At 35.7% G+C, this 136913-nt stretch overlaps 11 protein-coding genes across 12 annotated transcripts; 3 read left to right on the forward strand and 8 right to left on the reverse strand.

The window, feature by feature from the left end:
- Nucleotides 1-3643: 3643 nt before the first annotated feature.
- Nucleotides 3644-12717, reverse strand: LOC135685349 (uncharacterized). The gene is made up of 6 exons (XM_089112850.1): nt 12058-12717; nt 9651-9702; nt 7983-8186; nt 7273-7683; nt 6616-6770; nt 3644-6139 (listed from the first exon to the last, which is right to left on the reverse strand). The coding sequence occupies exons 1-6, from the start codon at nt 12427-12429 to the stop codon at nt 5606-5608; spliced, it is 1728 nt and encodes a 575-aa protein (XP_088968976.1). The 5' UTR covers nt 12430-12717; the 3' UTR covers nt 3644-5605.
- A 152-nt stretch (nt 12718-12869) lies between these two features.
- Nucleotides 12870-15588, reverse strand: LOC135685350 (soma ferritin). The gene is made up of 2 exons (XM_065201265.2): nt 15172-15588; nt 12870-13944 (listed from the first exon to the last, which is right to left on the reverse strand). Exons 1-2 carry the CDS (start codon nt 15481-15483, stop codon nt 13747-13749), a joined length of 510 nt encoding a protein of 169 aa, XP_065057337.2. The 5' UTR covers nt 15484-15588; the 3' UTR covers nt 12870-13746.
- A 3559-nt stretch (nt 15589-19147) lies between these two features.
- On the reverse strand, nt 19148-32528 carry LOC135685092 (PAX3- and PAX7-binding protein 1). 2 transcript variants are annotated; one of them, XM_065200897.2, is made up of 14 exons: nt 31955-32528; nt 29802-30055; nt 29360-29570; nt 28409-28707; nt 27348-27480; nt 27020-27223; nt 26540-26739; nt 24447-24591; nt 23702-23820; nt 23400-23476; nt 22363-22429; nt 21989-22135; nt 21551-21699; nt 19148-20487 (listed from the first exon to the last, which is right to left on the reverse strand). In XM_065200897.2, exons 1-14 carry the CDS (start codon nt 32427-32429, stop codon nt 20376-20378), a joined length of 2592 nt encoding a protein of 863 aa, XP_065056969.2. In that variant the 5' UTR covers nt 32430-32528; the 3' UTR covers nt 19148-20375. The 2 variants fall into 2 exon arrangements, with proteins under 2 accessions (XP_065056969.2, XP_065056968.2); XM_065200896.2 differs by having other exon boundaries at nt 19149-20487; nt 29336-29570; nt 31955-32527.
- A 16-nt stretch (nt 32529-32544) lies between these two features.
- On the forward strand, nt 32545-48762 carry LOC135685095 (protein DGCR6). Its single transcript, XM_065200901.2, has 6 exons — nt 32545-32921; nt 33660-33820; nt 44779-44885; nt 46195-46293; nt 47044-47143; nt 47893-48762. Coding segments are annotated over exons 1-6 (801 nt in total). The 5' UTR covers nt 32545-32589; the 3' UTR covers nt 47895-48762.
- On the reverse strand, nt 36884-42468 carry LOC135685093 (uncharacterized). Its single transcript, XM_065200899.2, has 2 exons — nt 42356-42468; nt 36884-39007 (listed from the first exon to the last, which is right to left on the reverse strand). Exons 1-2 carry the CDS (start codon nt 42382-42384, stop codon nt 37060-37062), a joined length of 1977 nt encoding a protein of 658 aa, XP_065056971.2. The 5' UTR covers nt 42385-42468; the 3' UTR covers nt 36884-37059.
- Nucleotides 48763-48774: 12 nt separating the features above from the next.
- On the reverse strand, nt 48775-60934 carry LOC135685094 (CTP synthase 1). Its single transcript, XM_065200900.2, has 16 exons — nt 60605-60934; nt 59320-59490; nt 58646-58746; nt 58139-58255; nt 57626-57706; nt 57054-57134; nt 56744-56916; nt 56003-56135; nt 55258-55346; nt 53861-53955; nt 53104-53166; nt 52435-52478; nt 51915-52011; nt 51561-51616; nt 50926-51022; nt 48775-49968 (listed from the first exon to the last, which is right to left on the reverse strand). The coding sequence occupies exons 1-16, from the start codon at nt 60768-60770 to the stop codon at nt 49760-49762; spliced, it is 1773 nt and encodes a 590-aa protein (XP_065056972.2). The 5' UTR covers nt 60771-60934; the 3' UTR covers nt 48775-49759.
- A 1800-nt stretch (nt 60935-62734) lies between these two features.
- Nucleotides 62735-74264, reverse strand: LOC135685091 (uncharacterized). Its single transcript, XM_065200895.2, has 4 exons — nt 74176-74264; nt 71451-71858; nt 64883-70022; nt 62735-64551 (listed from the first exon to the last, which is right to left on the reverse strand). Exons 2-4 carry the CDS (start codon nt 71799-71801, stop codon nt 64367-64369), a joined length of 5676 nt encoding a protein of 1891 aa, XP_065056967.2. The 5' UTR covers nt 71802-71858; nt 74176-74264; the 3' UTR covers nt 62735-64366.
- A 4052-nt stretch (nt 74265-78316) lies between these two features.
- Nucleotides 78317-87228, forward strand: LOC135685341 (uncharacterized). The gene is made up of 5 exons (XM_065201255.2): nt 78317-78774; nt 78889-79018; nt 79867-80021; nt 83089-83317; nt 85595-87228. Exons 1-5 carry the CDS (start codon nt 78451-78453, stop codon nt 85876-85878), a joined length of 1122 nt encoding a protein of 373 aa, XP_065057327.2. The 5' UTR covers nt 78317-78450; the 3' UTR covers nt 85879-87228.
- Nucleotides 87229-88859: 1631 nt separating this feature from the next.
- Nucleotides 88860-94852, reverse strand: LOC135685342 (uncharacterized). Its single transcript, XM_065201256.2, has 5 exons — nt 93328-94852; nt 92710-92839; nt 91129-91283; nt 90367-90595; nt 88860-89863 (listed from the first exon to the last, which is right to left on the reverse strand). Exons 1-5 carry the CDS (start codon nt 93649-93651, stop codon nt 89583-89585), a joined length of 1119 nt encoding a protein of 372 aa, XP_065057328.2. The 5' UTR covers nt 93652-94852; the 3' UTR covers nt 88860-89582.
- An 858-nt stretch (nt 94853-95710) lies between these two features.
- On the reverse strand, nt 95711-104643 carry LOC135685610 (uncharacterized). The gene is made up of 5 exons (XM_065201593.2): nt 103929-104643; nt 103409-103538; nt 100210-100364; nt 99267-99495; nt 95711-97521 (listed from the first exon to the last, which is right to left on the reverse strand). The coding sequence occupies exons 1-5, from the start codon at nt 104247-104249 to the stop codon at nt 97250-97252; spliced, it is 1107 nt and encodes a 368-aa protein (XP_065057665.2). The 5' UTR covers nt 104250-104643; the 3' UTR covers nt 95711-97249.
- A 26289-nt stretch (nt 104644-130932) lies between these two features.
- On the forward strand, nt 130933-133268 carry LOC135685496 (5-hydroxytryptamine receptor 7-like). The gene has a single exon (XM_065201460.2). The coding sequence runs from the start codon at nt 131748-131750 to the stop codon at nt 132696-132698; it is 951 nt and encodes a 316-aa protein (XP_065057532.2). The 5' UTR covers nt 130933-131747; the 3' UTR covers nt 132699-133268.
- Nucleotides 133269-136913: the final 3645 nt, after the last annotated feature.

Here is a 136913-nt window from a genome sequence, read left to right on the forward strand (position 1 = left end):
GCTGACGTTATCATAATTTGGGCTGATGTTGTTATATATTTGACTGATGTTGTCATAGAATTATCTGGTGTTGTCATAAGTCTGGCTGATGTTGGCATACGTTGGGCAGATGTTGCATTGAGTTGGACTGATGTCGCATTAAGTTTGGCTGATGATGTGACGAGTTGAACTGACGTTATCATAATTTGGGCTGATGTTGCAATAAGTTGGTCTGATGTTGTTATATATTTGACTGATGTTGTCATAGAATTGTCTGGTGTTGTCATAAGTCTGGCTGATGTTGTCATACGTTGGGCAGAAATTGTGTCAAGATTGGTTGATATTGTGATTGGTTGGTCTGATGTTATAATTGGTTGGTCTGATATTGTCCGGATGCTGGCTAGAACACTTATTGCCCCTATCGTGTTTGGAAATCGTGTTTTGAAGTCGTACGAGTTCGAAGGAGACGGCAGATGACCAGACTCAATCAGTGGAGCATCCACTCGCTGATCAAGAAAATGAAATACCAAATTTAGTCAATAATCCAATGCTTGGTCTGAGCAATTGAGCATTAAAGTGAATGGGCCTAAATGAAAGGCTGGAGGGTGATGGTAGGCTGCTTGGCTACATATTCTTCTCGCATGTTCTATCCCACGATTAAGAATTAAAAAATATTTCGTAAAAGCAGGAAGGCTTTATCCACAAGAACATAATTTAATTGCGAGTAGCTATACTTTTAACTTTTTTTCGTTTTTATTTTTATTCTTTACCTTTCTAGATTCAAAGTAAGTGACCAACAAGTATTTATGGAAAATATATGACAAGGTTTTAAGAACTGAAACAAACAAACTTTAAATCTGATAGCCTTCCAGTTGTCAGAATGAACCAAGGTACATTTGCCAGAGCAAGCTTCGTTGTCAAAGACCTAAAAGTGAAAGCAGAAAGGAAATAAACAGTGATTTTCATCCAGAGCAAAGACTTACTACACTCCATTTTATAAGAGCCAATAATCTGAAGTTCAGGCTGGCTGTTTTAAGTTTTACGAAAATCTGAGGCTGGATTGTTTTTAATTTGCTCTTAAATTGATAAGGTGTAGGCAGTGAATTGCTAGCTATTGCGTACTAAGAAGGTGTTTGGGCCGCGTTTGCCTACGAAATGTATGGGAAGTCTTTCATTTGCCGATTAGTTTGAGAACTTACCGAAAAAGCCTGTGATGAAACATTGTTCTAAATTACATTTTGCAGTAGCTCAGCCTCGGCTTCTTCTTAATTTGTTCTTAACTTTTGACCAATCTTGAGGCTCATGTTTTTATAAAATTGTTCTCAAAAATGTGGAAGTGTGTACTCCACCTCTCTCCTCCAAAGGGTCGCTCGAAGGCAAAAAGAGGTAGACTCTCCTGGGCAATGACAGCAGGAGACTGCGGGATGGGAAAAATCAACTGATTAAGGGTCTGTTTATATGGAGGCGAGAAAACTCGGTCAGGCAGGAAATAATTTATGCAAATAATTGGGGTGCCATTGAAAGACGGGAAACCAGTTTCGTATCAGGACAGTTTCAACAAATATTTCCAAGAAGTTTAAACAGATTTTGATAATAGACTTATATTTCAGCCTGCTGTCATTTCATCTGCAAGGAATTTGTGCTTTTTTGGCTTACGGAATAGCAAGAGATGATCAGAAACAGGATCATCAGAAAACTCAAGATGCAAAAAACACTAGATTGTTGAGAAAAAACGCTGCACGCTATACCACACATGCGTATGTCAGATCATTTTATCCCGTTCAAGGTGGGAAACGCAGCACTTTGCGTTTACATGAGATTGCCAGGAAACTCAGCTGAGTGAGATCCCACCTTTGTCCGCCTGGACCCTGGCTGGCCGAGTTTCCCGGCTGTCCATGTAAACGGTGAACTGAGATGCTGTTGAGTTCCAATACATGCCGGGAAACTCGGTTAGCCGGGAAACTCGCCTCTATTTAGGGATTTGAGGTTCCCTGAAATCTATTGACATTAAAGTAAGGGTCCTAGTGGAGGAAAAGGAGAAAAGGCTGATGTAAACTGTTGTGCGTCTCTTCTAATTATAGTTTAATGGTTTCAAAATCCAATATTTTTCCATTGCACAGACATTTTCTGATCTTATAAAAGTGGAGCTAGAAGCTACATTTGACAGATTAGAAACATGAACACAATAATCGGCATGGAATTGATGAAAAACATTTTTTTGGGCGTTAGTGCATGCATTCTTGTTAGTGTGAAGAATCTGTTTAAAAATAATCGTATATCAAACAGATTTATTAGAAACCATTAGTGCTAATAGTAAAGCGCCTGATTTAAGATCGTGTGTTTTGGTGTTGAAAAGCCTTCCACATTCTAATGCTCAACTGCTCCACTAAAAGACCTCAAACGAGCGCGCCTGTACGAGCTCCTGCGCGTAACATTAACATAAAAGAATAATAAGACAACTTACCTCACAGTTTTTCTTTGAAAGCAGTCCTTTGCTTATATAGTTTGTTATTGCACAATTCTCTACATGAAGACACTTGTGAACGCATGTAATCTCACTTGGTACACTGTACATTACTTTCTTTTTGTTGTTGCAACTGAATTTGTGGTCAAGAAAGAAATTTTCGACGAAACCTTTCCTTGACTGGAAGACAGTTGCGTTCACTTTAGAAACGACAAGAGGAAAACAAAAATATGTGATCAAAAGCATCAATATGCTCCAAGATACTTTGAACAACCAATCCTTCATCATTGTTGATTTATATAGGGATGTTGAAGCAAAGAATTCTTCAGATCTTTCGATAAAAGACGTTTTCAAACAATTACCGAGATGAATTCGCCAGAAGAAGAGTACTGGGCCAGCAGGTGGCATAGTTAAATCCAGAAATTTTTTGATATTGAAAGACAAAGAGACACCTAAAGGTGAGTGAAAGTGCTGCATTTTTTGTAATTTATATTGTAGCAAAAGGTAAAGGAGAATTCGATTACAGGGGAAATTCTGACCAGCAATATCGTCCTCTCCAATTAAATGTGATAATTGCAAGCACCTTAAACTAAATTATAAGTTAATTAATCTTTTTGCAAATGATGACATCTGGTTTCTTACAACAACAGGTTAATAGGTCTAGATAATAAGAAATGCTTAAACGCACTTTGAGTAAAAAACGACAAAAAGCAGACGATCGCAAGGCGACGAAGTAGAGAATCTAAGAATATTTCTTCTGGATCTAAGAATATCATGATCCGCTATCAACGCATGAATTCCTGGTTCCTCATCCACGTCAAGATTAAGATCTACGTTGGGAAGGAGTACTCCAATCATGGTGATCTGTCATGCGGGGTCCTTCAAGGGTCTATTCTTGGTCCTCTCATGTTCCTTCTATATGTAAATGACACGGGCAGTCGATTATGATCTGTTTCTAAATGCAGATGATTCTTGCTTAATTTTTAGAGACAAAAACATTGAGCAAATTGAGAACAACCTGAATAAAAATTTTAAATTCACTCTGTAATTGGTTTATAAAAAACAAACTCATTCATTTTGGAAAAGACACAACGAAATTCATTCTTTTAATTTGAAAGATTCAAACGCCTTTACAAGTTGGACATCAGTACAAGAGATATAAAGATAAGCAGGACTCAACAGTCACATATCCATGATGTGTCCTGGATGCATCGATGGCAACTAGTGTGCTTGGCAAACTAGTGTGCTTGGCAAAATAAATGGTTAGCTAGAATTTCTGTACAGGAAGCAAATATACCTAGATACGCCCCTTTGCAGGTTGATTTTAAATGCTCTTGTACAACCTCATTTCGATTATTGCTGTTCTTCCTCAATAATATAAAACCGGCGCTAGATATCTAGCTTGCTGTTTTCAGCTGAGGCAAAATCACTCAAGCGGAAATACTGGCAAAAGGACAATTAAGCACTAGGGGCACTGATCTAAAAAAGCCTTTTTTATAAATCAATGAGTACGGGAAATTGCAAGGCGGACGAAGGAAAACCAATATTTTCGAAAATCGACATACATTTGAAAGTTTACGGCAAAGTTTAACTCTCAAATTTATGCCAATTTCCGAAATTATTGGTTTTATTTCGTCCGCCTTACAATTTCCCGTACTGAGTTTTTATGCGTGATCATCTGATCTTTCCTCACCCGCTCAATGGGCAATTATGCACAGTCAGACATATAGCGCCTTCGGCTCTTCTATATCATTGTTCTTTTAGCATATAGAAGAACAATTTTGGTTGTTAAGTTAAACATAATGGCGGATATCGCTAAGCAGTGTTGACATTCGTAACCCCTGTGATTCATCGCGCGCATGGCAAGTCCATTTTTCCCCTATGCTTGCTCTTCCTGGTATTCCGGGTTGAAAAAGAGGCTGTCCAAAAGTGTCCAGGCAGCACCAAACAAATGCACCCGTCTTTTTCTCAATCTAAGAAACACAACACATATTGGGGTCACGGAATTAAAGGCTATAAATTTGCCCCCTGTTAAAAAACAGGATAGGTCATTGTTTCTGTGTCAACATCATGAGGTTTTTGAAAGGAACGGCTACAGCGTACACTGCTGAGATATTTCATCCTATCAACCAGGACCGAACTACACGAAGATCGAAGCTTACACTAAACCTACCATTTCGGGAAAGCAACACTGGACAAATGTGCCTATCCTACCTAGGGCCCAAAATATGGAACAGTCTTTCATCAGATTAAAACCACACTGCTAAGCTCTTAAAATTAACATTGAAGTAATGAAGCAGACTAATGAATCAAACTGAAAGATCGGAGCAATTTAGTGAATTGCATTTTCTCGTTACTAACTGATATTTTGTCCATGTATACAAAGAATCTTTAGAGCTACTAAAATATCCACCTAGTATATTCTCACAATTGAGAGCAGGAAATCTTGTCATTGTAATGCTACAGTTATTTTTAAAAAACCCTTTTCTTCTATACTAAAGTAAGAATTTTTGGTCTTTAAATTTGGCACTGTATTCAGGAAACAGATCACAGAAATTGATCACATATAATGGCGACAAGTTACATTTAATAATGTTACACAACGAACAGACAAATTTTATCAAATTCATATAACTCAAAAAATTGGGTGCGAAGATTACTGACTCAGCTTTTCTCCATGCAATCGTGGAGGGAAGGCACAAAAACTGTTAAGCATGCAATAAAAATACTTAATGGTAGGATAAATAAACAATTTTCAAAACAATTAAAGTAATAACTCTAAATGTTTTGAAAATTGTTTATTTTTCCTCGCATTCTCAACTTTAAACAACTTGAGCTATTGAGAAACAATTATGCCTGTACTTTAAATGACGCAGCCTATCTAGACTGGCAAAATATCACGAAAAAATTAAAATCTTATCATCTTAAAGTCTTATGTACCGTATCTTCATATCAGCTTTCAGTGTGTAGTATTAGTTTCAGTGTCGCTAACAACATCTTTGTGATCCGATCGAACTTGCGTATACACTAGGTCGCTGCCATATATGCTGTCAAAAGTAACTTTCTGTTCTTATGTAAGCTTCTCTTTATTATTTTTTGTTTGTTTGTACGACCAATACTCAACTGCTTTGGTCACGATGCAACTAAGGGTATGTGATTTGATTATTTCACTAATATATACCCAAAAGCGGCTATTACTTTGTCTCCGTTATCTGACGAGCAAAAAGCTGCATTGCCACATGAAACTCCAAATTCGGGGTAGTTGCAATTACTGTTCACACTAGACTTTGTACCAAAACCAATGTAGGAATTTGGGGATGCACAATCATTTGCATCATTGCCTATGATACCAATTCTGGCAAACATACCACCACCATCACGAAATACATTAAAACCTTCTCTATTACAGTTTGTCTGCAATGAAGACCCACCTAATAGGCTTTTCCAAGCCGTACGACCAATGTTTGTTGCGATAAAAACATTAGGCTGGAACACGCTCAACAACGAGCTGGCCGAGTACGTTATTTCTGTCCAACGGGTTTCACTGGAATGATTCATACCAACACACACAGCAGTAAAGGCTAAATTGTTAAAGGCTGAGAATTTTGCTTGCACTTGGTCCAGGGAGTTCACGCCGTTTATTTCGTTGAGCACACTGTTGCCAGTCCAGTGGCTGCTTCCTCCTTTGAAAGTATCCTAAAAATATTAAAGTAATAGAAGAATAAAAAATAAACATCTCAAAATTAATCGAAGAGACTGTCGATATTATATATTATGCATTATATGACACCTCCTTTCTTATTGGTAACAGCCACAATGATAATAGTATCGGTTCAACATAAAACTTCTTATCTTCCCTATTTTGTTTTGTACGTCATGTTTTACTGATAGTTTGAATTAAGAAAATATTGTATTTGTTTGAATTTGCAGTTTTAAAGTTTATTCATGATGAGACATTATAATTATTTACATTTTTGTTACTAGGAATTTTCCATAACAATAATGGCCTAATAACTTGAAATTGGATAAAATTAATAAAATTAAATTAATTCTAGAGTTATACAAAGTCTAGATAAAATACTGTTTAATAAACCCTAGAATTACGCTCGTTATGTCATGTAATACAGAAGCACTTTTAAAATTCTATGACCGCTAGCATCAATATTACTTACCAGGTTGCCATCAATCTTCATGGCTAGGGTCCAACCCCCTCCTGTACATCCAAGCACATTTTGCATCATGCAAAAATGCTTACCAATGGTAAGTTCATAAACACCATTGGGAGCATTTGTGTGATTTGTGTGCAGTTCATGGCATGATCTATAAACTGAAATGGCAGATTGAATCGTCAAAATACAACTCAACAATCCTTGAAAAATCTTTTAGAAAATGTTTCAAAAATCTGCCATTAAAATTAGCATTTATCAACGTTTCTCATCTAATGAAATAATTATTATAGTCACTAAAAACACTTTTTTCACCATAGCTTTCAAGTTCTGTACAAACGGCCTTACTTTAATGATGTCACCGCGATGGATCTTTTTTAAGATTTGAACTAGTGAGTATTCATTGCAAGGGCAATTTTCGTTAAACTTGAAGTCACCCTCACTGGATGATTTTAAAGGCAATGGTACTCTAACTAGGAGAGGTTAGCATGGTGCGTGCTAGTTGAGATCTAAACTAGTTCTATAACAAAGGGTTCCCTTCAGTAAAGCAAATAAAAGAGACAGAGGGCTCCCTTGTCGTCTGTGTTATATGTTAAAAAGTTTATAAGTTAAAAGTCTCCCCAGCACAATGGAAGAGTCTCCCAAGCACAAATTTAGAAATACCATTGCTCGGTACAGGAAGTGGCACAGATGCAGAACTGACGGCTGGTGACTGACCGGCGAGGTATAAGGTAGAGGCTGCCGATGCCGATAGTACTCCCCAAGACGACAGTTTGTTGGTTATAACTGTATGAAAGACTGAAGTGGAGGATAGCATCATCAATGGTTTACTGTCCGTCCAAGCTGTTGTCAAAATGGTGGAATTCATTACAGATACCAAGCTAGGTGCTGCAGAAAATGTCATTGACAGTGAATCGTACTCCCCAGACTCTAAATCTGCTATAGCTGTATCACTTAAGCTTTCACTTGAGGAATCAGAAGTTGTAGTTGAACTGTTAATCGAAACGGATGGCGCCTCATCAAAGATGGTGGTTAATAAAGGAGAAAACAAACTGGATGCTGTCGGAGTGGCAACTGCAAAAAGATAGCAAAAGTTTGAGATGATGTTCCAGATTTCATTTAAAAGCGCCTATATTCGAATCAATGTTCGTTGCAGGCATATTTAGATTGCAGTTAAATGCACTTCCAGAAAATTTCAAAGAAACCGTTTCCATTTTATTTTATGCCTATACCTTTTTGAATTGTGAAGAAAAGGTATTCAGAGAATGAACTTACTGAATAATGTTAAGAATCTTAGAATTTACTGTTTAGCAATGATAAACAGTGGCGAATTTTTTTAAGAGCCTCCCATCACAATTGTATATAAAAAATACCTTGAAGTTGTATTGACAGGGGTGCTGTTGCTTTAACAGAGATTTTAGTAGAAACCCATGACTGTGATTCGTTTATGTTGGACTTGGATATTGCAGCAGCTGTATCACTAAAGCTTTCACTTGAGGAATCAAAAGTTCTAGTTGAACTGTTAATCGAAACGGATGGCGCCCCATCAAAGATGGTAGATGCTGTCAGAATGGCAACTGCAAAAAGGAAGCATTAATTTGAGATGATATCGGAGAATAAATAAGGAAAGGCCTACCCATTCTCGATTTAAGCGTATTTGGAATGCTTTTAAACGCACTGATAGGTTAATTCAAAGAATCAATCTTTGCCTATAACCTATTTACAGGCTATGGTCAATGAAGCACAAATCAGTTAAAGTGGTTAAGATCAGTTAGAATAAATACTTAAGCCTATTTGGAATACGCTGTTTCAGTTGTGCAAAAAATTTTAATTTGAAGTAACAATGTTTTGTTCTAATCCAGTTGTTAGCTCTTTTTTGGCTACGCTCTGACACAAAGATAAACACAAAGGAAAAAAGATATAGGATGAATTCAATGGATACAAATGGGAAGATTAAAACTCAAATGCTAGATTGTGTACAATTCAACACAGCTGCAAATAATTGTACTTATAGTAAAAACAAACACTGGAACTGTACTATGGGTAATATTCTTGCGGAGAAAATGAGCTCAACATGGAAGGAAGAGTCCTTCCTCATATTTTAATTAGTTAGCAATGATGAATACGAGATCAAAAAGCATAAAAGTAATGGAATTTTTGTCATTAGCGAGTATTGGCACTGCGAAGTGCTCCAAGATGTCTGCGTTTATGTTAAGAGCTCGACAAGAATGGGTTGATGTACGAATATAGATTCTTTCGTTAGCTTGCTAGTGTTTGAAGGCAAGTTTACCGAGACTGAAACGCTCCAATTTGGGGCTGTAGAGAATATGGGTAGAAGGTCAATTTAACAGTTATAAAGACCTTAAACCAAAAACTGTTAGGTTCAATTACCTTATTTTTAAAATAAAAAATTACGATACGATTCCATTACGATAAGATACGATACGATACGATACGATACGATACGATACGATACGATACGATACGATACGATACGATACGATACAATACAATACAATACAATACAATACAATACAATACAATACAATACAATACAATACAATACAATACAATACAATACAATACAATACAATACAATACAATACAATACAATACAATACAATACAATACAATACAATACAATACAACACAATGCAATGCAATACTTGCCTTTCTATTCTATCCTTCTTTGAATTCTAAAAATTTGAACTATAAGGGCCTCTTAGTTCAAATGTCATAATCTTAAAAGTATGCCTTTATTAGCATGACAAATTTTAATGTAACACAATCATAAGTAACAGAGGTTGCACCAGAAATCTTCCGACAGAGGGGCTGGAGCTTCCGACAGGGGGGCTAAAAATGACTAAAATAAGCAGTTTTCGTACGTTATTTTGACAAATTTGCTCCGACAATAACCTAAAATTTCCTCCGATGGGGGGAGGGTGCTATATGCTTGCGACAGAGGGGCTGTAGCCCCCCTAGCCCTCCCCTGGCGCCATCACTGATAAGTGACAAATATGAATGAACAAGAAGAGGGATACCTTCAGATGGTGTATGGATGATATCTTTGCTCATGCTTGTTTCTTCCAATCTCTGCAATGATCGATAAAAATTAGACAATGATAAAGATGACACTTGTCCAACCTACCAACGTGTAGCGATGGACCTGCCTCTCGAGAAATGCAATCAAACGCTACTACGGAAAAGTCGAGGAACGCCTAATTAGGCAAATGTAAGTTTTTGTTTAGTTTGCTAAGATTAAAGATAAATTTCTTCTGCTCTAGACATCTTACTGTATGGGTCAACATAACGTTTTTCCAACAATTTTGCGTCTAAAATCGACCCTTACTGCGTCAAATCACCTTACATTAGCAGATTGGCACGAGTTGCACCTTGGAATTACCCGTCAAAGAAGTAGTCGCTTGTGGCTGCCTTCAATGAGGCTCATGTAAGAGTAAATCTTCTATTCATATGAAGGAAATCAAATGAAATATGGCTTTTTCAATCAATTGTCTTATTGTTATGATGTCGAAGTTTCTCAAAATCCATAAAGAATTTTCCAATGCCAGAAGTTAGCTTATTTACGAAAAATTATTGCATTATTTTTTTAATAAGAACCAGTAGATTTAAGTTTAGGCTGACTGTCCTTAATTTTTTTGAAAATCTGAGGCTGGATTGCTCTTAATTTGTTCTTAAATTAATAGGGTGTAAGCAGTGAAATTGCTAGCTCTTTCGCTCTAAGGAGGTGTTCAGGCCTCATTTGCCAACTAAGTGCGTCAGACAACCTTCATTTGCCGCCATGTTTGAATATTCACCGAAAAAGCACCAACACATGGCTAGAAAGCCTCGTTTTTGGGGATTAAATGTTGTTCAAAAGTGCATTTTATGGTAGCTCAGTCTCAGTTTGTTCTTAATTTTTGACCAATTTTGAGGCTCCTGTTCTTATAAAATTGTCCTTATAAAAAAGGATGTAATCTAAAATTTACGAAAATTTTAATAGAAGCAGGGAATCATTCTTCAAATCTTTTCTCCTGAGACTACCCTACTTGACCCCAGGGTCGCTCCGTATCTCTGGCTAATCTACTATGTTGACCACGAGGTCGTGACAGATAAGGGTACAGAATTACTCGCAAATGCTGCACATACCCCTCTTTTTGGTGTACTCTAAAACAGGACACAAATCGTCCAAAGTCAATTGGATATCCGCTCATAACTACCTTTTCTCACATTCGTCACTTTCTATTGATTCCCTGTATTCTACGTTTCAAACGTGGTTTACACTCTTTTTTTTAAAGAACAAACTTTATAAGAACGCAGAGGCTCGATTTGTCCAAAAATAAGAACAACGCTAGAAAATGCTCAGCTTCAGATGAGAAAATTAAAAATTTCCTTAACGGAAATTTTCACAAGCACTCGACTACTATCCCGACATTCTCTTGACAAAAAAAACTTTGATGAGTTTGTCCAAAAACACTAGCAGTCATTGCTTTATCTTTAAACTTTACCCAGTAAAACACCTTAGAAACTATATACATTTGTAACTTCTCATCCTGATTACCAGACTCACTATATATATAAAATAAGATAGAGACTCTCTATTTTATTTTTGTATAGTGAATCTGGTCCCCAGGGTAGTAACTTCTCAAATATTTGCAAAAATCACACTCAAAATAAGAGCAATTTTAAGAACGTTTGAGCCTAAAATTATCAAAAAGTTAAGAACATCGAGGCTCGGCAAAAATTATCTGGTTCTTATAAAAAAGACTACTGAAAGAGAAGAAGCATATAATTTTAGTAGTTAAAAATAATAAAAGATTCCAAAGCGCAGTGGTTGCCTTGCCCTTGCAAATTCAGCGATTCTCCTAACCTTGCTTTTGCCTTGTCCCTTTTCTCGGTGCTTTGCTCCAGAGACGCCGGAACGACGAAGGGGCAAGGGAGGCAGACTTGAGTAGAAGGGCATTTGAAAAATAATTCCCAGCTTCTACTAATTCTTTCGTACGTACCATTTTATTTCGATATTCTGTAGGTATTTTAAGAATTGGCAAGCATAAAAATCCCAAACAAATTTTGTGAAATTTCGTCATGAATTGGGCACTGCAGTCAGAACTTCATAAGAATCTCTTTGATAATTACAAAAGGCCGGTTTAAGAGCACTCTTATGAAAAGGACACTATAGCCCCCCTTGCCCCTCCTATCAAAAGGCAACAGGGGCGGTTGACCCCCCCCTCCCCCGCGCGTCCCTGCTCTGCTCTCTTGCCTTCCTTGAAAGCGCGCTTCCCTGGACAGGCCCAAATATGTAACTACATTTTTCATCTTCTAACGAAAATTGATTAAAGAGAAAGGATTGGTAACTTTGCAACTGCCTTGACATGAAACCTTCTATCCTCGGCTTCCACAACTTCTTGTATATCTGTCTCAATGCAGGCTAAGTGATAAAACTTAATTTACCTTCAAGAACATAGACGTCCATCCTTTAGATGACAAAACTTCATTACAATCTCTACTTCCCACTGTCATCTGTTTTGCAATGAAAAGCTCACAGTTGTAGTCGAATTTCTCTTCCCTCGTTTCGCTGCGGAAATTTATAGTATGACAAGCTGGTTCTCGAAGACATTTCTGGACACACTGCAACTCACTTTTCGCAAAGTATACAAATCTCTTACTTGTCTTGCAAACGCAAACTGCATCAGCAAGGTATTCTTGAATGAAACCTTTTCGGGCACTGCAACTGGCAATCAAAATTGGGACGAGATACCAAAACATCACCAGTGCATTAGATTCTTTAACCTTTGGGTGTTTTGTTTTTACATCAGCCAGCATACATATTTCTAGATAATCAACATTTCAAGATAAAATGCATTGCTTTGGTGCTCAGTTTGTTAAAATCAGTATCGTTCTTTTCCAATGACATTTCCAAACGTTGTATATTGGTTACCTAAACTCTACACATTATTATTGTATGATAACAGTTTAAAGCGTTTTCATCAAAGCGATTCACGTCATTAGGTGCTTTAAAGGACAATTAAATGCCTATCTTTGCTGCCCAAGGCAATCCTGACTTCATAGATAATAAAAATGCTATATCAAACAGTTGGTGCTTTTGATTAAAAGTGTCACAAAATAATATTGGCATTACTTCACAGTAAATAATGGGCTGATTAACTGTCAATTGCAGCTGAAAATGACAAGCTGCCAAACAAGAGAATTTGATATAAATTCTGCAAAGGGAAGCAGATAGACATAACAAAGAAACAGTCATATAATTTTGCATGTTAAGATTAAATTGATAAATAATAAGCAATTCCCAGCACAGCAAAGCTTAATAAATATCATTACATTAAATATTACTCAGGAGTTTAAAAAGAAAGCAAATAGATACTTAAGAAAACTGCAAGATTATAGAAAAGGCAACCATTATAGACAGAATTGTGGTCACAAAATATGTTATAATTCCAGAGCTTACTTAAAATAATTAATTAGCCCAATCTTTGCTTTTCCAAAAAATTTGTATCTTGTTTCAACATTTTTTGGAACCTGAAACATGACAAATTTTTGCTTCTGTCAGATGTAGTTTCGTCTGCTTTTAAAGGTGGTTGCCTTTTGGTAAAATTTAAAAATAAACACAACCTTCTATCCCTTTAAAAACAAATGAATGTAGTTAATGTGTAACAAATAGCTGAAGTCTAGGGTGATAACTCAACTGTTGCAGGATGAATTGATATTTACCACAATGGAATGGGCATGTGTAGACTAAAAAGCAGATATTTGCTGTTTTTTACATCACTCTTCCATAATATACAGTGGCTTATATGCAGAAAATGTAAACAGTGGAGAAGCACCCACTGCCAAAGGAAAAATCTGACAGTCTAAGTTAAAAAATTTTATGACTATGTGATCAAGGCAGATGATAAAGGATTGAATTGAACATTAAAACTGATGGGTCATTAATCACCTCCTATCTTGATGAAGAAGATCATAAATTGACCAACAGTAATAAGATGAATTGATAAGATTTTAAGATAAAATATTTTTTGTTTTTTGCAGAAACATATTTTAGCTAAAAGAACTTCAATTGCGTTGTATGTTTTTAAATAAATCTAAAAGTACCCAAAATTTTGTTAGCTTATGTAGAATGGTTCAGTGCTCTAGGGTTTCCCTTTCAAACATGTAAACTCCAAGGCCTTCACCAACTCGCTTTAAATTGGTTACATGGTCTCCAACTTGCTTCAATAATTCAACTTCTGGATTCAAGAAGTGATCCTCCATGAAGTCACACAGTTGCTCATCATTGTGTTTTTCAGCAAGATGAGTCAGAGCAAGTAGGCTGTCATTGACCTGAAAAAAAGCCAATGTACTTACAATGTTTGTTTCAATTCTGCTATGTAATGTACATCATTTACAAAGAAAGTTTATAAGAATTGATTCATATCAACAATTTAATTTCAGATGACAGAAGGATAGTCCAGAAGTCTCACAAATTTGATCAACTATTATTGGGACATTGTTATGTGGGGGCATTTAAAAGAGAGGTCATTTTTCATACTTCACGTTTAGTAATGTACCAATATTGATACAAATAGCAGCAATTATTCTGGTTTGTACTTTCCTAAAAGATTGAAGAAAACATAGAAATGTATAAAAGTTCATTAATGTCACCATTAACATTATCTCCCTCAATAACAGAAAAGATATCATCCTTTTCATCCATAGATACTAGGGTTAAGGATTTTCTTACAATGATAACATCTGTGTTTCATTCCTCTGGGTATTTGATGCCATAATTTTGCATCGTTTTGCATAATTTCTACTCGACTATACCATATGCCAAATTGAGAAGCAGCTTTTTATATATACTGAAAGTTTTTCTAGAGAGCTTGTTGCAATTTCTCCTGTTTAGGCTAACTAAGCATTGGAGTATAGAAATAACATGTGCTTAGTGAGGCCTCTAGAACTTTTTCTTGTGATGTCCATTGACTTTGGCTTTAAGGGGAACCCCCCAATAGCATGATTGGCTTTACTGGCCTGCAGATGGAAGCTATTCCAAAATTCAGCAGATGCAAGGAATTCTTTAAAGAAATGGACAAAGGTAGGCATTGGAGATCTGGTCTTGACATACTAACCAGCACACCAGGCCAGGCAAATGCTACTTACCCACTAAAAGAAGGGAAATATTACATTGAGAGTGTTGGGATTTGGGAACCTGTAATATACACTCAAGAGGACAAAAGTATGGAAACGATAGTCAATATTGGCGGCTCACAGTGGCCAAGGGTCTATATTCAATGTGAGTGCTAGTGTTGAAAGCATATATAACCGGAGGGGCCTTTACGATTTTCCATTGTTTTTCTATTGTTTATTGGCAGATATCCGGCCACAGAATAGATATCTATTCTGTGTTCCGGCGTTAGCTTTACATGCCACATGACTGTAAAAGCTAGTGTGACTTTAAGTGAAGTGACATTACGGGTAGTGGATTGTAACGACTAAGTAACAGTTTTTTAAGTTTATGCCACAATAGCATGTGGGTGTCATTAAAACAGGACTCCACCAGCCGATTCTCACCTTTCTCTCGTGTTCAAGAACAGCTTGCATAATGCTGAGTGGTTCGCCAAAGTTATTTGCAGGAGTTCCGATATCGACCAGCTTGACTCTACCACCACGTTCATTCATGTACTTCAGTAGCTTCTGTGCATTCTCTCTTTTGTTGTTAGAAAATTTACAAAAATATTTGTGGAAATTTTCTAGGGCAACATCATCCCGGTCAAAGTGATAGGCCAAAGCCATGTAAAAGTAGGACGAGGCCAGCTCGCTGTTTATTTGCTTGCTTATAGCACTTTCACATTCTGCGTGGAAATTTTGTTTGATAGTCGACATGTTGAAAACTTTCTTCCAGGTGGTCAATCAATAAAATAACCAATGCCGATTTCCCTGCCAAAAAGCTACCCTACCGCTCACACAATTGAAGAACAAAGAGAGCCTCTTTCTTCACTTACAGGTAAGTACCTCATGTAAACCGAATAAAAAAGATGGCCCTTGGCTTCAGATTACAGACTGGCGTGGCGTGCCTTAGGCAGCCTTTCCACTAGCCTCAGAGGCGGATCTAGGGGGGTGCTATGGGTGCTTGAGCACCGGTCAGAATTTTCGGAGATATAACATTCAATGCATTTTCTCTAATCCCCTGAAAAACGTCTTGAATCCTTTCAGATGATGTAAATGTATTTTCCAGTAAACTGATGACATACGGTCATGCGTTAGTTAGCATAACCTGTATCTGCTTTAAACTATAAAAAGCTAGAAATTTCATGTTGAGCTGCCCTGGAACCAATTTTTTTACTTGTCCATCAAACCACACTCTCGGCCAATGAGCTACTTCAATTCTACGGGTGCTTGAGCACCCCTATCAATCAACCTCTAAGGTCAAAGTTGCAACTGAGCCAATCACATCACGCTCTGATATGTTTTTCTGCAATGTCGAGCACCCCTATCAATCAAAACAAGGCTTCAACCAATCCAATTGCCAAATTTCGGCTCATCTGAGCACCCCTATCAATCATTTAATATACACTGGCTGGTGCATACCGTCACTGAAACGACTGAACCTGTTCGTGTAGCAGCAATGGCGGACATAAAGTCGTTGCTGTTGCAGGTTTTCTCGATTATTGTTTGCCAGTCGAAAGTCGACTGAGGAAATTGAAACGGAAAACGAGCTTTTGAGTATTCAGTCAATCATGAGAGAAGTTTTTGATAAGAGCGTGGTGTCGTGACTTGTGGGAATACACAGATCGATGAGTTCGCTGAACTGCAATGCTAGTACTGTCCCGTGAAAGTTCTGACCTTCGGCCTTCCAGGTTGGTAGTTTCCTTTACCAGGCTTTAAATGCGAAACGTTTTAACAGAATATTTCTTGGATTAATTCGACAAAAAGTGGTGCCAAGGATTTTTGGTTGTTGGGTTGGTATGGTAATTACTACCAGAATGAATTCGATACCCATTTCTTGCCAAATGCAGATGACCCCAAAAAAGTACTACTTCAACACAAGGTACTTAGTAAAACAATCAATTTTTGTAAACAAATTCTTACAAGTATTGATTTAAAGGCATTGAGTCATGGTAAATAGGCCTTCTTTATAGGGGGTCATTTGGATTTGGCGTGATCGCTGCTGTTTCATGTGACACTTGCATCCGTTGTTGACAACTTGCTATCGATGGAAATTGTTTTGTTAATCAGTACGAGGTGAGTTCATGTGACCAGTTCAAGGTCAACCAATAGCATGGCATTCATGAAAATCATGACTCGGCGGATTCTGGCACTTAGGGTATACCCAATCCATTTTATCATGACTCAATTATATTTAACTCAATTTTCGTATAGTAATTGTCAGTTAACGTAGCAATGATTCATTTTGCTTTTTTTTGTTTGAAACATTTTAGCTGCCTTTTTTACAAAAATGAACCAGTGTCTGAATATTGCAGAGCAATCAAATATTGACTAACGACCTAAAATGTCATTCATTGATTAATGTGATGTACAAACTGCAAAGGTAGCAGTGTTATTTTTAACTAGCATTGCTAGCAAATACGCTAAAGGCTGCTTCTAACAAAAGAGATAATTTTTTATATAGTTATGCTTTAATACCTGAATTTAAAAAAAATTAATTTATTAAGATGGGTGTTGCCTTCATTTAACCGTAAGTAAAAGTGGGGTGTGGCATTATTATGGCTATTAAGGCAACGCCCTTAAGCACCCCTCAGATTTTCCGCTGGATCCGCCTCTGAGCCTTGGTTAAAACATATCTGGGTTAAAAGTTATCCGTTTTTAAAGTGAGTCAATGGAAACGGCACTTTTCTTCGACCCGTTTTTGATCGTTCCCACTAAGCCGGGTTAAAATGTATCCAGGGTGAAAAGTTGCAAGAGAAATCAGTATTTGCATCAAAATCCTTCAATTTCTATCGTTGTAGGCCAATGGAAGCAACATCGACATCCAGGATTTTGTTTTTTGATTTTTGGCGCCGTCTCAATTTTTAAACGTTGCTGTTGTTGCAAGTGGATCAAAAGTTATTCGGGTTCGGCGTTTCCATTAACTCGCAGGTGAGTCAAAAGATACCCGGGTAAAAACTGACCCATTTTGACCCGTTTTCAAACTTATCCATTTTTCAAGTGGGTTAGTGGGAACGCGACGCAGAAAAGGATAACTTTTAACCCGGATATGTTTTAACCCAGGCTAGTGGAAAGGCTGCCTTACTCTAGTCTCTAGTTAAGGGACAGGCAACCAAGGGCGGGGCCAAGGGGTGGACTGGGGTGGACATGTCCACCCCACTTTTTTTATAGATCGAATTTATAATTTTTTCAAAACTGGAGGAGTGTTAATTTTCTTCTCTGAGATGGGGACTTTTTTTCATTTTGATGGTCAGTTAAAGTTCTTTTCAAATCTTAGCCGACAGAGTATGGTGTGTTTGGATCATCAGTTCCGTAAATAGTGAGAAACTAAAACGAAGATTATCTATAAATACAGCTTTATCGTGCTAAACAGTTGGTTGTTACAGTGTGGTCTTTGCCTTCCTTCCTTGTTAAAGGTTTTTTGGCAATACTTTACTTCAAAATTTGTACCCAAACTTTCTTAAGCTGGAAGGATAGTATAGTTGCAGCCCCACCTGTTACAGCTGAATCACCTTTTAGCCTCAATGTCAGACGAAAGGTTGGAAAACCATTGCTAGCTAAAATTACCACTCTGAAATTAACTTCTATGTTATTAGCTTTTATGTGTGTAAACCTTTGCCTACGAAATTTAACTCTTCTACTGAGGGTTTCAAAATATGTCAAATTTGGTTATCAATAAGGACCGCGATTTCTCGTACGGTGTTGCACCGGTTTCTCACCCATATCCCTTTATCAGCTCCACCCCTACATTTTCCACCCTACTATTTTGGGGCTGGCGCCGCCCCTGCTGGCAACCTTTGTAACTTGGCAGAGACGGCGCCACAAAATTGGAACTGGGGTGTGGGCTAACAACCATGTTTAGTGACAGAGGCGGACCCAGCATTGTTGGGTCTGACGCGCAAGAAAATTTTTGGAATTAAACCTTCTTTCAAGAATGGCTAATAATGCATCTGCTAGACTAAAATTCAACAAATTACTATACTGCTCAGAATAGACAATTCGAGGATTCTTAGAAAAACATTGATTAACATTGAAAAACGTTTAAGGAATAAATTTGGGTAGGAGGAGTCATGCTTGAACTCTAGTGACAGACGTTGGAGAAAGACAGAAAGAAAGAAAGAAAGAAAGAAAAAAAGAAAGAAAGGGTGGCCTCTGTTTTTACACATGATAAATGCAGACATTGCCACGATACAGAAAGTTATTCACTGAATTGATGCAATAATATACCTAAAAAAGTTAGTAAGTAGATCAAATAAAATCAAGCAGTATATAAACAGTTTGTTCTTCTTTTATTTCATACCGTTTTTCAAAAATAGTAGAAAAGACGGTCAAAAGTTTTTATCTCCTTAAAATAATGGGGGGGGGGGGGAGGGGCGTCCCTGCTAGGGGGTGTACATTACGTTTCGTACCCAGAAAGAGTTTGTCGGGCATGTCGAGCCAGGAAAGGCCGAGCAAAATTTGAAGCAGGCTTCAGTTTAGTAACATTACAACATATCATCTCAGAACTGTAGTCCTTTTGTTCACAAGGTAATCTACCTGGATTAGATGTTTGCTTCCAGTCTCCCATATTTCAAACCTGAACTTGAAGAGAATATAAATATTACAGCCTATTGTTTATTTGAATTTTATTTTTGATGAGCTTCATCTTAGAGAAAAGCTGCTTGTAAATGTAAATGCTTCTGGAAGTTGTAATCCTTTGCCACTGAGAATAAACTTCAATGCTCTCTTAAAAACATATATTTTGCATATTTCAGCAAAATATAAACAGAAGCTGAAAGGCCACAAATATTTCAAAATGCACACGCATACGAAAAGCTATTGAGATTCAAGTAAAGGTTTGCTGAACAAACACAGAAAAAATTCAATGTAAATGAATTAAGACACTTACTCGAGCTTGATTTTAACTGTAAAATGTGAGGACAGGCTAATACGATGATAAATTTTTGTTTTCAAAAATATTTTTATAGGTTGCTTGAAAATTTACATTTTTCATGATTTTTCTAACTCTAATTTTGCTAAATTGCATAAAGGTAGCTTTTTTCCGCAGACGAGACTTTTCGTCGTTGCAAACGTCTTTGGTCTACCAAGTATTGGTAGATTTTTCGCAGCTCTTGTGTGGAAACGGCAAAACCTGCATTCTTTAAGCAGCCAACAGTTTTTCGATGACTTTCCTGTTATTCTACTTAAAGACAATCTTAAGTAGTTTCTTGGTTGTTAGTTCTTACCTTTTGAACACTCCTTGTTGGCGTTTTAAGTTTGATACTCGACAGTTTTCAAAGCATAGAAACTATCTTGTGAAATGTTTGTGGAAATATTTGTCGTTCGTATTTAATGAAAAGGATTAAAAAGTCCGAGACGAAACCTTTTTTTGATATGATATATCAATTATATTTGAATATGAATTATATTCAACCATAAAAAGGATGTAGAATCTGTTGTGTAAAATAATAGTTGGTAAAGACTAAAATACAGAGAAACAGAATTTTAGCAAAGTAGTCATAAGAATTGACATTCAGTTTCAGTTGATACATTGGGAAAATAGATAAGATCGCATTTGCATAACTTTACAACCGAAATATATCAATAAAACTGTAGGTTACAGGAAAGCATTAAGTATTTTTTTCCTGAGCAATGTCGATCTTGAAATCTTTTGCAGCAGATCTTGCCACATCAAAAGCTTGCAGATGCATCAGCAGTGATATGCATTTTTTTATCATTAACCTGCACAAAGAAGAGAAGTAGATCGTTTCGGCTTTGAAGTATTGGTGAATTTGGGAAAGAAAAGAAAAAATCATAAATTTGCTTTTGATGTCAATAAAAATATTGCAGAGCCGCTTTTTTGCAAAAACTAAAAACATATACTTACCTATTTTATGCCAAAGAATTCCCTTAATATTTGTTGAGCCTCAACATTCTTAAAAACGTTTAATTCTAAGACTAAAATCATTTTCTTAAATCATTCAAAAGAAAAACCTTAAATTTTTACTCGTTTTTAACATCATTAATATATTGTAGGGAAAGGGCCTACCTAACACAGCACAATCTTGATTGACCTTTTTCAAATATTTTGCGTGAAAGTGCTGCTTGACTTTTTTCATTAAAAAATGTATATAGATAAAAAGTTGAAACGTCGATATAATTTGAGCATGGCTATCATTCTTAATTAAATTTTAAACTTCTTATTTCGAACCTCAAGATTATTATATTGAAGATCATAGAACAATATTGATTCATCTATCTTAGCAATTTTCCGAAAATTTGTTCGAAATGAAAATCCCGAGCAAGGTTTTCTTGCAACAATACTTAACGTTTATCTTTAAAGCGACCAAAAGACACACATCATGGTTTTGAGTAGCAAACAACAACTAAAAGACTGCCTAAAGATTGTGAGATGATAGTCACTGAAGCCTTCTCTTCCTTTGATTGTGGAATTTAGAAATCACAATGGGTCTGTATCTGAAAGCACCTTTCGAATCATAAGTTGTTAAAAGGTACTTTGGAGTCAGATTAGCTGTCAGACCGATCTATGGTGGTAGTCAGTCAAAGAACATGATATATTCAAGCAAGGAAAGAGGGAAAGTTTGAAAATGAGCAGTCAGTCTGTCAAGCACGTTAAAGAAATTCGCCACCAGTTTTCTTATCAATGCATATTTAATTTTCCTCTAACGTAAGATGACTTCTTTAATAGATTCCTGGTTTAAAAACACCGAAATGGATGTGTAGGCAACGTTTTTTCAATCCAAACAACAACAAAATAAAGACACGCCAGTGCTTCTTCACATACTTAGCCTTTCTTTTTTCTTGGTCAGAATATCCCAATGAAGACTTGAAGATCTGACCAGCTAAACTATTGATATATCTTGCAAGTGATTGTAAACAGGATGGAACATTATCAGAGCCGTCAAATAACGCTTTTGGTAGGATCGCGATTATCTAGAACAAAGGGATAGATGTCATCTTCTGTATTTGGAGAGTCAATGGAGCTATTCAACAAACAAAAAATAGAAAAAAGTTTAAAAAATGTCTCATTAAAGTAGGATTTGACTGAAATATACATCAAACAATTTTATGATGTTAAAATATATAGACACATTATTGGCGGTATGAAAAGTAACAACTAGATAAACATGTTTACTGAAATTAAACGTTTTTATTGCATGTGAACAAAATTCTTTTGGATTTATTCTTTGAACATACATTACCAGCGAACGTGCCAACTTACATCTTTACATTTCTCCAATCTTTCTGATGTATTTGTCATTTGTTGTAAAGCGACAATGAGATACCGATTAAGGCAGCTATCAACCCCAAGTTCTTGCAGTGTTTTCAAAGACAGAAGTTCTTTCCACTGCATGATATTCCCATAAAGCTAGGATTGATGAGGGGTTGTTAGAGCGTTCAATAAATAAGAATACAATTTTGTTTCATATTGAATTACTATGAATAAGGCTTTGACTTGTAACATAAGGTCGAATGTTAGTTGATAACAAAAAGATTAAAGGCAGTTAGTGTTTATTTTGTCGATGTCTTTTAATCCAATTCTTAAGATCGAAATAACATCACATAAACATGGACATTTACTGATTTCAAACTAACCTTGAAGCCAGACCAGAATTGTCTTTCAAGAAACGCTGAAGCTCCAGATGATTTGTTTTCTAGCAGTCTATGAAAGTACAATGTTCAGCTTTGAAAATCTTTACAAGATATGTTACAAGCATTTGTAATAATGATAAGGTAAAGTATGTGTACAGAAGGGTGAAGACAGATTCAAATTAAAGGTGTTATACAAAGTTATCAAAGATGTCATGAAACTAATTTATAAAATATTTTTCAAGGGCTTGAAGGGTGGGGGATGTAAGCGTCAATCTTTTTTGTAGATTTTTTTATTTTCCTGGTTTTAAAAATTTGTTTGAGAAAAACGGCTCTATTGGTCCCACTATGCCCGTCTTTGCGCTTAGAGGAAGCCCCATGGAGGAAATATCACAAAAAATATTCTTAAATGATTCTTCTGACGATTTGCATTGTCAGCTCCAGTTAACATGAAGATAGCCAAGCCTCCTCTTTATCAGGCTCCCCTTATTGCAGCAAAAATTTGACCCAAGTCTTCATATGGAACCTCAAAATTTAAATAAGCCCCCCCTTCAAACTTAGAAGTTTATGAGAGCTTCTACTCTAACTTGGTAGGCACCTTGTTGGCACAGGTAAAAGCTAGAAGACCAGTGTATAAAAATATTGAAGCAGGTTTAGTACTGGTTGGTGCAAAAATCCCTTTTGTCACTTTACAAAGATGCAAAGAAGCTAAAGTGGGTTTACATGGCCAGAGTTATCGAATTATCATGTGTTTTCGATTCACTCGAAATAAAATTATGCGCCTAATTTATCAGATAAAAATACACGTATTGTTTGATAATACACAAGCTCTGATCCGAGACAATGGGCAAAAAATCAATCTACTTTTCAATAGATTAATCGATCAAGTCAAAAAGTTTTGATTTCAAAAAAACTGAACTCAACAATCTGACAATGGCACCAGTGACTAAACTTTGTTGAAGACAATGTAAACAGGCTTGTGGCATCAAGATTGGCCAAAACTGAACAAATCAACATTAATTGTATAAGAAGATGTAACCTACCCTTTTGAAAAAAGAGGTATATATATTTCGCTGTCGATTGTATTCCGTATTTTCTTTACAATTTCAGTGAATAGATTCTGAAACATAACGAAGAAGAGTTATTAAATAATAACTCTAAAACATAAAGCAGGGAATCTGACCAGTTTGGGAAATATATTTAGGCTTGGTGACATTTAAGAAGAGAGGCCGGCCTACATTGCCAACAATGCTTATAAAATGCAAATAAAGAGCAGTGCAAAGATATGATGTTTCTATTAAAGTGCAAAGATCATTTGAGAAATTTTTATGCAAAAAAATCTCACCTCCGTGTTTTTGCTTTGTTTTTGTAAAGTTGGATAGTCATCAACAAGTCGCTGAACGTGTAAAATCAGTAGCTTTGTCTGGGTTTTAGACAGTGGGTCCCAAACAAATTTGACCAAATCTGTACGGAAGATAGGAATAGATAATTTACCTCTATGGAAATCTAGGTTTTTTATTTTTTGGACAAAGTGATCTGTTAGGGCTAACTTTGAAAACTTCCGCAGCTGCTTTGAACCGCTCACGAACAGCTGATTTTACAAAACGCAAAGCGAAAGAAGGGTAAAACAGCGAATTTCATCGGTTAGACATTATGCTATGTTACATAGCATGACAACTGGGACTCAAAGAACCGTTTTACATAATGACGTATTTACAACGTCATGCGGTATTGGCCTTCCCTTTACAAGAAGACATTGATGAATATGGTATGGCATTAACACTGCTCAATACGGTTTTGAATGAAAACAACATCATACTGTAAGACAAGGATTGATAAAGATGCCGTTATATTTGATACCGTATTGGTCAGTGTCGCTATTTCATACTATTTACAATAGTTTCTCATTAGAAAGTAAATATGAAATTATACCGTATTCATTTGAACTATGAATTGTATAAACAGTCTTATCTATCAACACATCGATAGGACTTGTTACAAAGTCTATTTGAAAATAGCAATAATAAATTGCAAAAAAATTCTATATTAGTGCAAGAACAAGAAGCCATATTTTTGTGGCATATACCAACCGATAAGACGGGGGAGAAGAACCTTTTCATTAACTAAAGGAATAAGATTTGAGTCTTCTTTGTCTATTGTTTTATCTCCAGCCACGTGACCGTACATCGCCAGTACCCTAAACCAATCAGTTTCTTCGAAATCCATGCAATCTATCTGAGGAAACAATAGAGAAAAAACATCAGATGCTGCCCGGGAATAGTCTTAACAACAAACAGTTTCATACAACAAGATCATTTGCCAAAGATTGAGAAGTTCTTTGCATATAGACAGTGTTGATCAACATAAACACAATAAAAATTACATTCTAATAATCTTCAATAGAACGAATGTGAGTATTCCCCTCAAGACAAAATAAAATTTTTCAATGGTGCTCTTAAGAGTAAGAGCAGATATCAAAATGCAAAATTGACGGCTTTTTAACACTTTGGCAGTGTAGTCAATCAGAAACTGACACACACACACATTTGAGAGAAATAGAAATTAAAAATCTCGTCAGCTAAATTCTTTCTTCGATTGTTAAGTGACAGAAAATACTGAATCTTCGAGAATCCCTTGAAGAAAATATTGGTTCACAACTATATCGCACTAGAAGCACTGAAATGTAAACATTGGTGTGGTGAAATTTTGCTTTTCGTAAAAGCATAAAATCGACGAATGCTAGATTATAACCATTTTATTTTTTCTCGGCTGACGTAAAATTTGGTCCTCAAAAGTGCCCGGTCTATCTAAAACTACCCTGGGTCGGTAACAGCTCCCTGCGTTTTGAAAGCCAAATAAAACAGGCCATAACAAATTGTTTCTTCGCGGTTAACCCACGTGTTGTTTACAGTACAAAAAAGGCCCTTCCGTCCATTCAAAAGGACTGCGTTCCTGCCACAAAAAAAGTTCTGTTGTGTATGAATTCACGTGCCAGTGTGATTCTGGCTACGTAGGACGCACCACCCAAAGATTGGAGGATAGGATAAAACAACACGTTCCATCTAATATTAGAAACAAAACACATCCCCAAAGAGAACAGCCACCTCGGTCTTGCAAATCCAAAATTACTAATAAAACCTGCGATTCTGCTATCGGGCAGCATTTGCTAGAAAACCCAGATTGTGCAAAAAACTATAATGGCGACATGTTTCGGATTATTGGTAAAGCCCGATCGTCGTTCCACCTAGCAGTTTTAGAATCTATCTACATAAGCACGAAAAAACCGCTACTGTGTAGACAAAAGGAGTTTGTTTTCACCTTAGGACTCCATTGGTAACATTCTAATAGGCAAGCGGCACTGATTGGTCAACCTTTACAGTCATGTGCTCGTGTTTCTGATTGGCCTATTTCGATCCACAACTGGGTATATATATTTCTTAGCGTAGAGTTTTCGATCTATGTTCTGACGTTTTAAACTCTGAAGAGTGTCAGACGAAAAGCTTTAGTTTACTAAATGTTTGCTTTTTTCAAAGCTATTTACAAGTTTTGTACCACCAAAAGATTGTTAACCATTTTATACTTACATTCAAAGTGACGGTAATACCTCATCGGTGACATTTGCCTCAACAAAAACTTCCTTAAGAGTGGATTTACATCAAACATCAAACATAAGTATCGCTAAATGGCTTTGGCTTTTTAGAATAAAACTCGAAGGTACGTGTTTCGATTACTGATCATCTTTGGTTTAAGAATCAGGAAAATTTTTTAAAACAAAAAATATTATTGTCACCGCGACAATGGCTTCAAAAAATTTCACAGCTCATTTCGTTTCCCAAGACGAAGTAACGCATACATGTCAGCCTCATATTAGCAGCCACTGAAAAAGGCAAACAAACAGCACATCAAGCGACCAAAATCTGTCGCAATTTAGTAGATGCATTGATGACTGGAAACAGAGGTTGTCAGTTGACTCTGTTCTAATAATTTGCTTTATAAACCAGTTGAGGACACCTGGAGGGGGGGGGGGGGCAGTCGCCCCCAATATTTTGGAGAACAATGGTATTTTGTTATAAAACAATGGGACAATGTAACGTCGTCTTACTACCAAAACAATAGGTTTTCCCTTCCCCAATATTTGACAAAGTGCCCGTCCCTGTTATAAACTACAATAATGTAAACAAACCTGGAGTGGATTCCATTCTAACATTTCCAGACGCCAAAACGGGGAAAAGAGTTTTGGAAGACAAAGATGAATGTAGGCTTCTTTGTAACTGTCACTAAAGCCAAATTTCCATTCTTCGAAATGGGATTTGATTTCGTCCAATGAAGAAAATTCAGGTATCACGTCTTCGAAAATTACCTCTCGTTGTTTGAGTAACCGTTCTGAAATAAGGATAAGACCATTTCAAATATGGAAAAAAGCAACTGAAACTGTTAGTGGCGCTTGACATTTTCCTGATGGTATTTTGGAACAGGCCATATATTTATGACAAGCCTCAACATTGTCAGATATCTTGATATCCTTTTCTATAACAGAAATCCATTTCTACCATCATGACTAGGCCATGCAAAAACGCGGAACAACAACTGTTCGCCCTGAAGGCGAATATCTTAAACCATACAGGCTTGCAAATCCAGGACCAAAAGGGCAATGAATCCATACCTTTATCAGTTTTAAACTTATTCACCTCCGAATCAAGCTCCTCATCATCACTAGACATTCCTTCATGATGGGTTGATGCGCTACTTCGTTGCTTTCTCCTTCGGTTTCTTCTGCCTTCCCTCTCTGCAGCCCTTCGTTGTCTGGCAGTCTCTTCATATTTCCCACGATCCCTTCCAAATTCATCAGTGCTATTGCTTGAGGTTACTGTTGGTAAAAGCAGGGGAACATCAATAGCCAAAGCTGATGACTCTGACAAAGATGCTTAACTTATGTGAATTTCTGCAAACAGGATTTGACCTATAACATCTTGAAATGAGATATAGCAAACCTTTGAATTGAGCTTTTCCACTTATTTGGCTATCCTCGTCCTTTATGTCATCTAGTCTTCGTTGATGAAATTTGTGTGCACGCTGCTTCCACAATTGGAGCATTGAGCTTTCAAGGTCATTGATCACAGGAACCTAGTAAAATAGCAACAACATGTTTTATTATTCATATCGTCAAACAGATTGGGTAAAGTAACAATAATGAATAAGAAAAACAATCAATAAAGACTTGAAAATTATGATCTGATTAAAACACGAAAACAAGCTTTCAGTCTCAAGCAATTTATGAATGTTTATAGGTTCACTATCTACAGGGTCTAATTCTGTCATACTTATACCAAAAGGCAGCATCCAGAAGCTGGTATTTCTAGCTTTGGCTTAAGTGTTTTTGACTCATTTGATATCAAACCAACTTTTTTAGCATTTCATATCAAACAAAAAATTTTCATAACAAAGAGACAGCTGTTTTGGCAAATAAAGCCTTTTTCACAAAATCATTGAAGTTGTACTTCAGATGAGATCAGAAAAAGCCCTCAACCATCTTGCATGCATTGGTTCCAAACACAATGAGCAATCTTAATTTCTGTTTCATTGCCCTATTTGCAACTTTCACAGCAATTTTTGAAGAATATTACTGTTTGAACTTCTTCTAAAAACAGCTTCTTATTGTCTAAACTTGTCAAAAGTTTGGACTTAAAGAATCATGACAGCAATTATATGAATTTTAAAAAAGAAACCACAAATTTAAGAAATTAGATAATCACAATTTAGGTCATGTCTCGGTTGCCTTATTCTACAGCCATTGGAGTAAAAAAATTTCATTCTTCTGAGAACATCTGGCAGAAAATGTTTGAAATAGTCATTTTATCAAACTATTACAAAGAATGTTTGCACCCATCTGACAATGACTTTTACAGACAAGTATCCTGATATAAATAGAGTCTGGATTATCATTTATTCCATTTGGAAATTCACTTTATGATGAATAGTATTCTCTATGTGTTTTAAACTTAGACAAGCTACTCTTCATTTTAATTTGAACTTTCTGTTAAATATCATTTACCTTTTCATTAAGGCAGTCAATCAAGTCTTGAACATAGCCACTAATCTCTTGATAAAACTTGAATCTATCAGATACATCTGCAAGTTTTGATTCGAGTGAAATAGTGCTTTTCTTATAGTTTGCAACATCATTTCTGTATTTTTCAGCCTCAAGAACGTGTGCACGATGAACTTGTTGGATGGAATCGAGGCGCTCCTTGATTCTATTAGAGACCATTTCTACAGTAACATTTTGCATCCCTTGTGGCATTACTGAAGGCATACTCTGGACAGGAAAGCCATATGTTATTGTGGAACCAGCTAAAACAATGAATTAAATATATTCAGCTTTTAAGGTCCAAGATGGTATTTGTAAAAAGCCTTTCACTTACCAATTTATCACTTTCCACTAGCTTTTTTGCATACTAATTCAATTACTGATTTAATCTATAATTACTCATTCTCTATTTTACTGATTTAATCTATTTTACTAGCTGCATTCAATTAAATAAATCACATATGAAAAAAAAGCTAAAATATATACATGTTTTATTGGGAATGATATGTGATCAAACCCTTACAGCATGCTTTTTCTTAACTAGAGATGCAATTTGTTGTGCAATTATTCTTAAAATTTATTAACTTCCTATCTTTTTATTATTTAATGTGTCTAAGGTACCTCCAACAGATACCAATTTTTCTGAAGGGAACAAAATAAAGGAATCAGTGTAAGGAAATATGTGCTGAGATACACATGCTGGAAATTATTGAGATAAAAATACTGGAAACTATTGTCCAGGTTTTTTTTCAACTATCTTTGTTACAAGTCAGCCTTGTAAATATATCTGTGTCATTTGCATGAAATTTGAGAAAGACTAAAAAGTAAATTTAACAATAAGGACAGTAAGAAACAAAAAGGTTCCAAAAACTGTAAAGAAATCTTCTTTACCTTGTCCATAATAAAGGTACGCACCAGAAAATGGAATTATTGGTTGGACATTGAGATCCATTGTTTTCATGTCATTTTCAAGAGTTGGTGCAGAAGGCCCAAATGCCTGCTCATTTAGAGAAGCAGGTATACTGGCACCCTTTTTTATCTGTTCCTGTTCCCATATATTCAGCTCTTCAGCAGTATCCTTTTCAGTGTCAATATCATCATGTGCCTCTTCAAGTGCCTTTGCAACCTAAAATAATTCATATACTACTAAATGTATGTTTCCAAAACATTAAAACTACAAAAATATTCTATAACAAGATAGCATGGCTTGAGAAACTCTGTATGCCTTTAAGTATGTATATGTAACAATTTTCCAGAGTATGCAAGGAAGCCCTTTGTGATATTCTAATTTTGATAAATTCTTAAATTTTTACTTCAAGTTCTCTATGAATGATCAAGTGAATAGGTATATGCAGACCTCTTTCCTTCTTTCTAAAGCTGGGAATGACTTCTTCTGAGTTCCCTTGAATTCTATCCTTTCTTCATCACTATCTTCATCTTCTTCTCTAACTAATCTTGACTTTGAGCTTGAAAACCTTCCTTGGTACTTAACAGTACTACTTGTTTCAATAGGAACAAAATCTGCACCAGTTCCAAGCTGCCGTGCCCTTTCTCTTTGCTTTTTCATTGCAAATATAGTTGCTGCATCAGGGATCACTCCAGTGGACAAACCTATGTAAGGAAAGATTTGCGTATAAATTGGAACTATGTTTTAAAATGAAGGTTTGGGGGTGGATAATTGGTAATTTGTTAGGATTTCTCTCAATTCTATGACCTAAATTAAGTCATTATAGTTTTCATCATAAGGAAATCACCATACGTGTGGTAAACCACATGCATTATTTTTTTCATGCGTGCAATTCTTAAATATCAGGCTATTTTGGACCCCGTTTACACAGTCCCGTTCAAAAACGAAACTGTGATGGTACAAAATTTGTTCTCTTTCGTAGCAGGGTCAAAACTATTCGGGATGGCAGAGCAAAATTAGCTTTGTTTTAGAGTGCGTGCAGGAGAACGAAAGGGTGAACAGCATCTATTTTGTCCTGGTGCAAAAGTGGACAATTAGGCACCTGTGAGCGAAGCAAGCAGAAAAATTATGCGACCATGCCCTTTAAATTAGCCTAAACTCATTCACTTGCTTAAATGTTTTATTTTTCATGGGCATAATTTTGTTACTTTTAATCAATTTTATTTCAAAATAGAATTCATTACTTTATAAGGCCCCCTACAATTGGAGGCCCTGGGGTAATTTGCACAGAGCCTGACTGCTTAATGAGCCTTTCTGCTGTGTTCATTCGAGAACATTCGACATTACAGGACAACTATAGGGAAATATTGATTGATACAGTGGCGTAGATAAAGGGGGTCAGGGGGCAGGGCAAACCCCCCCCCCTGAACAGCTAAATTGTTTTTTTGTCGGAAAACTTCTGATCTGATCAGAAATTAATATGGTTGTCTATTTTAATCTAAATGTTACATTTTGAGAGAAAAGATTTTAAAGCTGAATATGGTGATATCTTCTGTTGTTCTGAATCAGATTTGCAATCTCTTTCATTAAGGTATAGAACTTAAAAATGCTTTTTTGCAGAGGGAAAGACAAAGAGAACCTCCAAGTTGTATAGTCTATGACATGTAACTTACGTGAAGTTATGTACAAAATTTTGAAAAAATAGAAGCTCTTATATATTTTTTTTCCAGAAAATCTAAATTTCTTTGCCCTTTGATGAATTTTCCTATCTACGCCACTGGATTGATAATAACCTTGATTGTTGGAAGATCTTCTTTTTGCATGTCTATTTGTTGCCTGCCTGCCGCATCATTAACAAAATAACCAATCTTTCTTTGATCAATTTTATCAATATTTACCCTGATCATGGTGAAAATGGGAAGGTAAAAGTTTTGGACACTAGCTGACGATGGCCACGTTTTCGGGAGAATTTGAAGAAAGCAAAATGATTAGCCACGATAGGGAGCAAAATTGGCATTCTTTAAAGAATTAGCCGATGTTGCTCAGGTTATGAAAAACAAAACTTCTAATATTTTGTTGAAGAAAACAATTTTATTCAGGTCAAAAATACCAGTCAAATATGCAACTCATGCGTGCAACCAATCGCTGGCATTATTGGTGCCATGCATGTGCTGATGCGTGCATGTGCTATCGCATGCATTAAACGACAAAGACTGTCACAAACTGTCTTTACTGTGAATAAAACTGTGAATAACACTTTGGTATGAAAAGGTTAATCATAATCTCAAAGTTTGAAACTGTCACTTGCAGAAAATGTTTTATTTATATAATTAGGTAGGTTTTTAATTCTATTTTATAAAGGCTAGAAATGAGTCAAATTTTGCCAAGATCTTAGACAGGCAAGATTCAAATGTAAAACTACCCTTCAGTCCAGTTGCAACTGGAAAAACAATTTTGTGCCAAAGCTAACTGTCTATTAAACATTTTAATAAATACACGCTAAACCCATGCTTTACTTTTTGAGCAATAAAATGGTCGTTCATATTTGAGGCTGACAATAGTCAGTTTGAATGTTAGGTGAAAACAAATTAATTTAATTATACCTGAATGTATGTTTTGAAAACCAGAATTTTGATCACCATCATCATCCTCATCACTATCGCTGTTAGTGTCTCTATTGTATGACCCTGGACTATCAACAGCATCTTCATCTATGGAGCCAATTTTAAACTTCGGAACAGAAAGCTCTTTCTCTTCTTCGATAACTCCAACTGTTTCTTTTTTCTTCTTCTTTTGTTCTTTTAGCTTCTGACTAAGTTTGCGACTTTCTCTAGACTTCTTCAAAACGAACTCTTCACCCTCTTCTAGCTCGTCTTCAAAACTTAGCAGTCCTTTACTTGACGATTTAACAATTTTCTGCTTTTCTTTTGGTTTCTCCGAGATCATCGAGGTAGAAACTCCTTTGATTCCATTATTTGACTCGTTGATTTTTGTTTCATTGGCCACTTGGTCTTCTTCGTGGTCATCTGAGGTTGCTTTCTTGCGAAAGTTCTTTTTTGGTTTCTTGAAGGCTATCATCTTTTCAAATAAACTTTGCTTATATCTAAGGTCAACTCAGACGGAGGAATACCGTTCACACATTGAGACGAATCAAATAAGTTGAGTTGAATCACTGTTGTTGTTGTTACCCCCAAGCTGTTGTTGTTGTCAGTCGTTGATGTTGTAAACACAGACAGTAATGTCGTATGATCCAAGCCAGTGGTATAGCTACAGCAAAAATAAACCGAACGAGATACCCTCTGAGAGAAAAGCTACACTAATTGGTGGGTTATGCAAAGATGTGAATGTCCTGCAAGAAAAAGTAGAAACTGAGTTACCTAGTACTTGTAGTGGAACACAACAAAAACATGATGACACAGTAACTGTGGGAATCGACCCCAGCTCAGCAGTTGATCATGTGTCACCGAAAGAGGCTCCAGCTACAGCTAAAAATACCAACGTCCATTCAGCACATCAGAAGCTAAATGGTCTAGTTTTAAGACTGCAAAAGATGATGAAAGAACTACCAAGGTCAGATGATCAATTAAAGCTTTTAAATACTAGCATGAGCATGATGCTGGTGTCATATGGCTGTTAAAAAAAGGCAGTGTCATTAATTATAAATTTGCATAGACTTGCTTAATCAAGCCTCATTGGTTAACTGAAATTAAATCATTTCAATGAAATAATTTAAATTTAAATTAAAATAAGATTAGATAAAATGAAACAATCTAAAATGGACTGTACTAAATTGGCTCTGTCAGATGAAACCAAATTTAGAACTTTTACTGGTCAGATCAACATAAACATGATAATAGTGATTTCAGGCTTGAAAGGCTAATATTCATTTTTGAATTTGCAAATCACTAAGTCAGTGATGAAAAGAAAAACAATGTTATAAATTTGATACTAAAATCTAATTTGATTCTTGACTAAGGAAGTAATGGGGTGGCAGGAAACCTTTTGCACACCCTCAGTTTTTCCAATAAAATATCCAAAAATACTTCATAGTTGTGCCAAAATATTTATTTTTGACCAGTATATTTACCAGCAGCAGATGTAACTGGAACAATATTTCCTTAATTTTGATGTAAAGTAATTCATAGTTACCCTGTTCTACAATTTTTATCAGAAAAGAGAACCCTGTTCTGCAGCACATCCCATATGGAAGTGCTCCCCCTAAGTGTATAACAGGCCATCAAAAGAATAATTTGTGTTACTTGTACACTTGTATATGTATCTTTATGGCATCACTTCTCATTCTTGCAGCTCTTACAAGAAGAAATTCAGCAATGAAATTATAACACAAATTGGAGAGTCTCTCCTTGATGACACAGTGTTTGAAATTGTGAAAGGTCTTGAGGATATCCAACTGCTATCTGAGAGGAATTTATTGAATAGAAGAATGAAGATATTGTCAGAGCAGAAAGGTAAACCTTTTTCTCATCTGTTGCTTGGCATGTATGCATAGGCGTAGACTTGCATTTTTTTCAGGGGGGGGGGGGGGGGGCTGAAAAAATTAATGACAATTCCTAATGGCAGCTGCTGGAGTCACAGGATAGAAAATGGATTTGCTAAGGGCTTAAAGGTGATTTTTTTGTGCATTTTCATTATTGAGGAAGAAGAAACACACATGAGATGATAAAAGGGTATTTTTAAATCATAATCATTTTTTTTAGGTTGAGATCATCAGTTCTATCTAGGCACCCAAAATGTTTATGCGGGGAACCAATAATATAACAAACTAATCTAAAAATTGGTGAAGCACTTCCTTATCTTCCAGGGGGCACTCAGCCCCCCTCGGTTTTCCTCAGGAGGGGCTGAAGCCCCAGAGCCCCCCCTAAGTTTACGCCTATGCATGTATGCACATATAATGCTAAATTATTTTAAATGAACAACAGGGAGCTGCTACTTCTAAGTCTCATGTGCTCTCTCTAAATAGTAAAGGGCAACAGTCATAACAAGCAGTCAAAGGGAATATTTATCCAGGAGCTGCTTGTCAGCCAATTGTAACTCCAAACTGCAAATTATCTTGCTGGTGGGTTAATTAGGCAGTTATGCATATTTTTTAATACTTATACTGTAAATAATTGTGACATCAAGTTAAATAGTTTCTCTGCCTAATGTATTGCACTTTATACATATGAAATGTATAAATCACTAACAAAAAGTATCTTCTAATGCCCAAAAGATAAATTGCCAACAAAATATTTTTTCACTTTGCCTTTATATCTTCTTTTAACATATAGTTTCAAAGACCCATTGAACAAAAAATATTGACATTTTTTTCCTGACGTGATATGGAAGGATTGGGATAATTGCTTTGGACTAAAAAATTTATGGTCATTATTATGCTTGCTTTCAGTGAAACCTTTTTCAATAAGCCCATGTTTTTCATATTATAACTTGCTCTAGCTGTTGAAGATTTAAGAAAAATGTAAAAGAACGGTTAAGGCGAAATTATCAGAGTTCTCTTCTTTTATTATTGTTGTAAATTTTGGATGTAAATGTAAATCTTTTATTGTAAATGTGACTACATCAACAGAGGCCCTAGGATTATTATCTATTGTAGTGTAGCTACAGCAAATTTGATGACTCAACATTTAAAAATGCTGTAAAAGAAAAGTAAGGCAAAAATAACTTTTGCTATGAAAATTTTGAAGTTTTCATTGCTGAAGTTCTGAATATTCCAGACAATCGTGTACCAATAAAGAAAATATATTTGAGTCAATGACAGCCCACTTATGACCAAAGCCCTTAAGAGGACAATCATGAAGAGTTCCCAACTAAGAATGTATTACTACTGCTAAAGAATGCAATGCCGAAAGTCTGAAATAACTTTAGAAAGCAAAGAAATGAATATGTTAGATTATTACAAAAAGCTAAAAAGGATTGCTACAAGAATCTTTACCTCAAGTATTTGATGGGTACGAAGAAGTTTTGGAAGTCAGTGAAATCTCTTCTCAATGAAAACCCCCTCAACATTATATCTTTAATGAAAATGATGATATTGCTCCAGAAGACCTAGTAGTTGCATGATCTTGATGATTTTTTCAGTAATATCATAAAGTCCCTGAATATTGCAGATATCAATGAAAACGAATTGCCTGTCGATAGGTATCACATCCGAGTGAATTTATGATAAAAAGAAAGTATATCAGGTGAAAAGTTTGGTTATAGACCAGAAAAGGGAACAAGAAATGCAATCTTGTGCTTAAGAACGATTTAGAAAGTGTATAGAAAAGCAAAGCAACTTATACATCTGTTTTATAGATTATGTGAAGGCGTTTGATTGTGTAAAACACGAACAGCTGATAAAAATATTAGAATGAATCGAAATTCATGGAAAAGACCTCTTGCTTATAAGGAATTTATATTGGGACCAAAAAGCTGCAATTAGATTAAATGGAGAAGTGGGTGAATGGATTGAAATTCAGAAGGGAGTCCGACAAGGTTGTATTTTATCTCCTGATTTATTTAAGTTTTATAGTGAAGAGGCTCTAAACAAAATCAAGACATGTTATGGTTTAAAACTGGGGACAAAAAATTAAATAATTTGAGATACGCAGATGATACAACTTTGATGGCAGACTCAGAAGAGAAACTTCAAGAACTGGCAAACATCGTATCAGTAGAAGTGAAAAGTTTGGCCTGTCGATAATTTGTCAAAAGAATTTCTCCACGATTTGTACCAAAACGAAACAAATACCAACATGTTGCTTGAAAGTGAATAAAAACATCATTGAACAGAAGGACAGTTTTAAATACCTTGGAAGTGGCCAGAAGATCAGACAAAGACATTCAGTACAGAATAGGACTAGTAAAAGAAACATTCACAGATGCGAAGAATTTATTTTGTTCAAAAAGAATCGGACTGCAAGTTAAAAAACGATTATTGAAATGCTACAACCGGACAGTATTAACATATGGGTGTGAGTCCTGAACTATAAGCACATCAATGTAAAAGAAATTAGAAGCCGTGGAAATGTGGCTGTATAGAAGAATGATAAAGTTCTCTTGGGAGAGGAAAATGAAGAATGAAGAAGTTCTACGGAAGGTAAACACAGAAAGAAATTTGTTGGACACTATAAGAGAAAGGCAATGGAGATTTGTTGGACATATTCTGAGAGAGGAAGGTGGGACTGTGAAAAACATATTATAGAAATAGAAAATGAAAACGCTTGACTGGATATAGGAAAAGCTGAGAGTTAAGACAAATGCGGAACTGGGAGATATTGCAAAGGACAGAGAGAAATGGGAAAAGGTGGAACGAAGTCTGAAAGGCAATTCATGAACGCCTACGGCATGAAATGCTATGGTACTCGAAGAAGAAGATGAACGAAAATATTTTTCAGATGAATTAAAAGACGGCGATGTTAGTGTGCTTTTCAAAATTAATAACTCGTTTAAGAAAGAGTGCTATAGACCAATAATCTTTATACATTCTGCCACAAAAAGTCTCGGAGAGCCTTTTGTTGAAATAATTGCAAACATTTGTGAACAAAGTTCAATCGCCAAATATATTATTTTCATAATTATATTCATTTTCCATGAATATACCGTGAAAATTTATCAATGTAGGAAGACATAATTTGGTTTAGTTCTTTTCTCTCATATTATGGACATAATATTTTCAAAGTTTTGTTTTTTGCATTCTGCTCAGAGTTTGTTATTCATTATTTTTAAGCAACATCAGTCTTTCTCTCAGGGCCTCTTCTACAATATATGGAGTAAATTTATTGGCCTTTGAAAGCTCTACTCCGTGGCTCAGAAATGATCTTGCAAGCTCTAGTTCGCCTTCTCTATAAGCAACGTCTGATTCAATTGACTGAATTTTAATCAAGGTCGCTGGTTCATTTTTCCCATCAGTTGCTTGCTTTACAACCTCAAGACACTTTTTAGCTTGCGTCATCGCCTTCGAACCGACATTAAATTTCCTAATTTGGTCACTGTATGTTCTTAGATATATAGACGCCTTTTGAAACATGACGTAATTTATGCCTCGTCTCACATAGAATCCACAGTCCTCTTGTATTCTGGCATGCTGTAGGTATAGGTCAAAATACAATAATGCCCGATTCTCTAAGGCTAAATCAGGAACCTGGCATTGACTGGCTAGCATCATGTACGTAACTCCAAACAGATAGCACAAGAAAGTCTTTTCTTCCCCAGATGCTACGTAACCCATGTAGTGCCTTGCTTTTTCTAATTCATTCAACGCACCCTTGTAATCCTTTTCTCTCAAAGCTATATTCGCCTTAAAGGCAAATATTCTGCCAAGTAGCAATGTAGAATTTTTGGCCTTGACTGCAAAGTTCTGCAACAGACTGAGACAGCGATTCGCTTTGGAGGTTTCGTTTTTATTGATAAGAGCGAGTGCTTTCTCAAGGCATAATGAAATACATGCATCGGATTCTTTGGTACATACTGTTGAAGAATAGCTCTCTAAAACCGCTCCATGCTGCTTGAAGTCACCACTGTTTCGAAGACTTTCGCATAGTCTTATCATTGTTCTATGCTTTGCCTTTCCAATTTGCCCAGTGACGTACAGCACATTTGGAACTCTTGTAGGGGCCCAAGCATTCATAACTATTGACCTGATTTGCTCATGTGTATGAATTGACGTATTTTTTATAGCTACATTAGCACTGCTAGTGTTGATGGTATCCACTGGCATAATGAGTTGGGCGTTGTCACCAATAATGGTAAAGTCACTGACAATGTTTATGTGTTGATATGCAGCTTCAGGTGCTGTACTCTGGTCATCGAAACTGAAATGAAGATGTTTGTTATTTTGCTTTCCACAGGCACAGATACCGAGTAATGAATCATTATTGTATCCAGAAGCTTGTGTACAAAGTTTTTTGCTGCTGCCTGCTTGGTCAATCTCAATTCGTGTTGTTGTCAGAAAAGGGCAACCACTGTTTTTTAAACTTGTCACAGACTGCTCTGCTCCACCTATACTAATACACATTTTTATTTCACACTTTTCCATCATTGCTTTCATTTTCCACAAAAACAATTCAATCGCCTCGCCTGTTAAACCATTTGCGCGCATTAATCGTGCCAGCGCGTCTGCTCCCGCTCTTCTATATTTCATAAGGAGACCATCAGTTCCGTTCATAAGACCACAATCACCAACAATTTTTGGAACAGATTCATTTAGTGTGGAAACTGCAACAGTGAGTTTACTGAAGCTATGGTAATTTTGTCTGCTACCTCTAGTAAGAGGACCTGTATTCTGCAAACTGGATAGATCGATTGTTTCTGAACCGGAACTGTATAACCCATCACACGAGTTTTCTAAACAACGTAGAAAAACGACTTCTGTATTTTCCCCAACAACCACAGTTTGTCCATGTATCGTTTCATTTAAGATAGTGTTTTCAGGGTTTCCATTGCTCGCTATCTTTGGAATTCGTATTGGTACAATACACTTTCCGTAATCGCTAAAAACAACAAATTGTCCCGGTTGTGACAAAACCAATTTACTACCAAAAACTTGCCAGCTTAGATAGCAGTCAAACATACGGTTTTTCTCTTCCTCGCTACGCTGTTCTCCGTTCTGCGATTTCGAGCGCATAGCAACTCGCCTTTCCTCTGATCTGGGCATATTTCTATAAAGAAGAGCAAATATATTATCAATTCAACATATATTTTAATTTTATTTTATTTTCTTATAGACCATATCGGAGTTCGCGACGCAATAATGAAGTTCTATTGTTCTAAAGCTAGGTCCAGTCACTCAGGTGTGGGAAACCCGGCAAACCAGCGAAAAATTCATGGTTGATAGGGGCTACTTTTTCTATTTCTGGCTGTGAAACCTCTTTAGAATAAAGAAAAACGTTTAGAATGAAAATCTGAATTTTGTTGATTAACAATTATCTTCTTTGATCTACAGAGGAATTTACAAGTCTCGATAATATAGGCTGCCATTGTATTTATTGCTATTTTCGCCCCATTTGTATCATGGCGTCGCGCATTAATCCACCAAAGTCCTAGGGCATTTGAGGTCCCTATTAGCATTATTCTTGTAGTCAGAATCATTCAAGGATCAAGGAGCAGTCAAGGATCATTCTTGGCCTAAATCAAAATGTGCAATTTGCTAGAGTGATGAGGTAGAATGGAATTCAGGCGTTTCGAGATTGGAATTCAAATGTGCCCTTTTCGATGCCACCATGATGCCACGCACCCAGCGTCAGTAGAGGCCCTGCTACATGGTTTTTTATCAGACAACCAATAGGAATTAACAGGCGTTTGTCGTGAACCTGATTGGCTAATGCAATATAATTATATGTTTTATTTAGTTCAAAAACGGCGTCAAGGATGAACTTGCAAGGTAGGACAAATTCATGAAACCGAAATGAAACGTCTTGAAAAAATGGAATTCCACTCTAAACGTTTTTGTTGTGATATCCAAATGCTAACATGATTGTATCAAATGCTCTTTTAATTTTCTATTCGGGAGAATAACATCCACAGAGAAATGTTTTCACTTTGATATAGAATAGCTCCGTCAGAAATAACATTGCCACATCCCTCATCAAATCAGGCATTGAGGCTACATTCCCTCATCACAGGGAGCAACGTTGGGCCGTTGGTGCATCGGCACAAGTTGCTCCACCTAACCCAAATAAAAATCCTAAACCTTAAGTATAGCTTCATTAACTCAAGTGCAGTTTCAAGTTCTGGGCAGGCAATAGACAAGAACAGATCACTTTTCCCCACCAATAGGCCGATGCACCAGTCCTACCTTAGATTCCTAAGGTAAGAGAGGGAATGACAAAATGTTATAGGATAAAAAGCCGGACCTATCCTAAACTAAAAAACAACAGGACCTTTTAAAGGATACTGTGATGTAGGTAAGCCCTAATTCCTAAGAGAACAAACAATTTGAAAAGATTCGGAAGAGAAAACACACTTGGCTAGATACCAAAAAGGGAGGGAGGGTACGGGAAAAGAAAAGAGCATTGAAAAGTCTACTTACAATCACGATAACCCCCACCCAAACGCTAAAAAAACCCAAATCAGAGCCAAGAGACCAACAACTCCGAGTAGAAACCCAAAATACAGAACTCATTGAGAAAAACATTGAGAATGGCCGATTGAATACTTGGCAATAGGTCTACTGAAAAGTCCAATCAATGGAAAATTTAAATGGCCAGTACAATGCGTCTGGAAATGGTGCTTTTGATATTGTGGATATTCTATTGATCTATTGGATATATGACAAAAGAACCTGAAATTGTAGCAAAGTCTAAGGCCAATACAAAGCAAGTTAGCTTTTTTTTCTGGCGGAGATCTTATTGTTTCGAAAGTGGGGGTCGCATGCAATCTTGATTTACTTTATGTTTATTTTTTTGACACAACTAATAAAACTGTCTAAATCAAAACCGCAAAAGATGAGTCAGTTAAAGCAGGTTGATCAATTGTGATTGTCTCTCTATTTTGCGGTCAATAGACACAGCCAAATCAGATTAGACAGAACCGCCGTAAAGCTTGAAAAGTATAATCATTTAGATGCTCTTTGCTTTTTAGTTGGCTGCTAAACTTCTCTGTTCATATCGATAACTGAAGCCCTGGCAAAACAAGTAAAAATTTCACTCAATTTTTGTTTGTAGTGCAGGAGATTAGTGCTGAAATACAGCAGGATTGTGCAAATTGTGATCCAAGCACAAAAATTTTAGAAAATACCAAGTTTAATACGCTGAACAACATGTGATATAGACCGATATCATGTCTTGCCCCTAAGTTCTATTTTTAAATTGGTGTACTGTACTCTGATCTACATACCTAAGTGTACCGTTGACCATAAACGGAGAAAGCCAGGACATAGACAGTTGATATTCACAATTTAAAGACAGTTTGATAAGATGAACAATACGTGATATAGTGATAACATTGCAATACGTGCAATGCCCCTATATCACATATTGCTCAAACTTTGCTCAATAGCACTTAACACGGCTAAACAACACTAGACAGGGTGGCAAAAGGACTAAACTTTTCACTAAACTTTTGGCCAAACAAAAGTTGATAGAAATGTTTAGTGGGTCAGGATTAAGATGAATCCGCATCAAATCCGGTATGCATCAGTAATGCGAGTACATGAGACGTAGCGAAACTGAAATTACGTAGATCTGGTACTCGTGCTTGATTGGTCCCTTTTCGCGAGTGAACCCGTTCTGATCCGACCCTTGGGAGGGCTCGATCCCAACATATTCAGGAAATTTGATCGGATCCCGTTTATATTTGGCCCCATGCAGAAAGGGTTATTGGCCTAAATCCCAGACTGTTATAACGAGTCCTCCTTAAATCTAGAATTTGCAAAGCAAAAATACTATTGGTTCCATTTTATAATGTTATTAACTGCTTGTCATCTTATAGAGTGTCATCTTGTCAGCTGAGGCTATTTTCTCCATATAGACAGAGCCTAACAAAAGTTAGATCTGTATTGCTATTGGTATAGTTAATCCCCAGTCAAATCAGTATCTTTCCCGATTGAAAACATTGTCTTTTGAGTCGCAGGTACAAAACTAGCAAAACAAACGTGAATGGATTAGGCCTTAAACCAGACAGGAGTAGGTAACAAACTAATAGAAAACCCATTGACGTACGCCGAAAGTATTAACGATAAAACTATGATTTATTAGTGCAGATTTCAAACTTCAACGGGATTTCAAATTGAATTTGAAAATGGCATGAATTATTTTATTACTAGCCATGTTGTACAGGACATATTTCTGAACTTAACCGCAATGTTCCTTTCGTAAACTCTTTCCTAATGTAACCAGTAATCAAAATTCTGTTTCCCTTTACCGGCGTTTCCCTTCTTGCAAAATTTCAAGATTTGAAGTCAACAAATTACTGCTTTTTATAAACGCGGTTCTGAAGAATGAGAGAAGACTGCCCACACCAAAGTTCAAAATACCATTTAAATTGAAATAGAAAAGCGTAGTACTCACATATCCCCTTCACAGTTGGTTTTATTCATAGCTGTCGTGCTCTTTTTTAAAAGCTGTCGTTCTCAAAATGAATTGAATAATGCGATTAAGCAAGGTTTCATTTATAAAAAAATTGCAAAAAGGGGAAGTCCCTGCGCTGCTGAGTGTGTGTAGGCGAACGATATTCACGTGAATAGCAGCCGGACACCTGCCGAAGAATGAATAAATATCACGTTTCTTGATGTTCACAAGAAAGGTATTTCCTGGAAGGAAGATGAAACGAAAGAAAACTTGCTGCTGATCTCAAGGCACGTAGAGGTGGGGGCACTTGGTGTTATTTACAAACAGGACTAGGGGGCTATGGGGGCGCAGCCCCCTTGTTGAAATTTTCGAAAAAAATGGGGGGCCCCTCGTTGTTTGTGCTTTGATACAGCCAAGAATCAAGAAACGCAAAGAAAGCTGTGAAGAATTGTTACTGTACACAAAAATGTACACAAATTTTGACATATATAGATAGAAAATTCTTGAAAAACTTCATACTGTGTACGTTTAGTTGCAGATTTGTATAGAGAGTTGGTTTTTATTGTTGCATTTGGAAACTGGGTTAATTGCCTGAATCAAAAACCTGTTACTATTATCTTTTATACTGCCTTGCCCACTTTTAATATTTTATGCACTACACTCTTTTAAAAGAACAATACAATTTTTGCTAACGCTTAATGTTATAATTTTTTTGAATGATTTTAGGCTCGGGTGTTGTTAATGTTATACTTATTTCAAAATTTATTTTTCTATATCTGCAAACTATGAATGCTTTCCAATTCCGCTGAATGAAAGTTCTGCATGGCTTTTTTAGTGGCACTGTTCATAAGCTGTTAAAATCTTCCCTGTTTTGTCAAATGAGTCAATTCAAAATCCAACCCATGGTTTATTATTATTAAAAAAAATATCTTCCTTATCGATGCTGTAAACATTTTAGATGCATTTCTGGCCATACTTAAAATGTCATATCTCAAAATTCTTCTGACCGCCAACCATGATGGCAGCTTTCACTGAACCCCTGAGCGATTTAAACATTTTGCTCCCTTATTTGCAATAGAATTCCCCCCCCCCCCGCCCTTTCCATGGTGTTGGTTTTCTAATCTTAGGTGTAGCTCAAACCGTCAATGTACTGCCTGCTCAACCAATTAATGGGAAAAAACATAAACTATCGTCAAGTTCCAATTGCAATGGTTACACAACAAGAAAAACTTGGAAATGTCATAGAGCCCCCCTTGTTAATATTTTACGACTACATTCCTGTTTACACATTATTTTCATATGGAGAAAATAGCAAAATACAGCGAAAGCTCACCTTTGCAAAAAGGACAAGGATATTTGAAAACATTGGAGATATAAGGTCCTTTTTTAAGAAAGATAAGCATCTGCCCATTTTGCATTCCTGGTAGTATTCTTTGGGATGAACTTGTCAAAATAAACTCAAAGGCTGTTTCGTTGAAAATCATTTGATTCATCGACACCCGCATAACCTCAAAAGAGTTGTTTCAGTCCGGTCCGAATATTTAACGGTGGATCTTAGGAGTCCTAATGATAAACCCTTTTCGTATCGAGTAGTAGCGAGAGGCAAATGCTCATGAAAGTATTTATAAATCTTACTTTTAGTAACGTTGCTGGCATTTCTGTATACACATTACGACCTTAAGTTTACCTTGAAAGTGGAGGGGAAAGGGGGGTGGTGATTATAATTTTCGAGAATTTGATAAGTGGGACTTGGCCAAGGTAAACAGCGGAGGACAGCATTGTTGAGAAGCCATTTCAGTGCAAAAATACGTTTTAGCAAGCCATGGCCTCCCCACGTTTTGTCAAGCTACAGAGCTTTTTGCAAATCTTTTTCTCTGAATCTCCTATTATCATTATCCCCACTCCCCTTCCTCCCCTACTCCTCTTTCCAATTTGCACACAGTAGAAGCGTCTAACCCACATTGGCAATATTAATATGGCAATGCATAAGCAATGTCACCAAATAGTATATGTTTTATCCAATCCACGTTTAATGAAACCGCAGACGTTTTTAAGACGTTTCCAAAAAGTATTTGCTGAACGATTTCCGTCTGTTCAACCTAAGAATCTCCCTTTGTTCTTCGATTTTATCAGTCAACTTTGTATAAATATGTACACGTATATTTGTTAATACATTGTTTGCTGAAATGTTAGATAGAATTAAAATGAATTTACACCAACGACAACACTGTAGAAACCATACAGCCAAAACCTCAAACAGCTTGAAATTTCCATAGAATGTCTCAAGCCTCATACATTGATAGGCCACAATCCGCCAATAAATCGCAAATTTTGTGAGAAATAGTCAGGGAATGGTACTCAGAATAGGCCCCCTTTGACATGTGATTCCACTGATACCTAACAAATATTTGTTTTTTTTGCAGGATTACGGCTTGAGATGAACAAAAGGCATCAGGCTGCATTACAAGAATGCCAGTCAAGACCTCATCAAGTGAAATTATTTGAAAGGGAGCATGCTGAAGAGAAGAAGGTATCAAGCTAGGTGTATTTCTGTCTAGTTGCTTACGTCCAGCCCAAATTCTTACAAGAAGCAGCTTAGAAGTATCTAAACTGCAGCTGATGACTATTAAAGATCTTACTTTCACTGCTGCTTTCAGGCTTTGAATTCCATGCTATTTAGAGAAAGCATAACATTGCTGTGATACTGTAGGTGTACATCTTTAAATGCGTTTTAGAATTTTGCCAAATTATTGTTTATATATTCAGTAATAGCTTTTTATTAACCTATTTAAATGAGGAGGGACAGGAGCAAATCTACATGGCTTTAGTAAAATACTGCAATAGAGGATTAAGATTGCCAATCACTTCAAATAAATCAGATCCATGCTAACAGTGAAATCTAGGCCAATTTGTAAAAGGAATATCAATTTGATTGATGGTGCCGTATTAGAGTGGGCTAGAAAACCACGAAACCCTATCTAGGTAAGAAAAACTTTTCATCACTATTTAGAGGCATGTTTGACGCATTTCGATGGCCATTTAAATTTTCTATTGGATGGACTACCCAATAGACCTATATTTACGTATCCAATCGCCCAATTCTCAATGTCTGTAACTTAGCTAAGTAGGTGACTTCATTGTTTGCTGGTGCCAATTTAGAGGGGAGGGGGTTAAATTCTATTCTTTTAAACTTCGCCACCCTTTTTTTCTTTGGTATGCACAAGAAAAATAAGCCTCAAAAAAAACCTGTGGAATTTTTTTCTTGCAAGCATGTGCTCAAGCATACATAACAAAATAAATGCCTTGGCAACTGTCTAGACAATTCTTTATTATGCAATAAATTTTCCATAAATGAGCAATTTCCTATCAGTCTTTTGAATCGAGGAAAAATTCAAATGATTTTATATACACAACAGAGATTCTTTAGCAAAAATGCAAGTTTATTAGGTGTGGTTTTGTGTGTCTTTATGGCCGTGGCCTCTAAAAGTTTTCTAAAGCACAGCCTCCTTTCCCAACGTTTAGTGGTGGCACCCCTGTTCCCTTGCTATCACAAGCCCTTCTACATGGGTATCAAAAAGCATGGTATTAAGTAGAAGGCCAGACCACAAAAATTGGCTGTCACGTAAAAGAAGCTTTAGTGCCACACCCAAACCCTATCTATCTTTGTTTCTCGGAGGAATGTTTTCACAGGCTTGGGGTATTGTCCGGAAGAAGGAAGAGACTTTTGTGGACTTTGCAGAAGGACTTCACCTCTGATAGTCTGTACGTGGACTATTGGCACGAGGCTCTCTCTTCAAATGTTCGTCTCTGACTGGGATTTTTCTGATGATAATTTGCAGGATTTGGAAATGAAGCTAGAAAGGGAACTAAATCAACTCGATCAAAAGATGGTGCTTGAAATTGACCAACAAGCCATCGACCAGCAGGCGACGTTACAGGTGCGTTAAACGTAATATTCCGTCAGCTTTCTGAGATACTTGTCTCTTAAATTTGCAAATTTGATTCTAGAAGCATGCAAAAAATGCTAGCATTCGATGTGGGAACCTGAACTTTAAATTCGCTTACCGATCTACTACCCTTTTCTTGTTATCTCCAGTCCAGTTTGTTACAAAATTAATTAAAGTAGCTGTTCTTTTTTGTCACGTACTTTTTGTATAAAACAAGTAAATGTTAACTTAACTTAAATGTTAGACTAGTAATTTTACGAACGTCACTCACGAAGATTTGAAATAGTGATGATACCTTTGTGAGTGCCGTTCGTAAAATGTTCACAAAAGGAAATATACTCTACAAAATACCAGGTATCAAAGAAATTTTTCCTCTGCATACCCAGCTCGATAAATAAATTTCTAGCTTGTTGATTTTCTAAAGGAAATGGTAACTTCAAGAACTATTCTGTTCACAATAACAAAGTTGATCTGTTTCTCGCAATTTTTGAATGATCGAATGAATTCCGCCATCTTCAAAGAAACTATGAACATTACAACATGATGTCCTTGACAACAAACACGACACATAAATAACTGCTTCACGAATATATCGCTAACACCAATCTAAGTTGTCAAATTCCAATCAGAATTCTTCAAAGAGCACTTTTTGTATGGAACTTCACTCAGCAGTTGAAGTCACCTTATTAACCAAACAAGGTTCCAACGCAAGCTAAGCCTAAATTATCATGTCGTTTGCAGAGAGCTGGAGTACCGTTGTTTTTTATAACGAATAAACAAGAAGAAATACAGCTACAGATGTATCTTTTGGATTTCATAACGAGGCTAATACCCGATAGCTGTGAGTAAAAATTGATTTCTATTAAAAACGTAAATGCTCGGTTATTGAATGAGGGTATACATCAAACGGAAAATAATTGAAGAGTAATGAAATATTCGTCTGTATCTTCGCCCAAAATACCAACGTTTTTAAGTAATTAATGTAGGGGATCTTATCATTCTATGCCAGCACTCATTCAAAAGGTGGTGCTAAATCGGGAATTTATGGTAGTTTTATGCCATGTTTGTCAATTACTTGTTAAACTTGCTGGCTTGTGTAGCTTGTTGAATAAAGTTTTATCTCTGCTCGATTTTGGACATTTGTGAAGAGCAATCTTTGGTTTTTTATCACGGCCAAGAATAAAATAACAACAGTTTTTGACGATGCACAATGCTCCAAGCTCTTACTGTTATGTCTGTACAGCTTCTGGCGAAAATCATAGCGGATATTTCTAATTCTACATTTGGCCTGCGGTTCTTATCTTCAAGGGCATATAATTCTTATTCACATACAACAGTATCGTTAAAACAATTTGATTTAATATTAGTGATCATCTGTCACCTGAAGGGCCTGCACTTGGGTGGCTGTCGTGCTTATTTCAGTTTTCTAAGCCCAACTCCAGTATTTGGATGATTTTCAAATATTCTACCTCCTGCGATTTTTAATTGTATTGTGTAACGTCGATTCACAATCGAAAAAATGCTTTTTCGTATTCAAGCTAGGTTATGAAGACATTTTTCTTACTTTAATTGATCTATGACTATTTTTAGGAGAGAAATGGAGCCACCAATCTCTACCACGTCTTCAAGCTGTTTATATCAAGCTATGCTATCATATTTTTATCTGGAATAGCATCAATCATGAAGAACCTGCTGAGGTTACACTTGGTAACTTCAGGTTACTCTCGGTAACTTCAGTTTACTCTTGGTAACTTCAGGTTACTATGACTACTTTTACTTAGATAGAAAACATCATTAACTTGAAGCTAATGTATAACGCTAGCGTTAAAGAAATCAAACCTCGCAATATTGCTAGTATTTCTTGAAATGTTTTTGCAAGTATTTCTTGAAATGGTTTTTGCAAGTATTTCTTGAAATGGTTTTTGCAAAGGATCTCTACATTCTACTGCAAAGAATTTCTAGGGTTGGATCATTATAATAAGTATCGATAAACACAAAAAAAGATGGTCATCAACTTTGAGCGGACCTGATAGCAATAAACTTCATCGTTGATCATCTCCGCTTGGCTATTTTAGAACTCGCTGTTTGATAAATACTCGCTGTTTTGATAAGAGTTCCCTCCCACCCCTCCCCTAAGGATATCAGAGCATCTGTACTGTAGTGGTGGTTTTTCATTTTACTTGATGCCAAACTTATGTCTAGGTTTTCATTTTCTAGCTAGAGAGCTTTAGCAATCTTGTGTTAAGTTCATGATATTTTTTCGTTTCGTACTCTTTGTAAATTGATTTATGTTTGACATGCCGATGTTTGTTCGCAAAATGCTAAACTGACTAGTACTACTGTTTGAAAGGCTCTTATAAGTAATTCTAATTAGCTACTAAATAAATGTTGTTATTTTCGGTTGAATGAAATGAATTAGAAAATAACAGCAGTTTGCAGGGCAATAAAGAAGACTCAAAAACAACTATCTCATAATACCATAATTGTACATCATTGTCAATTTTTTCAGTTTTCAATAATATATAGAGTGAATGACAAAGACACACGCCAGTACAATAATTGAATAGTTAGGTCCTGGCGAATAATTAAAAAAATACCAAATTATGGATGAAATCATCCCTATCTGGAAAATATAAACGCTGAGAGACAAGAGAAAAGGAGACAGGAAAGGGTTAACTTAAATTTGTATCAACTGTAAAATGTACGGACAATCAACTCAGTTATGGTCACGGAACCAAAATAGTCACAAGTCGCTATACATTCCCCAAAGTTTTTATTTGTCCAGGCTGGTACGTCATTAATACGAAAATGTATATCTATACGGCCCTTGAGCTCGAAATCATACCCGTTTTTCATTGTCCTTTGGTAACAAAAATTTCGCTTACCCCACCTTTTAAATATATAAATATATTTACCTTCAATATCATTAGTTAAGTAACTACACATAACATTTCTTCCTTTCATATGGCGGCATCATAAAGCACGTATGCTCCTATTACATGATTTCCTGTTTAACCCTTCCCCTGTGCAAGCTGGCAAGAACTTAATCAATATAAATCGCATATGATAATTGCGACTTCTTACCTTAAGGTTGAGAGGTGATCACTTATCTTTTGAATATTTTGATCCATTGGAGATTAATTTTAGGTCTAGTTTGGTATCTAACATGAACTTACTACAAAATATTGTTTTGACAAATTATGGAGGCTTTCCCTTGAACCCCCTTCCTTTCCTCCATACGACTGTACGCTTTGTTGGACCTTAACATTCCCATTTCCGAGCGTATGAACTTTCTTGACGTCGAATACTATTGCAAAAATGCACTTAAATTGTTAAGACAAATTCTAAAAATAAAAATATTAGCAAGTAACGAATAAACATTGAACAATTAGCCATACTTATATTATTTACAAAATAATTAACAAGGAAGGGCAAACGATGTGTTTAATTGGTATGTTTATACGGTGAATGGGGCAATGGAGTCCTCGTCACTGGATGATTCATTATCTGTAAAACTCGAGCGCGGTGACAAACGGCAGCCTCTAGCTATGTACGATTGAAGCTTTTCGATCGAGGCCAAAATGAAACCGAGGTAGGGCGGTGAGGGTTTCAACGGTCTTGAAAGAAATTCTGGATGGAACTGGACGGCAACAAAGTAAGGATGATCTGTAAGCAAAAAAAAAAATTAACGGTTGAATTGTTGACAGCATTATCAAGATCAATTTAGTATAAATGTATCTTGACCAAGCTTGAATTCTATTTAAAAATGACATATTCGCCGGAGTCCAATAAATTTAATTTCTACAGTTTTAATACGAATTTAACAACTTTTTTAACCAACAAATTATATCTAAAGTTTATCTTGGGTTAATTGGAAACGGTGCAAGAGCAAAAGAAAGGAATTATTTCAAAGAGAGAAAATTAGCAGTGATTTGGGGACTGTTTTAAATATTTAGATAATTATAATATATTATCGTTTCCAACATGATATAACAAATTACTTTGACATTTTACAACTTACTTTTAATTTACTTCAAACATCTTTTGATTTAGTGGCAAATTGTCTTGTTAGCTATATAATACCATTCAACACTGATTTATGCTCACAACATGAATAACATTAAGTTAACATAAACAAGATTGCTGAAGTTTCGAAATGGGAAAAATATTATCTAGGGCACTAGAAGACAGGTTTCTGTCGACGTTTAAGACTGACTTTATGAAAGTAGGCGCTAAAATACAGCAAGCGACCAAATATTTTTAATGATAAACACTCCTAGAAGAAAATTAGAAGGAAAAAAATGCATGAAATGGTATAAAGTTTATAGAAAATGAAATTAACACTATTGTGAAAACTTTTAAGATTTAAAGGTATCGGATTCGCCGCCCGAGAGAAAAGCTGTTGATGAAACGATAAAAAGACAAGATTATGATCGTATGGGGATGTGCACGGGGGAGGGGGACGCTTCTGAAAAGAAAGTGATGAAATTAAAAATGCCAGATGAAGAAAAGAGAAGAGAACCAAATAATGTAAGAATGATGTTAGAGAACGGGATTAGCCGAGAGATCATAGATGATGATGATAATAATAATAATGATGCAAAGAGCTTAAGTTTTAAATACCTTTGAGCTCAATAATCTCCATTCTTTGACCGTCCACGTCGGTGCCTACAAAGTTCATGCCTCTCTCCTCAAACTGGGCCACAAATGATGGGTTCACCTAGGGCAAATTCAATATTCGATGTTTTAAAAATAAGCCTTTTGTGTAAATTGATCTCCACCAAAGTTTGCCAATCATTTTTGTGGGAATTCTATTCCAATCAACTACACGAAAAAGCTCGATATTGTTTTTAATTCGAAAAAACGGGAATAGATGATAAAGAATTCGGAATGGCCTTTCTTGTGCATTGCATGTATTCATGTGATAAAATATGCACTGGAACACAGAGAGAGGTAACGAAAACAGATCGGCTCACAGAATTTGCGATCCATTTGCTATGTATGACATTATGTGATTTGATTATTACAATACAAGTAGAAGAGGTGAACACACTTCTAAGTAATGCTGTCTTCCGGAAGGGGGGAATGGGACTATATGTCCAGAATACTTGCTGTCTAGCTTTTAATTTTAAACAAATAATTCTGATTACATACATGTTCAAAAACCTTGGTTTGCTGTTTGTGGTGGTGTGAGGTATGGCTCACATTTAAAAAAGGTAAAACGCACAAATCCGAAAACGTTGTTGTGATGAAAATACCTCATATCTATGTCTGTGGCGCTCTTCAATAAAGTCTTTATTTCGGTATAGATGTTCTGAAAGTAAGACAAAAAACTCTATTTATAACAGAATCATGTATCATGATAAATAAAAAAAATTGTTTTGAACAACAGTTACAAAGTAACTTCGACAAAAAGTTTCCCAAAACGTTGACAAATCTGTTGATTTCCTTACTCAAGTTATTCTGCTCAATCTTCCCGGAAGGAAGAATGACAAGGAAGGAAAACACGACACCCTTAATGAAGCTCGTTTCTTTGGACTAACGTTGCATAAAAGCAGTTAATTAGCAATAACTACAATCAGTACAAAGAATACGGAAGAAAACTTGCTCACTTATGGGCGACTCTATGTTCTTGAAAACTGTCTTTCTTTTGCCTAGTCTCATTGTCCCACCCATTTGACCAGGATTGTGCTCTGGCATGTCAACTACCTGAAAATCACAACAGAAAAATCAACGAAAGGACGATGGCAGGATGTTATGTAAAGGTAAGAACTATGTATTAAGGTCAGGACGCAATGAAAGATGTTCTGTACAAAGATGATAAGGCGATCTTCTAATGGTTCTTCTTTCTTTCACACTTCAGCGTTTTCCACGTTCAAGCAATTTATTGAAGCTTGACTAAATTAATTATATAACTAAGATAGTACTTGCTTTGACAAAACCATTTTTGGACAACAAGTATAAAACATGGAATTGCCTTAAAGAACTGAATATTTACAGGCATACGTCGAATACGTCGAATATATTTACAGGCATATGTTGTTGTCATTATTTCTGTTTTTAGGGAATACATGGAGAATTTATACACAAAGGTTTTCACTAACAAAAACAAAACTTTTATAGCAAACTTACCACAGGATGTGGTGTATTTGGATCTAATTCAGTAGAATTGGCGTCTGCAAATGAGAGAATTGTTGCATAAATTATGCGATTCTATTTTGTATAATCTGGATTGAATTGATATCTACTCAATTTTGCAAAATATCGAACAACGTAAGAAAATAATGTTCACAAAACTGGTAAATTGTTACTAAGCAGGTTTCCAAGTACAGACTGCCTAACTGTACTTCTAATTGCAAATCCAAAAATATTTCCAGTGATATGCAACTTGTTCATCGACAAAGACAATATTCAAGCAAAATAATTTATAAATAACAAAAAATATACAACTTCTGCCTCACTCATTGAATAAACAAGCGGGGGCAAAACCGGAAAGGAGTCAGTGGGTGCATACTGGCGGCTTTTGGTTTGTTACAAATAAAAGAAAAATGCCTAGATTCTCAGTGTATCATCTATTGCTCAGTGTTTCAAGTTTTCGAAGGTATAGGCGTACTGGTGACCAAATTCGGTACACAATTGCACTGGAAGCAGTTTGGCCATGTTTTGTGATAGTCAGTCATATTTAATTCACACCCTTTTGGTAAACAACAAATATTGGGATCTGCATCCCACCATATTAAAAATTTTATTTAGCTTCACTCTGTTAATAAATAGAAAATGCTATCATAGTTACTTCAATACCTTTCCAGCCAAGAACATTTCTTGCAAACTCTATTACTGCAATTTGCAAACCAAGGCATATTCCTAAATATAAAACATATACTTAAACATGATAAAACAAGTACCAGCATACAGTTTAACAGCAGATACATTATCTTATTATATATAATATTAAACAACATAGCCTGAAGTGATAATGTAAGAATGCCTGGTGGTTGCCAGAAATATAGTGCAAATAGCAATGATTAATATTTTTCTGTGTGATTTATCATATTGAATATTTAAATGATATTATTGCTACTGTGAGGTTCAGTGGGCATCTGAAGCTATTGATCTTAACTTCAAAGTCTCTTAACTTTAAAAGCTCTTGCACAAAACGGCATGCTTAGCGGTAGTTGTTTTGAGAAATTGATTGTGTTTTGCATTTCATGCAGTACGATATTAGGCCTGTCTTTTGAATTATAGTCACAAAGCATGCCGGTTGCCCAAGAGCCTTTAAATGGAAGAAAAACAAAAGAATATCCTTGTTAAATTACATGGTTTATGCAGACTTCTTGTTTTACAAGAAGGTAAAGGCAGTTATGTCCTGCCAGTCAACCATTTAGAGTTAGAAATCAGCTTTGCAGCGTGGTTATGATTGAGAAAACATAGAGGATTAGCTTATTGGATATGTAACAATAGACCTATTGTGTAGTCCAACCCATGGAAAATTTAAATGTCCAGCCAAATGTGTTGGGATATATGGCCTTTAAATAGTAATGAAAAGCTTTTCTTTTACCTAGATAGGGTTTCATGGTTTTTCTAGCCCACTCTGCAGCTCTGACTTTTCCTTCTGTGCCCCTTGATCCGAAACCACCAGGAACAAGGATGCCACTAGAAAAAATCATAAGTAATGAATAAACTCTCAACAGAATTTTTAATTATACACTTTTTGAGGATTTGTAAACCTCTTTGCAGTGATACATAATTATATCTCCCTCTATCAAAGACCATATATTCTCACAGGGAAATGTCCAACCAAATTTGTCCCTACTTAACCAAAGGTGGAATTTTTTTCACTTGAACAAAAAATTTTGGTACACTGTACAAGCTTTACTGAAGTGGAGTTAGGCCTCTCTGGGAAAAGTGACTAAAAAGGCCCCTGCTGGTTTGGTTGTGTAGACTATTTAACTCTTGCAGACTTTGCTGTTTATCTATTCATATTTGAGTGTGTTTAATCGCACACCTATTTTTTAATAATTCATTTGTTTTTTAACCAAAGCGCTGGAAACTGAATCTAAAATATTTTCAGTATCAAATCTAGTAAAGATTCCTGGCAATATTTATAAGCTTTCCTTTGTCGTTGTGCCACCACAGATATTTATTGTTAAAGTTGTGAGAAAACTGAAGAAATGACTTACGAAATGAAGAAATGGAGAAATGAAAACTGAAGAATGGGGGTTTTTTAAGGCTCCATATTCTATGTAATTAAACGTTCGTAGAAATAAGACAAAAAACCAATAGAACTCCACCACACACCTTAAACCTTAAACTGGCAATATTCATAAGTTTTCCTTTAGCTTTATGCCGCCAGAGACATTTATTTTTGAAGTTATGTAAAAACTGAAGAAATGACCTAAGGGGAATTTTTTAAGGCTTGATATACTATGTAATGGAACCTTTGTAGAAATAAGACAAAGCATCAATAGCACTCCATTATACATATAAAATAGTCTAGGTGTGTGAAATGCCACATTTGTGCTAATTTATTCCCAGGAAGGCCTGGATAGCTAAAGTACTCTTATTTTTTAAAGAAATGAAATATTATAATGAGTATTCCAGTTTGTTAATAGTATAAAAAATTCAAATACTCGTTAAGATTTTCTTTATCTGAAAATAGTACACAAAAGCAGAAACATATCATATTAAAGGCACTTTTCATCTGGTACTCGTCATAGTAAAAAAGTCGGTAAAAAATGTCCAAAGGTAAGCAGAAAATTTACAACAAGATGTGGATCAAGAGTAACGTGAGAGATCAGAAAGCATGTTTCAGTGGTTCTTTGTTTTTGACAAAAAACTATTTTTCTTCTGTAAAGCCTGCTAGTATCTAAATATTTTATCTCTATATATAATCACTGTTCTAGAGAAAGGAAAGAACAGGTTGAATAGAATAGATACAAAATTAAGCATACTCACTCGCAGCTACAAAGTGTTTGCCAGGCTTCATGGTATTTTACAGGATCTTCGTTTCGTACATCTTCCTCTAAATATTCAGCGTCTACATACTAAATAAAAAAACTCAATTACATACCTGATTAGAAGAGAAAAAGTATTCAAAAATGAAGCCCAAATCTACTTTGCCTAATTCATGAGCCTTGAAAAGGCTGGGTGTTTTTCCTTTGATGTAGGTTTTGATGGTAGTCTTTCAAATGCTCTAGATGTTAAATGCTTTTTGCCAAATTATCACTAAGCAAAATTTAATACTCTATTTTCATGCACATTTCTAGCTTTTTATCAAACAAAAATTCTATCTTTTTGCTTTATCACTTAGAATGTTGTGCAATCTTCATTTAACAAAGCGTGATACAACATTTGGGGAACATCCTGGTGGAAAGAACTTCCTCACTGTCAGCATAATCCAAATGATCTTACTATTTATTATATATATATAAGACTTCAATGTTGTTTATTATTGGGCCTGGCCATTTGAGGAGAACCATAGCTCTTGCTCCCCTCCAGGCTCTCCTTAAATGCTAGAGGGATGTACAGATTGCTCTCCTTAATTGCTTAAAAGGGAAATAACTTCATTGAAATCAAAGTTTCCTTTGTCTTTATTCTTATTTTGCTACAAATTCTGCTCCCCTGCTGAATGTCTTGTAGTCAAGCCTTTTATTATCTGTGGTAATTATGAAGCACTGTTTTAATAAAAGAAGTTGAAAACCTTGATCTTCAGCTTTCTTTTGCATGCCAATGATGCATGCTTTAATGCCTTGATTACTGATATGTAGGCATCTTCCAGCTTTATGTATTTTCCAACTAGTGCAATAGTTACTTCTTCAAATGGACTTCCATCCCTGAACAGATATATGACATTTATCATTTAGGTAAGTTTAACAAAAAGTCAAAATACTTTGAAATACCAAACAAAAGTTTACAGTTAGGGTAAATAATTAGGTAACTAAACAATCACACACCCTACGCGACCTAACAGGCAAACCACTTGCTAAGTTGTGGTCTTGTTGACAATAATTTCTAAGCCTGTTTTATTAAAACGTCAAGTGTGAGAGTGATTGATGTAACTATTGGCTATTCAAATTCAAATTTGTGTTATTGAGCAATTGGTTTAAAATTTATTATGGTAATTAATTATCTGTCTATAAAAAAATAAGATCTATATATAATTAGAATAACAGCGTCATTATTAGGATAGCTGCTTAGGATGCTGAGCAAATCAAGACAATTTTCAAGCCCAGCACCCTATTTAGTCTTAAAAATATTAAAATTGGCACAATTTGAGTAGGAAAATTACATAGAATAGGGTTATATGAAATAATAAAAGACTACATAATAATAATACTAAACATTTTTAATCAAGATACAATAACCAGAACTATATATATAATGTAAATAAGCAATAGAGAATTTGAAATTTTATAAAATCAATTGACAAAATAAAGTATACCTGTCAGCCAGTTCTTTCCACTTTGCAAGAAAATTTCTTTTTGTTGGAGATGCAGACCTAGAGCTAGCATTGAAGTCAATGTTCAGCTTATTTGCAAAATAATCCACTAATCCTTGCTTCTGAAGCAGCAAAGGAACTTTGTAAACTGATTCTACATCAGGTACACTGATAACCTGTTAAAACAAATCAATGATTGATGATTGATTAAGAATCTTCATCATTGATTTTTAAGGTGTGATTAGCATGGCAATGGCAAAATGTTTACAACAAAAGATAACTGAAACATTTGATTTCACATAAATATTCTTACCTGCTTGATATCAACCATACAGAACATGGAAATTTTTTGCTTTAAAGAATCATCAATCTCAGATTTCCCTCTACACATGATCTTGAAAAGAAATTGGTAAATGATTATAAGATGGAAAAATGGAAAGATGCTTTTGCCAGTGTAATGCATCAAAACTACTCTTGCAAAAAAAGTATGCACAAAGCAACATTCAAATGAACATACAGTGTCATAATGCAAAGGGACAAAGGCATCATGAACAAGTAGGAGAAGGGTTAAATAGAGATATAGGTTCTAATGATTACAAGTAAAAATTGGAATAAATTTTAAAAAGCTAACAAGTTATATACATGTCAAATAAATAACTACAAAGTAAGTTATATCTTATAAAATTCACAATATAAATAATGGATATGCACCTACTTTAACTGTAACCTGACTTGATGAATCATTTCCTCTAAGTGATTGCTTTTGTGTCCACTTAGAAAGTTACATATTCAAAACCTTTAAAGGCGTTCAAATTGCCACAACAAAAACAATATATAATGCTGCAAATAAAATTATGAAAGCATAAATCAGTAAAAAGTTAATACCAAATCAGGTGCTAGGCCCAAGCCACGGAGTTCTCTCACACTCATTTGTGTTGGCTTTGACTTAAGTTCACCAGAACCAGTCTAGAAGGAAACATAATTTTAATGCTGTTATAAAGCTAGAAACAAACTCTGATCTCAGCAATGGATAAAACCCATTTTGTCTGCTGCCCTTGGTTTGATCCAAAGAAAATTTCAGTCAAACCAAAATGGAAACTCAGATGCTAAAGATAGATCAGCAAAGTGCACACACAAAATACTTTAGTTACATATAACTTTAAACTGTTGCTGAAAACAATAGTACAGCAATTCACCTGGAGCATTGAAGCATATCAGGAAGCTAAATGAATGAAAACAGTGTCACTCATTGAAAAGCTTTTTAAAAAAACTTGTTTTTATCTACAAAATTAGTCTTTCAATTTTTAAAAAAAAGTCCCTTAAGCTAAGCTTGATTGAGCTATTCCAGGTGCCTCAGTACAACTGAAGGTGAATCTTAAAAATTCATGGGCCCTTTACCTGAGGAATCAAGCTGACATGCACAATGCAAATGTTTTCATGGCCAATCTTGAATTGGAACTGGCGAAATGCCTCTACATAAGGCATCCCTTCAATGTCACCAGTGACACCGCCAAGCTAAAAGGAGACCAAATTCATTACAAGGATCAAATTGATACCCAAAGCTGATTTTTAAATTATTATATACATGCTTTTATTAAAAAGTGGACATAATCAATCAGCACTACATTGAAAAATATCTGCCAATGAGATCTGCTATCTCTTGTGAAGGATCAGCTGTCAGTAAGATGCAAGTACTGATAGGTATAATCACTTCAACATAAATTTTTAAAGGAATGACTGTATTATTCACAAAAACTTAAAATAAAGTTTTTTGAAAGTTTGTTTGATTTGTCCCTGAAGAGGATTTGCTAGGGAGTGTTATAGTCATGTTAAGATTTGTGTTATTGTGGTTGAAACAAGAAAGCTTTGTGTGGAGATCAAAAAAGAGTTTCAGTCTCTCCATACCTCAATTATGCAAACATCTGCTATACATCCTGACTTATCAACAGGCTGTGATGCAACTCTCTCTACCCAGTCCTGAATGCCATCAGTGATGTGGGGGACAACTGCAGAAGAATAAAAATCAACATTGATTAACATAAATCTATATGATGTCCATATCACAAAAACAAGACCATTATAAGTGCATATTCGTCCTTTTTTCTAATAGATTAACTGAATTATATGTAATGATCTTGATTCATTTCCAGTACACTTTCAAAACTCTGACAAAACATCCAACAATCTCAACCACAGAGTATGGTAGTTTCCAACATCAATGGGTGTGCAAGATCAAAATCTCAAACTGTGTGCAGGTGTGGTACTTTGACTGTACAGCTACACTAGAGCCCAAGGATAACAATTAAGGTAAGAAGATGATAAGATAAGAAAAAATGAACAAAGATAAGAAAATGTGCATGACTGATAGTCATTTTTGCTTCAAAACCAACACAAGATTGTTGCTATTGAGAAAACTTAATTCCTTATATAAGCAGTAGGACACACCTATACCATGTCTAGATCTCAAAATGACATGCCCTTTACCAGGTATGCAGGGACATTTTAGAACAAAATTATCGAGTGAGCACTTACCATACTCTGCAGTCTGGCCAACAATGCTAATGAAAATAAATGCTTACCTTGTACTGTTTTGCCAAGGTAGTCTCCTTTTCTTTCTTTTTCGATAACATTCTGGTATATTTTACCAGTAGTTATATTATTGTCTCTGTGAAGATCAACATCTAAAAATCTTTCATAGTTTCCCAGATCAAGATCAACTTCACCACCATCATCAAGCACAAAGACTTCACCTTTAAATAAGAAACAAAAAAGATAATCCATATGATCTATCTTAGTAGTTGAGTGCAGTTATCTAGACGATCAGAAGCAACAGATGCATAAAATTTAAATTCATTGTATTTTGACAACAATCAAGTATAGGATTGCATTAAGAAGATACAAGATACAAAATTTATAACTTGCTTTGAAAATTTTACATTTTAACATATTTCTAATTAGATAGAGATGTTGCCCAGAGCTCTATATTGTTCAGTTTCATTTTCTTTATTTTAAAATTCCACTACATAGAATAAAAAATGCAAATTAGTTAACAATAAAATTTGAGTTACAAATAACAAAGGGCAGCTTCAAGAATACAGAACACCATGAGCCCCTGCCAATTGAAACAAAAACGTAGGGCGACCAACCACAATAATTGTACAGGATTCTAGCGCTAACCAAAGACAACTGACACCAATGTCCCACAAAATAAGCCCCAAATTATTATGGTGAGAACTTACTTGCAACATTATAAAAAAGCGTTGGCAATTCCACTACAACTCAGTCTATAAAATATCATGTGCAATTCACTGTGCTACAATAATGTTGAAGAGTTTCTACAACATATAGTTTCTGGTTTGAAATAAATAATATAAAAGATAATTAAATTAGGCCCAAAAAATGAGGCAGCAGAAAATTGCAGAAAACCTATATGGACTTACTGTAAAATTTGGCGCCAAATTTCTTTAACATACACAAATTAAATGTCTATCAGCCCAATATGAGATAAAAATGTCCATTTCTGCAGTGGTCTTTGACGTTCTAGAAGGTTTTAAAATTGTTTTGTTTGAAATCTATAAAAACTTGTGGTGGAGACTTATCTAGACCTATTCATTTCGAGAATACAGTGAAATCTCAAAATCTGCTTATGAGCAACAAGTAAATTTTTCAATTTATTTACACCTAATCAACGGAAAGGGTGGCGGCTCGGACAAATTACAGCAAAACTAACATTTAATTTAATTTAAATTAATTGCCTGTTTTCAACATGTGAGGTATACGTTATAATTCTATACCAAACCAACTTAACAAATTGACCCTAGAATGCCTTTAAAATGTCGACGTTATGGCATAAGAGCTTCTCACCGTGTTCATATGGCGAAAAGGTCCCTGCGTCGATGTTCAAGTACGGGTCGATTTTGATCGAAGTTATTCTTAACCCGCATGCTTTCAGCATTGCACCAATGCTGCTCGAAATAATTCCTTTTCCTATGCCACTAATGACACCTCCAGTTACCAAAATGTACTTCATGTTGTTAATTTGTAGAGAAGTCGCCGTTTTACGCCTTTTGAATCCTTCTTTAAAATTACGGAGCACTTGTCTGCCTGATTAAAGTTCGACCTCGTGATACCACGTTGTTCTACTTAGGCCCGGCCGGCGATTGGCGCCAAAAGGTTGGTCAAAGTTACCTTCTCTTTTCCTTTCACTGATTGGATAGTTGCATGTATATTTGAGTCATATGACCGGAAATGCGCAGGCCTGTTTACACGTGACGAATTTTTTCGTGCGAAGCGAATTTTTCGCCGCGAATGCGCGAAAAATACGCGCAGAAGCAGAGAATCGAAAATTCGCAGCGAATTTGCTGCGAAAAAATAGAAACCATTCCTACTTTTTCGCTGCTAAACTTTTTCGCCTTGTAAAATAAACCAATCAGAACAGCATTTGAAGACACCTGACTTCTGTTTTGGTTTCAGATGGCCTACGTCTTTCCGCATTCTTTTTCTCAAACACTCGCCTATAAAACGTCAATGAAATAGGTTGGTAATTATTCATTTTCTGTTCCTCGTACACAACCCATGTAAGTGGATTCATATCAGATTATTATTCAAACATTTGAATTTCAAATTGGCGAAAACTGGCTTGAAAGTTCCATCGTTCTACCAATATGTCAGAAATAAAAAAATTAAGCAAGATTTTCTTCAAATTTCTGAATTTTCGGCTGCTTATTGGCCTGCTCAACAGAAAACAGTTTTAGGCAGATGCACTAACAGGATCTCGCACGCTCTTGCAAGCTTCGATAGCGACCTTTGAAAGTATTTGAAGAAGTTATACTGGTCACATAGACGTAAACGTAAACCTCTCTTACCGAAAGATGTAATTCACCTATCTGAAGACGTCCTGAATAAACTTTTCTAATCCATTATCGCTTTTTGCTGTTTTGCTCGCTTTCTTTATAAATTTCAAATTTTAATATCCTTTCTGATAAGTGTACTCTTCGGACAGTTGCTATATTCTTTTGTAATATTCGCAGCGAAATTGCATGAAAATTTTTTGCCAGTGTAAATTGAACTTCAAATTCGAGAGAAAAATTCGCAGCTAAAAAATTCGTGGCGAAAAATTCGCTTCGAAGTTCATCTCGTGTAAATCAGGCTTTAGAGCCTGGTTCACACGTGTGAATCAAATCAACTCTTGTATGAAGCAAGGAATGAACCAAAATGTGAAATAAGTCGTTCTCACACGCGCGAAGAATTAATCAAATCTGATGTAAAAGGATAGTTTTCCTTGATTGTCTTCAGATGAATCACACATGAACAGAGAGGTTGTCTATAATATAAACCAAACTAGACGAAGAGTTTGGTTTTACTTTCATCAGGTTACTTGATGCTAGAACTTAGAATACGTGCACCCGTGGATTGAAAATCCAGCCTCAGATTATAAAAAAACCCACATATGTACAATCCTACACACGGGGAAAAAGTTTTTGAGATAAACATTGTTAACAATTTCATCCAACTTCAACTTTTGTTCTTTATGTTTGACCAACTTTCAGGCTGGTGCTCTTATAAACTTGCTCTTATAAAAAGAGAGTCTCGGACGAAAGCAGCTACAAGCGAACGCAGACCACACATTCAAATGTAGTTTTGTTTGTTCCTTTCTCTAAAAAAACTTGTCGAGCATATAGTAAAGAACAACGTGTTTTCTTACAGCTGCTGCAAACTTTTCGTCTGCCATGTTATATTTTTGCATGCAAATGATATATTTACCACGGATTCAAATTTATCTAGAGCGTTTAAATTGTCAGAATATTCATTTTTTAGTCGGCAAATTTAATGAATTGAGGCCAACATGATAAGACGCGATTTTACGCCAGAAAAGTGAAGAACCTGTGATCGATAAGGGTCATTTTATCCTTTGTCTGTGTCATAAAGTATGTTTTCATACCTGTTCGTATGGAGCGTCGTTTGTGTCCATAAACTATATGAAATTACACCATATGAAATTTGAAACGCCATATGAAATTTTAAACGCCATACAAATGAAACATCACTAGGAATATAAAGTCTTATAACAATGTCACGCAGAATGAATAAGCAGTGGGAATATGATATGTTATAGAGAATTTGAAAAGCCACACGATCTGATTTAAATGCCGTAGAATAACATAGACCCCGTTTACACTGTCCGGGACAATTTTGTACCGTTACGGTTCGCAAGTGTTTACACTGTCGCGGTTCCAAATTGTTCCGTTTAGCCGTTCCGTTTACACTGTACCGGTACGACCTTAATTTAATGGTAGAACATTGTTTAGAAGAAGCTGTATTTAGTCAACCAAGGCTTTTATTTTGCCGCTGAAGTCAACAATCGAATTTTTATTGTGAGTTAAAATGGAGCGGAAGGCCGATTAAAACTTTACTTGGACGAAAGACAAGGTGGCTTTAATTTTCAGTGTTATTTTAGACTACAAAACTGCCAAGTCCAATCAAGGCTTGGACTGGGAAACACTACAAGCCTTTTCTGTGGTCGTCTTTTCTTCAGAATTCCCTTTTCTTCAGAATTTGAGAACGTAGTTACGCCACAATCAAAGCCTCGATTACCTGAAACAGCCATACAAAAGACCTCTTTGTGAATCCGTGACAAAATCGTCTCGGATAGGTGTTTACACTGTCCCGTTCAAAAACGGAACCGTGACGGTACAAAATTCGTTCGCTTTCAAAGCAGGGTCAAAACTGTTCCGGATAGCAGAGCAAAATCGTCACGGTTCCACAGTGCTAGTGTAAACGCAAGGGCGAACCGCGACAGTTTTGTCACGGTTCCAAACTTGCACGGGACAGTGTAAACGGGGTCATAATGTCATTAGAATTTAGTTAAAGACCATGTAAAATGGGGGTGAATTATGTCGATAAAAGTGCAATGTCTACAAAGAGTGCAATGTCTTAAAAAGCATTTCTGAATAACATAAGCATATAAAGGGTTTGATGGGGTCAGCATTCTTGCAATCACGTGAACTTGAAAAATTCAGTGTTTAAATGATCCGAACTTGATCAATATCAACATATCACATAATCAGATTATGATTATATTTAAATTGGCAAAGAATCAAATGTCTCAATATCTTTATCCAGCCAAAATCAATCTGAAAATCAGCATTCATCAGTGTTTATACTTCTTTATAGATCACATTCCAAAAATGGCTTCACAAATATAATTCGGAACTTTAATTTACATTTAGCAAGTGTAGTAAGCTAAGTGTAGGACGACGTGGATAAGCAAACAACGGGAATTCATATCTTAACAACTATTTAACTCCTTTCAGGTGGACATTCTCTTATACATCATTTTCTACTGAATGCAGTTTTATATTAATACATAGCCTTTTCATACATAAAGTTAAGTTTTCTATTTCATAAGACGGGGTATAGTTAATAATGTTCGGACTTGCGTCCGTAGTTGCTATTGCCAATTTTGTCTAGAAATAATTTTAGCTTGTAGCATTGATCAGTCGCTCTATCTGGAATGAAATCCTTATCAAATTTGAATAAAATCTTACGATAAAGAAACTTTTAAGCCTATTTGAGGATTTAAAACATTTACAAAGTTTATGAATTAGATCCTTAATAGAAGAGCTTTCATCTTTTAGCCGACACTGATTTTCGTTTCGAAAATATGTCTCTTTCATCTAACTGCTGCACCGTTTCCATCCATTGTTTCCAAATGGTTGACGTCATTAAAGTTTGGCGATGCCCTACCACCAGAAGGCCTCTTTTTGCTCTTGTTAGCAACACATTCAAGCGTCTTCGGTCATCAGAGTAGCCTATGATAAATAATCCGTAGTTAGCAAAAATATATAGCTTTTAATTTGGAGTTTGAAGAGATACTGAAATACTGGTAGGTTGCTTTAATCTATATGTAAGTGGAACTTCAGTTTACCAAAGTTCTTTACGATTTGATTTACTTCAAAGAAATATCAAAATTAAAGGAAAATAGTCATTTTGATGTACCCAGTAGTGACGAGGTTATTATGTGCATGCAGTGATCGTAAACATAACAAAACTGAAAAACTATGTTCTAGCGACTCTATTGCCTTCGTGGGAATGAAATACAATAAAAGTCAAATATGAACAAAATATTAGCACAAACAATACCCAAATTGCCTCCTGATCTCACAGTTGAAACCAAAATTATTTCTGCTTCTCTTCCTTGGAATCCATCAATGCTGCTTATTTCAATGCCTGGCAAGCTTTCCCTTAAGCTTCTAACTTGTCCATTATAAAGAGCCAAAACAGCAATATCCTTTTTAGCCAGCTTGGTATCTGAACTGTATAGCAATATGTCAATTAGTTCTTTGATTTTGCGCGCTTCTTCTGTGTTTTCATAAGAAGTTCGAACCCTCTTCTCATTCCCTGCCACGTGAAGAAAAGCAACCGCAGCTGGAGTTAGCTGCCAGATCGGTTTTCGATCATTCTCCGTTGTTCCAGACTTCAATTCGCCGTTGTAAAAGTGTTTAGAAGGGAAATCTGCGATCGAGGGATGCATACGATACTGGGTATCCAAGAAATATGTGCTAACTATCTTGTTGTTATGAAGCCTGTGGAACAGAGTTTCTTCTAAGTCATTGGATATTTTCTGCTGCTCTTCAGTTGACAACCAACCCCAATCTTTTTCTATTTTGACCAACGGTCCTAGTTGATTAGGATCACCTATCATCACCAATTGCTCCGCTCCTCTAAAAAGACCACAAAGGACGGTGCCTTCCTTTGTTTGCGTCGCTTCGTCTACTAGAACGAATTTAAAATTCCTTCCTGAAAGAACACTATCACCTGCACCAGCACATGTCGTAAGAACAATCTGGGCTTGGTCTAGAATAGCTTTGACGTAGTTCTTTCTGTGGAAGGTTCTACCACTCTCATCTCGGAAGTCGGTCCTTCTTCCCTCCAACTCACCCTTCAACCTTAACTTTCCTTCTAATGTGAAACTATACAAATCACCGGGTACATACTTTACATTTCCTATTCGAACGATATCCAAGCCAAGCTGCGCGAGTCTTCTGGTCATATTATCAACGGCAGTATTTGTCTCAGCCAAAGCTAGAACTCCCATCTCGCAACACCGTGTTTTTGCCGCCTCTTGCAAGATGGCGCAAGCTACTTTTGTTTTTCCAGTTCCAGGTGGTCCGTGAATTAGTGTAAGGTGACTTTTCAAAGCAGCATTCACAGAAGATATCTGGGCAGTATTAAGTCCAATTGCTTCAATTTTGTTAACATGTTTTGCTTTTTGTGCTACATCTTGAAAATGAATGCCACATGAAAGGCTTGCATCTCCCATTATTAAACGAAAGAGTGGTTTTTTCACAGAAGACGAAAGCAATGAACTGCAAGCTCTTATGACCCTTGTGTATAAAGTAATGTTTGCATTAGTCAAAAGATTTACCATCCAACCAGAAGATGCTGGCTCTGCATCCTGCATAAGCACAGCTGGAGTGAAATCGTCAGAAATTTCCAATTTAACAGAAAATGGAGCAGGCATAGAGCTTATAACCCGAGCTATTGAAGTTGTGGCGTTTGTGTTATTCGCTTTTTTCCAATCTTTTCCTCGAATCAAAATCACGTAGTCCCCACTTGCTGGAAGATGAGCAAAACTCTTCAGCTGACTTGCACGGTACATCGACACCTGCAAATGGCTCTCTTGAGTAGCATCCTTTATCGAATCTAACTTAAGATTATCGATAATTGACATTTCAAATGTTTCCTTACATAGTGTGACGTCATTTGTAAATTCAACAAACGTATTCCATGCCACATTAATAAGATAGCTCTCTTGCTGTGAAACCTGGGGTTTTGACAAAACCATTGAAATTAGCAGTTTAACCCATTCAACAACGATCTGTGGTGGTATATACCAAACTACTGTCCAGTCTTCCATTATTTCCAGCAGCCCATCAGTAGACAATTCAGGCACTTGATCGAATGGCCCTTGTAAAAGAATATTTTCGGCCAATTTATGATGGCCAAGTCTACAAACACAAACTGCAATATGGATTCGGGCTTTCCATGAGGTGTTTGCTGATAGAATTTTCTGCAAAAATGTATTTAAAGAAGACTGCGTTTCAGATGAAAAATTTCCAGTCCATGGAATGCAGTGGGCAACTGTTTCGTCTAGCAGCCTTGCCCTTAGCGCTGGTGCAGAAACCTGTTGACTTTCAATCGCTTCTATTTTTTCAAGAAGAAGCCTGCAAACGTCCCTGTCATCTGGTTCTTCATCGAACTGACATTCGAGCTCTTGCTCTTCGACATATTCGATTTCGTTACCTACAAGAACATCGGGATATGCAGGATGACCACTGCTTGATGCAAATACCTCAATATAGGCTACAGGGGCTTTTCGAAGTAGTGGATGAGGCCTAATTGATGCTGCCGGTCTCAGCATATTACCGCCAAAGCTTGATAAATCAACACTGATGCAATCTTGAATATCAGTTTCTGTGAGTAAATCGATGATCTGGACACCTTGCTTGTTTCTCGACTGCACTTTGCTGCACTTCAACCATAAAAAGCTCTGTGCTAAGTTCTCATTTCTGTAAATCTGTAGTCGATCGTCTTCCAAGTCATAGAAAAGCTCGAATGTTGGCTGGAACTTTTTTCTGTATCCAAACCTCTTTGATGTGAAAAAAGCACTAAATGCTCCTATTCCAATAACATGTTTTGTACCTGGCAAAAGTCGTTCCGTTATTTTCAGACAAATAGTCACTTCATCGGGCATTTGAAAGCAGATAAGAACTGCATCATAATTTGGAAATTTCCTTATCAATCCATCGAGGGAAAAGCTGCTGTGTTCAGTTTCGTAAATCAGTCCCCATGAAGACCGTGCTGTCGAGATATCGACGTTCCCGAGATCCCCTCTGTTTAAAATGGTAGATTTTGTTAACGGATCTTCAACAAAAGAGGGAAGAACTCCAACATCAATCGCAAGCATCTTTTCAGTTGATGTCAACAATGTGAAATTAATGTTTGTGACAAATTTCCTATTTATAAACTCTGCTGCTTCTATTTCACTCGGGAACGTGTTCAATGCAAAGCGCCACAGGAAATCAAACTTTTCGTATTCAGTCAAGCTTGTTTCTTGGTCTTCTAGAATTGAGAGGACATATTCTTCCGATATGGCATCCGAAGAGAGTGCATTTCGTAAATCCTCTGGTTTGTCCTGCTTAGATTTTACAGCCCTAGCTTCAACTGCCATTTTCTGCCAGACAAACTTAGGCCCATTCTCATCCAATTGTGGTGGTTTTAGCAAACTATCAGGAATCCTTAAAGTTTCGCCAGTCTTTGTTGCGTCTATGGCTCTCCCAAACAGCTGTCCTAAATACGCACATTCGTTTGATTGGGGCCCCATTGTGTCAGCCCATTGCTCAAACAAGTTAGCCAGCAACCCTGTTACCTTCATCGCCTGATTCTGTGTCGAAAAGTAGCGAATCATTTTTGCCTGTGTAACCAAGCCTTCATGCTTGCTCTCAGCAGCAGGGTACTCATGACTTTGAACTGTTTTCGGAGGTATCAGCCGACAGTCCCACGTGACAAAAAACTTGTCTCCATCAAGGTCCCCTCCTGCCTGCTCATCAGCATGTGGCCTTTTGCCTTGTGTTGGAAAAACAATACAGTCAACCAGATGGGATAATTCGGGAATATCAACAGCTTCCAGAACACGAATATCACCAAGCAAATAGCAGGGCATTCTTCCTGTTGCAATCTTCCCGGTTATTGTCTTTGCCACATTGTTAACTGTTATACGTAAAAAGCACTGGCCATACTTCAATTGATTTACTTGGTCACACACCCCATATAGCATCCTTGACTTCTTCACCATTATTCGAAGCTTCTCTTTAACTTTTCCATCGTTCTTTACCTTCTCATCTCTGATGAAATACTCTCTCTGTATTTTTGCCAGTGTATTGCGTACGTCTTTGCGATACAGCAAAATTCTCGTTATGTCTGAGCAATTCTCATCATTGGTTAGCCTCATGATCATCTCGGCCACATCTGGTTTTCCCATCCAATGAAGCATTGCTACTGCTGCCTCGGCATTCACATGCATCCCGGAAATAAGCTCAAACAGCTCTCTCTGAAGCGTTAAGAAAATTTCATCTGGTACTCCAAGGGAAGATAATAAGAAGATCAATTGTCTGTTTAAATGCCCGTATGTGTATGGTCGGCTAAAACCACACAACGCAATCATTGGCAGTGCTGATGTAGTAAACTTTTTCATTGAAGGTCTCACTGAAAGCTGGTTTCCATCTATCTGTGTATCTAGGGCAACAACGCCTTTGTAACCCTGGAGACGAATCTGATACACTGACGGCAAATACTGTATTGGGTTAATTACTCTATCTTTTTCAGATATTTGCGAGGTAATGGCTCTCGCTAATTTTGAGCCGATGCCACCACACCCATCTGTAAAATTATATTTTCTGTTAGTAGAAAATACATCATCTAAGTTGATGATCATCTTGGATGTAATTTTGATATCAGTCATGTGTACAGAGCTAAAGAGCAAAGCAATTCGAGCCAATCTTTTTGACACAGATGGAATTTCATCAAATTTTCCATATTTTCCTAAGGTTGACTCTGCGTTTTTTGAGTCCCCTTTCAGCAGGAAAGCTTTTCTTTCTTTGAGACCTGAGCTGCTGCAACCAAGAAAACTAAACTGCTCACCATTTATAAAAATATTCCCAAGTAACATCTTTTGGACATCTGCTGCTCGAACTTTAAAATCAAACTCAACGCAAAATAAATCGTTTGTATTGATGAAGTATAGAATCCTTCCCTTCATGTCACCAAGCTTTGTGAAATAGAGACTTGCTTTGTCTTCACAAATTTTCACGGATCTAATAGAATTTGTCTCATCAGTACTGTCAAGGTAAAAAGAAATGCACGTGTCATTTGATGCTTTGGCACTTCGAACGCTGGTATTGCCTGCTTTCTTAACATTTCTAAGCTTCTTGTCGGAAATATCCATGTAATGCTGCAAGTTGAAGCTTTCCCTTCGTATTTGACCTTTGAGTGCTGCATTTTCAAGAACAGTCAGTCGGTTTTTAAAATCACAGTCATCTAGCTTTAGGTACCCAATCTTAAATCTTTTAAGAAGCTCAACCAAAATTTCTGTAAATCTAGAACACTGTTTATGTGACATCGAAAGTCGCACTCCATCATCAGCTGTTTCACTTTGAGACCACGGATACACAAGAACGAGTAAAGAATTTTGGTACCTTGATACTGACTTGTCTATCAGTTCCTGAAACAGATTCATACGAAAGAACGGTTAACGAATTTTGAATTTTTGATATTGTAATTTTTATCAATTCAAGCGGCAAAGGGCAAGTAACAGATCTTAAGTGGCCTAAGCCATCTGTCAATAAAGATTTGCCAATCTACAAGCGTTTGAGTTGCATTCCGCTCACTGATTGGTTAATTGTTGATTGACAGATGTCTAAATTCCCTTATTAGTATCATTCGATTGGCTTTAAAAAGAATGCATATTGCGTTTGCGGAAACACTGACAGTGGTTAGATACTTTTCAAATTATGTTGACGAAAGTAGTGAGTGTTCCTTTATCGAAATAATAAGTTGACGTCTGTGTTCAAACCTGTATCCACATAAAGAAACAATTTAAGTTCAGTTGAATAAAGTTTCCTTTACTTTGAATTTCACAACACGAAGTTTCGGGCTACAAACACATACGTTCATGCCCTAACTATGAGGCATATGATGAAAACTCAAGGAATTTTAGCTCTTATCAAATAAAAAATATTTCTACTATCAAAAACGTATTTGAATTGGCACCACTGAAGCATGTAGGTTTTCAGCCTCCTCCAACATTTTTGCAATTTTTTTTTGAAAAAAAATATTTATATCATGCAAATATGGCGCAAATGGTTATCATCATATGTCACAAAAATTGATAGAAGAAATATAAATATTTCTTTAACGAGTTTCTCGATGAATCACTCTCTGCTTCCTGAATGATTCCTGAATTTTCTCCTTTTGTGTTATGAAAAAACCCACAAGGAGGTGTAGGTGAGTTGAAGCGATCATTTCTGGAATAAGCACATCGCCTCAGAAGGATACATGAATAAATGAGAACTACATGCTAAAACTGTGAAACATTTTTATTTTCCATCAATTTACCAATCACACTCTGGGATAAGATAAGTTTTTCCTTAAAGGCATTGAGTCATAGTAAAAACTGGTTCTCCGCGGGGGGTTTGTCTGTTTCCATGTGATAAGTTTGTTTTCATGTGATCAGACATTCTTTGCCTAAAGCGAAAGGCATTTGAAAAGCCTTTGTGGCATTTGAAAGGTACAAATGGGGGAAGAAGTTTTGAAATCTTTTGTAGACAGCAAGAGAAAAGAGAGAGAAAGAAAGAACCTTCAGAAACGGCGGAACAAGGAGCACTTACAACATCGTGTGTGCAGTTCGCTTGACAGCCAATCAGATTAGCGAAGCTAATATAATGACTCAGCAATTTTTGCAACGTTAAAGGGTACATGATGTGATAATAAACTTTCAAACTACAAATATTCACCCAGCAGGCACACGATGTTGTTGCAGCGTTGCATTGAGGTTGCAACATGTTGCTATAGATGCTTAACAGTACTAACTAGTACAATATAAATTCAAGCTCTAAAAAATAATTTCCCTGAATATTTTATTCATGCATACCTTGAATTTTCCTATTATTTCATCCAGCTTTGCATTTTGAAATGTTTCTTCAGTTTTCCACAAAGCATACGCTAGACAATCCAGCACAGTCCGATCACAGAGAACTTTACTTTGAGTGACAGCCTCTTCCTCAGCTTTGCTCTGTTCTACTAGAATATCTTCCTGAAGTTGCAGAAATTCTGTAACATCATAATTATCAATAGCTTTTCTGGTTATTTTCTTCTTTTCAATCAACTTTCTTGCTACCTCAGAAATATGAACGAAATCATTAAATTTCTGCTTTTTCTTTAAGGATTCAGCTAATGTTGTCTTGCCTGAGCCACCAGATCCACAGAAGAATATTTTGACCATTCTCTCTGTCTGCTGCCAAAGCGTTTAGCATTGCAATGCTCGTTCCCTTTTCACATTCTGAAAAGGGCATTTGAAAATACCATTATTTTGACCTAAGGTCTCAACTAAGCTCCGTTATACTAACAATAGGTGTTGAAAGGAGCAAAGCAAAGCTGTTTGAAACAAGGTATTGTCAAAAACAAATGGATTTTGAGAATGAAATGCTGCTCAAACTGAGGAATTAAACTTATTCTTGTTGTGCTATTGCAAAACGTATTTTTGCCTGGGGCTCCTTGTCTATAATTTCAAACGTACTATTTGTATTCTGGTTAAGGTAGGATACCCCCGTGACAGAGAACAATTGACATCACGCGGGCAATTCACCGATCTTTACTCTATAATCCCGGACAAAAATAGTGGAGACTTTTCAAAGAAAAGTTGATATTTTCTCTTTCTTTTGAAAAATAACTTTTCCCCCTCCCCAAATTCAATGTTGAATGCATGATTTTGAAGGAAAAGTGATAAAGCTACAAATCTAACATTGATTTGGGGGAAGAGGGGGGATTCGAACTCAACAATTTTCCAAGCCCTACATGGCTTGGAAACAATCGCCAAGCAACCAAACTTTAAAAACAGAGCAACCAGAAATAACAATTAACAATTTTTAAAGAAATATGATGTCAAAGTATTTGAAAAAAAATGTTTTAGAAGATAGCAGTATAGGTTGCTAGACAGCAGTGACGTCGGATTGTAAACCTTGGATATTATTATAGGGTAATGTTTTACCCCGTATATAGGTTCGAAAACATACATAAATGCTAGTTCAACTTCAAGAATTTTATGATGCACACTCCATGCTTACAAGGGTTACAACAAGGTTAAACTGCCGCTCAATTTTATTTTTAAACAAACTTGTATAAAAGACGCGTAAAGGATTAATCTGTAATTAACGAAACAAAGCATTTTCCTACTCATTAAGCCCTGTTTACACTACACCATGCACTACACAAACTAACCTGGGTTCGCCCTAGGTTAAAAGTTAAAACTAACCCAGGTTAGATTTTTGTAGTGTAAACGCAAACTAACCCAGGTTCGCCCCAGGTTAGTCAACCCATCTCAAAAGGTGGGTTCGCCCTAGGTCAAACCTGGGTTAGTTTAGATAAAGTGTAGTGTAAACGCAAACCAGGGGTGAACCTGGGTTAGTTTCTTCAGGACGCATGCGTAGTGACGGAAATGGCGCCGTATGCAAAACAAAGCAAAGCGCGAAACCATATTTCTCTCATTGTACGAAGCCCGCACTGGGAATAATTGTTTTTAAAGTCGATTTATTGTATTCTGTAAAGTTCACAAACAATATACACGTTGACCGCCGCAATTTTGTTTATCATCGCCTTCAATTTGTGTATGTTACGCATGCGTCGATATCAAACTAACCCAGGTTCGCCCTTGATTCCGTTTACACTACAGTTTCCAGTGTACACGCATCAGGGTTCGACCCGGGTTACTTTTAACCTAGGGCGAACCCAGGTCAGGTTAGTTTGTGTAGTGTAAACAGGGCTTAAGTGATTAATAACAAAGGAAAGAAGACGTTATGTTGTAGCAACACGATTGTTGGCAACGACGAATTCCATGTACTGCAGGAGCACGAAAGGGCGGGGGTCGGCTGCCCCCTTGCCTTCGCAAAATGACACAGTTTTCTGCATTTTGCTATTATTTGCATTTGTTCTGTGCATTTGGCGCCCCCAAAGCTTAACCAGATTGTTGTACGCTCGAAACTTTCAACCAGTTCCTAAATCTATGGATACCTTCATTCTGTATTATTGAAATTGCCCAAAGACTACAAAGGCCTACCTTATCCTATGCTGGAAACACGATTTCCGCTGTGAATTGAGAAGTGCACAAGAGAAATAGTTCAAATGTCCTTTCAAGAAATTTGAAACAGAAGTAGATGTAGGAAAACATGAGCAAACTTCTTTGGTCTATTTACTTTTCTGTTGATTTTTCATATATCAACCAATCTTTTGACCATGATAAACATTATAGGTAAAAATTCGATACTGCATTGCGGTCCCATTCATATCATATCCAAGTTATTTCATATTATAACCTATTTCAAACAATCTGCTATTCACCATTCTACCTGCTTAAATTATCTTTATCAACAATCAAGTATCAACTCTTTTCACGCTTATCATGGCGAAATGAGGTATTTAATTTGGATGACTTGAAGACTGCACTTGCATCCAAGGAAAATAGGCCCTGCATAGTTTGCGAATTGACCTGGCTATTCGACACTGAACGTATCTAATTTCAAAATACTTTCAATTTCAAATTCCTAATTTCAATTTCAAACATCAATCAATTAAACCAGAAATATCAATACTTTTTGACAAACCTTTACTGGCCAAACGAGTCAAATCCCTCTGTTAAATGCGAGCTGCTGTTTTTGAAGGTAGTTGAAGCAATGCAAATTTCCAAGAAAACACTTTTTTCGAATCGATCAGGAAACACGCGTGACCCCCGGAAAGAAACAGACCTGGGATTATTGCTCGGATTATTGAACATGCAGTATTATGGCATACTATCATCGTCAGAATTTGCAGGAAAGAAAACAAGTGGCTAATTTTGGGAGGTCGCGGAAGGATGAAAATTCCAACTTTAACTGAGAAATTTTTCGTTCAATCTTTAAATCTACTGTACCTGCCGAATTTATGTTGAGAAAGAGCACTACTTCCATATTCCTAGTTTCTTTATAATTACCAAAATGTTACTTATGATAATAAGCCTAAAACATAAATAAAAGCCCTGAAGACGATAAAGAAAATCTTTAAGGGCCTGTATAGATGAGTATATTTATCCCCCCTCTCAGCCCATAATCTGGCAGGTGGGATGAAATCATCGAATGTTTACTTGCAGATTCTATCCCACCTTCCAGCTGTATATGGAGAAAATCATCCCCCCATCCAGCCTATGTGTTGAAGGGACGAAATTTGGTCACGTTTTAATGATCATTTCATCCAATCTTCCAGCTTCATCCCACCTTCCAGCGTCTATATGGAAAAAATTCATCCCACCTCAGTGAGATCCCACCTCTCATGCAGTGAGATCTCACTTAACCGGGCTGGCTTATTTTCCATTTAAACGCAAGACGAAAAACACAAGGGTTCTATAGAAGAGGGGATCTCACCTCTCACCTCACAGGCTGGAGGGTGGGATAATTTTTTTCATAAAAACAGGTCCTCAACTCGAATTAACGTATCACGAACATTAAAACTTGTCGTTAAACTTATGTCGTAAAAGTATAAGATGTGTTAAATGATAAAAAATAATATTCTTTCAAGTCAATTAACAGTGATTCTTCTTTTTCTGCTTTGAACTTTTCAAAGCTATCTGCTGCAGATCAATTTTATCTAAAATATCTTTTTCACGATATAGAATCATAGAGGAATTCAATCTTTGTTCTTGATCGAAGGAAACTAATAGCAATTTTCAAAGGGACAAATGTCCCTTTGTTTTTTACCATTGAAAAGAGTGGTTTGAGAGCAAGTGAATATGTCTGATTCGTAAGATGAAACTTTGATCAAATACTTCTGCTTTTTCTGGCTTTTCAGCAGCTTTATCATAGCAATTTATGATTAGGAGTTAAGGATGTTTACAAATAACAGGATGGAGCTTAGCGCACACTGGTTTCTTAAAAGAAGCGTTGAGAACTTTTAGAACTGAAAGTACTGAAATATAAAACTCTTAACCAGTGGCGGACTGGCAACCATTTGACCCACCGGGAAAAGCAGCCAAAAGGGCGCCAATAGATGCTAAAGTCTTAAAACTTTAGGGCTTATAAACGGGCTCGGAAAAACTTTGCTTTAGCCGAGAATCAGTTTGTTGCAAGCATTGTCACAGGAAAGGAAACGGGGGATCGGGGGATGGCCCCCGGAATTTTTTTGAAATCACCCCATTTAGAATGTCGGAACCTGCCTCATGTTGAAAATCAAAGTTTTTTAATCGCAATTGGCATTGGCATGAAGAAGATTCTCAGTCAAATTGACTTTATTTGAAACGTCTAAACGGCTGAAAAAATTTGTAGATACCAAATGATGTATTGCCCTCAATTTTAGGTATCAAATGATGATTTTTCGGCTAGCGAGACACTATCTTCCAAGATTTTACAAAGAAAACAACTTCTCTGGCCTAGGAGACGAGATTCTTTTCGTTTAAAATCGATCTCCAAATCTTTAAAAATTTGACGAAATACATTGACTCCATTCTCATAAATTTTCGAAAGTTTTGCAGCATATATTTAAACAAGTAAAGGGGTGCCTCAGCACCCGCTAGCCTTATGACTGTGTTGCTCCTGTCTTTACGCTAGAGTTACAAATCATTTACAAAAGATATGATGCCAGTGCACCAGCGTGCGGAATTATGATCAGGTATTGAACATATGCTTAAATCTGTAGACTTGTCCGAAAAGTATCTGATATCTTGGACAGTATCTGGTATCTGAAACATATCTTGGATAAATGGATTTTAAGAGACCCTGCTGCCGTCCGTTTTGCGCAAATTGATGATTTTGCAGATTGAAGGCTCCTTCTGTATAAGAGACTATGCTTTGACATGGTAAAAAGGATAAAGAATTTCTTAAGAGAAGGCACAGTCTCTATTCCGGAACAAAAGTTTGAAGGAAGATTGGAATACTTTAATAGATAGTTGTAAATTTGAAACCAGTTTTTTTTCAAAACAGCCGGTTTAATTTTCCATTAAGTTTTCAAGGAAGGTTCGTACATAAGGGCATGAATTCTCATCAAATTCCGTATAAAGTTATTTGAAAAGTTGTCAAGATTACTGGCTCCAATAAGTCATAAGTTCTTTTGGGCACAAAATTTCTGGTTGTAACGTACAAAAAGCATGATGCCTATGAGTTTTTAGTTGAATTGCAAAATAAAATAGCTTGCCACCATTAGAACGTTCAGAAAGTATTGTCCTTTATCGTACCTAGAACAGTTTTCACTATTTAGGGATAGTTTATGGCTCAACCAATCTTTGATTACGTAATATGTGAACGTTCCCATACCCAATAGCCAACAGATCGATAATTTTATCCAGGTATAACCATTTTGATTGGAAAGATTACAGGGTAGTGCTCAATTTATCTTTCCAAAGTGTGAGCCCTCAATTATTGGATATCAGGCACTAGGAATAGTTTGCTTTAGCCATAAGTCAAAAAACTAATATGGTTAGTCATAAGTCGTGGGTTTCACAAAATTATTAATCACCTCAATAGATATCAAATTAATTCAAGTATTGCGCACTTGCTTGAAAAATTAAAAGCTTACGAGGGTTGCAAGTGAGAGTAGGCTTCTGCCTGCTACATATGAACAATTTTTTGGCGCTATTAAATTTGAAAATAGCTTTGAAAAAGCAAACTTTTTTAACATACTAAAAACCTTTTCGTCTGAACCTCTTCGGAGTATAAAACGTCAGGATAAGGGTCAGAAAGAGCAAGATGGAGAGTAAATACCAATTTCTGGATCGAATTCTTCATCTCGTTCTTTAGACCCTTATTCTGACGTTATATGCTCTCAGAAGTTTCATACGAAAAAGATTTGAGTATGTTTAAAATTTTTGTATTTTTCAAAGCCATTTCAAAATAAAATATGTTCTTTTCAAGGTTTTCAAAAAATCTTACAGAATTTGCTGATCAAAATTTCGTCTTCAATGAATTTTACAATAACAAAGATCGGGAAACTTAACAATTAATCTTAATTTTGCTCAACTTGAAAGCAAAGCTAAACTTTTAATGGAAACGTACTTTAGACAGGAGGTCAATTGATGATTGTAATCAATTTTAGTTTTATTCGAAGATAAGTTGCCTTTTGAATGTTTTCAAGTTTATGAAAAAATAACTTGGGGCCAAGGGCGCACCGGGAAATTTCCCGGTGTCCAGGTGGGCCAGTCCGCTTCTGCTCTTAACGAATCCCACTTTAATCTTTTCTGATCAATACTGACCAGTATCTTTGAAAACTGAAGGCTCAAAACTTATTGTAAAGTTTTATGTTTCTTAACTGGAAATTCACCTTAAACAAACATCATGTTATATTGCAAACGTCAAGATTTCCAAGATATAACAATTCACAGGTTTGGTCTTGAAACACCTAAAATACAAAAAATCTAAGTAAACTGTCAGGTTCTCTAACTTTTGTTGGATATTTCAAACTTCAGGGGGGAGGCGCTTTGCCCCACGCCTCCTGTTGTTTACGTGCCTGTTAATTTTTAGCTGAGCATCCAGAATAAAGCATTTTTTCAAAAATTTGCTGTAAATGTTTGATATGGTGCAAAAGAACAACGCAAAGTGTTAGTTTTCGGGTTGTTTTGCTTCAGAACATTTCTTATTTCAGGTTTGGTTAAATCATTAAATTTAACAACGACCAGGAGGACTTTTTGCTTGAAAGCTCAAAATACTCATCAAACATTTATTTCGTCGCGTATTTCCATAGCTTTCATCGTCCTCTGGGTTTTTGTAAAGATAATACTTCGCTACCTTTACCGCTAATCAAATGGGGCACCATAAAAGCAATTGTGCATCGTGGTCGTGTATCCCATAAATATTCATGATACAGCCCGTCCTTTAAGATGTATTTCTTTCTTTTTGTCATTGTAACAACATACATTCAAAATGAAGACCACCATTATCGTGGAGGTTTTTCTGCTTCAAGTGGTAAATGTCTGCCTGTCAGTGATTCTGCGTTTAAGCTGTAAGACCTATGGCGACTTCAAAATCGTGCTGAACAATTTCAGTGACCCAGCCGAAGTTATCAAGACAATCAGCGTTAAGCAAAAGAGGGAATGTGTGCTTGAATGCATATCATCTGGAAGCTGTAAAGCAGTCAACTTTGAAGGCGCTACTGGGAAGTGTGAGCTAGTTGGGCGTGGCTTGACATCTTCTTTAGTTGTCAGATCAGGCTGGACCTATTTAACAACCGACGAAAAGGAAGCTAATGTATGCATCCCCATATGCTTTTCCATCTTTCATTTTCTTCACTGTTTATTCATAGAGGTGCAGACTTCAAAATGTAGTCGTTGAATAAATCTAGTTTTCTTGCACTTTTTGCAGATTGGGCCTACATGTAAATTGCTATCTCCATGTCAGAACGGTGGATTATGTATGGACACGTGCTCTGCGCCTGGGTTTCAGTGTCATTGCAGTAGACTGCACCAAGGGACATTTTGCGAGAAACCGAAAGGTAATATTATTTGTTTCTGTTCTATTTGGAAATTAGCGATTTATGAAAATTGAAGTGTAATCCTTGTTGTAATGCTGAGGCTAGTTTTAATTTGCTGTAGGGAAAGAAAAGCTCACTTCGCAATTCTTTTTAAAATATATTCCTGTGACAATATGGCTGGGACCATGTGAGTCACCCCTCCTTTTCTTTTTTCAAGCCATTTGCAAGCTTTTCCACTGTCGTTTCGGCAATCCAAAGACTGTATATACCGAATTATTTTTATCACCTACTGGCACAAACAAGGGTAGTAAACATGTTGAATAGTATGAATAGTACATCGAATTGCTCCAAAAACCCATTTTGCATAATGATTTAATTTGAAATAGACACAGCATTTCCCCTTTACAGCTATCTTAAAAGCGTTACCCAGGTTTGCCAGAGCATTTACAAAAACGTTTCTGAGTATGCCATTCTCAATGGTAAGCACGAGAAAATGAATATTGTTTAACACTGTTTACCAAATGTTTCCTAGCCTAACGCATTCAAGTAAGGAATACCTCCCCTACTTATCAACTGTTTTGGTCTTGAAGCTCGAGCAAAAATATGTAAATGAAAGTTTTAACACGTTTTGTTATTAGAACTGTCTTTTTTGTACATCAATGATCTTTCTTGCTTGAATTTTATTTTTTTATCCCATAAAGAATTTCATTTCGGTAAAATTCTAGACTTTCCCAAACCCATCCTCCGCTTTATCCGACTTTCAGTCCGTCTATTGGACAACAAATAGTACCGACAAATTTTTCATTGCTTCCTTGAACCTTTCTGGCTCCGTTCATTATTTACTGGTTTATATTTGTATTCTTCTACAGAGTTCGCCAGTTGCACAGCAGCATACGAGGCTGGCTTTACCAGCACCGGGGTTTACTGGCTGACAAACATTGGCTACCACTTCTGTAGAATGACGTCATTAGGAGAATGCAGTGGTGGGGGATGGACACTCATCTTGAAGACGTTAAAAGAGTTGGTGAGTATGTACGTGTACGCTATTTGATTGGCTGCCGGTTATTATATTCTGACCAGTCAGATCCCCCATAAATGTTCACGTGTCATAACATAAAGCCTTTTGCGTTCACCAAGGAAAGAGTTCTTCAGGTTTATGGTCTGCTTTCCTTGGTTGTAAACATTCAACCATCTAGAAAGAAATGTAAACCTGGCTAACCAAGTACTAAGGGTGGAAATTTAGGGGCAGAGGCGGTCCAGAATGAGTTCCTTGGTGCACAGAACTCAGTCAGTTTTTCAGCATATAGCTAAAAATAGTGTTGCCTGAAACAAGAAACATTTAAACTAAGAAAGTGAAGCCTACAAATTCTAAGTTTTTTCCCAGTCTCTTCAAAATCTTAAAATTGCCAGCTTGATGTAATTCGTTCTCCCTTTTTCTACCTTCTTCTCTGTCGTGATTCGGAAACGATTTTCCAGACGCTGTGGAGGACAACAGCAGTCAATCCTAGAACTCGGAAATAAAAGTTTTGCGCCTCGGAAGTGAATGAATTAATGAAATTTTTGTTTGGAACACGGATGGAACTCAGTCAAAACAGCATGAGAAACTCGGAAATGATACCATATTTGTAAGATAGCTGCACAATAGCCAGTAGTTGATTGGCTACCTATTGTTTCTCTTCTGTTGTCGAATTGCAAAACTGAATTCGAATGTCTTATTTTCGCGACCCTCGCAGCATTCTAGCAGATTATTAAGTGTTTGAGATAAAACCAGAAGATATTGTTGATTTTCCAGGAGTATTAACTACCTTTGCTTTAAATTGCAGTCTTTGATCGCACGGAAGACCTATGCTTAGACGTAATACCATATTTTGATGAATAGGCGGGTGTCTACGGAGGCAAAACAACAAATTGCTAGAAAACAAATGTGGCATTCAAAACAAACAAAAGGGTATTGAGAAAGGGAGGGGGTTGCAAAAATTTTAATAGAGGCACTGTTTTTTGTCGGAAAGAAATCTAGAATCTAGATTTAGTGAGTGGATAGTACCTAACCCTCCCCTCCCCCCCTCAATGGTACCAAAGTGCATAAATATGACTAATAATATTGTCTTATGCAAAATTATTAATGCCTTAGCCTGGAACTCAGTCAGGTTTTTTGCTGGACCCGCCTCTGAGGGGATGTCCATAAATTGGTTTGCTTGTGTCACTTTTGATTGGCTCTTAATCAAGTCTCTATGCAGAGTTTGGGGCCTACGATGCTGGAGATGACTGTGGATGATAGATGAAAGGGTATCTTGTAGAAATGATGTTTGTCGCTTTATCGTGTAACCAAGGATACTGGAGTGCAGTGGCGTCGCATGACCTTCCTAACTAGGTCATCAATAGAAAAATTTACCGACGAAGACATAGATGGAGAGGAATTTAGGTGCTATTACACCTACTGGTAGTGATAGATGATTTTACTGACAAACTAAGGATTTTGTAGACAAGCTAAGGTAAGGATTTTGTAGACAAACAGAAGATCCACCGACGAATTCATGAAGTATTAGGGGGGGGGGGTGTTACACCCCCTACACCCCCGCTAGCTACGCCCCTGCGATTCCTTTAATTACCCTCAATCTGCGAAAAACAAGTGTATCTAGACAAAACTGAAAAGATTCAACATGAATTTTAATGGCTAATCTAATTAACAGGTGGCACGATCTTTAAGGAGTATTGATTTGTATAATTCATGGTCTTTATGACTAGTTTCCATGGAAGTGAGACCCCATATTTTGCAATTGATTAGTTTTTTAATGATCTTGATGGCAGTACCATAAACGATAGAAAGAAGTGAGCGATTTGCGGTAAGTCCTTGGTCACCCACCAACAAGGATTTTTTTCAAATCTAAGGACATTCAATAATCTTATATTCTAATTGTATCATTCACAGCCGACAGTAAACAAAGTTCTCTTCGAGTCCAGTCACATTTGCCTACTAATTTGAATAATTGGTGCTTACTTTTTTTAATATTTTTATTAAAAAGGTATCTAGGCCAAGATGGCCTCTAACCTAATTACAACATAAGAATAACAATAAAAGTTAATAGAATTACCTCTACAACAACTTGTCAAACGTTAATATCAACTCAATTTTAAATAGTACAATTTTTTAATTACGGTTAACTGTACGGCTGACAGTAAACTACCCTGGGTGCCAGAGCTTCAGAGAGTCAAAGGATGAAGAACGGGGGAAAGGAAATGCGAAGGAGACTGGAAGAGGAAAGGGGATTCCATTCTCCTTCGCAATTCCTTCCCCCGTTCTTCATCCTTTGACCCTCTGAGGCTCTGGCACTCAGGGTAACAGTAAACTAGCTAAATGGCGGAGATAGTTCCTTTTGAATGAGCATAAGAGCTAAGAATGATTGAGTAAGATAGTGGTTCTTTACTCCATGTCCCAATTTTTTTATGGATATTCTATAACAAGGGTGAAAAATACCCTTTCATTCTTGCATTTTCAGTATGCCATAAGCGTGTTGTTGCACTGTGAAAATAATCCGAAGAATGAAACTTTGAAGAATGACGATTTTTGCAAGCGGGGATTTCGATTTTTGCAAGCGGGGAAAACGTATTATCTCAAAAGCGAGGATTTCCATGTTTTGCTGTATTTTCGGTGAATATTCAAACTTGTCGGCAAATGAAGGTTGTTTCATTCACTTTGTTACCACTATAGAGAGAAAAAGCTAGCAATCGCACTGCTTACACAAGCAATCGCACTAATTTAAGAACAAATTAAGAACAATCTAGCTTCAGATTTTAGAGAAAAAATCTAAGAACAGTCAGCCTGAACTTAAAGTTACCGGTTCTTATAAAAAATATTATGATGGACGCCCTTCTCAAAAGTTCAAGGAGGGAAAATTTGTGACTCAAAAATGTTTTTTAAATGCATAAAATCAGTCATCAAACATTTTTTAAAAGCTTCTCTTACAGGGAGACCGCGTACCATTGCGCTACTAGTTCGTTTGTCTCAAATATTGCTTTTATAATTTTGTCTGTCTTACTTCCTGACATGGTAATACCAAGTTTTTTCTTAAAAATTGCTTTGGCTAATGCAGACAACATTCAATTATGATGCCAACTACTGGACGACTTACAACAAATACAACCATGCATACACAGTAGCTGAGGGACTGCCTCTTGGCGAAGAGGCGAAATACGAAGCTTACAACAAATTGGCATTCACCAAAGTATGCCTCGTCTTTAGAATAGCTGGGAGATATACATACTTGCAAATTGACAAGACTGCCAGTTCAATGCTAGATGTTATGAATTCTGGGTACCAAGGTGATTATAAATATTTTTTTATCAATTTTTGCATGTGTAAATGAGTTAACGCATTTTAATTTCACTTTAAATGACCTATTTTATTTCGATCCACAACTGGGTATATATATTTCCTAGCGTATTGTCTTCGGTTAGTGGTCTGATGTTTTATACTCTGAAAAGTGTCAGACAAAACCATCTTCGTTTCTTTAGATGATCAAATTTCATGATCAGTCTGTTACTGCAGTACACTGTGTTACTGTAGAGTTCAGTCTGTTAATAAAACTCATATTATATGGCTCTAAATCCTTTGCAATAAGATTAAATTCTTGGCAGAATTCAAGGGGATACGATTCAAAAACATGTGTCCCTGAAGCTGGCAATTTGTTGATTTTGGTACGGACCGTGACACTGCAAATATCGTTTTGATAAACTAGTCCAAATCAATAAGAAATTGTTGAGTTTCAATGTGAGAATTCGAAGTAATAGCTTCTTAATGTACTGACTGTGGAAATGAACGGAATTGCTCATTCATTCACTTACAAATTTTCTTTAGTTTACAAGTCATTGTCCCTTCAGTGCAACAGATCAATCCAATTAAGCCAATCAGATTACTGGATTTTGCTCGAGATAGCCAATCAGATTGCAAAATCCAGTTTTATCATTGGTTTGAATCCCTTGGCGTAAAGTAATTGGATAGAATTGAAGCTAGCTGGGTCTTTGCAACTTGATACCACCCTGAAATTGGATTGGAAACAGATTTGCTCGATGCTTGCACACAAGAATGTGAACATTTTTCAATACAACATTTATAACTTGGCAAAATTTATGGATTTGATTGGCAAATATGTGTTTGGTTAGACATTTTTTTGAATGTGCGCTCAATTTTTTCAAAGCGGCAAAAGCCAATTTTACCGATCTTCTTGCAGAAACGGTACGTCCATATTACATGGTTTAAGATCCCCTTTGATTAACCGATGTATTTGTAGCTGTTTTTTCGCCCTTTGATATTAACTGTAGATGACTCTGGATAGAGTCGAAACGTCTAAGTAATCTAATGGATATGTATTTAAATGGATTTGTCTAACATCTGATTTGTCAACCTCGAATACTGGATATGTCTAATTAACTGATTTTTAACAAGACGTTGTCGACTATTTCAACAATATGCATTTTTTATACATCATGGTTCTTATTATCAAGTTCATCAACAAGCTGCGGTTTCCAAAGTCTCAAACTGCTAGTAGTAGCAAGTTAACAGCTATAGTCGCCAATCGATGGAATACAGGCGATTGAACATTTCAGACTTTAAACTTACGATAGCGTCATTGCAGTCGAAGCGTCGAGCCTAGCTACACTCTTTTTTTGCAAAAGCAATTTCATAAGAACACGAGCCTCAAAATTGTTTAAACGTTAAGACGAAATTAAGAACATGCTGAGGCTGAGCAATACAATTTTGAGCAAGGCTTTATCTAAAAAAACAAGTATTTTTAGCAATGTTTGGGTGCCTTTTCGGTGAGTTTTCAAACTTGTCGGCAAATGAAGGTTGTCTCACTCACTTTGTTGGCAATGAGGCCCGGATTCCTCCATAAAGCGAAAAAGCTAGCAATAAGCAATAGCACTACTTACACCCTCTTAATTTAAGAACAAATTAAGAATAATCCAGTCTCAGATTTTTTCTTCGAAAAAATTAAGAACAGTCAGACTGAACTTAAGTTTTGCGAATGCAGTGCTTGGCGGCATCACTACACTAAACTTGGAACAATTATTTGCCAAAGGAAATTGATTTTTGACGGCAATTATTTCTCGCCAATTCATAATTCGTTTCACTGATGATAATTTATAGTACTCCCAATTATAGAAACTTTAAGAATTTTTAGTATTTTGCATACTTAGCCATATTTGCCACGCAAATCTATTAAAATTCTCATAGATGGAAAGAAAATTAAAATCATTGTTACAATAAGCTCAAAACAAACTGTGGTCCATTTTTGCGAATTAACCTATTGTTTTTTGCAAAAAGATGCTTATAGATTCACCTAAAAACGCGAAATCCGCAAAATTAGTTTCCACAAACTCAATTTCCTTTTACTTTCACGCCATTAATTACTCTTACTTTCTTATCATTAAGTTAATATAAAACGATCAATTTCATTGCTAATAAACTTTCTATTGAGAATAAGTTGATCAAAAAGTATAGCTGGTCACTTTTTTCCGAACGCCCCCCCCCCCCCTTCCCAAAGTCTGTCCGTCTGAGATCTTTGGTGCGTTTTACACAATTTTTTCTTCTTTTAATAGCAACAACTCTTGGACGCACAAAATGGCTAAGTTTAGTTGAAAATAATCAAATGCAAACTCAATGCAACAAAGAAGGCTTCAGTGTCAACAATTTGGTTCGGATTGGCATCATCGCCAACAACGAGGATGATTGCTTTACACCAGATTCGTACATTGGAATTGGCATCCATGGCAGAGCGAGTACATATTGTAATTACGCCTTTAAACCAGCAGGCAACGCTATTTGTATCGGTACAACAGACCAATTCAATAAGTTAGCCAATGCGTACTTATTTGTGAAATAATGTATTATAAAAGTCCTACTGATCTTTAAATAGTTTTGCATCACTTGTTCCCAGGGTACATCACTGGATTAGACAGTGTAAAATGGACAATCAACTTCAACTTGTTTTTTAAATCGAATCGTCTATAAAAAACCAATCACTATGATGACCGAAAATTAATAAAACTGAAAATCAAAATTCAAAATGTAGGATTGCTGTGATTTTTTTTCGTCGATTACGTACCCATTTGCTGTTTTATTCACATAGATAGATAGAAAGAACATGTCCTTGTGTGACCTATTAGATGTTCAATTCCATGGTATCTTGTGTCACACTTGTGTGTAAAACAAGTGATATGTTTGATCAGAGGTCTGGTCCATATCAACAAAAGAGAAGCTTCTAGTTTTGATTCATTTGCCTCTATAATACCTTCCTATCTCGACGATAATGAACAACAAAATACAAATCTACGCTTGTGTTTATATCAAACAACAGTCCAAGTTCCAGCTTATTCTAGAACAGACGCTTTTCTCTTAGAAAACGATAAAAACTTCTATTTTACTAAACAAATGTTTCATGAGGGTTTCTTGTTCGTACTCCTCTGAAGCGTGTCTCTTGACGGAGTTTTGACCTTTGAACTCAGAGGGCAAACTCCCTCTTCAGTGTTCATAACATGATATTTAGCAAAAAGTTAAGTAACTGAATGCTTAATTCCTTATAAAATCCATGTACTCAGGACATCCTATTTTCTAATTGGCATTCTAGTAATTTAGATTGAGGTTTCTCAAAGGATTTTTAAATCTTCGTATGAAAAAATGAAAACGATTTTTAAGTAGCACTGTATTAACTCGATAAAATGCACGGGGACTTCTTAAACTTTTAATACTTTATTTTTACGAATTATGCCAATAATATGATAAATACCGCAATAATATTCTGATATAGGGACTCTTCTACTGAATTTTCTCTAGAGAAATTAAGCAGGTACTTTTCGATTTCCTTTTCCTGTTAGAAGAGCGCTAGGTTCTGATGTCATACAAAAAATGAATTTTTCGACGAAGTGGCATTTTTCGAGGGGTGCCACCTGTTGTGCCCACTTAGAGAAGATGCAAAGAATACGCTTCTCTTTGAAAAGTCTGTGCTCTTTTGTGGCATTTTTAGCATTTTTGGTAATTTTTGGCATTTTTGGCAATTTTTGGCATTTTTGGCATTTTTGTTATTTTTTGGCATTTTTGACTTTTGTTGGCATTTGTTGGCATTTTTTGGCATTTTTTGGCATTTTTTGGCATTTTTTGGCATTTTTTGGCATTTTTTGGCATTTTTTGGCATTTTTTGGCATTTTTTGGCATTTTTTGGCATTTTTTGGCATTTTTTGGCATTTTTTGGCATTTTTTGGCATTTTTTGGCATTTTTTGGCATTTTTTGGCATTATTTGGCATTTTTGGTATCATTGACGTTTGCTCAAAGCAATAATCTGTTACATAGTGGAATAGTATACTACAATTTACTCCAACATTGGTCTTTATTAACACAACTAGCATAAATTTATACTCATATTTTGATTGGTTAGAGAGAGATTTGTAAGATAAGTAACAACTCACTTCTTGTGTGGTAAGTCGATAACTGCATTTGCATAGCAAGTTTTTACTTTAGTTGTTTATTAAACGACCAACCTTGTATCGGGTAGAATATCCAATATGCATTGAGTCCAGTCGCATCATTACACTTTATTATTAAAGACTCATTGCTAACAATGAGCCATTGCGCTACGTAAGCATCCCATAATGCTTTTTTAGACTGTCTAAAATCAATTACTGCCATTGTTTGGACCGTCGCCATGCTCGCAAAGGCCCATTGTTAGCAATGAGTCTCTAAAGAACCGTTATCTGTTGCATTAAAGGACTTTCACATAACTGTATTGAACGATGCTTGCCAAAAGTTTTGGAACATTAACATCGGTTTTTAAAGGCAATTTCAACCACCCCTCTTCCGCTTGGAACAATGTTTGTTAACTATAAAACGAACAAAATGATTAGAGAGTATTTTTTGTTTTTGTGAGGAAGGGAGCAAAAGTAGTATTATTCGGAAAAGAAAATGAAAAATAGAAAAAACACAACCAAAAGTGCTAGATGTTCCAATTCATTTTGGCTGACATTGCGTCACCTTTATCGCACCATCAATTTATAAATCTGTATTAAAAATATCATCAATTTATTGTTGATTTGCAGCGCGCCTATTATTTGTTTGCATTCTGCAACTTGTTAAAAAGATTAAAAAAGGAATAGAATTGTCCACTGAAGAAATAATGAGATCCAAAAATGGTGATATTTAGATTGATTAATTTAGGTTGTCTTCATCATTCGACGAAGAGGTGTCACCTGAAAAGAGCAAAGCATGGAGAAATTTCCTTGGGCATGGATCTTTAAAGTAATTGTACTTAGCATTTTTTAATAACAAAGCTGAAGATTTGATGGGAAATAACTTTTTAAGATCCGTCTTAGATTTTTCACAAAATTGGCACCCAATCCATTCCATGCTGTCTAACACAGTTAGCTTTGTTCTGATAATCTATCAGCCAGGTGAAAAATTGCATTTTTGCAACCAAGAAAACCAGGGTTAAAATTACGTTTCTTTACTCATGTTTGCCTGTTCATGTACCCACCATTCTGAGCAAAAATATTCAGTAAACGCTACTAATTCCTGTATAATTGAGATACATGAAACTCTTGTCCCAGAAAAAATGATATTAACTGCATTTTCTCGAGAAGCGTTTTATCATTCTGAATTTAGTAGAAATGAATGCAGCCAAAATGCTGCAAATCCGTGAATCGCTTCAGGCATCTAATGTAAAAAACTTTTTGAAACAAAACATTATAGTGCTGTCAGACAACCACTAATAAAAGAACGAAAAAAAAGAAACGAGAAATTTAATCATTTGAAATATATTGTAATTAATCAATTTAAAAAAGTTGCAAATACTTGCCAAAAGAATTAAATCAAGACTTGCAAGAAACCAAAAGTAATATATTTATCAGTAAGCAGAATTTCTAAGAGATATGGTATTATTTTTATCGCAAAGCCTTGACACGGTCTCAAAACTATTGTCATTTAGTTCCTCGCTTGCCGAGAAAGCAAAAATTTAAGGTCAAATACATTGTACCAAAAAGAAAAACCTGACCTCATTATAAAACACAACGCAAAGTGCTGGATGTCTTTATTTTCAGAAATTCATTTGCGTTTTCAAAAATTTTAATGTGTTTTCACAACTTGATTTGTGTTAAGAAAAAATTGTGACGTGGTTCTAGAACTCAATCTGTGTTCGAAAAATTGCCTTACCAATCTCTAGTTGTTGTTAACTGTTTTTTGCTACTTAATGTTCGACAATAAACTTTTATCCGCTTTCTTTGTAAAGTGATAAAGAGAGCTTTCAGAATATCGTATAACAACATGGTGCGTAAAGATCGCTACTCTTGAAAATCAAAATTTGCGACGCATAATTCTTTTCCGGATCCAATTACACACAAGTTCTCTTGTCCCCGGACTAAAATTTGCGTGAAAAAAACGTAGCATGAAGGTGGTTTTGAAGCATTTTTATCATCACTCAACGCAGATTATCTCATGTCTTTTGCTTGTTTCCTTTCTGAAATGCACCAGCGAAATGCTATTGTGTTTTGGTTGCTCCCTGTACCTAACAACCCGGAAGCAATGAGGTATAATAACGTCTTTTACTTCACAAGAATAAAGCCATCCGCCTTTATATCAGTTTTTGAATAGCATTCTTGGTTGCCGGTTCTTGTGTTATTCATACCGCACCAAATCACCAGGTTACCAATGCCAATGCCTAAAAATCCGTCTGGAGTTTTGCAATCGTCTTCTCGGTTTGTTGCAAGGCCAATTCGAACTGCCTTAAGACTTGGTAATACATTAAAGCCCTCTCGGTTGCAGTATGGTAAAAGAATGCTTCCATTTATCGCACTTTGCCACTCAGAGGGGCCAAGGGTTGTTGCTGAAAAAGTTAGAATACTTATCATTTTAGAATTCTCTCGTTTCCAAAAGTGAAATTTGGAGACGGGAAAATCTCAAGACAATTGACAAAGACAAAAGCGGCTCAACACATCTGCCAATCAATATTAGCCAATCAATAAGCGTGTGAATAGAATCACAATCTTTGATTGGTCAAACCTTATATATACCTAAATTTCCTAAATTCTTGTATTTCCTAGCGTAGAGTTTTCAATCTATGTTTTGACGTTTTAAACGCTGAAGAGTGTCAGGCAAAAAGCTTTAGTGTGACTCAAAATGTTTGCTGTTTCTAAAAACCATCTATAAGTTTTGTACCATCAAAAAATTGTTTAAATAACTTTCTCCAATAATCTTGATCAGTATGACATTAAACTTGTCTGAAATTGACAATTATTCTAATTTGACTTGAATTTCAAGTGCTCTTAAATCTATGCATTAAAATTGTTAGATCTATGATTTTGGAAAGACAAGAAAATTTACTGTTACCTTGATATCCTGAATTCATCAGTTCTAGCATCGAACTGAAATTTTTTTCAATTTGCAAATATTTTCTTGTTCCTGAAGCCTCGAAGCCAAGACAAACTTTAGTGAATGCCAGTTTGTTGTAAGCTTCAAATTTTGCTTCTTCGCCAATATTCATTCCCTCTTTAAGAGTGTACACTTGGTTATATGTGTTGGAAGTTGTCCAGTAATTTGCAGAATATGCAAATGTTTCCTTTGTATAAAAACAGTAATGTAATCAAATAAGCGATCTCAAGCCCGAGTAATTAGAAAAAATGCACGCATGCAATAAATTTATACGATCCAGCCAAAGGTGTAAAATAGACTTTGATATCATACATTATTTATTGTTATCTGGCTTTATCGTTCTAATTTGTAGAATTTTGCAGGCCAGCAAAGAGCAACAAAGGTTTCTTATCAACTTAAGGAGGCGAAAGAAAAATGTGAAATCTTCCAGATTTACGATCCAGATCAGTTCATCAATATTTCATTTCTTATACATAAAGTTATCTGTTTCCAGTTCCAATCCAAGGTATTTAGGACAATTGCTATAAATATTATATGGGCTCCTACAATCTATGAAAAAAATAGATTAAGGAAGGTTTGATATTTCTGGTCATGATCTATGATTTTCTTTCCTTTAAAATACCTATCCTCTCCTTTCTCTATACCAACAGACTCAAACTCAAAACTCAAACTCAAAATCTTTTTAGTTCAATCATTCAAGATAAGTTAACTTTTACCTACCAATCCACCCTTTGTTTTCATGATAAGTGTCCAGCCTGCACCAGAGCATTTACCGAGTGACGTCATGACACAATAATGGTAGCCCATTCCTGTCAGTTTGTATACACCGCTTGTCGTAAATCCATTCTCGTAAGCTGCTTTACAACTTGTGAACTCTGCAAAAATATACTTGACTGTGCTGATTTCATACATTTTCTAAACTTTTTAACCTAAAGCTTTAAAAATAGCATTGTCTCTCAAAATTTACATCATTAAATCGTACATTTTAGGAGAAATTAAACGTTCTTATATCAGCACTGACATTTTTTATTCCTGAGCTGTTTGATAGCAACTATCGACGAAGGAAAATCAGGAAATTTGAGTTTGAAATAGTTGCCTTTTTTATCATCAACCCAAAACTTAAAATGGATAAAATGGACCAGAAAGATTCTGCCATATACCCTGGACTTGCTATTTAACGAAAGGTTGCAGAAAATTGAACAATCGTAAACAAAACATTCACTCGCAACGCAGTTAACAAAAGGACATTAACATACATTTATCAAAATAGGTACAATTTTCTTAAAAATGTATCATTTTGCGTTCTCTTCTCAACTTAGTACGGAGCCTCACCATAAATTAATGAGATGGAATTGCCCAAATGGCGCCTGAAATGGAATAACTTTCACCAGGTTAGGCCGCTGCAGGCCTCCCGGCCCCGATGTATCCCACATCCTTGTGTAAACTGCCAGTTAATTCTTGACTTCTCATTTTGATTAATTCTTTTGGTGCTGTTTATCGACTAGTTTATCAACTGTTTATATATACAAATATATAAACTGGTTCCTGATTTCGTGTAAGAAAAGAAAGCATTCGTTTAAGATGTATAGTGGTGAATGACATGTCACACCTAGGTGGGGCACTTTCTATGAAGTCAACCTGTTGATTCCAGAATGAAACTAGCATTCATGCAGGTATCTTTCCAGAACCAAACAGCAAGAAATGTGCGTAAGCAGCCATTCACCATTAAACGCCTGGTCCATATTGAAATCTGCTGGACTTAGAAATAGAGTGATAGGGTGAAAGTAGTTTTGAGAATAACTTCACGGGTTATTTCCCTCTTGCTTGGGTTCTTCATCCTTGGCATGATGTGAATATGATAATACCAGTTAGTTAAAATATGATTCTCATTATGTAAGACGGAAAGACTATTGAAGTATTGCATTGCAATGGGAAATTGACTCTAAGGGGACTGGATCATTAAAATTTGTCCATAACAAGGATCAACAGCAAACAGGACAAGCCAATTTTTGCCAAATGATGTCCACATGACATCTATTCGAAACGTGGTGTAATTTTGTGCAAAATCAGACATTTATTGAAAAGGCAGAAAGAAAATACTTTGCAAGCACTTTTCTTTGTGATTCAGAGATGTCCTTACGTGTTTGTCGAATTGCCTTGTTCAAAGAACCAACTTGTCATTGTGTAAAACGTGCCTGTCATAAATCTTCTTTATAATATCTCTAAAAATTTTCCGATTGGTTTAAAACAGAAGTAGAACGTCAGCTATTTTGTGGGTGAATTATAATGAGTGAAACTTACCCTTCACTTGCTCACAATATTTCCCTGTGTACATACTGTCACAAATACATTCGAATCCCGGATCAGCGCATTTGTCAAAGCACTTTCCTTTGTTCTGACAAGGCGATAAGGTGCTGCAATTAGGCCCATGCTATGAAGTAAAAATCAGAAAGTCAATATAGCTATAAATGCCTTTTAACCGAAAAGGTAACGCTATTGGCGCAAGTTCTTTGAGAAATTTGTTGATTGTAGTACTTTGGACTTTTGAGTTTTAAGCATGAGTCTTTGAATTTTAATTCGATCTTTATATTTTGAATTTATTTTCAAAACAGAGCGATTTTGATAATTCAAACAGCCATAAGCTATGAAACGAAACATTTTGAATTCCATCTTTATATTTTGAATTTATTTTTGAATTTATTTTGAATCTAGATAATGTTACGGTCTTTTAACTTTGCAACTATTTTGTCTTGCCCCCTGTAATGAGGCTTAACAAAACAGCAATCATAAAACATCTTTTCTTTATTCTAAATTACTTATTAAATGCAAAGATTACTTGTGCTTGTGACCAAGATACGCTTTTATTGGATACGTTTGGCTGCATTTGATTTTCAATATAAAAGAAATAGTGGTACATACGTTCTTTGATCTGCCTTTGTTTGTTAAATACGTCCATCCAGGTCTCTGCACTAAGCTGGATGTGAAACCCCGCTCAACCAACTCACACTTTCCAGTTGCTCTCTCAAAGTTCACTGCTCTACAACAATCCACAGACACACACTCAAGAACGCATTCTTTTCTTCCTTTTGATACAACATATTTTATGATATTTGATTTGTCACCAATGTTTTCCAATACCACATTGAAATCTGTATATGTTTTGCAGCCCAATCTTATAAAATTTTGAAAGCCAGTGTCAATTAAATATATCATGAATATTAACATCAATATTTTCCTCGCCATTTTTGACAATAAAAATTCCTTTCAACAAACATAACATATTTGGTCAATTAACATTTCTCATGATCTCATCTTCTTATATAGGACGGAATTGTTAGGGTACCTGTCTTATTTTGATTGTTAATTTCTCTATGAGCATTGTGTTCTAGAGCTATTCAAAATAGCTTGGTTCTTTATCAAAATACGCAGATGACGGCAATGCGCACGTACAATCACTGCCAAAAGTCTTGGAACACTAACGTCAGTTTTCAAAGGCAAATTCAGCCACCCCCTCTCCCCCTAACAACAATGTTGATTTACTATAGAAAAAAGGAAGGGGTTGTAGAGTACGCTTTTTCGTGTGCCTTGTATGATATTTTTCTATACTTTCAGCATTGTTTTGGGGGAAAGGGGGACGGTAGTAGTTGTATTCGGGAAAGCAAATGAAAAATAGAAAAGAACAGCGCAAAGTGTTGGGTGTTCCAAGTAATTTTCGCAGTTATTGTACGTTTTTGATTGAAAGCAGAAAGAACTTGGAAGTTGATTTGTTGTCTCTTCACTTTTTTGCACTGAGAAGCATATAAATCTTTGTTTGGAATCTAAGCCTCATTAATAAGATTGTAGTAAAAAGCTAGTTTTAATAGAAATCTTTAATAGAAATTGCAGATTATGAATTGGGGCATCCAAAGTTAAAGTTGCGGGAAAAGATTTAATCCAAACGATTATCCCATGGCGTTGGAACAACATCAGAATCCTTGAAAAACTTTGTCAGAGTGAGCCCAGTCCCTCAAAGATTCTGCTGCCCTATCTTTAAGCAAGATGAATTCGAGACAACAGATAGAGAACAAATGAGACCCAGGTTTGATGAAGATATTAGATGATCTCATTTTGAATCGATATTTTTCATTCAAAATTTGCGAATCTTCAGAAAATCATCCTTGCCAAACAAAAAAATTATAATATGATATTTTTGCAGGCCACAACAATTTTCTTCCAGGGCCGGATTCTGGCCCACGTAGGTTGCCCACCCCTGCTTTATTGAAAAGGCCACATGCTATAGAGACAGCTGAATGAATGCGTCATAACACCAGTATTCATAAAGACACCTTTCTAGAACCATACAACCAGACTTGTTAAGCAGCAATTGATATTTAACCGCCTGCTATGTGGCATGCGTCATATGTATTCACGAGTTTTTCTTGCTAGTTGAGAACACCAGCAATTGTACATACAAATTGAATTTATCAATTTCGTCATTAAAGGCACCCCTATTGTGCTCAACTCTATTTTCACGGGAGTGAAATTCACGCACCGTTGAGCTTGATCGATAGTTAACCGATTTAAACCAATCAGAGACAACTTTGATTCCTTAGCTTTTGAATCAAATGGCTGTGTTCCCGTTGTAGTGAAGCTAACTAATGTATTTTTAGACAGCATTTCAAAAAAATACTGCAGAATCTTAGCATGATGCAAAGATCAGGAAGAATCTTATTCAGTCAAAGACACTTAGTCCCAAAGCATTTCAAAGGCCAATTAAATTTCCCATTGGTTTGACTATACAATAGACCTAACGTTACGTATTCAATCGGCAACGTATCGTATTTCCTCAAAAAAGAGCTCACCCTCGAAAAAGCGCCCCACTTAAGTAATCAAAACCTTAAAAACAGTACTCAATGTTTTCTCAATCAAAAACGTACTGCAAAGTCTATTCTTAACTTTGAACGCTGGTTAAAGCGTTCTGCAATTCGTATGCAAGGGCAGGTGAATTGATGCTATGGCGTCATTTAATGATAGAAAGATGCAGAAAAAGTCCAATTTTATATTCTAATTCAAATTACTTCCTAGATCATTGCAACAATCACGTTTGGCAACAGATGTTTTTCAGAGTTGATGCTCTAATATGATAGGAGGCTGCTTTTGCACGAGGTTTTACCTGAGTGGCGGCTCATATTTTGATGACGAGAGGGATGATAAAGCATTGGTTGCAAGAAAATCATTTATGCAATTTTTGGAAATGACAGATTCAGTTTGTTGTACAGTAGTTTACTAGCAGTATTTCATCAAAGAATCATAAAAAAAGGGATTGCTTAATGTAACTTTAATAACAAGCAAACTACAAACAGAGTCCAAAAATATGAAAGATATGCACTACCAACGCAATGTTTACAGTAATCATTCAATCACTGCACGATAAAACAAATTCTTGTCAATGTAATATACATCTAGACTTGCTGTTAGACAAAATTTGTTGTAAGAGCAGTTCTTTGCTTCAGTTCGATTAATGTGACTAAATGACTAAATCTCTACATTAAACTGTTGTCGTCATTGTCATCATTGTCATCATGTCGTCATTAATTTATAACGAGCGAAAGTAGCTGTCTGTCGGTGATACGAGATGCGACAAAACTACACCCCAAAAAGAAATCTTACTAAACAAAAAGTCCATATTGTTCCACATCTCTTGATCAGAATGATCTTTCAACGATTAAAGCTTATAAAGACCCTGTTTCTCTGCAGGTATCTTGTAACTAAAAAGGTACAATGTTTAACAAGCTGTATTAGGCAAATATTGAAAAGCATTGCAAAAAAGAATTCGAAGTCTCTCTAAACTTTAATTCACATGACAATTTTTACGTTTTTTTAAAACACATTATTAGTCGATAGTGTCAGTAAATCAAATGATACCTAGATATTAGCAATTAATTTAATTTCTAAAAACATTTTTGCAAAATGATAAAATGAAAAACTCGTCTACATATAAGCACTGGTAAATAAAAGTTGTCAATATTCTTGAAGATTATTAAGCATTTCCATACTTTTATTTCAGTACTTCGTCAAAAATACATTTTTTGTAGAGATGATTATTATAATGCTGGACAGCTATACAGTCTTTATAGAGAACAATGTTGCAACTTTATAGCTGTATCATTGTGATTATTCTAAACAATAATGACACGTGATGATAAGAGAGACTCCAACAGGAACGTTGTGGCCTATTCTTATACTAAACTAGTGTGCTGTAAATTAAAAGTTAGGCTGTTTTTTTTCTTGAATATTTTACTTATCGAGAATGTTCCTCATTTAAACAATGCCCTAAAATTTAACAACAACTTCATTCTTAAGGAAATCATGAAGGGTTTAGGGAGGCAGGGAGGGACTATGGGAGCTCGAGCCCAGCACAAGGTCCCCTTTTTTTTAGAAAAATTTGAGGCTTTAGAGATATGGTATCGAATCTCTCTTGTCGGAAGGTGGTAGTCATGAGCCCTCCTCGCTTAATGAAAATCAGAGCTTCAGCCACTGGTTTGTTATTAAAGAAATATAGTTTGATAGTAACTGAGTAAGTATATCATGTATTACTTTCAATTTTGCTTTTCATTTAATGATAATATTTCTAATATTGAACGGAACAATTTTGCTTGTTGATCTAATAGCCAATTCGAGCAAATGTACTTTTAACTTTTACTTGCTGTAAAGATTCACTTTTATGGGTTTTCTCAGAGAATAAATTTTTGGGGGAACGTTTGCATGTCAGAAATACAAAACAGTGTGAAAATTCTGAAGTTCATGTACTCCTTAACATTGTTTACCTTCCCTAACAGGTAGGGAGATAACACACTTTTTTCTATTGAACAAGTATAAATCCACTGGCCTTTATTTCACTTCGGGAATGGCATTCTTGGTTGCCTGTTCCAGTTGTGGTCAAACCGCACCAGTTGGCATTCGGACCTAAACCAATGCCAATAAATGAATCTGCACTAGCACAATCATTCTCGTTGTTCGTTGCGATACCAATTCGGACATTCGTCACGACATTGAAACCTTCACTGTTGCAATATGGCAACAGAACACTGCCTTGGGCCATACCAAGCCATTTAGCGCGCCCAACAGATGTTGCTGCAAAAATGAAGAATCCTGAAGTCTCAATATATGTTACAGCTTATGTGCCAGTTTGAACAAACACAATTAATCGTATTATTAATATTTTGACAATTTGATCAGAAATATATTCAAGAACAAAATCAATTATTGCCCCCCTTAAACTTTTTCAATTTTATTTTCGTTTTTCAGCCCTTTTAAGTGTGTTGCTATGCGTCTATAAGCAGTAGTCTTTTATTTATACATATTTCTGCGCTTTCATCATTTTTTTGCTAACCCAAATTGTTTTGATAACGAGTATGGTATCGCAGGCACCGCGGAGCACGGGAGGGGTCTGGACATCTTTTAGCCTATTGCTATTCAGCGCTAATGTTAAACTAAGAAATCTTTTTGCTGAGAGAGTATTTGTACTCACATTTGATCAAGTATTATCATTATTGGTTGAATGCTGAGTCACTTAAACAGAATTATCTGATGGGTATAATTCATTATATGATTTTGCTAAACAGGTGTAAGAGCTTACACTTTGCACATAATTTGTTGTAACATGATATTTTGATATCGTTTGCTCAGACTAAAAAACCCGGATAACTTGACAACTCAAAAGATTAATTTTAACTCCGGAATAAACAGGGTGGCTGAAAAATGTCTTATTACATGATAATAAGGGGGTTCTAGAATAAGCGGTAATTTTGCTTAATTCCATATTAAAGGCTATCTGAAAAAAAAGTTGGCGAGAGGAAAATAAACGAGGAGGCTGGTAGTATGCAACAAGCATGTGACATGTGTTCTGTATATAATCCTTGGATTGTGGTTCAGGGAGTAGCGATTAGATCAGGGTCGGAGTGTGCTCTCTCGGTCTAGCGTTAGGTCGCAGCGGATCTTGGGCAACGCGCGCGCATACACAAAATATGCATCTTCATATTGTTTTAAACATTGCTTACTTTGTTTAATTCCTAAAAAATGGCATCTGGAATAAATGATGCAAGAGGAAAATAAACGGGGAGGCTGGTAGTGTGTAACAAGCATGTTACATGTGTACTGTATTAGGCATTGATGCCCTCTAGGCTACCTGATCATAACTATAACAACCTAAAGTACCTTGTTCATTACCTAAGATGGGTGTAAGTGTGAGGCATTGGGCGTTTGTGTATTGGCCCATGTGATTGGCAAGAGTAAATTTCCGGCAGGCCGCCACAACACCTGTTCCCCGGACGAAGGGATGTCTGCAGAAAACAGCGGTATGTAGAGAAGGAAAGGTTGGATTAAACCGGGCTCTAACTGACATTAAACCATTATGTATTGGCCTCTGATTGAGGTTCAGGGGTAGCGATCAATGGTATATAATCATTGGTAGCGATTAGATCAGGGTCGTAGTGTGCTCTCTCGGTCTAGCGTTAAGTCCCAGCGGTTTCTGGGCAACGCTCGCGCATACACAGCAACATGCATTTTCATACTGTTTCAAATACTGCGTACTTTGGAATAAGTGGAATATGTGCCGTTTTGAGAATCTCTGGTTTTTTCAAGTCGTTTCGACTGTAAACAATTATTATTATTTTTCTAGATTCTTATTCAACAATGATCTAGTATAATAATTAGGGGGCGTACTGGGTGGAAATAAAAATAAACAGGGGGGCGTTTCAAAGAATCAATAAGTGGAGGTTTTGGCTTTAACACAGGGCTGAAGAGTAGAGCCCCAAAAAGGATATAGCGGCGTCCTCATTCTGCCTGCATATTTTTAACAACATATTTTAACAACTTACCTTGATGCCCAGAATTCATAACTGTTAACATTGAGCTAGCCGTCTTTTCAATTTGCAAATATTTTCTTGTCCCTGACACCTCGAAGCCAAGACAAACTTTAGTGAATGGCAGTTTGTTGTAAGCTTCAAATTTTGCTTCTTCGCCAATATTTATTCCCTCGTTCAGAGCATAAACATGGTTGTACGTGTTGGCAGTTGTCCAGTAATTTGCAGCATAAGCAAAAGTGGCCTTGTGAAAGCAAAATTGAGAACTCAAGTCACTTTAGAACTCTCTTGCGGAACTGGCATGCTTTGTGGTAGCTGCTTTCTTAAGGCGAGGAAAAAGCGGCTGTGTTTTGTATTTTCATTAGGCTTAATTTGTAAATAAAGTCGAAAAACGTGCCGGTTGCGCAAGAGCCTTTAACCCAGATTCAGAGATTTGTAATTTGGAAACAGAGCTTCAAATTGATGAGGTTACATAATCTTAATTAAGATGTTTTGATATTGCACATATGATGTAAAGAAACCTCAAAAAATAACTCCTAATGGGCATAATCAGTTTGATCTGTTACGCATCGACCATTTTATCACAGGCTGGTCATTCCCAACGAGTTGTGTGTATGGAGAAAAGTTTGAAGATAAGCTGGACTGAGAGAAAAACAAGTAAATGGCCCAGGGAAAGGATTGGAGTTAAGGTTGTGTATGGTATTGTTAACCAGTTAGAAAGGATAAAGGTGGAAAAATTATATGCACTGGAAACGCAAACCGGAAAGTACTGTCATGGCAAAAATAGTGGGTGAAGTATTGGGTAAATATTGTTAGCAGAAACTTTAATCGTCTGTTTCGTGAATACTTTCATTTAATTTATATCGATCTCTTTGTTATTTTATGACAGCTGCGTTTGCTGGGTAAAATGAAGAATCGAAATTGATTGCATCAAATATTAATGTATGTAAGTACCTACCAAGCCACCCTTTGTTTTCATGATAAGTGTCCAGCCTGCACCAGAGCATTCACCGAGTGACGTCATGACACAATAATGGTAGCCCATTCCTGTAAGTTTGTATACACCACTTGTCGTAAATCCATTCTCGTAAGCTGCTTTACAACTCGCAAACTCTGCAAAAATGATCTAAACTCTCAGCTTCTATAGACAAAATATCTCATTGTCTAGAATTACTTTTCCAGAAGCTTTTGAGATTGGCATTGTCAAAATACGTAATTTAACGTTACTAGACAAAAAGTTCTGATTACCTCCACCAATAAGTTAAATTGAAAAATTATATTTGCAAATCATGACTATTTTTTGTGAAACAGGTGGCTCTCTGTGTTCATTACGCAACACTTTGTAACTCATTTTTACATTATTACAGCAGACGTATATATTCAAAACGAAGATTGCAGAAAACACAGCAGCTCGCTCTGCCTGTTCTCGACCTGCTATAACTTTGGAAAAGATAAAAATTTGCAGACATAACTATAAACAAGGTGTACTAGCATTGGCAGGAACTCTAGTTCGCTTGAATTCTGTACCTAGCACTTTTTAATAGCATATATTTATGGTACGATGGTACCAAAGTATATTTTTCGTCCGACAACCTGTGAGTAGAAAACGTCGGATGCTGTCCAGAAGAGAAAATAAGATATAGGTCCTGGTATGGATTCTGAATTCTTTAGAAGCAAACCATGATTTTTATAGTAAAAAAGGTCTAAGAAGAAATAACAAAAAAGGGAAGAACACAATGAGCAAGCAGAATGGTTTTAAGAATAAAATGCCACGAATGGTAATAATGTGACAATCGATAAGGAAAGATTAGTATGGAGCGATATCAAGTTGTTTACTTATAGGCTGAAACAGATGCAATATTTATCTGTCAAAAGGTTTTAAAGAACAAGCCACCAACTTAACAAAGTGAAACTGGAGCAGGTGCTAGATGATAAGGAAGTTGTTTGAAAAATGCTCTAATAACAAGAAAGATAGCAGTTATGAAACTAAAAAAAATTAATCTGGCATGAAAGAATTGTATCACATGGAAATGGAAAAGCCCAATAATAGTTTTACTCAATAGAAAGACAATCAGAAAGAAATTATCACCTTTAGGATCATATTTTAATTTTCCCACGTTCTAAAACTGAGCAAGAAAGAAACAGCGAACAATTTAAGTTGAGAATTTGATGAAACCTAGCCGTCAAAACAGGTTGCATTAAGGAAAAGTTATTCTACATTATTTCATTCACAAACAATGAAACAACTGCAGTTATAATACAACGATTAACAAACACAATTTTTTAAACGATGACTATGAAAAGACGCCTGACTCCATAGGTAATAATGGTACAGAGATGAAAGCCTTGCACAATCAATTAGTATCACAATACTGCTTGACTAGTGGATAGAATCACAGATTAAGGTCACTCAGTGTTATATACGGTAAGTATTCCAAAAGACGAGCCGATAGAAACAACAGGCGGTTTAATCAAGTGTAAAACAACAACAAAAATTTCTTAGATACTACTTCATGTAACATAACACAACACTCAGCAAAGTTTTAGACGTTGTAGAAAAAGTGCAGTAGGTAGGCCATGTCACCTGAAGGGAATAAAAAGTTGTAAAAGAAGATAATTGATGGATACATGGATGTCAGCTTCTATGAAAAGCTGATTTAGGAGACCTGATAGAGATTGAAAGAACATCTATAGAGCATTGAATGTATCATATGGACTGGACTGGCAAATGGACGTGACTATTTTTGGGCTATCCTATCAGGCTACTAAACGTAAAGGATGATATGATGAAAGAGCGTAAGCAGTTTGAGCAGAGCTTTAGAATCTCCATGACTGCTTATATGCAACTCTTTTTTGCTTTATGCTTTGAGACAGGCCCGCCGTTATAGGGGACGCGTGGAGCGTGACACCCCCTTGAAAAAAATTCCATCTAGGGGTGTTTAGTCGGCAAATTTTCCAAACTTGTCGTCGAATACAGGATAGTTCACCCACTTTGTCGGCAAATGGGACTTGGAAACCACCCTGAGCACATTAGCTATCGATGACAAATGTTTTGAAAGAAGAGAGACTGAATCGACAAATTTGTTTCTTTTGTAACTGGTTTGGTTAGCAAAATTTTTATTATGAGCAGAAATAATTAATGATTTTGAGCATTTACCTCAAAATGAATGTGTGCCCAGGTGATTTTGACAGGATAACTGACAATTATTTAATGAGCGATTGCACGTAGGTATATATAATGTATTCCAGAGTTTCTATGGCAGCCATGAAGCACCAGCAATTCTACCATCAACAAGATTGTATTCCTCAGAGTGAATTAAAAAGATATTATTCTCACGCGGTCTATTTGCGCTGCAAGGCTTTCCGGCATTGTATCGATATGCTTAGCAAACTCTACACGAAAAAACTAAAGGCATTTGACATGCATAAGTACAGCGAATCCAAAAATAACTCGATCAGAGCACGCGCGTTTGAATGGAATTTGAAACTACTCACGTGAAACCACCCTAGCGTCTCGCCGATTGGCAGAAAGGCGGAAATTGTTCACATGTTTTTCTCTAGGCGTAAATCAATTGGTCAACATATGAGGATCAAGTGGCTGTAAGCCAGTTTTATTTTTGTCGAATGCCCTTAAGCATGTCAAGTAGAAAACGATTTGCTTGTATGTTTGAAACTGGGAAGTAAAACAAAACTAAGAAAATCTCCAAAAAGCTGAAATGTAACAAAAGGAGGGAAAAAGGAACAGAGGGCTTATGCCGCAGAAAACATTTTTTAGGAAATAGTTATAAGGAAGTAAGACACAGTGCAAAGAGAAGGGAAGTAACGAACGGGATGCATGAACTAATTACTAGGTGAACTGTAAAGTATCTCTTGATTCGGGCAGATACAATATTTGAAGAAAACAGTTGCAAAGTGTTATACATCGATTAGAGAAAGTGTCTTTGTTTTCTACTATCGTCCATAAGTGTCTTAGCGTTACTCTTTAGAAATAATTTCACAGAGTTTCAATTGTATTTGACATAGGGTTGAGCCTTTTCATTCTGCTTAGAATCTATCGGGTATAAATGTCAATGAAAGAAAAAAACAAAGAAGGCTTAAATTATTTTCTTGGCTCTACTCTGCTCCCTAACAGTAATCATACTATTGGCTAAACTTACCTCTAACTTGCTCGCATTGTTTTCCCATGTGCATATTGTCACAGATGCATTTGAAACCAAGATCAGTGCATGTGTCAAAGCACTCGCCGTTGTTCATACATGGTGATAAGATGACGCAATTTGGTCCATGCTAGCGAGGAGCAAAATTCTAAGAGTCAACTTAGAGTAAAGATCGAAAGAGCCTGTTTTTAGAAGATAATATAGGCGTTGGAAAGTCTTTTAAGCCGATGAAGATAAAAGTCATTATATGACCTCTTTATCTCCATTAAAGCAAAAAGAAATTTTGATTTTTTCACTCTTTGCAAATACAAATTTGACGATTTCTCTACGATTTAGCTTTAAGCCCTGATATTGTCTTAATTTTTTTGCAAGAATCTTTTATTGAAATGAGTTGGAAAAGACCTGCGTTGCATTCTCAGCGACAAAAAGTTTTAAAATTCACTGTCTTTCTAACGAATAATGCTTTTTCATCAAAAACTAATTAAACTTGCTCTTTCATAATCGAAGGAAAAATACACACGTTTCTTGAATGGTTATTTGTTGTTAAATACGTCCATCCAGCTCTCTGCAGCACATTTGATGTCAAGCTCTTTCCAACAAGTTCACATGTTCCAGTCGCTTTGTTGAAGTTCACTGCTCGGCAACTTGCAGACAAACACTCCAGAACGCATTCTCTTCTCCTCTTTGACGCAACACTTTTAATAATTGCTGATGTGTCACTAAAGTTTTCCAATACCACATTAAAATCGGCGTATATTTTACAGTCTAAATTTATGGAGTTTTCAAAGACTGCTGGTATTAAACACGCTAGAGTCACAATCAGTTTCGTTCGCTTCTTCATTTTAATCGTAGCAAATTTTGTGTTCCTAATCTGTGGTGAAACTCGACAGTGTGCATTTTACCAGTTAAGCACTCTGGCTAATGGGCTCATTTGCACATGAAAGGTGTCTACCTGCCTCGACTGCTGATTATATTATTAATTGACTTACCTTGATTACTGGTTATTAACTGAAGCCTTGATTTCAAAAGCTTTAGCATGACATCGAAGCATAGAATATGAAAATTTGACTTTAACTTTTAGCTCCCCATCCTTGTTTACTAAACACACGCTCTTTTCTACTATTTTACTACAGATATGATCATTGCTTTCTTAAAATGAACGCCAAATATATAAAATTCCAATAGCCAAGGTGATATGAACCTTGCTGAGATAACAGTTTGTTATACGATTCTCCACGTGTGGTTCAGCAGCAATTTGTATTTACACCTCCTTCAGGGGGTTAAAAAGCGTGTAAAAAGTGTTTAAACCATAGCATCTGTCTGGCTATCCCGTTTTTAGACAACATTACCAATTCACTTGTTTTGTTGGTAGATTCTTTTGCCAGTTAGGAATCAAAATAGTATCTCCGAAACATGAGCTCGCTTATCATGTCTAGCTTTGATATATTTTTTACATCATTCAATATCGATGTATAATAAAATAAAATTACATATTGCTAGTTACATTACTTACAAAACTATTTGTCTACACTGCCAAGAGGATACTGCAAGGAGCATATAATAATAATAATAATAAATAATTTGTTTAAAGTTGGCGTACTAAATGAACGGTTGATAGCTATAAAGAAGCTAATTAAGGCCAACTATCTATAAAGAGTTAGTATGAAATAAAAATATATGATACAATATTAAAAAGGTTTAAGGTATAATGTTCTAAATAAAACCTAACCCAGCAATAAATTTTTTACACAATCTACAGTCGCATTCTATAGGGTGTGCTCTTAATTCTTTTTTAAATGTTGCCAATGATTGGGACTCTCTTATACTGTGAGGTAGTGTTTGCCACAGTTTTTGACCTAAATATCTCACAGTTTCTATACCATAAGAAGTTGTCCTGGCTTTTGGAATGCAAAGATTATTTTTAGTTCGCAAATCATAATGTACATTTCTTGTTTCAAAAATCTCACTCATGAAACTAGGGTTCAGGTTATGTTTGGTTTTGTATATTTCTATCATCAAGTACTGTAGATTGCGTTGGTGAATTGATACTGCATTATCCAAAGTCAGCAATGCTTCGTAGTCAGCATGACTGTCTTTATAAACAATTCTGAGTGCTCTTTCGTGGATTTTATTTACTTTAGCATTCAGACATCTGTCATGGAACATCCAAATTAGGGGGCAGTAACTAAACTGAGCTTTTATGAAGCTGTTCATTAGGAGACGCAGTTTATCAGAACCCATAAATGGCGAAACTCTAGCAAGAGCATGCAGTTTTTGGCTGGCTCTTTTGCATAAATTTGAGACGTGACTTTTGAAATTAAGATTTTTATCTATTATCACCCCTAGCAGTTTTTCTTCAGAGCTTTCTTCAACAATGGCCTCACCGATTTTGATCTTAAGGTCATCTTGATTTGTACCAAAAGTAAGAAGATGACATTTCTCTGCATTCAATTTCATAAAGTTTTCTGGAAACCATTTTGATAAAATAAGAGCATCAGTTTCTAGCCGTTCTAAAACTTTATCTAATTGACAGTCAGCTGCAAAAATCGTAGTATCATCAGCAAAGTTACATACTGCAGTATCAGTTACCATTAAGAATAAATCATTAATATATAAATTAAAGAGAAGAGGCCCAAGGACTGATCCTTGTGGTACACCTGCAAAGGTTTCTCGCCAAGTGCTGAATGAACCATTTAATTTTACCCTTTGTCTTCTACCGGACAGGTAATTATAAATCAATAATTGAGCATCTTTACAAAAACCATAGGCATTTAATTTCGCAATTAATAGCTCATGGTCTATGCAATCAAACGCTTTTGAGAGATCCATTAGCAAGGCACCAACCACCCCTTTTTTATCTAGGGAATTCTTGCAGATATCCATTAATCTCAACAGCGCATGCTGTGTGTTGAAACCTTTCCGAAAACCACATAAGTAGGGAACTAGGAACGTATCCGCGAAGTCGACCATCTGAGCATATAGAAGCCGTTCAAAGACCTTTGATAATGCGGATAGAACGGTGATAGGTCGATAGTTTCGTTTTTCTGTAGTTTTGTCACTTTTGAATAGTGGAGTTATGTCTCCTAATTTAAGATCTTCAGGAAACGTTTTCTGGAGCAATGAATTATTGAAAATTGTCGTCAGTAATGGTGCAAAAATGTCTTCGTTTTCTTTCAGTATCCGCGGAGGAATACTTTCAATTGTAGACGCTTTTTTTGTATTTAGTCTCAATAATTCATCATTGACTGCCTGCATTGTAATTGGTTTGAATTCGAAGAATGTGCCATGGTTTACCTTATCCTTAATCTTGCGGATGCTGGGATGATGTTTATATTTTTCAACAGCAATTTCAACAGGATCCAGCAAATGGTCTGTCGAATTGAGAATGCATTCACCAGGGGCAATGTCAATTGTCTTTGTGATATTTGTAAAAAATTCATTAAGGATCTCAGCTATTTCACTGTCATTCGTAATAAACTTTTCATTTTCGATAAGCGTAATACTTGAAGAGGTTTGTACCTTGTCAGTAAAAAGTGGTTTTACAGTTTTCCAGAACTTTTTATTGTCAGTGACAGAATTTATATCAAGGTTACCATAATATGATGTTTTTGCTTGTCGCAGAATTTTCATACACCTATTTCTTTGCTTTTTAAAAGCGTTCCAGTTTTCAGAAGTATTATGCCTGTTTAATCTGTTACGTAACTGTGAACGGAGCATAATTGCCTTTCTTAAAGTTTTCGTCATGAAGGGTGCATCATTTGCGCGTAAATATTTCTGTTTTAGAGGTACATGGTTATTCAGAACTTCTTCGACTACAGAATTAAAATTTTCATATTCAGAGTATGCTTCACTGCTCTTAGCTAGATTGCTTCTAAGGTCACTGCGAAACTTTTTAGGATCAAATTTACTGTAGTCTCGGTATGTCACAATCCTTGGACCTCTTTTTACAAAACCACTCTTTAACACTGTTAGTATCATTAGATGAAAATCAGACAATCCCACTTCTATTGTCGTAGTGTTTTGAAAACCAGAGGTTTTATTCGTTAGAAACATATCAATGGAAGAGGGATTGTCAGCAGATTTATAACAAGTGGGACTTTTTATTAGATTTTTTAATCCATAGATATCCATGAAATTGCTAATTTCATAATTTTTCTCTTCCGAATTTAAATCTCCAATAATGACGAAGTTTTCGTATCGAGGTGTAAGTTGGTCAAGCACTTTGCCCATCTCTGCGAAGAAAAATTTTTCACATTGAGAAGGGGGGCGGTAGGTACTGATCAATGCCCATTTTTTCTTGCCCACATTAATTTCAGTTAATACACATTCAATTGAATTGGCGATGTTCACCAGTTTAATTTCATTTGCTGGAACTTTTTCTCTGATATAAACCAGAATCCCACCACCGTTTGTATTTCTATCATAACGGAAGGGTTTTTTGAAACCATCAATTAAAAACTGATTAGTAGGAAAGGATTCGTCTAATTTGGTTTCAGAAACTGCGAGGATGTCAACATTTTTTGCAATCAGGGTTTTGAGATCCTCTATTTTGTTTCGGATTGAGTTTATATTTAGATGTGCCACAATTAGGCCTCTCTTGTTTTTGTTCCTAATAGTTGATAGATTGGCAAGGGGGTTAATATCTTCGGTATCAGAACTAGCAATTTCATTGGTATTTTGATTTTCTAAATTAGGACAAATGTACTTAGCTGTATGAGTCCCATCATCACGTCACTGAGCTTTGAGATATTTAATAAGGTTATTGGCAAGAAGGACTGTGCCCATTCTATTGAGGTGCAAAGCACTTCCATTTAGGTGCTTAGTTGTATCGATGTTTTGATGCTCGATGAGATCTAAACTATTTTCTCCGCACAGGGTTTTCAATTTTTCGTTTACAGTTTTTGCTTTTGTATTTAACGTTGAATCGTCACCTCGAGATATAATAGCTGATACAACAACTTCATTTGCTCCGTTTCTTAAATCAGCTGCCAGATCACAGATTTCAGATGCAATTTCATCAGCTGGCTTGTTTGTTCCCAGCGAGTTGGTCCCAACATGAAGAACGACAATGTCTGGGTTTTTTTTCATTGGTGGTTTTGAGTAATCTGCCATGTCTTCAACATTTGCTCCGCTGAAAGATTTGACATAGACATTCTGCCCATTTCGCAGAGATCCTTTCAATTTTCTCCCATCCAAGTGCTTAAGTATGGAGTCGCCAATAATAAGGATATTCTTCTTGTTCCTTTTGTTCTCCGCTCTCCTTTGGATTTTCTTTGTTGTCCTTCTCTCTTTTGCTGTTTGCACTTCGCTGGCTTCCGTACTGCGAGTTTGAGTATGGTTTTTGGATGTTTCCAAATCGCTTGACTCATCATCGCTTGACAGAAGGGCAAAGCGATTTTGCCACGCTAAGGGATTTCTGCTTGCAGATTTTGCAACGTCCTTTGATACTTGGGAATATGCAACTTTTGGTGTTTTAACTTTGTACCTGGGCCTTTGGGATATCTTGTCATGCCCATAAATATCTTTGGCTTGTTTTCTTTCAGTTTCTGCCTTCTTTGTCAGGCTCCTTGTTATTATTGGACTCACATGTGCTTCACTTTTTCCTGCCAATTTCTGTATTCCGCTGGGAGAAGGTCTCATTTCGTTGTCAAGACAGCTTTTGCTTCCATCAATTGTTTTGACTTCAAATCTAGGCCCTTCCAACAGACCTTCAATAATTTTCTGTTTGTCAAACAGCTGCTGCTCCAAAGAGATAATGCGGTCTTGAAGACATTTTAGCAACGCTTCCCTATCACTTTCAGAAGGGTCTATACTTGGTCTATTAGCAGTTTGGGCCTTTAATAGTAGAATTTCTCCATGTGAGAATCTTTTGAATTCCTCGAGTTCTGCTTGGATCCTCTTAAAGTCGCCGACGTTTACATAACCCTTCGACTTTGGCCATTCAGAATCTCTTTCGGAGGTTGGGTTAAAATCTTCATTCTCAGTGTCTATATTTTCCTGGTCTTTGATACGATAGGAAACTTTGTTGTGGGACATGGTAGTGTATAATTTCCCCTCGTTTACCGCTTGATCCAAGATGGCGACTGTCTTTGTTTTGTCCCAACCATGTTTCGACAAGCAGAAGCTGGCGATTGAATCCATATGTCTTCCTTTGCTTGTACTCCTTAGAATTTCTGTAGCTTCCATAACAGTTTCAATGTCTGTTGCCATTTGAAATATGAGTGAATTTGCAATGAAAAAGAGTATTTCTTAGAGCGCATAAAAGCCACGTCCTACCAGCTTCGTCCTCCGAACCAGCACAAGGCTGGGTTTACCAAGCGACCATAAAACATAAAGTTTTAACAACAAATAACTATGAAAAAGAAACAAGAAAAGCAAAACAAAACAAAGCCAAACAATTCATTAACTCTACAGCCAATTCGCTAAATCCCAGTACAGGTTGAAGAAATTAAATTTTATTAGCATAATTTTATTTAAAACGCTTTGTTGCATATATGTATCTTGAAGTCGCTTTCAGGCTTTCAGAATTGGAATCACCATACAGTATCATATTACGGTAAAAGAGCATTTGAAATCTTCAGCAAACCATACGGTTGCAACATTGAATTTACACTATTGAGAAGATCGCTCCTGTATGGGTTGTAGGAATGGCAGTACGGTTAAAAGTACTCCGTATCCTCAACACCGTCGTTTATGGGGTAACTGGGATTTGGTGTGTCCCTGAAATTGCGTCTGAATTTCCGCAGATTTAGCATACTAGTCCATACTTTCACGTAATTGTTTGAGTGTTTCAAGAGCTTTTAGGTCGTGAATATTGTAGACTGGCTTAGGAAGAGGAGGAATAATAGATGAGAGTTTCTTTTTGAGAATGCCAATTGAAGGGGATTCTCTTATTCGTGGGGAAGCTTATTCCATTCAAGCAAACTATAGGGGTATAAGGTTGTATTAAAACATGTCGTTGGCGCACTGATTTGTCCAATACAAGCTGGATAATGACGAAAATTGGAGTACTGTTTTGATGGTCCATGATAATTGCACAATTTTACACGAGATGAGCCCTTCCAAGCACCCGTAACTCCTAGTGCTGCTTAATATTGAATAGATTCTAGTTTTCTATTTGGTTTGAGATGTACTGGCTGAAATCGAAATATCCAGACATTATAAACAGATCCAGTTAGTCTCAAACATTAAGTAAGAAAGTATTCTAACGCAACTACAATAAAATCTATAAAGTAAATGTGAATAACCTTAATAAATAATTACAATACATATTATAAGTTAAAGAAATGCATAAATCGTCAAATTGAAGTAGCAGGGATTGCCTTAGAATACTAAAAAAGGCTTTATTTCCAAAATTGTCAATATTAGCTAAATGGTGAGTTTATGGCTGGAATCCTGCTTCGTGATTAGCTATTTTTGTCTGAAAGCTCACTTCAACCACTTGGCTTCTTTCAATTGCTTTCATCACGGCTTCACGGCTATAACATAAAACAAAATGGAAGATGAAAAAATATGGCATACATTTTTTCGTATATAAACTTGAACTTTTAAGCCCGGTAAAACAATTAAACATTTTGCTAAATATTTCACTCAACTTTTCTTAAGTGAAGTTGAGTTGAGTTTAGCGCTGGTGGCAAAACGTGAATAATTTTTCACTAAAATTCAATGAACTTTTTTCAACTGCGAGCTATGTTAGAAGCTTTGAGATTGTAGGGGAATATGGCGAGGAATTTTCTTTCTGTTTGTTTTGTTGTAAACATTAAAATACGATCGAGGACGCAAATCATGCAATCGTTATTCCTAGTTTTAATGATAGAACTATCTGAAAAATCACCCAAAAAGAAGTGGGTAAGAAATGGATGAAACGACGTAAAAGGGAAATACTTTGATAACAAGGCTGTTTGTTAATGGACAGGGAATTTCGCATAACCATCTAGCAAACTGCCTAACCGAAATTTGTAAACATTAAGGGCCTGTTTATATGGAGGAAATTATCCCACCCTCCAGCCTTTGAGCTGAGAGGTGAGATCCCCTCTTCTATAGAACCATTGTGTTTTTCGTCTTGCGTTTAAATGGAAAACAAGCTAGCCCGGTTAAGTGAGATCCCACTACATGAGAGGTGGGATCTCACTGAGGTGGGATGAATTTTTTCCATATAGACGCTGGAAGGTGGGATGAAGCTTGAAGATTGGATGAAATGATCATTAAAACGTGACCAAATTTCGTCCCTTCAACACATAGGCTGGATGGTGGGATGATTTTCTCCATATATAGCTGGAAGGTGGGATAGAATCTACATGCAAACATTCGATGATTCCATCCCACCTGCCAGATTATTAGCTGAGAGGTGGGATAAATTTTTTCCTATAAACAGGCTCTTGATCGTAAAAGTAAAGCCCATTGATCATTTTAAGCTCGGAACATTCTGGCAAATGATTGTTAGTCACCTTTCTAGAGGCTTGATAAATGCATGAACAGCAAAATTCCTTTCAAAAATCCTTCAAAGTTTTAAAATCTGATGATACCATTGGTAAAAGCTTGAGAAAAGAGCATAAGTATTGAAATGTTAACGTGCTCTGACCTGTAATTTTTCAATTAAGCAAACAATTATGGCTGTTGAAACTGTTCATTTTGTAGAAAGAGTTGAATGATAGTACAGGCGCATAACAGTAGAACTGTGCCTTTTACGATACAAGAGTAAAGTTTGGTGCCAGTACACAATTTTATATGCTGAATAAAATGAAGTGTCTACACAGCTTATAAAACGCCCCGAATGCTATTTATAGACTAGGGAACTTGTATTGCTGGATGTTGCACTAAATTTTTTCAACTGTAATAGTTTTAAAACTGAAACTTTGTTTTCTAGCGTAGTTTGACACGGTTAGATAGACTGAGTTTGTCTCTAGCTTGCAAAATAAAGAAATCCTTTACTTGAATACCGAGAAGATATATTTTTTCATATGACTTGTTTTATTAAATACTTTATAGGGCCTCGCTTATTGTGTTTGCTAGTTGATCCGTGAATCACTTGCCACGTCTTATTAGGTAAGTTTCAGTGAGAAACACTTACAATTCATGAAAATTGAAAAGAAAAGTGTAGGAAATTGTTTAGTATCAATACGTGGAATCTACTAGGGGCTAAACATCAATTGTTCCGAAATAAAAAATTATCTGATTACTCCAGAAAATAGAAACCGAATCAAGATCCCGGTGGTTTTGCATGTCATCCTCGGAGCCAAAGACTGGCAGCCTTGATATTACTTACAGCTCGAATAAAAAACATTCAAAAACCTTTGCTGTCTTTATGTGAAGGTCGATGTTCTTCAAGGAACTTGTTGCCATGAATCGTTATATTAGCTTTGAAACAATCCTTCATTTAGGAAGTTACCATAAAGCAACATGAAAGGACTATCAATTTTCAGTTCAGTTAATGTTCATGAACTTATAAAAAAAATATGAGCGTTGAGGTTCACGAAAATAAAATTACCAACCACTCAATTTGTGAACTCTAGTACACAAAATTGATCAATATTTGTGCTGGCTTTTTATAAGGAACAATTTTTTCAACCTACACAAAGAAGACAGAAACATTCTTAGTTCAATTACTAAAGACAAGATCCCCAAGAAACTTTTCATATTTGAATATTTTCAATACTTTAAGCAATCGAGGATAAGGAAGCTGGTTGACTTGCATTCAAAATTGCATAAATTTTGTGTTATGCATATGTCAAGTTCCGTTTAAAGGCAGCATGTCCCATTTTTTCAACGGAGTAAAAGTCACGCACCGTTGAGCTTGATCGATAATCTTACAATTTAAACCAATCAGAAACAGCTTTGATTCAGAGCTTTAGAATCAAATGGTTGTGTTCTCGATGTAGTGAAGCTGTGGCTAGAATCAATTTTGCTCCCTTTTTGGTTTGTGCGACAAATATGTCAACAGCAATGGAAAATGTTTCCATTATATCATCATTTGATTCCAGTAATTAAATCTTCTTGACATTTCCGATAGCTTTTTTCTCGCAGTTTTAAATGTTGTCCACTACCGCAGCTAGGCCAGCTAAAGAGAGCAGCGTAATCTTTAATGGCGGGAAGACCAATCGCTCACATTAGTAAATCATTGAGGAAACAGTCTACCTTTAATCTCACTTAATACGTGTAGAAGTATCCCCATTTCATACTTTGGGTGATCTGGCTATAATATGTAGCTCGTTGGGAAAAGGGCAATATTTCGAAACATTTTGGTCACGCATATCCTAAAAGATTAAAAGGAAATATCTCCAAGTTCACTGTATAATGCAAGGTATCAATTCCTTAACTCAACATTTTTATTGTGTAAATATTCAAATATACCACATGGAAAATGAAATTGAAAGCTAATATTTTCATGGGGAGGAGTTAAAAAGTGCTATTTTTAGAATTTAAATAAAACATGGAATTTTAATTAAAATTTCAACTTTCTGATTTCCGTGCTCTAATCAAAAGGTCGAGACCTTCAGCATTTTTATATTTAGACACTCAGCTGCTTTTTAGCAAGCGCAGGTCAAGTGGACAGCCAAAACCCACTTACGCGAGAAAGGAAAGTAATTATTGTTTGACAAATACGTCAAAGAAAATGTCGAATCTAGAATGAAATATATGTTCATTCTACGGCTTGATTTTAATTAAAGAGCTTTTTATCTTGTAGAACCTGTTTGGGATATGAACCAGCATTTGTTTGAAGGTCGGCTGGCTTTTCAAAATTTTGCATCATATTCACATGCGCAGTTAAAGTCAATGTTATTGTTTTCACGTCGCATGATAGATATATCACGTGGTAGGAACATTCGTGGCATTTATGGGAATACGCTAATCTCGAGTAAAAAGAATAAGAAAATTTAGAGAAAAGTGAGTCAAACAAAGAATGAAAAAGAAACTCTGGTTTATATGATGCAACTCAGATTGATAATAAGTTGATTAAAATGCTTTAAAGAGCCATTACATGTAAATTATGCCTTCGCCCTAATGTGCATGTCCATATGATGCACTTTCTCAATGGTAAAGACACATGGAAAGACTAGTAGCCATGAACAATAGGAATTTAGATTCGTCTCCACAACAATTACACGTTATAAGATAAAATGATATGATCTAGTCCACAAGAGCATTCAAAAAGCTCTTTGCAGTTGCAATAGAGCAGGCTTCTTTAGCTACGGAGACACAGATAAACAGTTACATATGAATTCGAATGATATTTAATTCGATGTAAGTAGCGTATGATTTCGATCGATATTCAATTCGATGAATGTTACATATGAATTCGAATGATATTCAATTCGATGTTAGTAGCATATGATTACGAATGATATTCAGTTCGATGTATGTAACATATGATTTCGAATGATATTCAATTCGATGTATGTAACATATGATTTCGAATGATATTCAATTTAATGTAAGTAACATATGATTTCGAATGATATTATTTCGATGTATGTAACATATTAATTCGAATGATATTTATTTCGATGTAAGTAGCGTATGATTTCGAATGATATTATTTCGATGTATGTAACATATTAATTCGAATGATATTTATTTCGATGTAAGTAGCGTATGATTTCGAATGATATTCAGTTCGATGTATGTAACATATGAATTCGAATGATATTCAATTCGATGTATGTAACATATGATTTCGAATGATATTCAATTTGATGTATGTAACATATGATTTCGAATGATATTCAATTCGATGAATGTTACATATCATTTCGAATGATATTCAATTCGATGTATGTAGCGTATGATTTCGATCGATATTCAATTCGATGAATGTAACATATGAATTCGAATGATATTCAATTCGATGTTAGTAGCATATGATTTCGAATGATATTCAGTTCGATGTATGTAACATATGATTTCGAATGATATTCAATTCGATGTATGTAACATATGATTTCGAATGATATTCAATTCGATGTATGTAACATATGATTTCGAATGATATTCAATTCGATGTATGTAACATATGATTTCGAATGATATTCAATTCGATGTATGTAACATATGATTTCGAATGATATTCAATTCGATGTATGTAACATATGATTTCGAATGATATTCAGTTCGATGTATGTAACATATGATTTCGAATGATATTCAATTCGATGTATGTAACATATGATTTCGAATGATATTCAATTCGATGTATGTAACATATGATTTCGAATGATATTCAATTCGATGTATGTAACATATGATTTCGAATGATATTCAATTCGATGTATGTAACATATGATTTCGAATGATATTCAATTCGATGTTAGTAGCATATGATTTCGAATGATATTCAGTTCGATGTATGTAACATATGATTTCGAATGATATTCAATTCGATGTATGTAACATATGATTTCGAATGATATTCAATTCGATGTATGTAACATATGATTTCGAATGATATTCAATTCGATGTATGTAACATATGATTTCGAATGATATTCAATTCGATGTATGTAACATATGATTTCGAATGATATTCAATTCGATGTATGTAACATATGATTTCGAATGATATTCAGTTCGATGTATGTAACATATGATTTCGAATGATATTCAATTCGATGTATGTAACATATGATTTCGAATGATATTCAATTCGATGTATGTAACATATGATTTCGAATGATATTCAATTCGATGTATGTAACATATGATTTCGAATGATATTCAGTTCGATGTATGTAACATATGATTTCGAATGATATTCAATTCGATGTATGTAACATATGATTTCGAATGATATTCAATTCGATGTATGTAACATATGAATTCGAATGATATTCAATTCGATGTTAGTAGCATATGATTACGAATGATATTCAGTTCGATGTATGTAACATATGATTTCGAATGATATTCAATTCGATGTTAGTAACATATGATTTCGAATGATATTCAATTCGATGTTAGTAGCATATGAATTCGAATGATATTCAATTCGAGGTTAGTAGCATATGATTTCGAATGATATTCAATTCGATGAATGTTACATATGATTTCGAATGATATTCAATTCGATGTATGTAACATATGATTTCGAATGATATTCAATTCGATGTAAGTAACATATGATTTCGAATGATATTCAATTCGATGTAAGTAGCATATGATTTCGAATGATATTCAATTCGATGAATGTTACATATGATTTCGAATGATATTCAATTCGATGTATGTAACATATGATTTCGAATGATATTCAATTCGATGTAAGTAACATATGATTTCGAATGATATTCAATTCGATGTAAGTAGCATATGATTTCGAATGATATTCAATTCGATGAATGTTACATATGAATTCGAATGATATTCAATTCGATGTTAGTAGCATATGATTACGAATGATATTCAGTTCGATGTATGTAACATATGATTTCGAATGATATTCAATTCGATGTAAGTAGCATATGATTTCGAATGATATTCAATTCGATGAATGTTACATATGAATTCGAATGATATTCAATTCGATGTTAGTAGCATATGATTACGAATGATATTCAGTTCGATGTATGTAACATATGATTTCGAATGATATTCAATTCGATGTATGTAACATATGATTTCGAATGATATTCAATTCGATGAATGTTACATATGATTTCGAATGATATTCAGTTCGATGTATGTAACATATGAATTCGAATGATATTTAATTCGATGTAAGTAGCGTATGATTTCGATCGATATTCAATTCGATGAATGTAACATATGAATTCGAATGATATTCAATTCGATGTTAGTAGCATATGATTTCGAATGATATTCAGTTCGATGTATGTAACATATGATTTCGAATGATATTCAATTCGATGTATGTAACATATGATTTCGAATGATATTCAATTCGATATATGTAACATATTAATTCGAATGATATTCAATTCAATGTAAGTAACATATGATTTCGAATGATATTATTTCGATGTATGTAACATATTAATTCGAATGATATTTAATTGGATGTAAGTAGCATATTAATTCGAATGATATTCAATTCGATGTAAATAGCATATGATTTCGAATGATATTCAATTCGATTTATGTAGCATATGATTTCGAATGATATTCAATTCGATGTATGTAGCATATGATTTCGAATGATATTCAATTCGATGTATGTAACATATGATTTCGAATGATATTCAATTCAATGTAAGTAACATATGATTTCGAATGATATTATTTCGATGTATGTAACATATTAATTCGAATGATATTTATTTCGATGTAAGTAGCGTATGATTTCGAATGATATTATTTCGATGTATGTAACATATTAATTCGAATGATATTTATTTCGATGTAAGTAGCGTATGATTTCGAATGATATTCAGTTCGATGTATGTAACATATGAATTCGAATGATATTCAATTTGATGTATGTAACATATGATTTCGAATGATATTCAATTCGATGAATATTACATATCAATTCGAATGATATTTAATTCGATGTAAGTAGCGTATGATTTCGATCGATATTCAATTCGATGTATGTAACATATGAATTCGAATGATATTCAATTCGATGTATGTAACATATGATTTCGAATGATATTCAATTCGATGTATGTAGCATTTGATTTCGAATGATATTCAATTCGATGTATGTAACATATGATTTCGAATGATATTCAATTCGATGTTAGTAGCATATGATTACGAATGATATTCAGTTCGATGTATGTAACATATGATTTCGAATGATATTCAATTCGATGTATGTAACATATGATTTCGAATGATATTCAATTTAATGTAAGTAACATATGATTTCGAATGATATTATTTCGATGTATGTAACATATTAATTCGAATGATATTTATTTCGATGTAAGTAGCGTATGATTTCGAATGATATTATTTCGATGTATGTAACATATTAATTCGAATGATATTTATTTCGATGTAAGTAGCGTATGATTTCGAATGATATTCAGTTCGATGTATGTAACATATGAATTCGAATGATATTCAATTCGATGTATGTAACATATGATTTCGAATGATATTCAATTTGATGTATGTAACATATGATTTCGAATGATATTCAATTCGATGAATGTTACATATCATTTCGAATGATATTCAATTCGATGTATGTAGCGTATGATTTCGATCGATATTCAATTCGATGAATGTAACATATGAATTCGAATGATATTCAATTCGATGTTAGTAGCATATGATTTCGAATGATATTCAGTTCGATGTATGTAACATATGATTTCGAATGATATTCAATTCGATGTATGTAACATATGATTTCGAATGATATTCAATTCGATGTATGTAACATATGATTTCGAATGATATTCAATTCGATGTATGTAACATATGATTTCGAATGATATTCAATTCGATGTATGTAACATATGATTTCGAATGATATTCAATTCGATGTATGTAACATATGATTTCGAATGATATTCAGTTCGATGTATGTAACATATGATTTCGAATGATATTCAATTCGATGTATGTAACATATGATTTCGAATGATATTCAATTCGATGTATGTAACATATGATTTCGAATGATATTCAATTCGATGTATGTAACATATGATTTCGAATGATATTCAATTCGATGTATGTAACATATGATTTCGAATGATATTCAATTCGATGTTAGTAGCATATGATTTCGAATGATATTCAGTTCGATGTATGTAACATATGATTTCGAATGATATTCAATTCGATGTATGTAACATATGATTTCGAATGATATTCAATTCGATGTATGTAACATATGATTTCGAATGATATTCAATTCGATGTATGTAACATATGATTTCGAATGATATTCAATTCGATGTATGTAACATATGATTTCGAATGATATTCAATTCGATGTATGTAACATATGATTTCGAATGATATTCAGTTCGATGTATGTAACATATGATTTCGAATGATATTCAATTCGATGTATGTAACATATGATTTCGAATGATATTCAATTCGATGTATGTAACATATGATTTCGAATGATATTCAATTCGATGTATGTAACATATGATTTCGAATGATATTCAGTTCGATGTATGTAACATATGATTTCGAATGATATTCAATTCGATGTATGTAACATATGATTTCGAATGATATTCAATTCGATGTATGTAACATATGAATTCGAATGATATTCAATTCGATGTTAGTAGCATATGATTACGAATGATATTCAGTTCGATGTATGTAACATATGATTTCGAATGATATTCAATTCGATGTTAGTAACATATGATTTCGAATGATATTCAATTCGATGTTAGTAGCATATGAATTCGAATGATATTCAATTCGAGGTTAGTAGCATATGATTTCGAATGATATTCAATTCGATGAATGTTACATATGATTTCGAATGATATTCAATTCGATGTATGTAACATATGATTTCGAATGATATTCAATTCGATGTAAGTAACATATGATTTCGAATGATATTCAATTCGATGTAAGTAGCATATGATTTCGAATGATATTCAATTCGATGAATGTTACATATGATTTCGAATGATATTCAATTCGATGTATGTAACATATGATTTCGAATGATATTCAATTCGATGTAAGTAACATATGATTTCGAATGATATTCAATTCGATGTAAGTAGCATATGATTTCGAATGATATTCAATTCGATGAATGTTACATATGAATTCGAATGATATTCAATTCGATGTTAGTAGCATATGATTACGAATGATATTCAGTTCGATGTATGTAACATATGATTTCGAATGATATTCAATTCGATGTAAGTAGCATATGATTTCGAATGATATTCAATTCGATGAATGTTACATATGAATTCGAATGATATTCAATTCGATGTTAGTAGCATATGATTACGAATGATATTCAGTTCGATGTATGTAACATATGATTTCGAATGATATTCAATTCGATGTATGTAACATATGATTTCGAATGATATTCAATTCGATGAATGTTACATATGATTTCGAATGATATTCAGTTCGATGTATGTAACATATGAATTCGAATGATATTTAATTCGATGTAAGTAGCGTATGATTTCGATCGATATTCAATTCGATGAATGTAACATATGAATTCGAATGATATTCAATTCGATGTTAGTAGCATATGATTTCGAATGATATTCAGTTCGATGTATGTAACATATGATTTCGAATGATATTCAATTCGATGTATGTAACATATGATTTCGAATGATATTCAATTCGATATATGTAACATATTAATTCGAATGATATTCAATTCAATGTAAGTAACATATGATTTCGAATGATATTTTTTCGATGTATGTAACATATTAATTCGAATGATATTTAATTGGATGTAAGTAGCATATTAATTCGAATGATATTCAATTCGATGTAAATAGCATATGATTTCGAATGATATTCAATTCGATGTATGTAGCATATGATTTCGAATGATATTCAATTCGATGTATGTAGCATATGATTTCGAATGATATTCAATTCGATGTATGTAACATATGATTTCGAATGATATTCAATTCAATGTAAGTAACATATGATTTCGAATGATATTATTTCGATGTATGTAACATATTAATTCGAATGATATTTATTTCGATGTAAGTAGCGTATGATTTCGAATGATATTATTTCGATGTATGTAACATATTAATTCGAATGATATTTATTTCGATGTAAGTAGCGTATGATTTCGAATGATATTCAGTTCGATGTATGTAACATATGAATTCGAATGATATTCAATTTGATGTATGTAACATATGATTTCGAATGATATTCAATTCGATGAATATTACATATCAATTCGAATGATATTTAATTCGATGTAAGTAGCGTATGATTTCGATCGATATTCAATTCGATGTATGTAACATATGAATTCGAATGATATTCAATTCGATGTATGTAACATATGATTTCGAATGATATTCAATTCGATGTATGTAGCATTTGATTTCGAATGATATTCAATTCGATGTATGTAACATATGATTTCGAATGATATTCAATTCGATGTATGTAACATATGATTTCGAATGATATTCAATTCGATGTATGTTGCATATGATTTCGAATGATATTCAATTCGATGTATGTAACATATGATTTCGAATGATATTCAATTCGATGTATGTAGCATATGATTTCGAATGATCTTCAATTCTTTCTTACGATTTCAATATCGGTGTCTATTACGTCCTTTCAGTAATCCACTACCTGCTCCCCTCTCATTCGGAGGGCTTTCGGTACACCACAGATAGAAAGATAAATAGATATAGATCAGCTTTCTTCCAAAATATTGTACTTTTCTGCACATTTCCAAAACTTTGAAGGAAAGTTTGAAGATAGCTAAATGAGGGGCACCACTTTGACCCTTTAACCCCTGCCCCCTTTGATCTCATCTCCAGCAAGCCACTGACGGTTCAACAACGGTAAGCTGGAGGCAGGTCATCGAGCGAGGTAGTAGTTTTGAGAAAGGCAAATAAAGTGTATAAAGTAAGAGGAGTTTACCATTGTTGCACTTGGAACTTTCTTTAAAAGGCGTAAAGATCAAACTATGGATAATTGTTGTCTTCTTGATTATTGTTTTCTGTAGGAAGGTCCGCGACATAAAGTAGACATGTTGTCTCAACAGAACATAACATGAACATAACATTCTCACGCCTATATACACTGGAGTCTGGGTCAGAGTGTCCAATACTACAATAATTTTAATGAAATTCCATTTCTTAAAACTTTAATTCAAATGATACCAGGACGAATTTTCGAACATTATTTCATCTGGAGGCTCGTCAAAGCGTTTCTGAGCTCTGTATTCTATACAAATTATCTAAAAGGGAGTTGAGGTTCCCGTCTTATCACAGCAGTTGCGTTTTATGGAGACGCATCTTCATAACCTATCTTTATATCGATGTTTCTCGATTCAAATATAAATAATTCTAGGAAGGAGATGGTTTATCAATCCCAAAAATTGTTTAGGTTAAAAACGATTGGAACACGAAACATGAATTTTACAAGCTCTTCAATAGAATTCAATACACAGTCTCCTCCGATAGAACAGCTCAACAGCACTGCGATGTTTGGTCTGAAAAACTGGTGGCGGCAGTCATCTTGCTCTTATATTTTGAGAGCACGTGGTATCATATCTGATACCAACTATTTCTATCTACCACTTAATTCTATCTATCCACCAATACGAGTTGGCATCTGTAACTAAAGACTCTTGAAATGTATCAGTAATTATTATGATTATTTGTTTTCAGTCAATTAAACAACCGTGTAGGATGAATATTACCATCGGGGGTGCGAGGGGGGATGGTTGTATGATCTTTCACATTCTGCATGAAGCGAATATGAATAAAAAAAGAAAACCTTTTCACAAAACGCCATTAAACTAATTAGCTTGCCTTCAGGCTTAAGTAACTAAAGGTTGAATTCTCGGGCTGCGTTTACACGATACCGGATTGCTTTTCATATTGGATTGGTCTCAGCTATCCGATATGGAAAGCATACCGTTTAGACCGCTTTTACACGATACCGGATTGATATTCATACCGTTTTCATTCTGTTTACACGACAACGCTCCGCTATTCACTGTGCAGCATACTTCTTTTGTTTCGATTTTTAGCAATGTAAAATTCTGGTGATTTCGTTAGTCTACTGAGAAGAGGAAGGTCTCGGGAAAAAATTATCACTTTAGTATAGAATATGAGTGCTGGCCACTGGCATAGAAGAAGAAAATGTAAGCAGAAGGGGAAGGCAGAAGTCGAATTGCAGCCTGAATCGGTAAAGGCATAGGCCAGTGAATGCCTTTTCGAGGGAAGGGATTGAAAAGATGTAATGTCGAATGATGACAAGATACAATAGTTTTTGGCGAACGTTACCCGAAAGGTAAAGATGTAGAATCCGTTGATGAGAAATTTCCTTGAGATTCAGAACGAGGTTCCGGAGAGAAAGCGTATCGGATTCACCCGCTTACACGAGATGAAATGTGGTACGGGACGTATCGGGTCACTTTTCATACCACTCTCACAGCGGAGTGATTTCACTCCGCAAAAGTGGTAAGGGACATATCGGATTAATGCGGGGTCGTGTAAACGGGACCCCTATCCGATATGAAAAGTAATCCGATACGTGAGTTATCGTGTAAACGCAGCCTCGATAGTTCCAGGGACGTAACGACTGAAAACAATAACTACCATACGAAGAGTAATTTTTTAATAGGTGCAACATGAAATTGTCCTGTTTTTTTTACACCAAACCACTCAGCAAAGCGAGCACAGCTTGGCCTGTACCGCATCAAGCACTATTTCTGAAAGACTGGGAAAGAATATTTTCATTAAAAATAGTTCAATGCTCATTAAGTAACATGGTCACGTCTTAGTTTTAGGAAATTGAATGCGCTAATCATATGTAAGTAATAATGTAGCTTAACTGTGATGCATGCTCTTCATTTTTTGGTGGGCATGCTAAAGTACAAATGTCAATATTTGAAGGCAACTCATATAATGGGAAGAATGTTTACACCAGAAATAACATCCAAAGCTTTTAGCCAACAAGAACTAAAATGACATGAACGGGCTGGAGACGATATTCTTCCGCTTTTGTTCTTTTAGATGAAGAAACACTAGTAAGGTCTAACTAGAATACTTGCAAACATTCCTGGAACGCTCTCGGAGGATTGGGCATTTTTTCTTTAGGGACATGTTTTTCAATCGCTTCTGTCGTTTTTCGGTGATGGAACAGAATATACATTTTGCAGCACTACCTAGCATAGTGAACAAATCTCGATTGGTTGTTAGCGAGATCCCCTTCTTGGGAATCCTCCAAGAAATCCACCAATCACATTGCTAGAACCATTTTCGAGGGGCCAATTTCGAGCGCATTCACAATCCCTCGTTTACAAAAAACCCGGTTTAAAATTCATCAACATATTTTGATACTTTTTTCTTGCTAAAATAATCTTGAATCTTGCATCTATTTAATTCTACCCTGCACATGCTTGATCTTTCTTGATTGAAAAATTATTGCGATTAAATTACAATGCAAGTTATAGTTACTTCTGTCTACTATGCTGCACTTCCTCTTAAATTTTGCATGTTCCTTGATCAACCCTCTTTTTCAATCCTATATAAATCATCTGTCATATACTTTTAATCAATGATTCACGCTCACGATATAGCATCTCTTAGTCTTCTAATACCATCAGCGGTCTTATTGTAATAGCAATAATAATGAAAATAATACACGAATATTCAAATAGGATAGCCTATCAGAACATTTGATACTGTTATCGTTATCATTAAGGTCCTACTAGCTTAAAGGTTACAGATAATTATTTATCTAAAGATAAAAAAGTTAAAATCAAAATACAAATGAAACTTTGATGCTTGTAAAATTAAATGTTGTTAAAACGGCTATGTAAAAACTGTCTAAAAAGAACTCGGGACTCGATTTTTCTTGCATATAAAGGCAAGCTGTTGAACTCTTTTCCGGCCAAGAAATAAAGTCCCTTTTGACCGAAATCCGTTTTCATTAGCAGCAAACTTGCTGATAGTTTCTTATTTCTTGTGTTTTTCCCATGTATTTTCTTAGTGAAGTAATCTTTCATCACATCACAAACATTATACTGTAGGTTATCAAAAACAAACGTACAGGCTTTTTTAAATAACTTGATCAATTTTCGGAATTCATAGGTCAACCTACCTTCAATGTTTTTGATTCTGTCGTTGTATAACTGAGATTGTCTCAAGATCCAATAGATGACCAGGGAGCTGCAACAAGATCTATACCTAATCTTATAAAGGTATGCAATAATAACATGTATTCTCCTTTCTACCCTGGGTACAACAACCTCTGTGAAAGAGATTGTCAAACAGTGGTCTGACGTCTCCCGTCTTACTGCTATTTTACTGACCCGCTCTTTCAAGGGGGCTTTGGCACCCAAGGCACCGCAAATCCTTAAATCAGCCCCCTAAGGGCTTATTTATTTTTTATATTTTTGAATGGGGGTTATTCGAAGAGGGCTTATACGAAGAGAGGGACGTTTCCAACATTATATTTGAAATTAAGAAGACATTATTAAAAGACCCCGTATATTTTAGTAAGAATTTATTTATGAACATTTAATCAACTATTACCAGTAGGAATAAGTAGGAATTTTTGCGAGAGGGGGCCAGTTCGAGAATTTATGGTAGCAGTGGGGGCTCTTTTGAAGAAGGGAGCTTATTGACAATTTGTAGTTTTAGGATGGGGGCCTGATTGAGGGGTGGGGGCAATTTGAGGATTTAATGTCTCCTTTCACGAAAGCTAGCTGTGGAATGACCTGATTTATAGTGTCTCATTTTAGTTATTGCCCTCTTGTATGGATGTTCTATGGTAGAATGATAAAATAAAGAAGATTCATGAAGCACCCCCTAATTAAGAGAAATTTACAGCTGCTCTTGATCGAGATATACAAAGCTATAAATAACTTGAATCCAATATTAATGGGTGATTTTTTAGTTACTAGAAACCTAAAATATGAATTTTGAGCAAACAACAACATTTTGCAAAATAAAAAAAGGACAAAATTTTGCACGGAGACCATAAGATTGATTGGCCATAATATGGCAAAAGCTACCTACTGAAATTAAAAAGACCCTACCACTACATGTCTTTAAACAAATCATAAAATCTTTAAAAAACTTCAAGTGCAGCTGTAAATTTTGCAAAGCATATATTTACATTTAGGCTTTTTTATAGATTATTACTTTTTATGAATAATCACATTCATGGTAAATAGTTGGCTTAAATTAGCATAATGCTTAATACACAAATAATTATTGCCAACTGTATATCAATTATTTATTATTATTGTGTGATTCTCTTCAGTCCATTGATGCTCTTCTGGGTAATCTTTGTCATGCCTCACCTACTTCCTGCAGCTTAGAAACACAGCACTTTCCATAATATGTAAGTTGTTCCCAGGATGGCCGACAACTGTGCACTTCCAACGATGTCAGGAATGTTTAATTTCCTATGCCAGGTCTTTGCGTTCTATAAGATTGTGCCAAGTGCACCAATCACGATTGGTATTACTGTCACTTTTGATGCTCTTTGCTCTGTGGATTATCTAAATATCGATTGCTAGATTTTGATATTTGGTCACCTTCTTGTCCTCAGTTTTGATAATGTTCTGATCCGCTGGTACAGCTATGTCAATTATTGTCCACTCCTCTATATCTTTCCGCACTAGGGTAATATCCGGTGGATTATTCTGCAGCTTTCTATCCGTTTAATCATGTCCCAGGTCATTTGAGCATCTCTGTTCTCTGCAACTGTCAATGGCTGATGACCATACCACTTGTCAGTATATTTTATCCCGCACTTTCTGCAATCTCAGTTCAGATGTATCCGTTGTAATTCCTAGAGAGCAAGTTGCACCAGCAACCTGGTCTCTAGGTCTCTAGGACTTGCCTGACACTGTCTGACTTTATCAATTCACTACAGTTTTCTATCTTCTCCTGCTCTTTCAATTCAACTCTTTTGTCCCCGGGTACAGCAATATCCACAATCTGACACTTCCATTCATCTTTGTACACCATCACAATGTCAGGCCTTTTGTGTTGGATGACATGGTCTGTTTGGATGCTAAAATTCCATAAAATTCTTACCCTGTCATTCTCCATCACATTTTTAGATTTGTGGTTGTATCACTTAGCTTCTGCTGTGAGCTCAAACTTCTGACCTAGTTCTAGATGTACAATTCTTGCAATGCTATCATGTCTTTGTTTATACACATTCTGCGCAAGATTTTTACACTGTGCTACCAGGTTGCTCATCCCTTTCCCGCACCTTCTATACTTCCACGAAACATCTTGTCCATCAATGTTCTTCTTTATCCAGTTGGTTCTGAGGGCTTGCTACTGCGCTGCAAAAATCAGACCCTAAGTTTCTTTCTTTAGGTAGCCTTTCCTTATTCATCCCTATGTATCTTCACTTCTAATCTTCAATTACTATTCTTATTATTTTTATCATTGTTATTATTTTTTTTGTTATTGCAGCTTCTATCTTGCAAATTCCTTCAGTGCAAAGTCACATATCGACGTTCTCTAAAGCACTCGAAACATGATCAAATCAAACATCCTTGGCAAAACACCGCATACGGAAAGAATATCCAACATGATCAATACATGAACACAAAGGCAGTTTTGAAAGAAATTAGAAGCTAGCATAAAGGCAAACTAGAAAACCAGCTCGCAAGCCAAGGAACTATAATCTCCTTTCCGCTAGAGAATTCTCTGAAACATTTCAATAGCCTCTGGTCGACTGCACAAAGCTCTTTGCCTAAAACATATTCAATTTCTCAATAAGATACCTCAACAACACGCTTGCCACTAGGAATAATCTCTTTAAATGGAACTTATCTTAAACCTCCGCTTGTTTTTTTGCCTCCTTCCAGAAACGCTGCTTCATGTCGAAGCTGGCTGTAAGATATACCTTGAAAATGGACGCTACATTTGGAGACATAACTACGCACTAAACTTTCTGTTCAAAAACATACAGCATCTCTCGAACACATTTTTATATGCTGATCTTCCATCTCATCTTACCCCATCCATTATAACATGTGATTCTTTGCGACCTGACCTTCGAATCACCTACTTTATATTCTGCCATAGAAACAAACCTTGGCCTAACCCAGAGCTTCTTTTCATCTAGTATTCTATCTTCACCTATACCACAACCACCATTACGATCTTAATTGCCATTATCAATATCGTCACCACTTTTGTCATCTTCATAAGCATTATCAACATCGTCAGCGTCACCATCATTACATCATCATGCTTGTATTTATGCTGTGTACAATTGTCATTTTTTTCTCGCACTTGTAATCGTTTTTTTCAATGTAAGTGTGCCACATACAAACAACCTTGTAATAATGAGGTTTTGTTTTTCAAAATGAAATGACAACTGGTTTAAAATGAAATGACAAATAATTTATTGTTATTATTTAGTCGGAAAGTGCTTGCGTAACTTGAAGCAAAAATATACAATTGATTATTTATATACAATTGTTTGAAAAATTCATATATCGGCGAAAGGCGAACAGGGCTTTTGGTAGAGCAGCGATGCCCGGGTCGTCTCACTCGCTCGCTCGCATACTCTTTGACTCTATTCATAGAACATTAATTTGTACTGTCCACCCACTGACCATGAGGGATTGTCAATCACTGTCATTGGTTTGTGATCAAGGAGAGCATCTAGAATTTAACCCTTCTCTTTAGTTTTACGGTCAAGTTTTAAAATAGGTGAGATGTTAGCGGTCGCTGGTTACTCTGCGCTCTCCCCAGGCTTACGATATAGCACGTGCGATGAGGTGTGATTATTGTAGTTTTTTTGTTGGTTAGTTAGGTTTTTGAGTTAAGCATGATTGATGATAAAAATGTTCCTGATAATTGTGTGGTAGTTGTTCTTTGGTCAAATAATTTCAACCCACACGGTTTATAGTTTACACTGCGTGAAGAACGAAAAGTGTTTTTTATGCTATGTTTCTGGTATTTTTTGCAATCTTAAAGTATCAAATAAAAGAACTACTGATCTATAGGCTCTGTAAAGACACCATTAGGTACGCCACTCAAATTCATAAACAGAATTACAATTTCACAAGCAAAGATTTGTTAGAGAACGTCATTCGTAAATTGTTGTCGATGATATCGTTGGTGTTGTTGTATTTGCCGTTGTTGTTGTGTTGGTCGTTTAGATCAGTGGTCGTTTAGATCAGTGGTCGTTGTTGCTGTTGCTGGTTTTGTTTCGATGATGTCGCTGGTGCTCTTCATGATCTTTTTCCTAACCACTTCTCACTGCATGATTGTCTTAAGGAACCAAAAAAAGTTCCATGCTCCAATGTTGCAACAAGAATGTTTTCCTTGCTCTTGCTTAGCAGGTGGTGTGGGGGAGATTTCCCTAAGTTTAAAACTAAATTTGCTGCAGGATCAACCTTCTATAAAGATTTTGTTTAGTTTAAAATTGAGCTGTTGATCACGAGTTGAAGGCATTGGCTTAATTTTCACCCACTTCTCTTTTCAAACTTCCTATTTTGAGGCGTAAGATTTGGTATGACTATGGCATGGCTGTACGCAAATGAACAACTGAATCTATTAAAAACTTGCGTTGTTCAATTGTCGTTGTTATAGATCAGCTGGAATACTAATTGACGCCCACTTTTGTGCAAGCAGGTGACTGGAGGATATATTTTGTCAAAAATGCAACAAAATCAGTCTCGTTTTATCCTGTTTGCATAGCTGTCGAAACAAATTGGTCTCTGGATATCTTTATAAAGAATTCTTAGTGCAGTTTGCTTTACGAAAGTTGCTTTCATAAAATTTGAATAGTACTAAATTTAAAACTAACTGAAGCGAAGTCTGTGAACTGGCATTTATGAAAGACAGATATGTTATGTAAGAATAAAAGAAAGGGCCTAAAATGAGAATGATAGGCCCAGCCAAATTGTGTTGGATGAAGATCGACCCTTATAAAATAGCTATCAATATTTCTAGAGAAGATGGAGCAAAGCGCCAAAGAAATGAAACAAATGTCGAAATGAACAAAATTGTCAAATTTCGAGTCGCGACCGGGGGGCTCAATAGGAAATTTCAGGTAAAATCCGCTCGGTGGAAAAACGCTTTAGGTATTTCAGAGTCCTTCATGTCATAAAGTCAATAAAGGATCAAGCAAAGGTAGTTGCTCTTTGGTTAAATACGTTGTTTCCTTGATATGAATGAAGGAAAACAAACTAATGATTTGAAGATTTGAAGATTTCTTGTGGCCCTAAATCTAAAAATCCAGGCCCTCTTTACGTAAAATTATGTCTTGTGTCCATTTCCCCTAAAGTTTCTCGGTAGAAGCGTCAACTGCATTTCACTATGAGCTCCAGATTTTGTTTTAACATTCTAAAGGCATGCTAAGATGGAAAAAGGGATCTTATTTGACAACCATTGCTGCTTGCTACCTAGTTTTAGAGGTAACAGACTTTAGAAGTTTTAATCTGCTGTTCAATTTGTTTGCAAAAAAATAATTTTCAATAGGACAAGGGGAGATGTCTTTAATGAAATGTGCTTAAAAGAGTGCATTTTCCAGAGAACTTGAAGCATCAAAATTTGAAAATTTCCTGCTCCTTCGGCGGCAACCATGGCGCCGCCTCCAGTAGTAACTATATCTTTTGCCCGTCCTGATATAGAGACTTGAAAAATCTTAGGAAAGTCCGTTATTATCATATAAAAATGAAAGTTGCGAATTATATACAGAGTTAAATTGACAAAATGTATTGCAGAGATTTGTGACAGCAACTAAAGAATTTCAGGCAACAATCTTTTAATCAGGTAAATTTGCAGTCCACACCCTCCCCAACAAGACTTGTCTCGTGACGGCCCTGGACGTCCCTGAATATCTCAACTCAATTTTTTACCTTCTAGAGCAATAAAACCAGAGCTTTTTACCAACAGATTTCAACCATATTATCTGAGGAAGATAGGATTTATGTAGCATAACAAAAATACGAACTCGTATCTAAAAAAGGTTGTGCATCTGAAGGAATAATTCTGCATGATTAGCTTTTTTAGTTTCTCTAAACCTGATTTATCTGGTCATGCAGCTGTTGTTAAGTAAAAAATGTAAAAACTACGGTAACAAAAATGCTAAACGGACTCAAACAGGACACTTGCGATGAAAGATAAAGCCATGAAGAGGAAAAACACTGCAATGCGTCGAGAAAAACATAACGACCACTAAAAGAGTGAGTTTACTGAGTGTCAAGAGCTGTCTCAGTGCTACTAAATTGCACCTGCTGTCAGTTGCTATTGTGAAAAATTTCCAGTTCTAGGCTCAGAGTCAGCAGATGGCTAGTTCTCCAAGTCAATAGCAATTTATAATATTTGCTTTTAATACAAAACAGATTTTTAGCTCTTAGGCAAATTTAGATCTTTGTTTTCCTTGGTTTCACCCGTAGCTTATTGCTACAACAGGTCTATAAAATTGTCAAGCTATAAATGTATGCGTGATGGGAGGGAAGCTCGAACCAGAAATGCAAACATTGTATTAAACGTCACTTGACTGAATTTCTTGTGGACCGTTGAGATGATGCACTATATCGAAGTATTACCTGATGCACGAGAAACTCATTGGCCTTTTTCAGCTGCACCTGTGATTAAAGTAGATTGACTAATGCAGATGTTATACTCAACCTTTTAATCTGCGCTGCTCAGTGGATCATCTCAGTAAGACCTGGGAGACAAACTCTATGCTGCAACAAGACAGTAATAAGATGGGCTTATCTTCGAGCGAAACAAACTGCACGCATCTCTCTTTAAATATCGCAAGAGGCGATCACGTTCATACCAATGTTGTTATATTGATCGTTCTCGATGTATTTGTGACAATCGCGACGATAATAGCAAATGGACTTTTCTTAGTTATCCTCTGCAAGTCACGGCGATTACATGTACCTTCGAACATCCTTGTTGGTGCTCTTTGCTGGTCCGATCTTATTGTTGGAATGGTTGCTCAAATGTTTTACCTGATGATATTATTTTTGATCGAAGGAGATGAGATAGTGTCTGATGTACTGTTGAATTCTTTTCATATTTTGTTCACTCTCTGCAGTGGCTCATCGTGTTTGATTGTGGCAGTTATAAGTCTGGATCGCTATACGGCAGTGTCTCACCCTTACAAATACAGAAGATATGCAACTTGCAAGACCCATGTTTTTATTGTCACAATTTTGTGCTTAATTTGGCTTATATTTACTTTGTCACACATTTCAAATTCGTCAGCGTTTCAAAATTTTCAATATACATTGTTCGCACTCATTTTCATTGTTATTCTGACCGTAATTTTTACATACTTAAGCATTTACCTTATAATCAGAAAGCACAGAAGAACGGTTCCCATGCTGGGAAGGATCGATGGCAACGAAAGAAGAGAGCTGTTTCATGTACGAAGAGAAAAGGAAAGATCCTATGCTATGTTGCCGATTATCGGAATCTTTCTTTTGCTACACTTGCCATACCTGGCTTTCTCACTCTACTTCATCGTTTGGCCAGAAACTGTTTGTAGCGATTCGTTGCTTTTGATGTATCTCTGGGATGAATTTTTCTTGCTTTTAAGCAGCCTAACAAATCCTTTGGTGTACTGCTTGCAGAGAAGCGAGTTCAGGATATCGGCTCTACGTATTTTTTCTGGATCGAATTGAAAAGGAAGACATCTGCAGCAAAGTAGCTTTCTTTGATTTTCTTTGTCAATCGAATGTCTAGCTTTGATAAAAGGATTGGAAAAGGTTTTTGATTATCAGTAACGCTACTTACTCATGTCTTAGTTTTTAAAGTAATCCTGCTAAAGCAATTTTGCCACATCGAAGTATTTTTATCAAGCATTTTACATTGACGACTTTGTTGTCTTATGCTTAAATATACTCAGGATATACACTTAGTGAACAAAGGTATTGCACAAGTTTGACCATTGCGACCGCGTTGTCAAAAACAACAAAGTTTTAACTTTTTATTGGTCAGTCTCCCAGCTTTGAAACCCTTGTGAGACTTGATAAAACTTTTTTGAAAAGCTTAGTAACAAGTTCTGTCAATCACGATATGATAAGTTCAGAAAAACATTTGCAAGATAGCATTTAGGTTTTGAAGTACCAAGTTGATCATAAATGACCTTCTATTTGGTGGAAAGTGGCATATTTTAAGCTATTTTATTTTGTCCATTCTTTTACAGCTATTGAGGCACTCAAGTGAACCTGTTTATCGCGGGAATTTCGGTACTTTAACGAGAGGACGAAATGCTGTTTTACGGAATTTTCAGCATTATTTGTTCCCTTTACAAAATCACAATCGGTTGGAAAAGATGGACATTACGATTTGTGCCACACTTTACTGATTGAATTTTGCTGCAACATATCACGAAGCGGGTGCTGCAATTAGGCCCCTTTGTGGCTTCAAAAATTCCCGACCAAAACATTTAGCAGATTCTCCAACCAAAGTGAGGAAAATGAGCAGTTCTAGACACCCAAGCATAAAGTAAGTACCCCCGAGTTCGTTGTAATAAGATATCGCAAATTGGTACAAAGATGAGCTTTTTATTGCAAATGTTGCACCGGTACTTCAATCATCATGGCTCAATTTTTGTGTTGTCGATATTGTTTAGAAATAAAATCATCTTTCATTTACTATTTTCACCATCAAACCTTAATAAATTTTCCAACAAACTCCAGTTGAAAAGTCATCTTATAACTTTTATGAAACTTGAACTTTGGTTCGCTAAAAATTTTTGCTGCGGTGCGGCCATTTCGTTTCAGCCTGTGCAATACTTTTGCTCACTAAGTGTTTATTTAACTAAACCGATTCAATATGGAAAGACCAAGAAGGTTTGCAATATTCACCAAAAATGACACTTTCCAAATTGTTTATAGGGTCTTGCTACTTCTTTACATTGTGAATCAAAATAAATGGCAACGTTTAGTAAAGGAAGCTGAACTGTTTCGCCGTTTTATCCCAATAATTTCTGAAAGAATTGAAACAATACTCAGCCAATTTTTGGCGAATATTTACAAATGGGCTTTGCATGTATTTTCAAATACAGGTTTTGAAGAGTGTCACGCGATGCTGATTGGTTCATATTGCCCAGCCTCTCAGTGACATAATATTGCGTGTTGGTTTTTATGTGCAGTGAACCGATATAAGGTTATATTCTAGTTAGGAATTTGAGCGCAGCAAGCCTGGTACCGCCAGCTAGAATTCAAAACCCTTGTTTTACGCAATGAAAAGGAAAACCTAGAATATACTTACATAAAGTACTTAAAGGAAAGTAACAAGTGAGAAAGAAATTTAGTATGAATATACCAAACTATTATCAATATTTTGCTTGGAGGTGTCTGCTAGAGGAGTCAGCCACTCTATTTGGTCAACAATCTTACTTTGCTGAAAATAACTTCCCTCTTTGTCAGTATGATATCAGAGAACAGGAAATGAATAAGCGTCTCATGTTGAAAATGGTTTCTAGTGATCCTTTGACAGTTTAAAATGGTTGCCTGGGTCATGGTCAAACCAAATTTTTAATGATTTCTATTGTTAGAACAATCGGCTATTGTAGTGCTCTTTAAATAAACAAATGTTTGCCGCCGCAGCTAATTTCCCTTGGCAAAGGCTATGTAATTTCTCGCGAGCGACAATGCAACTTCAAAGGCGAATGAAGGGAAATAAGTTGCGCGTGTAAACATTCTACACCACCGGTTTGATGCGTCTGTAGCTGTGTTAACACCGATAAGATGACTGTTGTTTTTGTGTTTGGAGGAAAGAAAGTTACGATAATGAGTTTTGGCAATAGATTATCTTTTAAGGCTAATATGATTGGTTAGTTATATCATTTTTATTTTATGAAACAATCAGCTCTGTTTTCTAGCCAATAAAGAAAACTAGCAAGTTAATAAATAACTTTACTTTATGGATGCTGCAAATTTATTCAAAACAATTGCAGTTCAAAAGACGCCATGGAATTTCACGCGTCATATCATCAAATTTGCACCGAGGAAAGAAGAACGCCTCACTTATAGAAGCTCTAAAGTCTTTTAAAAAGGGTCCCCAGGAACCGCACCACAAAGTAGTGCTGGGTTCTGGCAAATTTTGTGTCATCCTGCAGTGAACAACTCGGTGTGTCATCCTGCAAAATGGTTGTGAATAACTATGCATAAACCATTTAAATACTTCATGTCAGAACTGTAAAATAGTCATTGTCATAGACTATAGTTATGAAAGATGTTAAAACTTTCAAAAATTTGCCAACATTTTATCGAAACTGCGTTTTCAACTACTATCCGTACCAATCTGCTATGAAATTATTGACATTCATTGACTTCTTTTTCTAATTCAAGGCTGGCTAGTTCCTAAGTTGCTAGCTAGGACAAAATTATAACTTCCTGCCTTTTCCATCCAGCCATAGAGGACAGCTGTAACATCCAAATGCAATATAACACTTATTGATTCTAATATCAAAGCTTCTGAACGTGATATTGCCTTTGCAATTAGGAGTAAAGTCTAGAACGTGCTCCATTCCCATGGCCTTTGCAATTAGGAGTAAAGTCTAGTATCGGTAACAGTCTGCTTTTACAAACAATCTTTTCATGAGAAAGGTATTTAAAATTTCCATTACTGGATGACACCCAGGGGCGGACTGGCTGGTCGGGCTATTCGGGCGATCGAACATGGTTAGCAGAACATGGTTAATGGCTTTGAAAAAAGCAAACATTTTACGACATACTAAAAGCTTTTTCGTCTGACACTCCTCAGAGCATAAAACGTCAGAATAGGTTCCGAAAAAACACGATGGAAAAATATATACCCAGTTGTGGATCGAAATAGGCCAATCAGAAAAACGCAAGCACAAGACTGGTATAGTTAACCAATCAGTGCCGCGAGCCTAAAGAAAAATTACCAATGAAGTCCAAGAGAGAAAACGAACTCCTTTTGTCTACACAATGGCGGCTTTTTCGTTAACCATGTTCTGTTAACCATGTTCTGTTAACCATGTTCTGTTAACCATGTTCTGTTAACCATGTTCTATTAACCATGTTCTGTTAACCATGTTCTGTTAACCATGTTCTATTAACCATATTCTGTTAACCATGTTCTGTTAACCATTCATCCATGCACAAAATTACTGAATTTGAAAACTTGTTTTCCGTACAGACCAATATTTACTAGCATTTTCCGAGGAATTTTTTATTTGCTATTATTATGGGCCGGTTTGATCAAAATGTGCCCGGGCCGAAAAAAATTGCCAGTCCGCCTCTGATGACACCTATGCCATTATCAAAACAGAGACTGGGTGTGATATTGTTCTAAAACACCTTAATGGTCTTTATCCAGCCCTACTGTTTACTTCTGAAAAGGAAGATAACAATTCCATGTCATTTTCAGAAGTTTTGGTTGAAATGTGTCTGGAACTGGATTTTTTACCAGTGTAAACCGTAAGCTTACTTTTTTAGAGTTATACACTCAATGGAGTTCGCTTTGACCAAAACAAAGGAAAATCAACCTTAACGTTAACCCAAAACAAAGTAAAATCAATATGTTAACTAATGGGACACTTTTGAATTGTTCAAAGTCTAAACTCGATTCAAAACTTGATCAAATGAAAAAGATCTTTCTGGAAAACGGCTTTTACTTACATTAAGGCAGTGTCGTGCTGGCAGGAGGCAAGGGGGCAATTGCCCCCCTGCCGATCAAATATCAGGGGCGCCAAAATGAATTTTCACTTTGTAGGGGCGCTGAAGGCCCCCTTGCCAAATAGCTAGCAAGCAAGGAAGAATTTGATAAAAGAACCTAACAATACTAAAAGCGAAAAGAACAAGAATCACCTTGCAACATACCATTCCTTTTTTCACTAACTTTGATGCGCTTTACAACGTTCA

This window comes from Rhopilema esculentum, chromosome 15 (assembly GCF_057945365.1).
Source record: "Rhopilema esculentum isolate cy_ngs chromosome 15, ASM5794536v1, whole genome shotgun sequence".
Taxonomy (NCBI): Eukaryota; Metazoa; Cnidaria; class Scyphozoa; order Rhizostomeae; family Rhizostomatidae; genus Rhopilema; species Rhopilema esculentum.

Excerpts from the sequence above, each read along its gene's own strand:
- LOC135685610 (XM_065201593.2), bottom strand. The coding sequence starts at position 104,249 with ATGAAGAAGCGAACGAAACTGATTGTGACTCTAGCGTGTTTAATACCA. Across the intron at positions 100,365-103,408 it reads ACAATGCGAGCAAGTTAGAG|AGTTTGCGAGTTGTAAAGCA; the intron begins GTAAGTTTAGCC and ends TCATTTTTGCAG. Across the intron at positions 99,496-100,209 it reads TGAAAACAAAGGGTGGCTTG|GCCACTTTTGCTTATGCTGC; the intron begins GTAGGTACTTAC and ends TGCTTTCACAAG.
- LOC135685496 (XM_065201460.2), top strand. The coding sequence starts at position 131,748 with ATGCTGCAACAAGACAGTAATAAGATGGGCTTATCTTCGAGCGAAACA.
- LOC135685341 (XM_065201255.2), top strand. The coding sequence starts at position 78,451 with ATGAAGACCACCATTATCGTGGAGGTTTTTCTGCTTCAAGTGGTAAAT. Across the intron at positions 78,775-78,888 it reads CCGACGAAAAGGAAGCTAAT|ATTGGGCCTACATGTAAATT; the intron begins GTATGCATCCCC and ends CACTTTTTGCAG. Across the intron at positions 79,019-79,866 it reads ATTTTGCGAGAAACCGAAAG|AGTTCGCCAGTTGCACAGCA; the intron begins GTAATATTATTT and ends ATTCTTCTACAG.
- LOC135685095 (XM_065200901.2), top strand. The coding sequence starts at position 32,590 with ATGTCGTATGATCCAAGCCAGTGGTATAGCTACAGCAAAAATAAACCG. Across the intron at positions 32,922-33,659 it reads ATGATGAAAGAACTACCAAG|CTCTTACAAGAAGAAATTCA; the intron begins GTCAGATGATCA and ends TCATTCTTGCAG. Across the intron at positions 44,886-46,194 it reads AGCATGCTGAAGAGAAGAAG|GATTTGGAAATGAAGCTAGA; the intron begins GTATCAAGCTAG and ends GATAATTTGCAG.
- LOC135685091 (XM_065200895.2), bottom strand. The coding sequence starts at position 71,801 with ATGGTCAAAATATTCTTCTGTGGATCTGGTGGCTCAGGCAAGACAACA. Across the intron at positions 70,023-71,450 it reads AAATAATAGGAAAATTCAAG|GAACTGATAGACAAGTCAGT; the intron begins GTATGCATGAAT and ends AATCTGTTTCAG. Across the intron at positions 64,552-64,882 it reads GAGATCAGGAGGCAATTTGG|GCTACTCTGATGACCGAAGA; the intron begins GTATTGTTTGTG and ends TATTTATCATAG.
- LOC135685349 (XM_089112850.1), bottom strand. The coding sequence starts at position 12,429 with ATGCTGGCTGATGTAAAAACAAAACACCCAAAGGTTAAAGAATCTAAT. Across the intron at positions 8,187-9,650 it reads CATCCATACACCATCTGAAG|TTGCCATTCTGACAGCATCT; the intron begins GTATCCCTCTTC and ends TCCTTTTTGCAG. Across the intron at positions 7,684-7,982 it reads CCTGTCAATACAACTTCAAG|TTGCCACTCCGACAGCATCC; the intron begins GTATTTTTTATA and ends ATCTTTTTGCAG.
- LOC135685342 (XM_065201256.2), bottom strand. The coding sequence starts at position 93,651 with ATGGCGAGGAAAATATTGATGTTAATATTCATGATATATTTAATTGAC. Across the intron at positions 92,840-93,327 it reads ACAAAGGCAGATCAAAGAAC|CATGGGCCTAATTGCAGCAC; the intron begins GTATGTACCACT and ends TTTACTTCATAG. Across the intron at positions 90,596-91,128 it reads TGAAAACAAAGGGTGGATTG|GAAACATTTGCATATTCTGC; the intron begins GTAGGTAAAAGT and ends TTTTATACAAAG.
- LOC135685092 (XM_065200896.2), bottom strand. The coding sequence starts at position 32,429 with ATGATAGCCTTCAAGAAACCAAAAAAGAACTTTCGCAAGAAAGCAACC. Across the intron at positions 24,592-26,539 it reads TAGAATGGAATCCACTCCAG|ATAGATTGCATGGATTTCGA; the intron begins GTTTGTTTACAT and ends TTGTTTCCTCAG. Across the intron at positions 22,136-22,362 it reads AATTCTGGTCTGGCTTCAAG|CTTTATGGGAATATCATGCA; the intron begins GTTAGTTTGAAA and ends CATCAATCCTAG.
- LOC135685093 (XM_065200899.2), bottom strand. The coding sequence starts at position 42,384 with ATGAATAAAACCAACTGTGAAGGGGATAT. Across the intron at positions 39,008-42,355 it reads ACCAACTGTGAAGGGGATAT|AAATATGCCCAGATCAGAGG; the intron begins GTGAGTACTACG and ends TCTTCTTTATAG.
- LOC135685350 (XM_065201265.2), bottom strand. The coding sequence starts at position 15,483 with ATGTCGACTATCAAACAAAATTTCCACGCAGAATGTGAAAGTGCTATA. Across the intron at positions 13,945-15,171 it reads TTCTTGAACACGAGAGAAAG|GTCAATGACAGCCTACTTGC; the intron begins GTGAGAATCGGC and ends GCTTTTTTTCAG.
- LOC135685094 (XM_065200900.2), bottom strand. The coding sequence starts at position 60,770 with ATGAAGTACATTTTGGTAACTGGAGGTGTCATTAGTGGCATAGGAAAA. Across the intron at positions 57,707-58,138 it reads ATGTCAGCTTGATTCCTCAG|ACTGGTTCTGGTGAACTTAA; the intron begins GTAAAGGGCCCA and ends GTTTCCTTCTAG. Across the intron at positions 53,167-53,860 it reads AACCATGAAACCCTATCTAG|GAATATGCCTTGGTTTGCAA; the intron begins GTAAAAGAAAAG and ends TTTTATATTTAG.